General features: G+C 38.7%; 6 protein-coding genes across 8 annotated transcripts; 4 read left to right on the top strand and 2 right to left on the bottom strand.

Annotated features, from left to right (window-relative positions):
- The first annotated feature begins 39,431 nt into the window (after nucleotides 1-39,431).
- On the top strand, nucleotides 39,432-52,871 carry LOC129729981 (ecdysone 20-monooxygenase). The gene is made up of 8 exons (XM_055688914.1): nucleotides 39,432-39,682; nucleotides 50,241-50,760; nucleotides 50,825-51,015; nucleotides 51,262-51,463; nucleotides 51,526-51,688; nucleotides 51,744-51,980; nucleotides 52,036-52,260; nucleotides 52,313-52,871. The coding sequence occupies exons 1-8, from the start codon at nucleotides 39,589-39,591 to the stop codon at nucleotides 52,418-52,420; spliced, it is 1,740 nt and encodes a 579-aa protein (XP_055544889.1). The 5' UTR covers nucleotides 39,432-39,588; the 3' UTR covers nucleotides 52,421-52,871.
- A 21,553-nt stretch (nucleotides 52,872-74,424) lies between these two features.
- On the bottom strand, nucleotides 74,425-112,272 carry LOC129728301 (kinesin-like protein KIF3A). Its single transcript, XM_055686735.1, has 5 exons — nucleotides 112,116-112,272; nucleotides 111,844-112,056; nucleotides 75,796-76,925; nucleotides 75,309-75,726; nucleotides 74,425-75,252 (listed from the first exon to the last, which is right to left on the bottom strand). Exons 1-5 carry the CDS (start codon nucleotides 112,119-112,121, stop codon nucleotides 74,995-74,997), a joined length of 2,025 nt encoding a protein of 674 aa, XP_055542710.1. The 5' UTR covers nucleotides 112,122-112,272; the 3' UTR covers nucleotides 74,425-74,994.
- LOC129728302 (uncharacterized) lies at nucleotides 88,895-102,516 on the top strand. 2 transcript variants are annotated; one of them, XM_055686736.1, is made up of 6 exons: nucleotides 88,895-89,095; nucleotides 99,055-99,093; nucleotides 99,613-99,746; nucleotides 101,572-101,732; nucleotides 101,800-101,928; nucleotides 101,987-102,516. In XM_055686736.1, exons 2-6 carry the CDS (start codon nucleotides 99,084-99,086, stop codon nucleotides 102,093-102,095), a joined length of 543 nt encoding a protein of 180 aa, XP_055542711.1. In that variant the 5' UTR covers nucleotides 88,895-89,095; nucleotides 99,055-99,083; the 3' UTR covers nucleotides 102,096-102,516. The 2 variants fall into 2 exon arrangements, with proteins under 2 accessions (XP_055542711.1, XP_055542712.1); XM_055686737.1 differs by lacking the exon at nucleotides 99,055-99,093 and having other exon boundaries at nucleotides 88,896-89,095.
- A 1,368-nt stretch (nucleotides 112,273-113,640) lies between the features above and the next one.
- LOC129727691 (protein OPI10 homolog) lies at nucleotides 113,641-115,297 on the top strand. The gene is made up of 4 exons (XM_055685744.1): nucleotides 113,641-113,942; nucleotides 114,004-114,133; nucleotides 114,185-114,417; nucleotides 114,471-115,297. Exons 1-4 carry the CDS (start codon nucleotides 113,904-113,906, stop codon nucleotides 114,666-114,668), a joined length of 600 nt encoding a protein of 199 aa, XP_055541719.1. The 5' UTR covers nucleotides 113,641-113,903; the 3' UTR covers nucleotides 114,669-115,297.
- On the bottom strand, nucleotides 115,236-143,406 carry LOC129727688 (acidic amino acid decarboxylase GADL1). Of its 2 annotated transcripts, XM_055685740.1 has the most exons (7): nucleotides 142,964-143,406; nucleotides 142,713-142,758; nucleotides 117,653-117,989; nucleotides 117,240-117,427; nucleotides 116,954-117,176; nucleotides 115,776-116,522; nucleotides 115,236-115,719 (listed from the first exon to the last, which is right to left on the bottom strand). In XM_055685740.1, exons 3-7 carry the CDS (start codon nucleotides 117,767-117,769, stop codon nucleotides 115,537-115,539), a joined length of 1,458 nt encoding a protein of 485 aa, XP_055541715.1. In that variant the 5' UTR covers nucleotides 117,770-117,989; nucleotides 142,713-142,758; nucleotides 142,964-143,406; the 3' UTR covers nucleotides 115,236-115,536. The 2 variants fall into 2 exon arrangements, with proteins under 2 accessions (XP_055541715.1, XP_055541716.1); XM_055685741.1 differs by lacking the exon at nucleotides 117,653-117,989 and having other exon boundaries at nucleotides 142,964-143,405.
- LOC129727689 (uncharacterized) lies at nucleotides 140,955-142,784 on the top strand. Its single transcript, XM_055685742.1, has 2 exons — nucleotides 140,955-141,664; nucleotides 142,116-142,784. Exons 1-2 carry the CDS (start codon nucleotides 141,259-141,261, stop codon nucleotides 142,766-142,768), a joined length of 1,059 nt encoding a protein of 352 aa, XP_055541717.1. The 5' UTR covers nucleotides 140,955-141,258; the 3' UTR covers nucleotides 142,769-142,784.
- Nucleotides 143,407-144,179: the final 773 nt, after the last annotated feature.

Here is a 144,179-nt window from a genome sequence, read left to right as displayed (position 1 = left end):
GGCTGTTTTTCAGAAACCGGAAGCCGTTATCATGGATTTCAAAATGGCATTTGAAGTCTATTTCTGCCCTCTGAGCGTCAATCTGGTTCTGGAAATACCTAAATTGGATGGTATTCGGTCATGTTTGGCTGTTTTCCAGAAACCAGAAGTTTCCATCTTGAATTAAAAATAACGTCTGGAGTCGACTTTCGGCTCCAGTTCATCATCTCAATCACTATAGGTTGTTTTCCAGAAAAATTGGTTGAAATATCTGTTTGATTTGTATGGGAGACCCTCCTTGCCTTCCAGAGTAAGGAGGAGTGTCAAACCATCATAGAAACATTTCTTATCCCCTAAAACCTCCACATGCAAAATTTGATTCCACTTGCTTCATTAATTCCCGAATTATGCTGAAATATGAGTTTCATTTGCATAAGAGCCCTACCTTGCAGAAGAGGTAGGTATGTCGAACCAGCATGAAAATAATTCTTGCTCCCAAAAACCACCACATACGAAATTTGGTTCCATTCACTTGATTAGTTATAAAGATGTGCTTACTTACTTACTTTTACGGCGACAGACCGATTATCGATCCAATTCCGAATCCAGAATACGTCGCCATGTCACTCGGTTTTGGGCTGCCATCTTCTAATCTCCCCAAACGCCTATTTCGCGGGCATCCTCGTCGACAGCAAACATCCAATGAGGGCGAGGCTTACCTCGAAGTCGACGGCCTCTATCGGGATTTCTGCTAAATATAGTCTTCGCTGGTCGTTCTTCCGGCATTCTAGCTACATGCCCAGCCCACTTCAACCTGCCGTGTTTAATCCGCTTAACCATATCCGCCGATTTGTACACCTAGTACACTTCATGGTTCATGCGTCTATGCCAATACCATTTCTAGTTTGCCATTTTCTAGTTTGCCACCAAGGATTGAACACAAAACCCTACGCTAAAAAAAAACACCAAGAGCTCGCCAATCGACCTCTTTAAACGTCCATGCTTCATGGCCGTAGAGGGCCACGGGAAGAATTAGTGTTTTGTAGAGTACAAGTTTAGTACGGGTTTGCAGACTACAAGACCTCAGCTGGTTACGCAATCCGTAGAAGGCCCTGTTTGCTGCTGCTATCCGCCTTTTTATCTCACGGCTAACCTCGTTGTCACATGTCACTAGTGTACCCAGGTAAATAGATTCGTCGACTACTTCAAAAGTTTCCCCATCTAACACCACCTCAGCACCAACATCCGTCGGACCACCACGCTCTCTACCAGCCACCATGTTTTTCGTTTTGGTAGAGTTAATGATGAGCCCCACTCTCGCAGCTTCCCTCCTGAGAGGTCCAAAAGCCCGTCTCTCTGCTTCAAACCATCTAACGTCACGAAGGAGTCCGATATCTCACCGGTTATCCTGATGCATGATGTAGAGCCTTCAAGGGTGGCACGTATCAGCCTAACTAGTTTTGTTGGGAAACCATGTTCGACCATAAATCGCCATAACTCATTTTAGTGGAGCGTCCCCCTCGAAAATCACAGTGGTAATCGCCAACAAAGGTCTCCGACAACGGCCTCAGTCTATGGAACAGAATACGGGAGAGAATTTTGTAAACGGTGTTGAGGAGGGTTATGCCTCGATAATTCCTACAGTCCAGACGGTGGCCTTTCTTGTAGATTGGACATATGAGTCCCTCCAACCAGTCCGAGAGCAATTCTTCATCGGACCACACTCTTAGCATGATCCGGTGAAAGGCACGATACAGCTTGTAACTAGTGACTGTGTTATAAAGAGTTACGCAAAGAGAAAGGCAGTAAATATGGCAACCCTTTGCTAATATTTTATTTTAAACAATTCTGGCAACCACATTTATTTTCGCATGACTTTTCATACGCACTAGAAAGTGTAATAAAATTTCGAAACTTTGTAAGGATATATTACTGAATTTCAGTGCTTGTTCATACAATTATAATAATTTCCAATGCATCACTCATAACATGAGCATGGCGAACACATTTTTCGTTGGAACCATAATTGTACGTGATTCACAGAATTTAAACTGATCGCAACACACATTCTGTACGAAAAGTAACACGCATGAGTTTGTTTACTTTGCACACTTGGAGCCTCGATTTGACGGTTCACTTGGAGTTTTCGACCTCACTCTTTGCGTATCTGTTCATAACACCGTCTGTACTTGTAACCTGTGCGGTTACAATTTTAGCATCGAGTGGAAAATTTACTTAATTATGTAGAGCGTGTACGAGTAAAAATAACCCTAACTTTGGGTACTGCTGCGAGAGTGTATAAGTGAAAATTACCCGCATTTGGGCACTCCCGCAGCAGCGTGTACTTGTTATGACAGTTCTCACCACTTGCGCTGAATATCGTTCACGTAAATTCGTTTAAATTCGTTCGTTTTTTCGTTTGTGAACGATATTGTCGCGTGTTAGTAGGGCCGATAATTTTTATTTTATATTTGTGAATTAATGTTTAGGGTTAGATAGGCCGGAATTTCCTTCTAGCTGCGGAAAAGTGGTGTGCTGAGTGCTGACTAAGACGTCACGGCGGGTTTGTTGTGGTCGGCAACATAGGCAGCCATCGCGGGATGAGCAGTTTAGCCTCGACCACGGTAGGACATACACGTCACGAGTTGTTATTGTTTTCTCAGGGCGCGTTTACTGTTTTATATTTACAGTTTGTGTTCGATTTGTGTCCTGTGAAGCGAAGTTTGTTCCGCTTCTTTGTTATAAGACCAGCGAAGGTTGTTCCGCTGGCCCGTGAGTGCGAGTGCTACGAGTGGTGTTTGCTCGCCGGATAGGGTAAGCTGCGCTATTAGCTACCCCCGGCTAAGTGCAAAAGAGCTGAGAAGACACCACCCCGCTGATGACCGTTGAAGCAGGAGCTGTTGGATACCGCCAGACCGACAACGAGCGGCAACGTCGCCGCAGCCTCCCCTTCCCACCACAAGACAACAAGAGGAAAAGGACGGAATAAACGCGATAAGTTTTTGTTTATTTATTTTGTTTATTTTTCACTCTTAGTGTTCTAGCAAAGATCCGAAATCCGATAGAGGTACACGCCGCCCTGTAACATAGGGTCTGCCGGGCAAAACAAAGCAACCCGAAAAGTAGCCAACTGCCTTCTGCAGTTGGTGATATTAGTGTATAGGGTAACCCCTACTAATAAGCTGTTCGCTCCCGACTTTAAAAAGTTCGGCTGGAATGCGGTCCTTAACCTTCTGCCTTGCAGTTTTTCAGCTTTTTCACTGCTTTCTTAACCTCGTCCATGGATGGTGGGTCCACAGCTTTGCCATCATCCTCAATCACCATCCTGCTTCTTTCGACTACACTGTTTTCTTCATAATTCAACAGCACACTAAAGTGTTCCTTCCAATGCCTGGCCCCTTTCGTTCTATCGGTAATCAGGTTCCCCTCCCTATCGTTGCACATGACAGGGGCTGACACGTTCCGGTTCCTGATTCCATTTATCTTCTTGTAGAAGCTTCTCGCATCGTGCTTAGAGAAGCAACCTTCTGCTTCCGCTAGAATCCTCTCCCAATGCTGTCGTTTCTTCTGGCGATGGAGTCTTTTTTTCAGCAGCTCTAGCTTCCCGGTATCTTCCTTCGCTCTGACGAGTCACAGCCGTGATACGAGACAATGATCCGAGTCAACGTTTGGTCCTCTAAACGACCTCACGTCTGTAACGTCTGAAAAGTGTCGACCATCAATCAGAACATGGTCGATATGGGAGCAGGCTTCTCCATTTGGGTGTCTTCAGGTGCCAAATAGCCATACCTCTGGCTGCAGCGAAATTGACAAGCCTCAGGCCCGTTTGAGAAAGACGATTTATCTACAAGATAATTATTATAAAACAATTAAACCAGATAAGCAAACAAAACGAACTGGTTTTCATCACAGATATAAATTTCTTCAAAATTGATCCAATGCTTTGCAGCAATTCAAATAGAGAAAATATTCGTCAAAAATCAAGTAATTCATCGACAAAGCGTTATCGGTATCCATTTATTTGCAACTGTCAGCCAAAAGACATTAATTGCATCTGAGTTAAGCCGACATCCAGTGTAATCATTCACAAAGTCGATACAATCCCGACGAGGCCATTCCTGCCGTGAGCAGCAAGCAAAGCACAAGTCCAACTGTCAACTTCGATGTGATTTATAAGAGAGCCCCCACCTAGGGAAGTCGAGAATATTTCCAACTCGAAAATATCCTAGACCGGCTAAGAAACCAATGTCCAATAACAACCAGCAGAACTAAAATCGTTCCGATTACTCTGACGAGTATCTTGATAATGTCAAAAAAAAAATAAAGGTATTCTCCATTTCAAATGATTAAATTTCTAAATTCAGTCCTTCATATCTGATCATCGCGCGCGATTTTCAAACCTTTGTAGACTACTCTTTTTTATTTTATACTACATCAATAATTACAAAATCCATCATCACCCTCGTGACGAACATAATAGTTTTTCAGTGCTACCATATTACTTAAAAAAGCTATATAAGCAGAGTCCACAGAGATCATCCGTTACAGAACTTCGTCAATTACAGTTCAGCTAAATTTAAAAAAAATTGAATAACTGCTTAAAATTCAGCTTTGACGTGTGAAATGCATAGTCTCTTGAATTCTGGTAGCGTCGCCGTACGTCTGATGTGTCTAGGCATCGAATTGTATACATTTATTCCTTGAAAGAACAATGAATTTTGTGGAGCACTAGTTAAAAAATGTGGCCGTTGTCGTTCGTAGTAGAGTGGAGGCTTTCTCTACCAATCACGGGGCGGAAGAAGTTCCCCTGCCCAACTTGCGCATTTGCCCGATGACGATTTTGATATCGTGTCCTGGGCACTCATTATACGTTTTTTCCAGGAGCTCAGAGAACTCCTTCTTCTTTTCATCGGGTTCATCGTTGGTCGGTGCGTACACATTTATCAGGCTGTAGTTGAAAATCTTGCCCTTAATTCTCAACACGCATATACGGTCACTGATCGGCCTCCATCTAATGACACGCTTCATCTGTTTCCCTATGAGCACGAAACCGACTCCCCTCTCTGCTTTCACGCCGCCACTGTAGTAGATGTGGTACTTGAATGAAGTGCCCGCAATAGGATCTACTGCCCGGAATTCGCGTTCTCCCGTTTTCGGCCACCTCACCTCCTGTATCGCAGCAACCTCGAGATTCGCCATTTGCAGCTCTCTAGCCAGGATACCTGCACGTGCCGGTTCGAGTAGAGTCCTCACATTTCAAGTACCGAGTTTCCAATAAACGTTGTCCTTTTTCGTACGCCTAGGTCCATGCCGATCATTCCGTTCCGTATTTATATCTGGATTGATCTAAAGATGTGCAGAAATTTGTAATTCATTAGTATCCAGAACAGGGAGGGGTCTCGAACTATCTTAGTCACCTTTGCTGGACCCTAAAACCCCTATATACAAAATTTCTCGTTGATCGGTTCAGTAGTTTCCAAGTCTATATTTATCAGACAAACAGACAGACAGAGCTGCATTTTTATACGTTTAGAGTGGGCCCAATATACTTCCTTGAGGCACACCAGCTCTAACAGGCAATTTATCAGATTTACCATTTAAGTAGTTAACGTGTAGAGTGCGGTCAGTCCAGTAAGTTTGTATCATTTTATGATGTAAAGGAAACGGAAATCAGATATTTAGCTAAAATCAAACCTTTATGCCAAAAACTGTCGAATACCTTTTCTATGTCTAGAGAACAGTGATGGAAATGAGACGAATATGATGCAATCGTCGTTTAGTCTCGATCTGTACAGATCCTGAAGTGGTAATCCGTACAGATTCTGATGTCTAACTGGGACGAATAACTTCATATACCGAGTTGTGCACATTGAGAACCACGTGTTGAGGTGCACACTAATGACACTAATGAATAATTCTGTTACCTTTCACCGAAATATTTGCTTAATTTTACATTCACGAAATCTGTATAACTTTCTACCGAACAATCTGTGAAAATGCCAAATTGTGAATGTGCAACCATTTTTATTGTATGTGCAACCGTGCAAGACGCGAACATTTTTTTACTGGTGCTGCTGGCTTGTTTTGATTGTTGTTGTGAGTAAACATGAGATATTTATAATACAGAAAGATTTTAAACAGCACCGGCAGGCACATTTATATCCTGCTTTTTCTGCCACCGGTACTTTTAACAGGTGTGTTCGGTATTTTTGTTCATTTTCACAGTTTCTGTCGGTGAATTTTACTGCTCAGTTTGAAAAATTACCACTCGGTTGATGGTGTCACAAGCTGTTCGGTAATTTTCGGAAACACCGAACGTTCAGCTGTTGCGATTCCGGTAAAATTTTACCGAACTCGGTGTTTTATTTTAAGTGTATAAGAAGAAAAGCTAAGAGAGCGCACCAACACTAATTCCATGTTATTCGCATACTGAAAACGATCTCAACGCATCTTAGGCCTGAAACATGTTGACGCCAACGCGAACGATCGGGCGAGATTCTTGCCGTAGGTTAATGAACAGTCGTAAGTAAAGCTGTTCATGTACCTTCGACAAGAATCTCGCCCGATCGCTCACGTTGGCGTTCAGCATGTTTCAGGCTTGAGGCTTGCTTTATATGAATTCAAAATCGCTACAGGAGATTTTTTTCCATCGCTGCTAGAGAAACGGAGCCAGTAAAATAACCTTCAGATTTATTAGCTCGAAACAAATTAGCCACTCTAAGAACCATGCCGAAAACTAAACTGCTGATTTGTAAAAATTAAATTCTCATCAATATGAGTTACCATTCTATTAAAAATTATTCTTTCAAAAAATTTGCTCATAGAAGAGTGTAAACTGATTGGCCGACAATTTTAAGCTTCAGATGGAATTTTTTTTTCAGGTTTTAAAAGTGACTTTGGAATTTTGCCATTTTGATGCTAGAGCATCTCAACTTCTTTTGATAAGGATATAGTAAAACCCGTCATCCTATCTTGGGTCTCCCTGTTTCTGAAGACCTTGATAATACATCGTGCTTCATTCAAGTTTGTTTCCAGTACCTTCGCAGAGAGAAATTCTTGAGTAGTGATCTGGTCATACTTTTGTGATACTTCATTTTCAAAAGGACTCACTACGTTTGAACTGAAATTATGAACACTCTCGAACTGCTGAGTTTTTGAGCTTTCTGTTTATTCGAAAGAAATATGCGGTCACCATCTTTAAGGACTGGAATGGGCTATGAAGTTTTTTTAAAAACCTTCGAAAGTTTCCTGCAACATGGTTTTAGTTGTTCAACTTCTCTCATGGACTTTTTATTTCGCAGGAGAGTGAATCTATGTTTGATTTCCTTTTGTAGATCTTGAAAAACAACTTTCAAAGCGGAATCACGAGATCTTTGGTATTGACGTCTCCGTATGTTCTTCAAACGTATAAAACAGTTGAAATTTCATTCGAGTTTTAGGACCTGATAAGTTTCGGGCATAGAGTATTAAATTGTTTAAATCATTTCTGCTCTGTCAATGTCAGTACTATTTAGAAAAAAAGATGCTTGTTACGGGAATCACTTTACGGTGAAATATATCTCACTCTCACGTCCACGTCACTTTTTAAGACCTTTTCCCGATTCCACCTCTAGTAAGGTAATAAAAATTACCTCCGTGAAGTGAAGTGATTGACAGTGAAGTGAAATTGAGAATAGGACAAGTGAAATGAGAATGTTTCCCAGCTCAAAAATTCCTAAATCCCAGATTTATTCCGTTTTTAGATAACATCAGATCTTGACGTTTTCTGCTTTTCTAGCACATTTGGGATCAAAAAAATTTTTTTTCGGTTTCGACAATTTCATGAACTACTGTGCATTTTTTCATCGGCCAAAAAGTTGAAAATTTGATCGCTTTGAGGCACGGATCGAATTCTGTTACTGAAAATAAATTCAATATTTATCATGGTGCTTATTACGGGAGTCACTTCACGGAGAAATATATTTTACTCTCACGCTCCATTCACTTTTTTAGACCTATTCCCGATTCCACCTTAAGTGAGGTGACAAAAATCACCTTCGTGGAGTGAGATTGACAGTGAAGTGAAACTGAGAATAGGACAAGTGAAATGAAATTGTTTCCCAGCTTAAAAATCTCCAAGTCCCAGAAAGTCGTTTTTTCCCTTTTTATTAGATAACACCAGATCTTGACGTGTTCTGCATTTCTAAACATTCGGCATAAAAAAAAATTTTTTTTCAGTATCGAAAATTTCTTGAATTAGTTCGCATTTTTTTCATCGGACAAAAAATGAAAATTTGACCGCTTCAAAGCACGGATCAAATTCTGATTCGCTTCGTTACTGAAGAATAAATCCAATATTTACCATTAGATAACAAATCAATCAACTTTAAGACTTATGGCATCTTCGTGGAATCATTTCACCGTTCAAAATGGTCGTGAAATAATTCCACGCAAATCGTCGCTTTTTCCGTTTTCACCTCAGTGATATGACACTCATAATAACCCAGATTTCACGCAGATGTCACTTTGCGACGTTTTTCTCACTTAGGTGAGTCCCGTAATAGGGCTTTATTCACATCACTCTGATTTCACCATGAAGTGACTCCCGTAATAAGTATTAATATCATAATTTAAGTTCTCTTCGATCGGAGAAATGATATCTATCTCAATTGCTCTCGTGACAAATAAACACAGGAGAAGTGCAATTTAAAATAGTGTTACGGGATATGGGAAGAGTTATAGGAAGACGATCAGAATCAAAATGAGCTTGAGTTAATAAACTACAACATGAATGACTTTAATTTGTTAATACCAAATCAATTGAAAAACTTGAAGCTAAACTAAACTAAACGAGACTCGGTAAAGAAGAGCAGTAGAGTCTATAAAAATCGGCGTGTAGAGGGAAAGGTGATGATGATGATGGTCCCACCTCTTACCCCTACAAAGGTTTGAGAAAGACGATTTATCTACAAGATAATTATTATAAAACAATTAAACCAGATAAGCAAACAAAACGAACTGGTTTTCATCACAGATATAAATTTCTTCAAAATTGATCCAATGCTTTGCAGCAATTCAAATAGAGAAAATATTCGTCAAAAATCAAGTAATTCATCGACAAAGCGTTATCGGTATCCATTTATTTGCAACTGTCAGCCAAAAGACATTAATTGCATCTGAGTTAAGCCAACATCCAGTGTAATCATTCACAAAGTCGATACAATCCCGACGAGGCCATTCCTGCCGTGAGCAGCAAGCAAAGCACAAGTCCAACTGTCAACTTCGATGTGATTTATAAGAGAGCCCCCACCTAGGGAAGTCGAGAATATTTCCAACTCGAAAATATCCTAGACCGGCTAAGAAACCAATGTCCAATAACAACCAGCAGAACTAAAATCGTTCCGATTACTCTGATGAGTATCTTGATAATGTCAAAAAAAAAAAATAAAGGTATTCTCCATTTCAAATGATTAAATTTCTAAATTCAGTCCTTCATATCTGATCATCGCGCGCGATTTTCAAACCTTTGTAGACTACTCTTTTTTATTTTATACTACATCAATAATTACAAAATCCATCATCACCCTCGTGACGAACATAATAGTTTTTCAGTGCTACCATATTACTTAAAAAAGCTATATAAGCAGAGTCCACAGAGATCATCCGTTACAAGAACTTCGTCAATTACAGTTCAGCTAAATTTAAAAAAAATTGAATAACTGCTTAAAATTCAGCTTTGACGTGTGAAATGCATAGTCTCTTGAATTCTGGTAGCGTCGCCGTACGTCTGATGTGTCTAGGCATCGAATTGTATACATTTATTCCTTGAAAGAACAATGAATTTTGTGGAGCACTAGTTAAAAAATGTGGTGTTCTAATTTCTTGTGTTATATCTATGGATGTCACTTCCTCTAACAATTCGATAAAATCCGTTACTGTCCACGATGATAAAAAATACCTTCCTTTCCCGTTATAGTCGTTACAGATGCAGAGGTAAACTCGGTCTCTGGTAAAAATGGTTGTAACACTCCCTTCTTTCCTGCTCCAACGACCATAAGGACGTGGCCAGTGCCGTAACCAATCTTTACAAAGCGGAAGCTACTGAATTGTTATACATTGAAGATGGTAAATTAATCCCAAATAGCCATCTATATGTGGTTATTTGTGCAACTTCCCAGCTGAGATCCATCACGAAGGAGCAACTACGAATTGTGCGGTCGTTCAAGCTTAAGCTCAAGTTAAATTTTATGTAGCCGTAAGTTGTAAATCACATAATATTAATTAGATCACATATATTAAATTGGGCTCCAAATCCGCCAATTCCATCACCATAATGTGACTGTGTTAGCACCATCTAGGAAGACCTTCAGTTTTCAAGACCAGTTTGATTTGATATTCCAATATCGCTGAAAAATGTAACAAAATCAGCACGACAGAGAAATGGTAATATTTTGATTAGGAACCGGTTCTCAAAGGCCGAATTCTATCTACGTACATTATCGATCGATGCAAAGTAGTCTCGTCATTGATACAAGGATATATTTTATAGGCAGGCATGATACTTCCGGCCTCTGTCGATTTTTTATGCTTGCATAGAGATGAATTATCGCATAAAATATAGCTTTTTTTTTTAAATGTAAATAGTTACATCTATTACATAGATTACATAGACCAAAACTGTTCTACTAGATTGAATATCAGTGACAAACAAAAAAAATATTTTTTTTTCGACCGCAAACATTGAAACAAGCTGCTCTACACTACAGTCCAGATAGTCGTCACCTGATAAATGATGTAATAACAGTGACAGTTACAAACTGTGTGTTAGCGTCAAAACTAGATTTTACCTTATTTTCTTGTTATGTGATGCTTCATTTTCTTACTCTTGTTTACACTCATCTAATGTTCACTTCTGGCTACCTTACTTTGATGCGTAGCTCAAGTCTTTACAAACTGCGTTACTAAACCGAGAGGAGTTGTGACGCAAGCCAGAAAAATGGCGATAAGATGCGCACACTGTTTACCACTTATCTTGCAATCGTCATAGAAACACTGCCTAAGTTTTCCACGTCAAATCACCTTGCAAGTGATAGCGGCTTGAAGGTGGCATTCCGATGCAGGGCGTCTAGCCGTCCAGGTGGGATGGCTGGAATTTAATCAAGAAAGATTTAATTGTGGTACATCAGCGGTTACGACGGCACGATAGCACGTAATAGCCATCCTCTCTCGGCTAATAGATGCAACACGTAGTTGAAACGCATCACGCAAGTGGTTTGTTAGGATGAATATTCTGCACTACAGACGACACACGTTCGATTCGACCCACCAGGAGTTCCCACACGTTGCTCATATGGCCTGGCTTGGCCGGGGCTCCGATTGCATGTGGCCGGCAGTCACCGATGTGCAAAACGACATTCCAGTCTCACGCTGGTTCTATTGGATCAATAAAGAACCGAAGAGAATTTCTAATGGTCTCGAGAGATCTAAGAAAAACTTGATCGTTAATGAGGAGCGCTTCAAGAAAGAAATATTATTCAGCTATTTCGTTAACAGGATTAGAAATTAAAAGTTCTAACCAATTATTCAGTTTGTAATCATGAGTCATACATTTGTTGTGTATGTAACTCAATTATCTGCAATTGATTTGTTTTCAACAGAGCAAAGTCTTACGCCAAATTAACTGCAATCTTAATTCCAGGTCTGTCAGAGGACAAACCTTTCAGTATTTGATTTGAAGAATGATTAATTCTCAACAGCTGCAAATTTTTTTGTGAAATATATATGTTTCCCAAAGCACGTAGTCGTATTTATTTATCAACAATCTAATCTTGAAGAAATTTGTTCACGTGACGTGTACGTTTTTATTTGCCAGTTTTGATTTCGGGTTCCGTTCAAACAATGACAATGACATTTACTTTATTACTAACAGAAAAATTTTGTCATCTCATTTGTGCAAACGAAGGCATATTTGAAATATGTCTTGCTCACGTAGTGGTATAGTATGAACATACGTATATTATTTGTTCGATTTGCGACACTTCTGAAATTTAACTAATTTTTTAAGATTTTTTTTTCGATTATTTCACGAAACTTAGACTTAGTGCGTGAATTCTGAAATCAGTGTTGAAAAATCCGCGTAAAACTAGAGCGCAACTATGATAGATCCTTTTTCAAAACAGTATATCGAACGACCTGGTTTTTTTTTAAGAAATTTTTGACAACAAAAAAGAAAACTGGGTCCAATGCTAGAAAAATTCATCTACATTTACCAAAAATAATAACAGCGGGTGCTAAATATAGAAAAATAATTTGAAATTCTAAGATTTTGTTCGTATAAATGGCGAACACAAACTAGGGTTTCGAACGTCTTCGGCAGTGGTTTTCTTCGGCAGGTTTTTTGTAGCAGTATTATGCAAAAACTTGCCGAAGACATTCGATACCCTAAATATATTTTTCAAATTTTCGCAAAGAACTGAGAAAATGTTAAAATTAAGTTTTTGAATTTATTATGCAGTTTTAGAGCCCAGCCTTTTTCCCGTTCCGTTTGGAATCCTTTCTTCATGGGCAAAGTCAGGAAAGGTGAAACAAATATGATCATTACATGCATGAATGTAGCTTATCTCTTGCTAACACCCGTTTAATGGTGATCATAAACAGTTGCAAAGCAAAACATTGCTTTCGCGATTATTTTCAAAACAGTCTACTTAAAATGCACTGGCAGCGTCTGCTTAAAATATTCAGTTGAAGTTTGTTTACATTCGCTGGTAAACATTTTGATTGAAAAGAAAATAACTGTAGAGCTTCACTATCAGCAAAATGCACTTTACCTCACTGCAATTTCAACGACATTCGATTCCCGATGTAACCGCATCGGCCAGCCCTTTTCATTCACGTGGATTTGGTAAAAATGTTGGGGGAAACTCTTCGTACCGATAAGCTGCATTTTTACGTTGGCCGCCTTCACAAATTGGACACACGCCACAAACAGCGCCCTCAGCGTAATTTTTTGCGTGACCATCGACCAACATGTGACATATCTTGAGCAATCATTTTCCAGAACCTTCACACCAAATTGGAACAAACATGCAGAGTGAAATATGATCATTTATAACTCAACAAAAAACTTGCTTGATTAGGTTATTCGAAAACTCGATGGTTTTTGTGAGGTGCGTGTTTTATTGTTGACCTTTGTATTCCTGAAAATAGCGTGCTTCCATAGGAAATATCCGGCCTTTTTTGCGTAGAGTTCTTAGGTAGCTGAATTTACTGCACGGATAGCAGAAAAACGCAAACAACGACCCACTGACGTCACAGATTACATTGCGTGCTTCCTCTTGGTAACACATTGAAGTGCGTACTCTTTGGAAAAGCTTAGCGAAAATTTAGATTTGCTTTAGCGGCATAAAAGTCCTGCGCGACGGTGACGGAACAATAATGCAACTTTAGCAGAAAATCTTCAGTTTTGCTAGCGATTCAATTGCTTTAAGATTTCGTTGTACGCAGTTATTTAATTTATTAACTTCTTCCGATGGAGTAATTGCTAATTTTCCGAATGATATTCTTCGCTTTAATCGACGATTGCCACTAAGTGCGTTGCAGAAACAACGTATATACCTTGACCTCAAGTAGTGTCTTCAATTTATTCTACAACGCGCAATATTTATCACTTGAATATCACACCTCATATTTTAATTGAGATAATTGATGTAACGAATATCCCAGACAATTGGCACTAGTGCGGCCATCTCTGGAAACATTCTCCTAGCGCGATTACATTGATGGCAACGGCCATGAGTGTAACGTAGACTTTCTTCTCAGTGAAAGTGAAATGATAAGCTGCCACTTGACCTCCCTCCTAATTGAGTTCAAACGTGACAAACTTCCGCGATGCATCTGGTCAACGAAAGATCACTGCATGAGTGCACTCTAGCGCACTGTCGCAGTCGTTCTTGTGCATGCTTGCATACATACATAATATTGGTCACTAGATAGAAACAGCGCAACGAACGGCTCTTGACACTAATTTATCTAGATTGATGTCAGATATTCAGTCAAGCAATAGCGAATGCTTGTGCTGCTTTTGAGAACATGGGAACAATTTCTATGTCGCTTAGTTTCTAGAGTACTTTTACTTTTCCCATGCATGGCTTAGATTAATATGAAATTGGAAACTTATCATTACAAAACGAAACCACTGTCCTGAAACCTTTGACCGAGAAAAATTCAAAGCTTTGCCACACTACTGCTTCGAACTGTAACAAATACGAACGTCACTACAGACTGCAATTTCGGTGTGGGGTAATTCTCAATTGCAGCTCATTTAACTCGATACTGAGCGGACCAGCAATTCGTGTGACCATATTACGAAGAGCCCTGATTCGGTCGGCCGACTTGTTGAACTCGTTTAAGATAATATTTCTCTCTTGAAGTGCGAGCACACAGTGCAGGGAGGACACTCTCTTATACTAAACGAACTTAAATCTGGGTTTATGTCGGCTTCATTGATGTCAATCGTCTGTGGAAAAGTTCACTCGTCGCCTTAAATGTGGGTCATCAGAAAATCAAATGCCCGTCTACGCTGGTACGCACCAGTATTGGAACGCCGCGTTCGACCCCAGGCAGACGTCTTTGCCGAATAACGGCTGATTCTGCTTATGCTCGACCGACTAGCTTACAGCGAATCATTTGATCATTAATTTTCAGTGTTGTTGTCATATCATTGTATCAAGCGGGATAATTATTATACCGATCGTAGGATGAATTGATAGATGAGATTAGCTATATTTGGTACATGGATTACATGAAAACTGGGCATGGCCAAAACATGGCAAATTGTGAAACTTTAAATACCTACCTGTGCTGGCAAAATGTAGGGGTTGTGTTTATAACACGACCGTATAGTTATTATTACGTATAGAAATAATTACATTTTTCTCCTATGACTTACATTTTATTTTACAGGATGCTAATAATGAACACGGGCTGAGGGTGTGATTTAGATTTAACAAAAAATTTCCCTCGTCCAGACGAAAAAAAATTTTTTTTTCTAAGCCTAATCACATCCTCAGCCCGTGATAATTATTAGCATCCTCGAAAAAATCACATCCATTGCCTACTTTATAACTTCAAAATCACATCCATTGCCTACTTTATAAATCAGGAAGCTCCATTGCCGCAAGGTTACAGAGTCCGCTTTGGTAAGCGGGTGGTCGTGGGTTCGAAAAGCACATACATTGCCTACTTTATAACCTAAAATTTGTATTGTTCTACCGATTATTTTCATTACTACGAGTTTTTCATTCAAAAAAAGTTTTGAAACATATTCAACTAGGGTAACGGGGGTATTTTGGCCCACATGCATATTTTGGCCCACCCGGGTACATTTTAGGTATTTCATCTGATAAATTTAATGAATATTAGAAAACTATGCATGCAACATTGAATAACACACCTAGGAATCATACTACACTATAATTTTCGGCGAAAAACTGGCTCTAGGTAGTGTTATTTTGGAATTAGTTCATACATATTCAAAGTCATGGCTGAGTCAACCCAAAGTCAAGAGGAAGTGGTAATATACAAGTCAACGTCCGGAAGCTATTGTAACAAATATGTATGCTTATGAAACAATTCGTTGTTGTAGTAACATCAATAAAATGTCCTAGAAACAGTTTTTATACTCTAACATGTTGAAAAAAGTTAAAAAGTGGTTAAACGCATAGCCGAAATATGTTTGCCTCTTTCTGAAGCAAACATATTTTGGCCATGTCAAGTTTTGACATCTCTTTGATTACCGTTCGGCCGTTGCACGTGAACAAAGAAGCAGCTTGTGACAATTTACAGGTAATTTCTTCTTAATTTATCACATTTAACGATATAAAATTAGATGAGAATGCTTGTCAAACCGCTATAAGCCAAATCATTTCATTTTTAGATACCCAAAATTTACAAAAATTCACAGCAGAAGAATGTTCTCCTCAAACCCACTATTTTTGCTCTAAAAATACCGATGATGATCTTTAATATAATTAGTCCGAACTATTTCCATACACGTCTTTCGATATAAAGGTGGGCCAAAGTAAAAATTTGGTGGACCAAAATATGTTTTTAGTACTTCGTAGAAATTTTGATATTTCTAGGATATTTTTCAATATATTGCATTGTTGAACGGTGTATATTAAAATAGGCACTTAGCTTTTAACAATGGTACAATAGAGTAGGTATTTATGTTGAAAAATTGTGTTTGTTTTTATTGAACTGTGCGAACACTTCCGAAAGCTGGCCAAATTACCCCCGTTACCCTACTTCAATTGTTTGCTACTTGAAGACGCTAAAAAGCACCATTTTTTTATCACTGCCGAACATATGACATGACCTTGGAAAAGCTTCGATTGCTTAGTAACCTATTACGATGCTTCAAAGTGAAGGAATGCAAATAATTTTTGCTTTCCTCTTAGATCTGCCTGTCAGAACGGGAGTTCAGTGTCTACGACATTGTTTGGTATTCCGCACGCCGGAGATAGTTTTTACTGTAGCATAAACGTATCTTTGTCATCACTCACTCTGAATTGCACAAGATTGTCAATTGTCCGTCCCCTTGCTACCGTGGAAAGAAACTAAACAAAAAGGCGTGGCCATGCAGATAATAGAACTGCAAATAAAAGAATACAGTTAATTATACTTGCGGCTGCGCACAGTGGTCCAGAAAGGCAAAAAGTGAAACTTAATTCCATAGCTCCTTTCACCTTTATCCAAACTTAATGGTGTCTTCAAAACAATTATTTGTATGAAAGATTCACATAATCTCACTAAACTAAAATTAGAAAAAAACTAACTTTACTAATATCAAGAGATAGAAGGATGGTTTATTTGGCGAAATTGAAGAAGATTCCAAAATATGGAACTTTGCTAACCAAACGAAATTTCTATCTTCATTAGGTACAAAGTTATAGAGTATGTTATGTGGAAGTTACTCGAAATCTAGTATTTTGTACCTAACTTTTGTTAGTTGCATTTTACACGAAAACGTAGTTCGAAGAAATTATTGAGGCACATAAAACACACATTTTTGCCAACGACAACATATCTCCAGGAGACAAGTAGGATGATTCATTTTTACATGCTAGAATAAAATTTCGGCAAAATCGGTCCCGAAGATGCAGAGAAAAACTTACCACCAATTGAAAAAACATGGTTTCGTGAAAAACGCTGTCAACAGCGTAATATTCACTTAAACATAGTCAACGACATGCAATATACAGCTTCAAATCTACCTTAATCAACAGCCAAAATACCCGTACACTTCTCTGAACATCCGAAAAAAATGCATACTTACCTTACCAGTCAGCTCCAGACCGAAGTGTCCCTTGCTGTTCGAAAAAGTCGTCTCCAATCAATTCGGTCCATGGCTGCAGCTCGCCAGCCATGTCGTCTGCGGAGGCCCCGCAGATCGTCTTCCACTTGATCGAGCCACCTCGCTCGCTGCGCGCTCCGTCGCCTCGTTCCAGTCGGGTCGTTATCAACAAACTTTTTCACCGGGTTGTCGTCCGGCATCCATGCCCAGCCCCCCGTAGTCTCCCGATTTTCGCCATTTGAACGATGAGTGGTTCTCCCAGCAGCTGATGCAACTCGTGGTTCATCCGCCTCGGCCATAATCTTCCATCTGTACTTCACCACAGATGGTACGCAGCACCTTCCGTTCGAAAACCGTAAAAGCGCGTTGGTCCTCACGATCATGGTCCAGTGTTCGTGGCCATAGAGGACTATTGGCCTGATCAGTGTTTTGTAGATAGTCAACTTCGTGCGGCGGCGGATTTCCTGCCAGTCAGTCACCAGTGAGCCCAGGTACACGAACTCGTCTACCACCTTGATTTCATCACCGCTAATATGAATTCGTGCCGAGAGGTTTATACGGTCTTCCCTGTAACCTCTTCCTCTCATGTATTTAGTTTTCGATGCGTTTATGGTCAGTCCAATTCGTCTGGCTTCAGCCCTCAGTCTGATGTCCGAAAAAAAATAACAAAAACTCATTGTTTTTCGACTTTCCAGAGTAGAGTTCTCTCTTAAACTAATCTGCAACCAATCACATGCGCATCCGCGGCTTTGTTGAAGAAAATATTGGAAAGAAGCGCCTTTAAACTACTACTTTGTGGTACACCAGAATTGTTCGTGAACGCAAACGATACACCGAAACTCAGCTTAACTTCAGCAAAATCCCAATAACGAGTGAGTCATAAGTAGCCATTTAATTTAAACTGCTGAGCGTGGTTTCGTTCTCTTGGTTATGGGCGTTGCTCGTGCTCAGTGTGTTTTCGTTTGTTATGCGAAGTTGATGAACTGTGTAGCATTTTGCACATCATGTTTTGACCTAGAGCACTTTTTTATCTAAAAATTTTCATGTTAATGGAATATAATATCTAACTTCTCAAATTCAAGACACAGAAGCGTGGTGTTTTCAGGGAAAATTGCTCGGCTAGATTCATTCATGCACAATATGTTTTGCTCTAGATTACTGTTTGATTTAGATCGCTCAATTTTTAAAGTTGATTCTAGCTACTCATGTTTAATCTCAAGTTGTCTTCCTTAATGAACTCAAGTTAAAGTCTGAGCGATTTGGTGCCCTGAGATCAGTTGTTTAATTTAGTCACTCTTTTACAAGCACTTACACAGCACATACACATACACATTCTTAACGTATTGATCAAGATTCATGCAATATAAAAAAGATCATTGAATTAAAATAGGTTACAGAAACGTGAAGGAGTTTTACGACAGCTTTTTAGATTTTTTGGGTATTAGTTAGATAAAAGTTTGTCCTTAAACTGGACAAAAAGGAGTTAGATGCGACAACAATTCCATCCATCTTGCATGGTTCCAATTCTGCTGGACTTTCGACTGTGCGCTTCATGAATTCGTGGGAATGTGCTGTCGTCATAGAAAGCTGTCGCAAAAGGCATGATTTATGAGTAAAACATGTTGTACCAAAATCGCTGAGTTTTTTAAATCGCTGAGACTGAAATTTTTGATTTTGAGAAGAGTATTGAGATCGTACTTGCGTGTAAATCACTTTTTCAAATGTTTGAAATTCGTTAAAAATTGTGTTTTATGAGTGTGAAACGTTGTCTTAAATATATTCATCTAATTCTTTTTCCTTTCAACTCACACTATGCCTTTTATCGACTGTTAGTTTACTCAGGGGAGTTTCTTTCGGCTCCCTCGTCCTTTTATATAATTCATGGAGAAGAGATTTCAAACACATCATCGTAATTTGGAAAATGTACCAAAAACAATATCGATAACGAATTCTTTCATCTAATCTGGTTGATCGAGACCGCTATTAGCCCCACACGCAAGCGTGCGATATTGCTTGCTACTCTTTCTCACGACGTGCTAAAACATACGAACTCTTTACAACCCAAGCTTGATTTTGGGTCTCTTGGCATTCTAGTTTCTTATACATAATATTGCATTCAAATCTAATTCCGGAAAAAGAAATCTTAGGTTTTTCCAAGCTTTTGTAGGCCATCCCAGTGTGCATCACTTTGAAATGAATAACTTTTATTCCGTTTTCAAGTACTTTGTGATTCAAATGAAAACTATTTCAACTCTCTTGCTTTGATTTTGACTGTTGAAGGGTTTGAAAAGAAAGAAATGATTTCGAAGCAGAAATTTAAAGTGTTAGTGAGGTCACCTGACGATTCTCAATTGAAAATGACAATGAGTGCTGATGGAAACAAGGTACGGTGCTCCCACAGAGCAATATTATAAAAAAATGCAACAAAAGTCTGAGTACATCATTCGATTCGCTATGTCGTCCTGAATCTATGGTCAAAATTTCAAAATCGTCGTACGGTACATTTTTTAACATCTTGAAGTTCATTAAGGCAGACAATGTGTGCAGCATGAAAAGCGAAAAAAAGCGAACTGGAAATATGATACAGATTTTGGAAAAATATACCGCATCCCGACGGGACTTGAACCCACAATCTCCCTATCTCCTTCGAAAAATACAAAAAGTGTTATAAAACCGACGAAATATACATTGTTACATTGTTTGCACGTTTTTCAACCACCATTTCATGAAAAACCTAAATTAATCCACCTAGCGGTCAGACCCAGCCTTTCTCATTCAAACTTATTATATGTTAGAACAGATTTACACGACTCAAGAGAAAAAATACACCTTAAAAATTTCTGCTGGTTTCAGCACAACTATACCATTATTAAATACTATATCATTATTAAATTAAAATTAAAAACCTAACATTCACACACATATGAGCATACATTAAAACATACATGTGCAAATATAATGACATAAATATGTTTCAAATACATCACGCAAAAATCCAGATGACTACTTCTGGTTACCGGAGTACATCCTAAAATGGCTAAATTTTGCCTAATCCGGGTATTTTTATGGCGAAGATGCCGACTTCATCCATTATGAGTATTGCGGAAGCGGTACACCCAAAGGCCAGAAATTAACTTAGGACGCCATTTTAAATTTCTAGATACTTAGTAGCTTCCGATTTCTGGAAAACAACCTTAAAGGGACAAACATTACCAATGTTTTTCAGGAACATTATCCCGGGCTCGAAAGCCGGGAGTAAACTCCATATTTCACTTTGTAACCCGATTTTGCAGCTTTCGGTTTCTGGAAAACATCTACACACGTACACACCCACACACAAACATATACACCAATACATGCACACATGCAGAAAATGCTCGTTTCGTCGAACTGAGTCGAGTAGTATATGACATTCGACCATTTGGATCACTTTTCTACCTTTTAATTAGCCAGTGATCATTAGGAGAAAGTCAATATGTTTACTTTCATTATGTGATTTCACATTTTTATGAACAACGGACAAAGTTACAATCCGAATACAATGAAATTCAATAGCAACCGATAGGGCAACTAGACCTTCCATTTGACACTAATTTTGTGAAAATCGGTTCAGCCATCACTGAGAAAAATGAGTGAGTTTAAACAACCTCAGGATAACTTTTCTTTACATAACTTTTGAACCATATGTTCAATCATAACGAAATTTAAAAGTTAGGGGTTTTGGAGACAGCCCGATCATTTGAAACCAGTTTTATTGAAATCGGTTATGTGGTTTCTGAGATATTGATGTTTCGTGATTTTTACATTTTGATACATAACCTCTAAACCAAAAATCCGATTACAATAAAATTCAATAGCAACCTATGGCGCAACTAGACCTTTCATTTGCAATTAATTTTATGAAAATCGGTCCAGCCATCTCTGAGAAAAGTGAGTGAGAAAAAAAAGTTGCACATACACACACACATACACACATACACACACACACACACACATACATACATACATACAGAAAATGCTCAGTTCGTCGAAAGGAGTCGAGTGGTATATAACATTCGGCCATTGGGACCACTTTTATACCTTTGGTTTTTCCAGTGATTGCTATACCTTTCTAGGAGAAAGGCAAAAACTTTTTTTACACATACCAAGTATCATATTTTATGACATTTACAATTGGTGGAAATATTTATTTGAAAATCTCACAGTGCACAGTGGTCTTAATCTAGTACTTCACGCATATAAAAGGAAGATGGAGAATCAAATATAGTGACGATATATAACGGAGGACGCCAAAACCAGCCTCAAAACCCGAAGTGGCTGCGGGGTGCCAGTGATCTACAGCAAAAAGAATCTCCAAAATATGTAGCGAAACTGGCTCGACGTATTTATTGGATGCCATTGCCATTACTGCGTCTTAGCACCGCATTATGTCATTTGCTATCAGCAAATCAAATGATGCGTTGCTAATTTCAAATTACACGCTGAAGGAAAGGGAAGTGTCATAGTATGCGTCAGTTTCTCCGTCAATTGAGATAGTGTTCAGTTTCATTTGATTCTGAGTCGGTTTGTCGCGACTCGACTTGAAAACTGCTTTGAGAATCATGCTCTAGTAGCCCTACCTCTATTTTGAGTCTTTCTATAGACCATCTCACCAAATCTCTTTAACCTAACTTTTCTGACAGTTAGTGGTAACTTCGTTTACATTTTGGAATATCTTATGTTATCTTATTATATTTATATTTTTTCTTAGTATACCGGCACCTCTCGCTCAACATTTTAAGGGCATTTTAGTCACAATTGAAACGATCTGCTATAATTGAGAACCAGACTGCACCACCCGAAGGTAAACCCGAAGGTAAGTTACCAGTAGCTGTCAAACACAGATGCGTGACGTCACCGTGCGATGTTCTATGGCTGGGAGGGAGAAACGATTACTACAGGGTGACCAAAAGTCCGGTCACACAGGAAAATCTCAATATTTCAAAGAATAAGAAGAAAATCTGAATCTGGCTTTTATAGCTTTATTCAGTAACTCATAAAGATACTTCACAGACGATATCTCGGAATTACACCACCTTTCTCTGATCGAACCAGCTTCAGACGTCTCGGAGAGTCGTCGCAAGCGGCGCGCACGTGCTCCATCGGCATCTCGTCGCAGATTTTCGTGATAACTCGCTTAAATTGCTCCGAAATTGTTATTTTATAGTCGTTCAGTTTCGTCATCATGTATCCCCACACGAAATAATCCAGTGGATTCAGATCCGGAGACGACGGAGGCCATTCATTCTTCGAAATGAAATCGGTCAAGTTTTCCTCACATCACGCCTGAACAACCTTTGCGGTGTGGGATGGGGCGCCATCTTGCTGGAAGCAGTAGTAATCGTCTTCAAACAATAGTTCAGCTTGAGGCAGAACATTTTTATTCAAAACCGTGTCCAGGTAATACGCTGCGTTGATTTTGACCCCTTTATCGATAATAAGAGGCAGTTTTCCTCTCTTGCAAATGGCTCCCCAAACCATCACTGACGTCTTATTTTGGAACCGGGAAACGTTCAGCTTGTCCGCAGAAGCTTGCTGGAGGCTCACACTCCAAACTCGATCATTTTGGCGATTGACTGTTTGCTCCAAAACGAACAGCTTCTCGTCCGAAAAAATAATCTCGTCATCTGCACGCCAACCGAGCAACTCCCGCGACCGTTGGTACCTCTTGTCCTTTGTAGCTTTGGTAACCCCATGACTCACCTGTTTTTTGTACGGTGTAAGTTTTAAATCCTTGCGCAGAAGTAGACGGATTGATTCGCGGTTCCTGGCCAGCTTCCGTGCAGATTGGGCGGGATTCCGGCGAATCCGGTCTCGTATAATCTTTTTCAGCCTTGGAGTTCTCACAGACCTTGGTCGTCCAGATCGTGCCTTTTCCTCGGTGCCTCCGGTCTTTAGGTACCGATTTATGGTCCGGTACACGAATTTCCGGTTGATTCCGAGCGGTTTTAGGTGTTTGAATATGTGTCCGGGTTTGTACCCTTTCACATCCCAGCAAACCAGAAGTCGTATAAGGATGTTAATTCTTAGTCGCTTAAATGTGCATGTCAAGTTTGAAATTACATAGGATGCAACATTAAATTTGTTTATATCGTATAAAATTTAGATCCTATAAAACGCAATATTAGGCTATATACAAAGCCATTTAACGTGTGATATCAAATTGTAAAACGCGTCAATCCTCTAAATCGTATACAATGCAAAACAAAGTTTCAAATGAGGCCATTCAAGAGAGCATGCAAAGTTATACGAAATCGTAACCAATTTTTTTTTACAATGTACGTATATGGCCTCCAGATTTGTACACATAGGCGCATTTCATGCATCTTATATGGTCATTTTTTACAAGTAAGGGTTCACTTAACAGAGTTGAGCGCGAGTTATATGAACCAATTTGTTTGCTGGGATATTCAGCGATAACAGCTGCTCTTAACTCTGCCATGGCTCACAACTCAATGTAAACAAACTGCACAGAAACGAAGCTCTGTCACTTTGGGCAGCAAAGTTAACCCTTTCATTTGACATATAGATGGCACCAGAGAGATGCAACGTGTAGGCTACAGGCGACCCCAAAAAAGTGTGACCGGACTTTTTTGTCACCGTGTACACTCAAAACAGAGAACACGCACATACGTCGTTTTATAATAGCGTGTAACTATCTTCTTGCTGTAGCACATGCATGACTCAAACGAAGTTTTCAGAAACATCAGGAGTACTGAATGTGCAAATTTTACGGACTAATTTTCCGAGTCTGTGTTTTGTTTCAATTTGCCATTGTAAAAAATTTTTTCAGAGTTTCGATTTCGACCGTGATGAAGTGTGTTCGAAATTGTAACCAAAGCCTTAAATCCAAAGAAACGCAAGTTTAATAATCGCAGTACGCTAGCATGATTGTTACTTAAAACTTATGAAATTTATTATTTTACGTCAAAACAAACCAAAATATTTTGTAAAATGACAATGAATACAAAAACTGTTTGCGATGCATATATTTTCGAGCAATGTGATACCGTTCTGTTATAACAATACTAATTGCAAAAAAAATGCTTTTTTTCCTTGGTTCAAATTGACAGTCAATGACAGCTCATTCTGGTTCATTTTAACACTCACACAGCTTTGTATCCGTTTCTCCCTCCCAGGTCTATGGGCGAAAACTGCCAAAAGAAAAAGCATGCTACACTGAACCAAATTGCTCGTACATAAATGTATAATTATTACTTGACATAGGCCCCGTAACTATTGTGCGTCTTTTTAGAATTGATTATCATCCTGTGCTTGCGCAGTTCAAACAAATAAGAAAAAGTATTCTTTTCAGAAGAAAAATATACACTGAATAGTTAAAAAAAAGCATGATCGGCACATCGAAAGTGAAACAGTGTGTAACTGAATCGAAAAACAGTTTATGTTTGTACATTAAGGTCGCTTTTTACACGGTTTTTACGCGGCTTTTTTACGCGGATTCCGGAATATACGCGGTCTTTTCACGCGAATTCCAGAATTTACGCGGATTCCGGAATTTACGCGGTTTTTTAAGCGGATTCCGGAATTATATGATTTCCTTAATGGGGCGGCTATGGATGATTTTCTTTCACAAATGCTGTAAATGATCCACAAATATCACTAAAAATATAAATAAAAAATATTTCATTGATACTATTTTTTTATCAGTGTCCATCGCTAATCATATCATTTAACGTAAATTATCAGTGTAGGGTAACGGGGGTATTTTGGCCAGCTTTGGGAGGTGTTCGCCCAGTTCATTAAAAACAAACACAATTTTTCAACATTATTACCTACTCTATTATACCATTGTTGAAAGCTAAGTGTCTATTTTAATAAACACCGTTCAACAATGCAATATATTGAAAAATATCCTAGAAATATTAAAATTTCTACGAAGTACTAAAAACATATTTTGGTCCACCAAATTTTTACTTTGGCCCACCTTTATATCTACAGACGTGTATGGAAATAGTTCGGACTAATTATATTTAAGATCATCATCGGTATTTTTAGAGCAAAAATAGTGGGTTTGAGGAGAACATCCTTCTGCTGTGAATTTTTGTAAATTTTAGGCATTTAAAAATGAAATGATTTGGCTTATAGCGGTTTAACAGGCATCCTCATCCAATTTTATATCGTTAAATGTGATAAATTAAGAAGTAATTACCTGTAAATTGTCACAAGCTGCTTCTTTGTTCACGTGCAACGGCCGAACGGTAATCAAGGGAGATGTCAAAACTTGGCATGGCCGGAATATGTTTGCTTCAGAAAGAGGCAAACATATTTCGGCCATGCGTTTAACCACTTTTTCAACTTTTTCCAACAGGTTAGAGTATACAAACTGTTTCTATGACATTTTATTGATGTTACTACAACAACGAATTGTTTCAAAAGCATACATTTTTGTTACAATAGCTTCCGGACGTTGACTTGTATATTACCACTACCTCTTGACTTTGGGTTGACTCAGCCATGACTTTGAATATGTATGAACTAATTCCAAAATAACACTACCTAGTGCCAGTTTTTCGCCGAAAATTATAGTGTAGTATGATTCTTAGGTATGTTATTCAATGTTGCATGCATAGTTTTCTAATATTCATTGAATTTATCAGATAAAATGCGTAAAATGTTACCGGGTGGGCCAAAATATGCATGTGGGCCAAAATACCCCCGTTACCCTATCGAGTAGTTCATATGATTTTCGGAATTTCACCCGTCTGATACTTCTGAGTAATAAATCATCTAATGAAGACTCGATGATTGCGTACAGTGTAACGGACGTTTGACGTTATGGTCCCGGCAGATCAACTCTAAACATAACCTGTAAAAATCCAGCGAGGCTAGCGACATTACTTATCTAGGGACTAAATAATCTTATGTCTTACCTGTCTTATGAATATATAAAATACCGTATCATAGAGAAATCTGTGAATTAACATCAATCGTAAAAAATCAACCAAAATTGCAGCCAATCAGGCGCCAAAATAGGTTCGAGACGATCGAAATAGTGTCCCCCGATTGGAAACTTGAGAATTGATTGTTAAAGTTTGCTAAATCAGTTTTATTATCTGAAAATATATGAATATATTGATATAACTATATATTTATTTCACCTTACACATTTCGAGTATTTCGTCTCAATAGACATGAGGCTGCATAAGCTGCTTAAGGGCTTAAATCTACCAAATGCTCAAAAAAGCAAGGCTTTTTTCCTGATTTTTTTACAGGACATTTGAGATGTAAAGTATATAAATAATATATCATTGGATTGAGCAACTCTTGCAGAATAGAAAAAATATTTTTATTGCTATTTTTGTCACAAAATGGCGGCTGTGCAGCGATTGCCGTGAACCGCTTTTTTTAGAAATTGTTCCCCGGCGAGCAGTAGAAGTCGTGCTCAACTCCACCTACAACCAAAACAATTTTTTTTCATTATCTACATAAGTGTCGCTAGTGAAGTACACACGATTATATTTTTAGTATTTTTCTTCGCAAAATGGCAACGGTTTCAAAGAAAAAGTTCTGTTTCGACAAAAAAAACCGACTTTGATTGTTTATAACTTTAGTTGTTGTTAATCAATCGCCTAAATCGTGTGTACTTCACTAGATTATCTAATGAAGAAGCTACAGGTAAAATTTCAAGTCAATCGGATGTAAACTTTTTCAGTTCTACTGCTCGCCGATTTTGAAAACATGGTTTTGAGAAAAACGCGTTTAAAGTTTAAAAATGCTATAAATCTTAAGAATCGCAATAACAAAGCCCCTAATAATTTTTTTACCTTCAGTCAGCTATCTCTGCGCCGTAAAATTGTCCTTCCTGGGTATTATTTTCCACTTCTTCCTTTTTGTCATCTGATGTATGGCTGCGCCTAGCCTCTTTCGCGATGTCGAACATGCGATGCTTAGCGACTTTGACACAGTTGGCGCCCGATCCCACGCAAAACTCAAACTTGTCACTCATATTTAAGTACTTTTGAATATAACTCACAGTTAAAAAGTATAGAAAAACTCAAACACCGAATGTACACAACGAGAACGGCTGATCGACTAAACAAAGGGAAATTGTGAGTAAACACGTTCTGTAGAGACGCTATAACGGTCGAAATTTGCAAAAAAAATGCAGAGACCTCTATACTTCAAATTAGAAGCACGATAACGATCGTAGGTAACTTCTGCTAGTTTACAAAGCCTCGAAATAAAAAGAAAAACGAGCATCGCCAAATTAAACGAAAAATGTGATTTTGGAGTATAAAAGTTGTTCGGTAAAAATTGATCTAAACGAACTTTGAGTTTAGATCTGTACTTGGGCGATGTAGATTTTGATTCTTGGATAGTTTTAGCATGATTTAGGTCAATAAAAATAAATGGCGAAAAAAATTTTTTTTTTGGTAGATATGACCCCTTAATATAAGTTCACTACCCTAGCTGTGGTTGATATTCTTGAGTTCTGAAATCATCGTTGAGTGATCAATTCCACCCCGATTTACTTCATAAGACCTTATAGAATTCTCGAATTTATTTCATAAAATGAACGATAGGAGTTTCACTAATAGGGTTTGTTCCGGGAAAAATTACCGTGAAGCGAATTTTCGGGAAAACGTTATAAAAAAGATCATGATCAAGTGATGATTCCGTAGTACATATTTTCACCTCGTAATCGGAAATTGTAAGAACCATAAACACTCTGCCCTTGAAAATATTCTATAATGTAGGTTTATCTGGAATGAATCCATGTTTTCAACTGATTCAATAGGAAGCAAAGTATGCAGCTGATTCAACTGGCTTTATCCAGCTGCTGGTTTTTGCTGGTTTTGGTTATGCGTTTAGTATGTCGTTTTTTCAATAGACCGTTTGGTGATTGGAAGGAGATGTGAAATCTGTAGATTCAAAAAAAAATCATTCAAAGGAGCATTGCAGTGTGACCATAGAATTGTATCCCGGTGAACATTACGTATGCCCTCGTCATGTGCCCAGTAAAGCGTCGTACACAAATTACGCAACAAATGAAGGGAGAGAGGGGTTGTTTAGCGTTACGTAGTTTTAGGAGGGCAGTATATTAAACTATACTTATTGTTATCCAGAGATGAAGGGGGCTTGAAATTAGGTATTTTGAATTCGTACGAATAATATTACTCCGCATTCTACTACTTTTGAGTGAATCCATGTATTTTTGAATATATGTTATATGTAATGTAAAACATTTACATATTTTTATTTTAAAATCTACCGATTATTAGAAAAATCAATACTTTAGTATTTGAAAAAGAAATTTTTCATTTTTTATACATTTCTTGGAGAAATACCATAAACAACTGCAAAAATAAAAAGATAGGAAAATAATGCCACAAATCATCGATTGATGCCATATCAGGATAACTTAAAGATGAATTTGACTTCAATGCCTAAGATTAGATTTGGTTCCACAGTACTCTTTTGAATATTTGTTTCTTTGGGCGAATGTATTTTTTTAGACATATCAAACGTTATATTCATTACCAAAACTGTTAGCTAGTTTTGAGTCAGAGTACGATATTAAATTCTGCGTTTCTGTAGTTATGTCAATGAGCTATCAAATACCAATTATAAAAGCGCGACATGCATTTTCTTAGTGATCTTTAGACTATCTGACTCCTACATCCTTCTAAGGTCATTTGGAATGTATAGCCAACCTCGATTGGGCCACTGGTTGCACGCTAACAGGAGAAACTGGAACCTCTTATTCGGTACAAAGTCTTTCTGGTTGTGCGATGCCAATCCTGAAAGTTTTCGGAACTTTTAAAAGCATTATTACCACAGCCTTCCTGTGAAAATACATTTTCTATATAGAAAGCAATCATGTACTTTCAGAATAATTAAAAAAACTGTAACGCTATAGTTCATAATATGAAAATAAAACCATTTTCATTTTCACTGCGAAAATACACATAAGCTATGAGCCAGACGGAGATGTAGGTTATATGTGGTACAAAAATTTTTAAAAAGTGTAATACACACACAAAATTGGAACAAAATCGGAACACTTTGCAACGTTTTCTCAACAAATTGCTCACTAACACAGACTTCTAAGGTTAAGCAAAGTTAGTTTTTGGAGTGCAGTGTTTATTTTATTAATTTCTGAACGGAGTGTATCTTTATGCAAGATGAGAGGCTTCTTAACGTGTATGAAAATATTGTTGACCAATCGGTAAACAAAAGCTTGAAAAAACATGTCAAATGATTCACAACCTAAGAGGTAAAAATTAAAGCTTACATGAAACGAAATGTTAAAAAAAACTTTAAACCGCCAATTGCACGGCAGGAAGCCGAAAAAACCGATTGAAAGTGAAAAAGATCACAGTGCAGCAAAAAATCTCTCTACCCCCGAGTTAGATAGCCAAGCTTCATTTTCATTACGAAAAACGGCCCCGCGCGAAAGGGAAAACTGCTGGATGCTGCCATCGGCCACCGCTGACATGACGTGTGTTGTTACAAGAAATGAAAACGAAATCAGGTTTTCTATCGTGTGTCGGTCCGGCGTCATGGTAGCAGCCGCCGTTCGCTTTGCCGTTGACCGAAACCGGAATGGATGGATGAATGAAAATGATCATACACCCTCTCACCCCACCCCAGCTGGTCTCACCGCACAGGAACCATCTCTTTTCCTTCCCACATAACTTACGATACTCCGCAGCTGATTATTGCCGCTCCAGTCAGCATCTTTACGATCATATTCCTTCTATGCGATGCTGCATTTCACCTAATCTCGCATACTACTTGGTCTCTTGCAAAGTTATCCAGCCACGGATTAATGGTTGAAAACTTAAAAAGTTCGAGGAAAGTTCGTCACTGCGAAAAAGGTAGACAGCTCTCCAAACCAGCCGCGCACTGCGTGACACACATTCGGTCCATGAAGAGACGAAAAAATCGGTCAAATTCATGCTCGCAATGGAAATCATGTGGCTATATCAAGCAGCATCGTAGGCACATGGCATGGACGCGAACAAATGGCACCGAAAAACATCCGAGAGAGGTCTTGCCCAGCATCGGCGGAGGGTCACTAAACTATTTTTGCCATTCGGGTAAAATTTTGACAAGTTCCGAAACCCTGCTGTTGCTGATCAGGTTACTCTAAACGTGTGGCTAACAGGGCTAAAAACGTTTGAAGCCAAAAATATCGCCGTTTACCAAGCTCGAATGGAATGAAAGCGAGAGGGAAATCGTCTAACAGAAAGTCCTATGTTAATAGTAAGAATAGCTTTAACCCGTACAGAGTAACCGCTTGTGTAGGTATCGCGTTTGCTCTTCACTGAAATGCCTAGACAGGCCTAAAATTGAAACAATTATTCATTTACTTGTACTATTATTAGGCTGTTAGGATGAGGATTTATTAGTACTGATGGCGTCTCAAACTGCAAAACAATATCATCGAAGCAGTTTTGGCACACATAAAATTCAAGCAGGAAATAACCTGGCGACTTCAAAAACATCATTATCACCATTATTTTCATGGACGATGTCGCAAACCTGTTTCAGTTTCACTTTTGTTTCCTGGCATTTTAGTACTGCGTAAAATGTTTTCAGGGGAATCGATGAAAATAGTAACACCGAATTCTCGTATTCTTATGGTTCATCCGGAACCTGCACGAGCGGTTAAAATGTTCGTTATTTAACCTACATGTCTCAAGCAAGACTGGGCCAATATTAATGGTGCAGGGTTAGTATGTCATCTGTGGATGAAGGTGGAACTAATATCTGTTGTTTTGAAGTAGAATACTTCTCTCAGGAAGTTCGGCTACATAGGTATGTGAAATGAAAATCTAAAACCGAAAAAAGTGAAAAATATGTCCAATTTCAAATGCTAATAAATCGGTTAGTATTCGATGGATTTCCTTCGTTCTTACAGCAATAGATTGGAAAATCTTCTAAGATTCTTCCCAAAATAAGATAATTGTTATTTTATTATTCACAGTATTGTACTATTGAAAATAGTCAAGCCTTGTCAAAACGAAAAATTCGACCTCTGATTGGTCGTTATATGCTTGCTTCCCAAGCACGGTCGACAGGATCATATACCTTGCAATTGAAATCATGCTATTTGGCCTATATAAGAGCCTGTTTCAGCCGGAGCCGCTCATAATAGTTCTAGACAGCGACAACAGCAGTCGTCCTTCCTTAGCAGCAGCACTAGCTCTGTGGTTGGTCACCACGTCTCAGGAGCAGCGCGGTTTTTCTCAGCGTGTGTCGCCAGACAGCCATTATTCCCCCCGTGTTGGGGCAGCATGAAGATTGCCATCAGGAAATCCAATTTTGGAAATCAAAATGCCTTTTTGAAGGCAAATAAACAAGTCATTGAAAGTTAATAATTTTTGTCAACGCAAGCAAGTATTCTGTGTTGCATCCTAGCAATTTAAATTTGTCGCACCCGTCTAATTTACTGAATGTGAAATAGCTTCCACAGTGCATGTTGTCCGTGTATCTTAATTCCCCCAATGTTAGGGCAGCTCAAAGGTTGTAATTAGCAACCGATTTTGAACAGCAAAATGCTTTTTTGAAGGCAAATAAAAAAATAATTGAAGGTTAATAATTTTCTGGCATCAACACAAGCAGACATTCTGTGCAGGATGCAATCAAATTCTGTTGTAGTTGTATAATTTTCTCTTTATTTAGTAAACCCCCCACTGTAGGGGCAGCGCAAAGGCTGCGATCAGCATAACCGACATTGAATAATAAACTGCCCTGTTAGTACGCATTCACAAAACCAGTTAGTTCGACTATGCAGAGCTAATATGAAGTCGATTCAATCAATCAGCATAAACAGAATTTCGTCGTCTCCCAGCTGCCAAGTTGCAGCAAACGAAATCGCTTGATGTTACATGTTTGAATTTTAAAAATTTAAAAAAAATCTGGAAAATAAACAAAAATATTTCAGTTCTTATTTTTTAAATGCGGGTATTGAATAGAAGAACCTCTTAGCGAAGAAAAAATGAAATTGCAGCCGCAATTTTTTTTCTATAAACAGAATTGCTTAAGGAGGCGGTCTTACCCCGCTTACCCCTACAACGATACACCGTGCCCCAGTGCTGAGTCGAGAAAATTTCCAGCTCGAAAAGTTCCTCGACCTGATCGGGAATCGAACCCGATATCACAACCGTGTGGGAGAGCTAGCCGACCGACATCGCTAACCACAGAACCACGGGGACCACATTCTGTTCTATATACTATCTTATTTTGTTAGAAAGTTGATATATTAGTAACAAATTTTGATATGTGTTTGATAGTAGTAGAATCATTTCTGTTATAACTTCTGTTATTTTAACACCTAACGGGACCAAATTGAAAACACAGCCTGTAAGGTTTTTCCCGTAACAAACTAACAACTTCTGTTACATTTTTGTTTTTTATTTCTGATCGGGTTGGAGCAGCCACACAATGCACAAAATGGTTGATTGTGGGCAGCAGAATGAGACTATATTTCGAAGTCCCAAAAGAATGTTCCAGAGTGCAACTTCAGTAACGGTGGGAGGCAGTTTACAAACGATATAAGTTGCCACTCGTTTTCATCGGCAAAGGCGTCAAAGTTAGTCCTGTTTATGAAAAAAAGGGAAGTTTAGGAGAAAATTGTTGTCCGAAGTCTTCAAAAACTCTTCGAGAATAACCACTATGTTTTCTAGCAAGACGGTGCAGGCTGGTGTAGGGACAGTTTGACAGATTTTCTGGATGAAAATAAAAGACAAACAAGCTCCCAGATCTGTACCAAATAGAATTTTTTGTCTGGTCCTACATGATATCGAAGTTTGCTAATAACAAGATGTTACAACTTGAAACAGTTTAAGGCGGTTAGCCAGAAAATCTGGGAGAATACCTATCGAATCCATGCGTGCCGCCAGTGGCAGCTTCGAAAAGCATTTGAAGTTGGTGAAGCTAACTAAGGGAAGGGCTATTCCAAAACATCTACTGTATATGTTCACTATGAAAAGTGCTTTCAATTACTCTCAAATCCTTAACTTGGCTTACACGCTCGATTTCTGTCTCTAGCCTTTAGTATCGTCTGTTTTTCCTGCGAAAACGAAATAACCGAACATTTCTATAGAGTTCCAATGACACCAATCGGCAAAGATATCCAGTTGACGTTGAAGGAAGCAACAGTCTTCGATTGTATGAACACAAAAATAAAGTTTCAAATCATCTGCGTAAGATAACCGTGGACCTTGAACATCTAAGTTCACGTCGATGAGGTAAAGCAAAAGTATAGGTGGTCCTAGGTGACTTCTCTGCGGTATTCCGGACGTAGCATCAAAGTAAGTGGATTGGCAATTCCTAATTGCAACGGTTAGACGACGACCGGTGAGATACGACTGAAACCATTGCAAAAGGGTCCCGTTGATTTCGAGTTTGTCATGTTTAGCGATGGCTATACGGTAGTTTAATTTATTAATTAACTGTCCCATATTCGGTGCAAACCTTATGGACGCTGGGACAGTTATGCTTGGAGCGGCAGTACGGTCGTTTAATTTATCAAGTCAGTGTAGATGACATCTGTCTGAGTACGTTTCGGCATACTGTCGGTAATGTATGAAGTAAGACACAAGAGATTAGTGGTAATGGAGTGAATCCATGTTGGCCTGTGCTAATAGAAGGCTTGCAGTGAGCGAGTAATGGTTCCATAATAACAAGCTCGAACAATTTGGCGACAGCGTAAAGCGAGGTAATGCCACGGTAATGACCCACATCGTTTTTGTTACCTCTCTTGAGTACTGGGAACATGTAGGCTAACTTCGAACAGGATGGACAAACACCGAGAGCAATAGATAGCTGGAATACATGCAGCAGCGGAGACAACAAGTTTTCGATATGCATTTCAAGAAACACTGATGCGATACCATCAGGTACCGGGTTGAGAGATGATTTAAGTTTATAGCAAGCCTTGGAAACCATCGCTGTGCTCAAGAGAATTCTGTTGAAAGTTTGGCCGGACTTTGGAGTGTTACTAGCAGCGAGTTCGACAAGATGATCGCTCAGCGTCTCCAGGGCAAACTTCTCGGAACAAATCTGACAGATGCCCTGCGGGGTTGATGCCATTATACCATTATGTGCCATATAAGACGGTATGCCACCTTCATGTCGCTGCTGATTGACGAATTTCCAAAACTGCCTGGGACGAGTTTTGAGCTTCCTCTATAAATCTTGTTGGTATCGGAGAAAGCATCTTTTGGCTACACATTTGTAACTGTGGTTGTCTCTCGAATATTGACGTTGAAGGGGCAGTGTACGGTGCTTGGTAATAATTTTCAAAGCAGCTCTCTTTTCTCTCGTTTGCCACGGCTGTCGAAACGCAAGATGGTGGCTCCTTTTTGGGACGTATCCGTCAATGGCATAAGTCAGCATATTGGACAGAGTTTGAGCGACTGTTCGGCGTTGTCGGAGTCCAAGATAGCATCCTAATCGACCTGAGAGAAAAACTCGGTTATACTACGATGGTCGGCATTTTGAACGTGGCGGTGGCGGGCGCAGCGTCGAGATCATGTTCTAATTCGGTTTCTATTGTAACCAGTAAAGGTGGGTGATGAGGAACTAGTTTTAATAAAGGTGCAGGGGCTTGGCACAGAGAAGGGGCTGATTCCTGGGTGCTCATAAAGCACAGATCTAAAGTGCGGTTATTGTGGTTGGTAACATGATTAATTTGAGTGAGTGTAGCTGAGCTATAACTATCCACGGGAAATGTAGCGTTGGGATGCAAACTTGAATGATCCATGTCCGGGTATAGAAAACCGTCCCGTTATTTTTTCCACGAAATTCCGGGAAGATTGGAATCGCCGAACACCATGACTTCGTCTGTTGGTTTAGCAATTTCTAGGACTAAAAAAACTGATTGACCATAGTAGTAAACAAGTCACGCTCACGTACTCGATCCGGAGGTATGTACAAGACACAGAGAAACAACGTGCGACCGTCTAGTTTGATCCCTGTCCAGACCTGTTCGAGGCTCAACCAAACGAGATCGATTGACCAAACGAGATGATTTGGCGTTGAACTTCGAAAAAACAGCCACAAGAACGCCTCCACATGTTGATTTGCGGCTGTTATTAGTACTCCCAAATATTTTCTGCACTATTTGATTGCTCTGCTAATCTAATAGATAAATTTTTATGAAATTTTTTTAGTACTCTGATCTGTTAATATATTTTCTGATGGTTGTTAGTCTGTTTGTTAACTTTATTTGTTGCCATTTTCATTTTTATCAAAACTGATCGCGGACATATTAAATTGATAATTTTTAAATAAAAAAATCCAAACCCATGAGCTCAAATATCACACGAAAGGATATTACACGTTATGTTGGAAGTGATAATTGGTAGCATGCGTGATAATTGGTAGCACACCCCTCTCATCGTCACCGCCGTTAAAAACCAATGGCGCTATGCCGCTGTTGCCGAGGCAAAATGTTTTCTACCCCGCCGATGGTATAATGGACGCACAGGTAGACATACAGACGCACATACGAACATTCCCACGCCTACACGCACGTACACATACATACTGAGATTAATATGTATAAAAAATCCTTTTAATGATTGTGTCGATTTTAAATGCATTTTAGAATATTTATTTTTGAATTATCTTCGACTGGAAATCGAGTTTTGAAAACTTTTGTTTTAGTATTTTCTTGGTGATTTTGTTTTGAACTGACGTATTCTTATTCTTGCTTCCAGCTGTATCCGACTCTTGTACAATGTTCGAATGTTCGAAATTGGTTTGAACGAAAACGGAATTGCAATTTGCCGGTACCTACTTTCGTACGAATGCAATACGACCGTAAACAAGAATGAGTGGTGTTAAACTGTCTTTGAATTAGGTACCTTTTGTTGCATTCGAAATAGGAATTCGTCCCATGATATTCATCCGTTATGTTGTTCAAACCGGTCAATAAATCTTTGAGATAAGGCCGTTACAAATTTTATTTTCATTTTATGTCTTGAATATTGGAAGGGGAAGAAAAAAAAAGCTCAAACCGTTTTGTTCATTTTGTTGGTTTTCCGACAGCTTAATTGCTTAATTTAACAACAAACAAGTCCAGTGGCAACGAGAGTGTCGTTAATGGGCAAGCGAAATAAATAATAATAATAATAAAGTGTTATTTTTCAACATTTATTTGAGTGCAAGTTACAAACGTCATAACTTGCACGCAAACTTTGATCGAAGATTTTTTTTTCGTCTCGGTGTTATTTATTTTTTGCCACCCCCTTAGCTAACTTTCATAACCTTGGACATAAAAAGAATTCGAAATTTGTATCAGCCTAAAATAAATTGACCGGTTATTGTCATCATTTGAAATATTTATAATAAAATTTGATTTATTTAATGCTGACGATTGGCGATGCATTTTTACAAACCTAAGTTTAAATTTCCTTTTTTTTGGACATATACAGTATTTGTAATTTTGTTTGCGTGATAATAAATAAATTTTGCAGAAAGCGACAGTTACACACTCGGAAATCTTTTTTCTGTGGAATTTCTATATGAAAATCATGACAGCACTCATGTTACTAGATAACAGTTCTGTAGCGTTTCATACCCGGAAATCATTTTGTAAACGAGTTTGTAGGTCAGATAACATTGTCTGAATGAATAATAGACATTTTAATGATTCGAGCAAGTGCATAAGCTAGATATTGTTAGATATGCAAACCTAATATAATTGTTTAGATTTTTACTGAGACACACATTCAAGCGTGGCTGAGCGGTTTGCTCAAGGTGCACAGGGAACTCATACCTTATTGATATGGTGTGAAGCTTTCGTTGCTTTATTGACAAAATGTAAATTTATAAAATTATGTAGATTTATTTTATTATTAGTACGATTATAATAATGTGTATACAGCTGTGAATATAGCTAGAAGCTTATTCATACCAATAATTAACAGAAGTGTAATAAAGAATCCATTTAAGAATTTTTATATTTTTACACTTTTGATACTCGGAAGAAACTTTCGATAATCTATAAAAAAAATTGTATATTTAAAATTACGGACTGTTTCCTGGAGAATTGAAGAATTATTGGCTGAAAGTTTTTAGACATTGTAAGTGAATAATTTGAAAACTGAATGCTAAATAAATATTTTTGTAATTTGCTCTCGTAAAAAAATGCAAATAAAACTTATTCCTTTAGATAAGCAGATCACTAGGTGTGAAATGTTTTTCAGCTTGACTAGAACAAATGATTAGCGGATGAAAAAATGTCGTGACCAGCGTAAAAAGATGTTTTAGTTACTGAGAACTAAGAAGTCATTTAAATGACTACTCAAAATTCTGATACACTAAATTTGGGAAAGGTTACAATGAACATTTTGTCAACAGACAATTGTCAAGTTTCAATATGTACTAGATTAGTTACCTTTTTTCCTAAGACTTATTGAAAACAAAATTAGAAGCAAACCAAATCCGAACAGTGCTGGCAAGTTGTATGCTGTGCTGTAATAAATCAACATGAGCTATTCGATTTACACTCTTTGATTGAAAACCTGACCAGTCTTCCAGAATGGTTTCAGGAAGTTTGCGCTAGCTGCCACTAGATACCAAGTAATACATACTTGACATCATCCATAAATTTCACAGGCAGGCGTTAGTATTAAAGGGAAGGATTTGGTTCCACCAAGAAGATGGTGGGGCGATTTCTGTTATACAATCTTTGGGAATCCGTTTGTTGGAAAATAAAATACCTGGAACATACATAGAAATTATAATAATCCTTACCTATTTGTAATGTACCAGTTAATTCAAAAACATTTCAATTCAACAAAAAATGGATTTTTTTGTCAAAATAATACAAATTACGCGTCACTCAAAATACCCAAAATAATCTCTAATTTTGTGTGCAACTGTACTTGTAATATAAACAACAACCCGTTACTGGATAACGATTCGCGATTAGCTCCGGCCGAACAAAACTCGAAACCGCTAGATCATTGCTAGCTTGCTGATAAGTACTCTAAATAGCCACCGCTGATTCTTGTATGCCCACTCGTTTGCTGCCTCAGCACGATCACACCCGATGCCGGCGGTGACAGCATGATGATGATGCTGGACGAAAAAGTCGCGAAGGTGAAGCGACGAAGTTCAACCGGCTTAAATCACCTTCCCGTTCTACGACCATACATACAAGTAAGAACTGCGAACAAACATTGAGTAGCAAAGTGCAGAGCCGAGACATACGCATGTTGACAACAAGTATACACCCGAAATGGTAATAACAGTTCTACGCGCGGGTTTTTCTTATCTGTTGACACCCAAGCGATATTCTGGAGCACATTGAGTGCGATAAAGAACCGACATTCAATCGTTAGAAACCGCGTCTGGCCAGAGCACTTGAAAATTCGGATTGTTCAATGGTGATAATTGTGTGTGAAAGGGCATCATTTCCGTAATCGATTTCTGAGTGACCGGTGGGAAATATTATAGTCAAAACTAAACCATGGGTGAGTATATATATAGCGGCGAATCTGTTTCTGAGGCGGCATACGAAGACAGCTATCGTCGCAATCGTTATCAAGTCCCATATTCGTTAATCATGCAGTGGTAGTTGGTAAAAGCCGGTGGTCATCGAAGATTCCCATACGCGTGTGCTCACACAAGCCAAAACAAATCAATGAAAGAGGCTGCCCCGTAACTGGACCAACGACCGGGACATTGACCATGACAGTGAACAGCGCGGCGCGCGAAGAGAGTGTTTGCTTTTTATTACCGCGTCGAACGGCATGCGCTAGGGTTGCGCTGGTAGCCGGTGCTCTGTGTTGGATGTGTTACTTTGTTCCGCACGCTGCCGCGTTCAGCTGACTTCTTGAGTAATCTCGCGCACGCGAGAGAGAGCCTCACCGAAACGAAAGTGCAAGTACCGCCTTATAGTATAAGTAACAACAACAACAAAAAATAGTTTGTCTTCGGTAGAGCAATTTTCCCATAGCTGGTGAGTAGCAATTTGTATGCGAACTCCGTACCCGACGTACGCCTAGAAAGGAGAAAAAAGTGATTGAGATGTGTGAATCTGTTCGCTTGCACGATGCTGATTTTGAACACGTTCGGACAGGTTTGCGCAATGATCTATTGTTTGCATTCTATCGTTTGCTGTTAGGCACTATTAATGCCCTCAGTGTCAGGTATCTGCTGTGATGTGATGAAAGCGACCAGTTTACAGTGCAGTTCTTTTTGCATCATGTGATTAGGTGATATTGTATAAAAATAAATAAAGCGGTGTGATAATGAAATTTCGTGCTTCATGGCACAGCACAGTCCCATGGAATAATACTTTTTGTGACTCACTCAGTGCTGGCGATAAAGATAATGTTGGTGGCGGTAAGATGAGCTTAACTACCGAATCATGTGATTCAATTTTATTTTAACAAATCCCTGGAGAAACCAATGTTGTGTTTTGTACTAATCAAAATAGAAGTGTTTCCGATGGATTACGGAAATGTTTTCTGGGGCTTGTGAGATAAATCAGTGGAGTCCTAAAATCTCAGCGATAGGAAAAATATCAAAAAATTAACTGCAAGTTATAAAATATGCTAGAATACGAAAATTAGTACGGTTTTTTGAGAATTTATAAATTACAAAAAAGCATAACACCTGTAAGTTTAATATATCAAATAAGGTTGAGTTGAATATTGGAAGCTAAATTTTCTATGATATTTGGATTTTGGGTTCATTTAAGGTATCAGCTCTATTATTGTCAGGTTTGTTTAATTATCGCCCAGGGAGGTAATGAAGTCATAGATAACTAACTCTCTGCAATTTGAAGAACCATCATACAAGGCATGGACGCTCTAGGACATCATTTACTTCCTGACAATAATTGGACAAACCTGACGACGACAATAGAGCCGATATCCTAAATTATTCATGAGCAAGAATTTTGACAGCCTAAAACGACTTGTTCATTCTAAAGTGTCTAAAGGTTTTTTTTTTCACTTGGGTTCGATCCAGTATCGCACTGGTACCACCTCCAAACGTACCGCAGTTTCAACACACCAACGGATGGGTTTAGGTTTAAGTTTTTCATTCCAGTGGTGGGTTGGCTCTGACCCCGTGAAGTAACCAAAATCCCTATGAATTAATGTGACGTAGTTAATCGTGTGGAAGCTGTGTGGGAATGTACGTGTGTATGTGTTTGTGTAGATATGTGTTAAATTTCCGAAACCGATTTATGCTATGCTAAAACAAAGCATTGCCTGAAACGTCGAGATCCGGTGCTATCTGAAAAACAAATGTGGAAAAAATGGCCAGAAACTGATCGCGTACGAGTAAATCGGATTTAACATGAAAGATTTGAATGCAATCACAGAGATATTCATGACATTGATCTTATTTGATACCGGGTGTCTGTTGTATTTCACACTTCTCGAAACTCTGCAATTTATTTTTGACGGTTTTAGTCAACTTGGATTAAATCAGGTAAACTCAATCCGGAATGAGCAAAACTGTTTTTTAGACTTTTTATTCACCAATTGCACGGAAGATTTTAGTGTTGACAAAGCAGAATATCCCCTATGGAAAAATGAAAAATTTCATACTGCAATTGAGTACTCGCTAATGATTGATACCGAGAGATCACGACCCTCTGATCATCATCCTGAATATAAATATGACTTCACTAAAGCAAACTTTGAACTAATCAATCGTAAATTAACTGACATCGACTGGCAATCACTTCTAGAAAATGAAATAGATATGAACAAAGCGGTTGATAATTTTTTATCATCACTGTATAGTGTTTTAGACTCAACTGTACCAAAATCAAAAAAGAAAACGGTTAGCTCAAAAGATCCCATTTGGTTCACCAGAGAAATCAAAAATTTAAAGAATAGGAAACAAAAAGCTCATAAAACTCACAAAAAACTTAAAGACCAAAGAAATTTGGACAAATATTTGAACATTTGTGATGAACTGAATACTAAAATATCTATTGCGTATGAGAACCACAACACAAGGGTGGAAAATAACATTAAATCAGACCCAAAACAGTTTTTTAAATTTGCAAACGATAAAATGAAGTCTAATAACTTCCCATCTCGCATGCAATATGAAGACTTTGCCAGTACTGACTCAAAGCAAATCTGCAACAAGTTTGCGAGTTTTTTTCAAACCGTTTATAAAAATAGCGACGAAGTCAGGGACTTTGAATATTTCTCGCACTTGCATGAACAAATAAATAACGTATCTATTAAGCAAATAACTGTTCAAGAAATCCTCGCAACACTAAAAGAACTGGACGCTTCAAAAGGTCCAGGTCCAGATGGAATTCCACCCTCACTCATGAAAAATCTTGCTCCTGCCTTCGTAAAACCCTTGTTTTGGCTTTTCAACTTATCCCTTACGTCCGGACAGTTTCCATCAGTCTGGAAAAAATCTTTTTTATACCGATTTTCAAGTCAGGTAAGAGATCTGACATCAAAAATTATCGTGGCATTGCAATAATATCATGTATTCCTAAACTTTTTGAAGCTATCGTAAACCAAAAAATATTTAATCAGGTAAAGAATCGCATAACGTGTAACCAACATGGTTTTTACAAAGGGAGGTCTACGGCTACCAACTTACTCGAATTTGTTGATTTCTCTCTTGCGTCTATGGACAGAGGCAACTTCGTGGAAACTCTATACACGGATTTTAGTAAAGCTTTTGACAGAGTAGATATTTCCATGCTTATGTTCAAGTTAAAAAAACTGGGATTTGAGTCAGGCCTACTTAAATGGATTGAATCTTATTTGACGAACAGGACACAAACGGTTAGGTTTAAGGGACACCTTTCTGTACCAGTAAAAGTGACATCTGGAGTTCCACAAGGCTCCCATTTAGGCCCTTTGCTCTTCATTTTATTTGTTAATGACGTTACCCTTGTGTTGAATCGTCTCAAAGTATTGATATATGCCGATGACATGAAACTGTACATGGAAATAAAACACAAATCAGACATCCAACAATTCCAACAAGAGGTTGACATTTTCTACATTTGGTGTAAAAAAAGTCTTCTTGATCTCAACGTAAAAAAATGTAATATTATATCCTACACAAGGAAAAGAAATCCTGAACATGCCAGTTGCACTCTTGCACATCAAGTTGTAGAAAGGTGTTATCAAATTAGAGATTTAGGAGTAATTATGGATTCTAAGTTAACATTCATTGATCACTACAATACGATCATCAATAGAGCCAACAGTATGCTAAGTTTTATAAAAAGGTTCAGTTATCATTTCGTAGACCCGTACACTATAAAAACTCTCTTTGTTACATATGTTAGATCTATCTTAGAATACTGTAGTGTTGTTTGGTCGCCTTATCAAGACGTCCATTCCAATAGAATCGAATCCGTACAAAAACAGTTTTTGTTATATGCACTAAGAAAACTAGGTTGGAATTCATTTCCTCTCCCTTGTTATGAATCGCGTTGCATGCTTATTAATATAGAAACGCTTGAAAAAAGAAGAGAAATTGCTTCGGTAACTCTTGTCAACGATTTAGTTTCACAACGCATAAGTTCGGAAAATCTGCTTGGAAAACTCAACTTTTATGCTCCTACACGCTCATTAAGAACGCGAAAAATTTTCGTATTAAATTCTTATAGAACAGAATATGCCATGGCCGGGCCAGTTAATAGTATGATGAGTCTTTACAATAAATATTGTGAAGTTATTGATTTAACGATGTCACGAAATGCTCTTAGAAAAATATTGAACACTAGAATTACATAACTATATTTGTGATGTTAGCAATAGTTTTTAAGATGTAGTCTACTATGATTGACGAAATAAATAAATCTAAAACTTCTATTATTAGCAATATCACTATTGAAAATAGAGTGACATGCTTTTATATTTTAGCGGTATGTATATGTGTGTAGGTTTTTCATCCTTCATTTTTACGCTTACTGCTCCGAGTCTCGTTTCTTTCTGCCAAAAATATCGCCAATTCTAATTCCCTGAAGAGGTTGCAACTAGTCCCTCTGACAGGTTTATTGAGAGAGAGACTTATTCTTGACAAACCAAAGAATGAAACCAAGAATAAAAGGTCCACTGACATTGTATGGTCCCCGTGGCTCTGTGGTTAGCGATGTCGGTCGGCTAGCTCTCCCACACGATTGTGATATCGGGTTCGATTCCCGATCGAGTCGAGGATCTTTTCGAGCTGGAAATTTTCTCTACTCAGCACTGGGGCACGGTGTATCGTTGTACTTATCCTACACATACAAAATGTGCCAAAAACAATATCGATAACGAATTCTCTCAACTAATCTAGTTGATCGAGACCGCTATTAGCCCCAAGGCTAAGCGTGCGATATTGTTGTGACATTGTATGGCCTTATTCTTTTAAGATTCGAACTCCTGATCACTCGCTTGTCAAAGCGGACTCTGAAACCCTGCGGCTCCGAGGCTTCTCATCATAGGCCACTGCAAGCATATTATGTATATGTAATGCTTCAATAGGGTTGTTCTTTCATTTATATTAAGGTGGTTCATTTGGACGGAAGCGCCGCATTCATCATCATTTTTTTTCTGTATGGACTCATTCTTGAGAGTATCACTATTGAGAGTAAGTAATATTCATTTCCATACTTGCAAGTTTCGTTTGAGCTTATTTCTCTAATATAACGAAAGATCTCAAGCAAACTCTCCTTTCAAGTCAGGTTTATTGTTAGAAGGACTTTTGGACTTTTGTTTTTCAAGAGAAAAATCAACAGGGATAATCCAGAATTCAGCGTGAAGGAATCTTCAAGTCCTTTCACAAGCATTGATTTTGGTGCTTATTAGGAAACATCCATAAATGACGTAGCTTTTTTAAAGATTTTTTTTGGAGTTTATTTTCAGGCTTCCCACCAAGTACCTTTCCTTCAATCTGAATTCTACAGTACCTCTGTTGACTCTTCTTCTAACAAAAATAAGTCCCTGTTATAATAAAACTGGTGTGAGTAACGTATGAAAGTTCTCTCCAGGGAATTGTAACTAGGCGATATTGTTAGGAGGGACAGAGGCTCAGTATAGTAGAGTAGTTAGCTTGAAACGGAAAGGTAAAACTTACACACAAGCACGGATATGAATGATAAGCGTATTACTTACTTCAATAGTGATACTGCCAATAATATGAAGTGCGGAATACAGAAAACACTTGGGCAATATCACAATACATCTAATCTCTGATCGCAGTGATGAGCCCACACAGGAAAAAAGGCGTCATCCATAAATTTTGTAAGGACTTTTTTCGAAATTTTCGACCCCCCCCATCCCCCCAGGAATCTTACGTAAGATTTTCTTTTCAGGGAAAAAATATGTCCGAAGATGATACATTTGTTTTACATATAGCGTATTCGTAAAAGATAAATACAAAACAAGTTAATTAAGTTAATATCATGTCAAAGTAAATAAAATTTAAAATTAAGTAGAAATTAAGTAAAGTACATAATCATTCACTGCCTTTTCAAGGTTCAGCTGTTAAGATCACAGCGAGAAAAAATTAACCTAATTTTTTTTTAATATTGTTATTTTTTTAGTTTTTCGATTTTTTTCAATTTTACGTAAGATTCTCTTGAGTCCCCTTCCCCCCCTTCGTAAGCATTCGTAAGAAATTTGGATGAATTCGTAAGATTGGTTGAAACTTTGCATAGCATGGCAAAAGATGACATACAGAAGCCATTTGTTCTTTACGGGTAAACGCAAGTTGAATTTCTATAGAAAGCAATGCAAGACAATCATTTGTTTCCTTCGTTCTATGGAAATCAAACTGGGTATATGATAATAAATTATTATGTTCGACTCAATGAACTAAGGGGCCATCCACATACCATGTGGGCAGATTTTTAACGATTTTGACCCCCCCCCCTCTCCCCCTCCGTGGACAACTGCCCATATAAATTCTGAAAAAAATTTATGGACCGTGGACATTAGCCGAAAAGTGATTTCATCAATGTTTTCAATAGATTCACATTCTTCGAGTACAGCGTTTTCCATTATTTTTGAATTAACGTTTTACTTATCATAACAGAAAAAGTATCATAAAGTGATATAAACAATGAATATATCTGAAAAATATATAACATTTTCTATTTGCTATCTAATGTTTGCTCTCGATTACCTTGAAGAGATGACTGAACATCTAAGCACAGACAAACAGACGTGCCTCTTCGAAGAAAAATTCTGATAAATCTTTGTCCTTATTCGAAACGTTACACTCATACGGCTCCATGTGAGCCTATAGCCTACTAACTTATTTTCGTAAAACGTTTTTTGTCTTTGCTAATGAGTGCGCGCTTGCCTGAATCAACACCAATCACCAACACTGACGGTTTTTGTCTTTGATAAAGAATGTGCACGCTTGCTTATAGGGACACAAGCGGCATTATTGCCCACTGAGCAAAATTTCGAAATAATCGTTATTTTTCTGGTCGATGAAATCGTCATCGAGTGGCACGTCTGTTTGTCTGTGATCTAAGCATTTTTAGATAATCACAGTACACAAAAATTCATTTAAATTTGAAAACTTAAAGAATTACGTTATATGGAAGAATCGATCGATTTACGTTATAAAGAGGTTATGTTATAAAGCAGGTTACGTTATAACGAGGAACACCTGTGTAACGTCCTAAACAAAGTTGTGGACAGTAATTTTGTCCTTCCACAAAAAATATCTAACGTGAAACAAAAAGATTTTTTGGAAAAAAAAAAACAAAAATATAATTAGAAATTGAAATATCAAGAACTCATTTTTTTTAATCTAAAAAATGTTTTTCATTATCAGCACTCGGCGCAAGAAATAGTCCAGACATTAGATTTATGTCAGCACAAAACTCGGACGTCAAGTGTTTATTGACGCGTTGCTACTTTTTCTAGAACCGCGACTATTTTACCTACAACTTTGCCAAAGACACAATTCAATCAAACAAGCCGTTTTTCAAAAAGTCACATTTTTGGATATGCCCTTTTGAAACAGCAGTCATGTACCAACTTGAAGAACTAGTATCAGAGGACTTAAGCATGGGTTTATTCTCAGGTTCCTCACCACCACCGCACTTGGTTCCAATCCCCGTTTGCTATCTAATTAACATGTGTATGCTTCTATTGCAAGTAATTGCATCACTTATCAAGCTGAATCCTGATCCAACCCTTCCCTACTAACAAAAAATCTCTTTCCTGTGATCTTTGTGGAGATGCAGAGGGTAACAAGGTCTTCAACACCACTTGATCACGTTAACATGATTTTCCTCTTCCCACCTGATTGTAAAAACGTGGTCGGCGCCGTTATTGATCATTAAAAGTATTGAGTCACTAAAACTTGTGATCGGTAACTCTCAGCCTCAATAAGGGGTTATAAACCTTTTTGCTCGAGGAAAAAGAGCAAAGTTTGGAATTTTTTTAAAGCGTGTAGGACCTTTTCTATTGCATAAAAGTAGTAATTTTCTGCAAGTTCAGTTATTCAACAACAATAAAACACGTTTGTTTATAAGACCAATTATTTGGCGAGTAATGGCTGTTTCCCCGAAATGCTTTATTTTGGCAGAGGTTCGCGGTGTTTACGATAGCGACGCAGCAGATCAACTGAAATAAAAAAAAACTCATATTATTTCATTAGTTTAGAAGTGTGGCGGGTATCTGAACGATCGTTTTTATAAGTATTTTGTTTTCAGCGCAAACGGGAACGTTTTTCCTCAAAAAAAAACATGTTTTGAAAATTGGTTCAGTAGTTGTATCGCAATAGTAAACACGGCAAAACAATTTTTGAGAGCCACCATTCCGAAATAAACGCGTATAAAGTTTCAAGTTTAGCTTATGCGGCCGTGACGAAGCGCGCTCCAAATCACTCTAACTGTCTCCCTATCGCTCAGAACTTTATGAAAACTTGTGAAAATGTTCTCAAGAAGATGTACTTTAAGATAATGCAATTATTTTTTTTTAATTTTTTGAAAAGGTATATAATTCCTTAAGGAATATGTAAAATAACATGTTTCGATATGTTTGGGGGTACTTTCAATTTAATCATTTCCAAATTTAGCATTTTTTTGCAAATGGCAGTTCCATACGATGAAATAAATATCTTTATTCCAATGCTTCTAAAACTCAAATGATAATTTTTCCGCATCTTCTTTCCAGCTTCTTTCCTCAAGCCAAACAATAATCACGTTGTCAAGATGAATGGGGTTATTTTAAGTTGGTCCGACAAGGTTAAGTACTTGGGACTAATTTATGATAAAAAACTTATTTTCAAAGAGCACATTGAGAGTATACAAGCCAAGTGCATCAAATATACGAGATGTTTATATCCTCTCATTAACAGGAATTCTAAACTTTGTTTAAAGAACAAACTTTTGATTTACAAACCAATTTTTAGACCAGCAATGCTTTATGCTGTACCGATCTGGTCAAGTTGCTGTTCAACAAGGAAGAAAACGCTCCAAAGGATTCAGAATAAAATTCTGAAAATGATTTTGAAGCGTCCTCCTTGGTTTGGTACACTCGAATTACATAGACTTACTGGTGTTGAACCATTAGAAGCTATGTCAAATAAAATTATTAACAATTTTCGACAAAAATCGTTGCAATCCTCAATTGCTACGATAAGCTCTCTTTATAGCCAATAAGTTAGCAATTAAGTTAGTTGTAAGTTTACTTCCCCTTTTCTGACAAGTAGGTTTAAATCCCTACGAATGATAAGTCCTAATTGCGAAAGCAAACAAATCCTAACAATTAAAATTACAAATTTCTAACAGTGTTGAGAAGTCACCATTTGTGATTGGACACACATACTCATTATTTACTAATATTTATCATAAATACTTAAGCTACTAACAAATCCCCCCTTATAAAAAAAAATATCTTTATTCTTTCAATTAAAGGTATGAACTTTTATATTTATTTATTTATAAACATTCAAATAAACAAGCTTTGAGTTTCCAAGGTAGTAAAATTCTATCTTGAGCGAAACGTGGTAAGGTTAGAAAAAATTAATTAAATTTGCTGGCAACGCCCGTCTTTATCGTAGCTTGGGCCTTTTCTTCGACTTTTAAAAATTAGTGCTGCTACTAAACCGTTTCTTACCCTACCCAGGTTGCACCACGAGAAGGCGATCTCTTTTGCAATATGTTATGAGTCATTTTAATTTCATGTTTCAACTATGTTTTTTGTATATCAAATCTGTGATGAAACTGAGGTTGTTCAATATTTTGAATTTAACAAAAGTGATCAACATTTTTTCTTTCCAAACACTAAAAACGGAAATTTTGAACCAATATTTCAATTGATCATTGAATTGAATACGGAGATTTAAGGTTTATTAAAGACTTAGTCATTAAAGCCATTATAAAATATTTTTTCTAAATACTTTTGCTTTGCATAACTTATTTTATATGAAAAGCTATATCTAAATCGAATTGCTTTTCATGCCCAGTCCACAAAAAATCATCAAACAGCTAGCGAACAAAGTATTGTATATCATTATTAGTTCAAGTATTTTTAAGCGCTTAAACTTGTGAAAGAAGCAGATGCCAAAGATAACTAACTCTTGGTAATTGTAGCTTGTAACATATTAAAATGTAAAGCAGTTTGAACTAAAACACATTATAGTTAGAACTTTTTATCTATAGGGCCAGACAACCAGGAACTTTATAGTAATTATCGAAAAAGTTTCGTAATAGCGAAAACTTTTAATTATTTTAATTTTTTTGTTCTCGTGCTACATATACCTACATCATTTTATTTCCTCTTCTATCCTATTATACTGCCGGTAACCGCAAGTCAGTCCCATCTGTAATTTTGTCAATTTTAAGTTAGCATCGGATTTTGGCCTAGCTTTGAGTATATTTTCAGATGTACCGATAAAAAACAACGGTTTGTTCAACAGAAATGGAAATCAATACCAAGTCGAATTGTCTCATTATGCAAAGTAACCGCAAGTCAGTCCCAGAAGAAAAATAACCGAAAGTCTGTCCCGATTTATAAAAAAACATGCATAATACAACTGTAAAATGGATGGGGAGTGAAGGAGAGAAATTCGATATGACCGTTTAGATGAAAATAAGTTATCTAGTAACAATTATCAATTATTGGGATTATTTTTTAGTTTGAATTGGTGATGAATTTATGTGGAGTAATTTCCTGCTAATACGAATCCAGGTCAATTTTTTTTCTTGGTTTGCTTCTTCATGGCTCTATCCGGAAAATCTTGAGTATCGAAAAAACTTTCATCAGAATCCAGGGAATCGTTCCAAGAAATCTCCAAAGGTGATGCTCGAACCTCAAATGGATTTGGATCATCTTGAAATTTGTTGTCGGATGAACCAACTGCAGTCCCGGATTCAGTTTCTTTATCCGAGTCCCCACCGGATAAGCTTTCATCGGTTCCGTACATCATAAGATTTTCCAACGTCGACATTTTTTAAACGGTTCTCATGGACATACATTTCCTAACAGCGAAGGATAGACAGTTTTCCAAGGCAACGAATAACAACACGTCAACGCGCACTATAGTTCCAACATGGCAATGTGACTGACTTGCGGTTACTTTTCTCTTCGGTGTAGAATGTAACGGCAAGTCAGTCACACACAAGGTTTTTATCATAAAATCAATGGTTTTAGCGGTTTTCACAACGTAATTAGTGCAGGCTAGTATGCAAACTATATTTTAGCATGAATATTGTCAAAATAATACATCTGAAATAAGTGATAACTGAGCGTGAATAAAATATCTTTCGAAGCTGTTTTCTCGATTTAACATTTTTACAGATGGGACTGACCTGCGGTTACCGGCAGTATTTATTTATGACATCAAACACAAACAGCCAAGCGGCTCCATCATTTTTATCGCCCGCAGTTATGCAACAAGCCACGCAGTATATACACAATATTAACAACAAGCTTTCTTTGTATTACAGATATCTTTCTTCGACCAGACCAAACGATGTCGGTTACGATTGTACTGTTCTACATATTTGTCACAGTATTTATGCTGATGGCATACAGTCCAAAGCCCCGCAAAATGTTGGAAGCGATTAAAAGCTTTTTGCTTCAACTTGTGCACCTAAGCGACAGCGGCGCTGCTACGTCTCAAGGAACCTCTACTGTAGGACAGGTAGAGCAGATCGACAGAAAATATACGGTTTGGGATATACCAGGTCCCAAACGATGGCCACTGGTTGGCACCAAGTGGGTTTACTATACGGGTCGTTACAAACTAAGCAAAATGCAAGACGCTTTCGCAGACTTGCATAAACGCTATGGTAACATTGTGTTGGAGGTTGATGGAGTTCCAGTGGTCAATTTATTTGAACGTTCTGACATCGAAAAAGTATTACGATATCCCAGTAAATATCCCTACCGACCTCCAACGGAAATCGTCGAATATTACAGACGCAGCCGTCCGGATAGATTTGCTAGTACCGGAATAGTGAACACGTAACAAAATCCTTCCATGCTTCAATCATCGCACGGTAAAATAAAAGGCTGATTTCTCTTTTAGGCAAGGCGAGCAATGGCACGAAATGCGGGTAAAATTGACCTCAGGAATCACTTCGAGAAAGGTTCTGCAAGCTTTTATACCGTCCTTGAACCAGATTTGCGATGAGTTTGTTGAATTGATTCGTCGAAAACGCGACGAGAATCAATGTGTGACCGATTTTCAGGATGTGGCTAACACAGTCGGTCTCGAAAGTAAGAGGTGCTCTTGATCGAATGTATGGCGATCAAGTGTTTTTTTCAAAATTTTCAACGTTTTTGTTTTTTATTTTGTATTGGAAAATATGGCTGTCAATCATTTTGTTCCTGTTTTGCGTTCACTGTTAATTTTTTGTTATGATTTGATTTTGTGATTTGATTTTTCATTGTTCGGGATTTTTGCTATTTAGTTTCATGTGGAAAATATTGCTTGTAGGTTTAATGAACATTTCTCACTTTCAGTAATCTGCTGTCTGGTTTTGGGACGTCGTATGGGTTATATGAGTGGAGACAAGTTGAAGAATGAGAAGTTTACAAAACTAGCAGAAGCTGTAAAGTCTAGCTTCGTTTTCATCAGTAAAAGTTACTATGGACTCAAACTTTGGAAATACTTCCCAACAAAACTGTACAGAGACTATGTGCGCTGTGAAGAAATTATTTACGAGTAACAATCTTTGGTTTTTAGATTAACAAAAAAATCCTCTAATTTATGTTTGCTGTTTTTAGCACTATCGCTGAAATTGTATACGAAGCTCTAGCAGAAGAGCAGCGGAGCTGTACAGACGACGATATGCGAAGTATCTTTTTCAGCATTTTACAAACTGAAGGATTGGACACTAAAGATAAAATTGCTGGTATTATTGATTTGATTCACGCAGCCATCGAAACGGTGATAAAATCATTTTTTTTGCGCTCACAGTACCTTTATTTATTTCTGATTGTAGTTTTCAAATACGCTGTCGTTTTTATTAAACAATTTAAGTCAACACCCTGCTAAACAAATCAGAATCGCACAAGAGTTCCAGGAATGCCCGGAAATTATAACCAGTGGGGATTTGGCGGCAGCTGCTTACACCAAGGCGTGCATAAAAGAATCATACCGTGTTTCACCCACAACTCCATGTTTGGCACGCATTCTAGAAGAAGATTTTACGCTTGCCGGTTACAGCCTAAAAGCTGGGGTAAGTGATAAATGTACGATATTCTTAATAGTATTAAACAATGTTGTTCTTATAGACGGTTGTTCTTTGCCATACACGAGTATCGTGCCAACATGAGGAAAATTTCAATCAGGCCGATAAATACATGCCAGAACGCTGGCTGGAGCAGGTAGACGAAAATCAGAACGTTTACAAAATTGAAGAACCTGGAGCCTCACTAGTGCTTCCTTTTGGAACAGGGCGACGAATGTGTCCTGGACACAGGATAATCGACATTGAACTGACGTTAATGGTAGCCAAGGTAAGCAAAAGCAGCTTATTACCAAATACTTTGTAACTAATGCAGCCTACAGCTATTTCAGCAATTCGAAATCGAGTATCACAGTCGGCTCGATACACAGTTTCAGTTTCTACTAGCGCCCGGCACACCGATAGAGATTATTTTTAGAGATCGAAACTAAGATAAAGAATCCACGAGGAATTTTTTCCGAACCTCCCCTTATTTGCCTTACATCTGTTATCTATTGTGATTAAGTATTTAGTATTTAATTCTACACCATAGCGGTAGCCAGACTTGGATCATAGCTAAAGACAAATTTTGAGAATCATATTGATTATGTCTAATGAAACAGATTGTTGATCTGTGTACTAGTACTGATTTACATAAAACTATGCGACTATTTTGTATCAGTATAATTTATTGCATTTGTACAAACTTTAATAATATTAATAGAATAGATTATTCAAACATATCATAAACTTGTAGTTTATTGAGATTTAGAATGTATGGAAAAATCTTTCCATGCAGTAACCTGCAGTCGGATGTCCTGAGAAAATAGAGAAGCGTAGACCATTATTTATATATTGTTTATATCATACTATAATAAAATTTGAAGTCACTTAACTTGCAAATTGTCTTCTTCGATTCATTTATCTCTTGCTATTTTTGACTGCTCATAAGAAAGAAAGTTTTATAAGAGTTCACAAACATTAAGGAATAATCGATGATAAGTCATTGGGTGATTGAATGTTAGATTAGATTGCAGTAGTTTTCAGAGAGTGCTAAGGGGCCGTTCCTAAACCATGTGGTCATAAAGAGGGGGGCGGGGGGGTCAACGAAATGACGTGGTCTTTTTTTCTGACTTATAATTCATTGTTACCATTAAGTCAAGAATGACGTTTAATAAGGGGCCATCCACATACCACGTGGACAGATTTTTAACGATTTTGACCCCCCCTCCGTGGACAACTGCCCCATATAAATTCTAAAAAAAAATGTAAGGACCGTGGACATTACCCAACTCCCCCCCCCCCACCTGTCCACGTGGTTTGTCGATGGCCTCTAATAAATATGTAAAAATTTTAAGCGAATTTTTGTCACTTGACAAATGAAAAGACCATCATTCCGTCCTGAACGCTCGGCAATAACGGACGCTAGCAATGGGCGATCTTTGAAAAAAAATCGATTCTCCTGCATCGATTAATCAAAATCAATAAAATCGATTCATGAGAAAATCGAGTTGGGAAAATCGATTCAACAAAAAATCGATTTTTGTTCGGTATAAGCTTTTTACGACCTTTTTTGACTATATTTATGGAGATTTTGTTTTGTTTGCGTTTTCTGGTTTATCAATCATGTTCAACGAGTTTTCGTTCACAACATCTACTAACGATACGGCTTTTTTAGTTTATTGCCATCTCCTTTTACCGCGTGTACTCTTTTGGCGGATTTTTTTCTACTAAGAGTTTTCGTTGTCGCTCATCCCATAGACCGTTTCACGAGACGTTTGTGAACTTGATTCATGAACGAAATTTTGACAGAAAGTTTGGAACCGCTGACATAATGCACGTGAAAGCATCATCAACATCAGCAGGATCCGTGACACCTGTCAGTTCGTGAAATGGTCTATTGTTTCGGATGCACTAAGAGCAATCCAAACCTGTATAATTGGGTTGTTTAGCTATTCACGGATTTCCGATTTTTATATATCATCCAAAAGAGTGTAACTTTCTAAGTAAAACGTGATTTTTAAAAAATTTATATCATTTTCCTTCGGTTTTTAAGAAAAAAAAACAAATATTCGCTCTAAATCGCTACAATGGCAGTTGGTAGTTGGGCGATCTGTCATTGTAGCGGTTTCGAGCGAATTTCAAGCAGTTTCGAATCGTGATTTAGAAAGCGAAGGACAATGATATAATTTTTTTTTAAATCACGTTTTACTTAGAAAATTCAGATCTTTCAGATGATAGAAAAAAACTGATATAGCTGAACAACCCAATTCATAAAAAAATCGGAACATCCGCAGCACAAACTCAAATAAACAAAAATGGCGAGCGCGACACCATGCAGAACAGAATGCAGCACGGCATATACACGAACATTTAATTCAACTTTTGCAATATTTAAGTTAACGAGTACCCCGCTACTCATAGTTGAAAAATAAGTGCATATGCCTTTTCTACCGAAATCAAAAAATTGGTGCTTGATAGTAAACACCCACAACGATAGTAAACAACGTCCCTACGGAAGCCAATTTTCAAAAAGTGCACTTACAGAGGTAGCAAATATGAAATAATGTTGGCTATTATCCAAAATGGTAAATTCAATATCCAATGTAATGCAAAATTTCAGCTCAATCGGAATTCAGGAGTATTTGGTCTAAATTTCACTTTCTGAAGAAAAGCACAGTTTGTAATAGTTTTTTTTTGTGCCAAATGTCTTATGCCTTGTTCATACTATAGCAGATATCACGTGATATCGCGTATCTTGAAACATACATACATCTAGTTTTCACGGAAAATTGGAGTATGGGATTTGAAATCAAGATGAGCAATATTACATCATGTGAACGGGTTATTAGAAATGTATAAAACGTCGAGGTCGGGTGTTATCCAAAAAATCGAAATTTTGCTAACTGTTCGTGAGGGCGTAACATTGAACACTACTTCTAAATAAAACTGTCAAAGTCCATTGCCACCCCAATATACACCAATCAGTTAGTAATGATTGTATACAATATATGTCAAACTTTCGAGGCGGTCTTGTGGTCGGTAATTTATATTCAGTTCGAGGTGCAAACTTGTCTCGTCGTTCTTTTCATCCTCGCTAGGGATGAGTGAACGGCTCACGAGCCGTTTATATGAACCGGTTCTTAGAAAAAGCGAAAGAACGAACAGCTCACGAAAAAGAACCACGGTTTTTTGGGCGCAGCAAAACTGTTTGGTTCGCGTGAACCCGAAGTTTACCGAGACTACACAAACTGTCAACGCTCGTGAATCATTGTGAACCATGAGTCAGTTCAGAGCCGCTCTTGCAAAAGAGCCGTTTCACCAACCCCTAATCCTTGATATATTTCACAACGCATGCGTATTAGCCAAATTTCATACGGGTTTGTCTATTGATGTCGCGTTTACAAAGGCAAAAAAATGGTTACTGCGTTAAAAATACTGGAGGGACTTAATTTGGCTGCGGATTGTACTTTTTCAGCTCGACGACAAGGTTATCCAGCTTTCCTGACCTATAGAAAACGTCAAAATGGGCAGCGTGCCCTATCCGCCATTACCGTTCGTGGAAAGCTGGATATTCTGGAACCTTGTGGGGGTGGTGACATACTCATGAAAAAAGTTGTCATGGACGTAGACAATTGTTTGAACCAACATAAACATTTGAAATGCGTTTTCCTCGGTTTCATGTCTATTGAACTTTAGCCCATTCTTCAACTATGGTCATCCCGGTAAAAATTGACACATTTTTCAGATCAGTGTCCGAGTTCCGAGCACACACTTCTTCGGAGAGAAGAAAAAAATTTTGTATACTATCAATTAAGAAATTTTCTTCTCTTCGAAAAAAGGTGTTCTCGGAATTCGGCCGCAGATTACGTTAGCAACAATAAATGCAATCACTATTGTCTTCAATTCGTTTTGCACACATTTATTTTTCAGGCGAAAAAAACGATCTTGCCATCCAAAGGATCGATTCAGTAGAAAATCGCGCGCAGAGAAATCGATTCAAAAAATCGATAAATCAGCCCGAAAAGATCGATTTTGCAAAAATTGGATCGATTTTGCCCATTGCTAACGGACGCATCAAGTGTTTGTCTCGCTATAAAACCGATATTGTGTAGAAAAAATCGAAAAAGGCATTGCTTACCCGGTCGCGTTTCAAAGAGTGCGAAGTGCGGTGTGAAGATAAGCTGATAATCCGCAGTGAAGGTCATCCAGCTATTGTGCTTTAGTGGTGTCGCTGCGCAGCTGCCCGTTCCAGCACCGAAAGACTCGATGATTGTTCTATTGAAGAAAACAAAGAAGAAGAGGTACGTGTTTCTTTGCCACTGTACTGTTGCGCTAGTTTGAGCGCAATAGATGTGGATCCCTTAGCCCCCGATCCCCCGTATCCAAACCCACCCGACCCTGTCCCTCCTGTTCACCCCCTCTGTCCCCGCTTTAGTCAATCCTCGTCCCAGGCTTTACCCAGACGGATCAACGGGTCCACTGGTTCTCTACATGAGGCCCAAACCAGGAGGAAAATCACTGAACACGCTACAAATCGCGAAAGATCTGACGTCACGATACAAGGCCGTGACCGAAGTCGCAAAAGTCAGACCAAACAAGCTCCGTGTCGTGGTCAATGATCTGAATCAGGCCAACGATATAGCTTGCTCCGAGCTCTTTACACGCGAGTATCGCGTGTATGTACCCGCACGAGACGTGGAGATCAACGGTGTGATAACCGATTCGAGTCTGTCTGTCGAGTGTATCCTGAGCGCAACTGGTTGCTTCAAGAATTTCAATACTGAGGCGAAGATATTGGACTGTAAGCAATAACGGTCTATGTCGCTCGTCAACGGTAAAAAAGTATACACTCCGTCAGACTCGTTTCGCGTTACGTTTGCCGGATCTGCTCTCCCTAGCCACGTCTCGATTAACCGGGTTCGTCTGCCTGTGCGTTTGTATGTGCCCCGTGTTATGAATTGCACCAATTGCAAGCAGTTAGGTCATACAGCTGCCTACTGCTGCAATAAGGCACGGTGTGGCAAGTGTGGGGAGACTCATGCGGAAGATTCTTGCAGTGTAAACGCTGTAAAGTGTATTCGCTGCGGGGAAAATCTGCATGAGCTTTCCACATGCCCGGTGTACATACAACGCAGAGATAAAATTAAACGGTCTCTTAAGGAGCGCTCAAAGCGTTCTTACGCTGAAATTCTTAAGAAGACCGTGACCACTTCTACCATAACATCGAACCCCTTTGATCTGCTGTCTTCGTATGAAACGGACTCTGACGATCCACCAGCAGAAACGTCCTACGCCAATCCTGGAGAATCTAGAAAGAGGAAAAATATTTCCTCTCCTAAGCTTCCCAGGAAAGGCCCTAAGGTTTCTCAAGATGGAATTAATAATACGAACAAATTTAAAAGTGCTGCGAAAAAGCCGAAGCAAACTCCTCCTGGGCCTGCAAATTTAAAGTCTCAGAAGGGGTTCCCAGCACTTCCTGGAACATCTTGTGTAGGCTATAACCTACCAGGGAATTCTTCTACTAGATATCCCTGTACGCGCCTTTGGCGCGGAATTAATACACAAGATAACGGTGGACTAACTGACTTTATTTTTCGTACATCACTACTTAAATATACCCTACCGGTAACTCAGAGAGAGAGACTTTTCCCCTTCGATCCGGTCACCACATACCTAGCTGTTCTATACTGGCCTATGGCATGTCTTGGCCTGTCTCTTTCTCGTGCTTAACTTTTAGTACATACAATTAACTACTTGAGAGCGCTATAACATGTGCTCCAAAACACGTGCGCTAGCGTGAGCGCTAAGAACCCGCGCGTGAGCATGGGCGACGCTGAGCGACGCTACCGTTTGTCGAGTTCTTTTTTGTTTATTCAATGCCTCGGTGGCTTTAGTGACTATTCATCGCGGAAGACAAAGTGCCAACGCTTGCATAGCAGAACCGTTCGCGGTCTTTCTTCAAGATCTTTCCTGCTTTCTTTACAATTGGTCTTGTTTTTGGGGGACAACGGCGGACGGCCGTGTCCCGCTTTTACACTCTACCTGTTTTCATTTCATTCAACAGAAGGCTTTATTTTCTGACTAAGCTAGAATGTACCGTATGACAAAATTCTGCGTGACGGAACATAAGGTATTTTCTGCGCGGGTGTGACGTCACATCTGCCACCCCGCCTAGTTGGCCATTATCTAGAAGAGATGATGGTCACATGGTCCGTTCTGACGGCCGATAGGTGTGTTTTTCATAACAAATATTTTTCGCGTTTTTATGCTACTATATACATATTCGTTTTCATGATATTCCTTCTTCCCTTTGCACGTAAAAATCAATTAATTACAATAGTGATACATATCATTTCTACATAAATTAACGTTTTCAGACATGGATTTTCTTCATAACAAATTGACAAATGTTCGCTCGCCTGGTGCGCTGCGCCTTGTAGATATCCGCTGCTTGGTGTCGTATTCAAGCGACGGGTTACAGGGGGTTTGAAACGGGAGGGTGCGTCTGGCAGTAGAGGTTCTCATCGGTTGTTTGTGATGTCATCCTCGCGAACTCATCTTTAAGGCTTCATCGAGTTATTTACAATAGTTCCAAGGTTACCATTGCACTTTAATTAAGGCTGCAGTACATCTGGCTGTTTTACGACTGTTCAGAGTTTGTTGTTGAACCTCAATGTTGGGTTAGCCGTGTCCCTTTGACATAGATCGGCTGTATTTTTATTTGGCTTATAGTATTGTTACGCGCCGTGTGGCGAAATGATTAGCGATTGCCACCGGCTCTGTTGCATAATGCAGTCACTTGGTTCAGCATCTTTAACTGTCTGCGAGGGGTGTCCAATTACCCGCTAGCATGTGTGCACATTTTCAAAGCGTAGTGCGTAAAGACCATAGTTGATTAAACACGAGCAAAAATTTTATAGCGTCATTTTGCTTGTTTGGCTTTGACCTCGAATCCTTATTTGTAGAAGTCAATAACTCTCTATGAGTAATATATATTTGGAGCAAATTATTACTCCCTTCTTTGCATAGTTTGATGTATTCGTCTTCGCGCTGAAGTCTCGATTCAGGTTCGACCATGAGCCGCTTTGATTGAGTTCTGTTACACATCTGGCCTCTTCAGGGGTCAAAAACTGAATACTGCTCGTCTCCTCTTGGTAATATCGTTTGGCTTTACCTCCATCTCGACCATAGACACCCGCCGTTCAACTCCCCTCGCAACCGTCTGCTTTCCTTTTCGCGCTGTACTGGGCATCATGGTATGCCCCATCTCGACATCCGTTGTAATCACCTCGGTCGTCTTCGATGATCAGGAACTCGTCTCGTTGTCAATTCTTAGATGCTAGTTGCCCTACTTAGCAAGTGGTGCATTATTTTTTGCCATTATTTTATCAATTCTTTTTTGGTTTCGTTACTTTTTCCACTTGCTGTTTAAAACTACTGTTCACTCGCGTACGGGCTTCTTACATTCTATTTTCTACCCTACGCTTCTGCTTACAATCTAGGCCCGTATTATTCTTCTTTTCGGATGACATAATCTGGTTTCTCTTCCCCTACTAAGTTGATCATCTTTATTAGTATTCAATTTCACGAACATAACATTTCAAATGTGCATTGTTTACTTTTTTTTTTATCATACATTCTCTAACTTTGGTATTCGATGTTTTTTTTTGTTTGACATTACAAATCATTGCGTCACGTATCAATTCCATTTATCTGTATTAGGCTTTCTTATTCTTTATTCCGCGTTAAAATATCAGTTTAACTTGTCTTGTGGCTCATTATTAGCTTTTTCCTCATCAAATGTGCTTATGTTCTTCAAATAACTTTCTTCAATTTTATCAAGTAGCTTTGCTTTGGTTACATATTTTCTTCATTTTGCGTTCTTTCCAAATATTTTCCTCCTTCTTCTAATAACAGTTTTCAATAAAATAAATCTGTTTCCGCACAATGTATTATTTTTTCATCTCTCTGTTTTTGTTTCATCATGTTTTCACCGAACAAACCGCATTGGTTAATCTTTTCTTGTCCTTTGTCAAGTATTTCCTGTCTGATTCATAAATAAATCTTTTCATTGTACAAACCGCGTTGATTAAATATTTATCGTTTTCTTCTGTCTTGATTTACAATGTTCGTCTAATAACTGGCGTGTTCTCAACACCTCATATCATCTTCTATTTGCACTAAAAATGTCCCGTCACTTTCTCATCTGCTTTATTCTTTAATCTTTTGCATCTCTTTTGAATCTGTAATTATTTAGTTTCGATTCGTCTCTTGCTACTGTCATACTGTCATACTTACTTTACTTACACTTCACCTTAGTATGCAGTTGCCTGCATAGTACCTCTCCCCCTTCCGTCCGAAGGTGCGACCGCCCGCTTTAGAGATTCCTGAAAGATAAGAAGGTTAGGAAATAAACGAAAACTCGCACACTCAATCATCCTGGGCCGGTTATTCCCTTGTTTTTCTCTCACTCAATTTGCACTCCCGTCAATCATTTTGGGTAACCACCCCCGTTGTCTACATTCGCTCGTCCTTAACTAAAATTAGAATAGTCTGAATCTCTTAAAGTCAGCAGTCTCCTTGTCCGGTAGGTTTAGCCTTCTTGTCCAAAGTCTCTCCTAGTTCTATTGTTTTCCGTCATTTAAGTTTTCTCCCTTTCAAAAAAGAAAGAAAAAAAAAATCCAATACTTCATTAATCGGTTTTCTTTTCTCATTGGGCCATCAGCCATTAATCAAATCTCGTTTTCATGAGGTCTTTGTTCACTATATAATTTTCCCATGTTTACATTTGCATTTTACAAAAAACAAACAAATGCTGTTTCAATTTCTATTAACTCTTTAATTTTCCATCACCACATTCCAGGTCATTCTAGTCATTCAAATTCCCCAAGTTTTCTATTTATTTAACTGTTATCGGCTGGGTTACTCGTCCCTCACGCCTCCATTCGTATTTTAATTTTTTCAATTGTGTTATGCCATTTGACCGGTATCCTCAAAGGCTGTATATCTCTATCGGCGACTTTTCGTATTTTTTCACGTTATTTCCTTTTTTAAACCTTGTTACGCCTTTTGATTCCTGTCATTGAAAGGCTCTTGATATTTTCGGCGACTTTTTCTATTTCTTCACGCCTTAACTTCAGTATATTTTTTTCGTTTGGTTCTGCTTCTTCAATAAAATCATTCATCTTTCTCGGCGACTTTTCGTATTTTTTCACGCCTATATTTTACTTCCACCTTACTTTTTCATACAGTTTTAGGTGCTTGCTATTATAACTCATGCCCTCCAATATCGTATTTCATTAAATATATTCTGTCCGTTAACCTTGAAAGCATAGTTTAAGTTCATATATTCAGTCATAATAACGCTTAAGCCGGTTATTATGAACTTTTTCTAAACGATTTCCGTTTCTAATTACTGTGGTCATTTCGCTTGGAATGTCCACTACTTCATATGGTCCTCTCCATATGTTCTGAAGCTTTTGGCCTGCACCAGTCGCTACGGCCTTCACTAATACTTGTTCACCCCACATGGGTTTGTAATCATTAGATGATCTGTCGTAAATTTGTTTGCGGTTCTCTTTACTCCTTTTCAGGTTGGCTTGTGCGTTCGCGTGGAGGTCAAAAAATATTTTTTCCATCTCTTGTGTATATGTTTCATATGTCAAATTGTCCACTCCATTCCGCTTGTAAATGGAGGTGGGAATGCGTGCTGTACGTCCATACAACAATTCGAAAGGGGTGTACCCCGTTGATGAGTTTACTGAAGTATTATACTGAAACGTAAAAAATGGGAGTAAGTTATCCCACGTGTGCGGTTTTCCGCCAATAAATTGCCTTAGGTAAGTTTTTAACTCCCGATTAGATCTTTCCACCAAATTTGCTTGTGGGTGGTACGGACTCGTCGTTATTTTCTTAATTTTCAAAATTTTGCACACATCTTTCATGAGTGTGCTTACAAAATTCGCACCGTTATCTGTAACTAACTCCAACGGTACGCCAAATTTGCAAATATAATTCTCTACAAAAGTCCTCGCTACCGTCTGGCTTTCTTGGTTTTCCATAGGTGCGACAGTTAAATATCTAGTTAGGTCGTCTTGCATGACCAGACCATAACGATTTCCTAAGTCGGACTCGGGTAATACTACTATATCCATGTATAATTTTTCAAATGGCTCCGATGCGGTTGTGGTGATCTGCATCGGTATCTTGTTTGATCTTCCAATTTTGTTCTTTTGGCAGGAATCACACTGCCGAACGTAGTTCTCGATATCCCGTTTCATCGTAGCCCACGTAAAAAGTGTGCCAATTCTTTGGCGCATTCGTCGCGCTCCTACGTGCCCTCCTAAGGGTGCATCGTGAAATTCCTTTAAAATTGTTTCCACTTGATCTGGCGCAATTACTGTACGCTCGCTATTAGCATTATATAATACTATTTGTTTTTCTAGCTTACCCGCTAGGAACTGAATCATTTGCAGAATCTCCTGCTGCTTGATTTTTCTGAATGATATTAGGTGAATGACCCCGGCTGCCTTTACTGCCGCGGGGCTTTTATTAAAGCTATCTAAAAATTGTGAAAAAAATTTCCGGCAATCGATTAATGAACTTTCGCTGCCGTCTACTATGAAACCGCCCACCTTCTTGTCTTTAAATTTGAGTACACCATCCTCTACGTAGTCTTTCAATCCTTGTGACAGCTGATACAGTGTCTGAAGTTCTCTGTACGCCGTCCGACTGTTCAAAATGACAAGACGAGCTTCGATATTCCTCTCGTCCAATATTCTCTTCGAGACTTCCACCGTCTCACTTCATTTGATAATGCCTGTGAAAAGTCATCATATGAAATGTTGACGAGTTGTTGCTCATCCTCGTCCTCAGCGATGTCCGCAATGTCTATGGCACTCAAATCTTGTATTGTGCCGTTCAAATCATCCGAAGCGTTCTTCTGCTGCTCTAGCAGGCGTTTCTGCTGGCGCGTAATCATGGCTATCTGCCTGTGGGGTGAACTTTCTTGCCCCTGACACGTCCCATCTGATAAACGTGACAAAAAATCGGCGACTATATTTTCGCTACCCTGTTTATACCTGATGCTGCATTCCAAACCCTGCAACTTTAGTCTCAATCTTGTCAGCGTTGGTGATGTCTCTTTGAGCCTCCAAATCGCTATAAGTGGTCTGTGGTCTGTGTAAACGATAAACCTTTGACCAAAAATGTAATGTTTGAAGTATTCTATGGCCCATACAATCGCCAATAGTTCCTTTTCTATGATATGATATCTGGTCTCTGCACCTACAAGTGCACGACTCGCGAACGCGATCGGCCGGTGCATGGATTTTTCATTCGACAGGACGGCTCCAATAGCATAATTGCTAGCGTCTGTCGTAATAACGAAAGTGTCTTGATAATCTGGCCGGACTAAAACTGGCTCTGTAATCAGTGCGTTTCTAAGGAATTCGAACGCTTCCTGACATTCTTTTCCCCACACAAATTTAGCGTCTTTCTTCAACAAATCATTCAGCGGCTTGCGCTTTTCCGCGATGTTGGGGATAAACTTCCCGTAAAAATTTACTGTTCCCAGAAATGACCTTATACCTTTTACGTTTGTGGGTGGCTTAAGGCTTTGAATGGCCTTAATATTTGCATTGGTGGGTTTTATGCCTTCTTCATTAACGACATGACCCAAATACTCCAGTTCCTTTTTCAAAAACTGACACTTTGATGGTTCTATTTTTAAGTTATGTTTGCGCAAAGCTTGTAATACTTTTCGCAAGTTATCATTATGGTCGGTGATAGTGTCACCGAAAACTATAATGTCATCGAGGTAGACAAAAGCTTTCACGTCCCATATCTCAAAGAGAACAGTATTCATAAGTTTTTGGAATGTTGAGGGGCTGTTCTTTAGCCCCATCGGCATCCGTGTAAATTCGAAGTGGCCTTTGGGAGTGGAAAACGCCGTCTTAGCCGCATCTCGGCGGTCTATCGGGACTTGATAGAACCCCGATTTTAAATCAATTGAGGAGAAATATTTTGCTCCTCCAACATTATCCAATATCTCATTTATAAGAGGTATTGGGTATACAAACGGCTTGGTAACTTCGTTCAATGATCTAAAGTCTACCACAATTCTGTATCTTTTATTTCCGTCAGCATCCGGTTTCTTTGGTACACATAACACCGGTGCATTCCAGGGACTAGTGCTGGGTCTAATAATACCCTGCGCCCTCATTTCATCGATTTCCTTATTAATGTGCCGTTTCGTGGCCTCCGGAAATCTATATTGCCGCTTATTGATAGGCACCTCCGATGAAGTTTCTATCGTGTGTACGGCGGCGTCAGTAGTAGTTAACTTGTCGCCCTCGAAAAAGAATATATCCGCATAGCTTTCGACCATATTCTTCACTGTCCTGAATTCTCTATCAGGCAAGTGCGCCAAATTCAGCACTTGCCGTAGTTTTTCAATTCTTGCATTTCCTTTTGACTCTGGTGTCAGCTTGTGCTCCAACAGGTCATAGTCAAGCCTCGAGTCTAGGTCCAACTCGGGCATTATAGTATTCTTCGAGTCAAGAAAATTGTTCTTCGGCTCTTCATTTCGATATGTTTGGTGCTCTCTATTTATTTCGTTTTTGTCTACGTCAGCCTCATTGCGGGCTGTGTTGCTAGTATCTCGCAACTCGTTCTGCACCATAACTCTATTTCTGGCTGCCACATAAACATGTTGACTAAGGACTTCGTCTTTGGGCATACTCCACGGACTCAAGTCGTCCGGACTTCTGTTTCCGTGTTTCTTGAACACTATGTAATCAAAATTATTTCCTATTTGAAGCGTATGCTTCTTTAAGAATTCTGCGCCGATTAATCCGTCGCTCGGCAAATTTTCTAATATATGAAATTGCGTCGGGATCAAAAAGTCTCCGACTATTAAATCCAACATAATTGTACCTGAGGTACGCACAATGTCTTGGCCGATACCTCCAAAAGTGGTTACGTCCTGTGTATTTACCGGTACATTCAAAAGATTCGCAATGCGTGCATTAATTATATTCGCACATGCACCTGTATCTAAGATCAGGTTCAACGTAAATTTGACATTCTGCTTAGCCAGTAGGGTTAACATTAAGTGCCCTCTGACATCGTAATATACTCGCTTAGCCACACAAGCACTGTTGTCTCTTATGTGATTGCATGCGGTCCTCCAATCGGCTATTTCTATATTGCTGGGCTCATCGGTACATCTCCGCCAGTCAACATCTTCGCAAGTTTCTGCTAAATCCTCGTTAAAATATTCCTTTGCAACAGGATCCAAAATACCTTCTTTTCGCGAATTACTACTTCTTTCATTAATGTTGGCTACCATAAGCATTTTCTGAGGCATCCGGGTATACGAATTCCTGTACCTCCTATCAGTTGGTCCATTTTGACCGTAATAATTATATTTCCAACCAGTGGCGTAGCCCCTTTGACTCCGCCGACATGAACGTGCGGTGCGATAACTGTAATTGTATCGATTACCGTCGCTAGATCTACATATATTGTCATAATTGTTTTGCTTGTAAATTATTCTATCTCTATTTTTGTAATTATAACCTTCATTTCTTCCAAGGCGGCTGTTGCTATAATCAGCGTCTTTGTGATTTATTGTAAAAATATTTCTGCTACTATTAAATTGTCTAAGCGCATCGCGCTGTCTTTCGACCAATTCTAGGCCCTGTATTCTATGTTCTATTTCCAGAATGTGATTACGCTCATGGTAGTAATCCTCTAAGTCATCCAGCAGCTCTTCTAACTTCAATGTTCGTTTACCTTGAGCAGCTTCTTTCAATACAGTGTCACACAAACCCGCCATAAAGTGTAATCGAAGACTAACTATCATGCATGACTTCGTACAATTAGTTTCGTAGGAGTCGATTTGCTCCTTAATTTTCAATATCCTCTTTTTATAATCAGGAAAGGTCTCATTCGCTTCCTGTTTCAATGTTTCTACTTGATTTATAACTGCCTCGATGCGTATAATATCCCCAAATTCCTTTAATAAATTCTGCTTAACCTGTGGCCAAGCATTTGCGTTAATTCTATGTATTGCGGCAGCAGCTCTGCCTTTTAGTTTTAATAGAATGATATAAACCAGTGGAGCGTGTGATACTCCTTCTGGTATCTCCCGAGCAAAATGCTCGATATGATAAACGAACGCTTCTAGTCCGTCTAGTGATCCATCAAATTCTGGGATGCACTGCATGGCATCTGCTTTTGGAAACGTGTACTCCATTATTAATATAAAATTTTATATATATTTCTTAAAAAAAAAATAAAAGGTACTGCGGAATAAATACTGTAAGACTATAAAAGGCTTATGTAGCCTTCTTCCTCTTTTTCTTAGGTATCACTAACGATTCTGTTGACCAGATGTGATAACGTAGCGTGACCGACTCTAATTTCTTCGTCGCGCCATCAAAAAATCTGAACACCAAGTTTCGAACCATTTAGTGTCAACGGTTCAACGTTTATCTTCATTAATTAAATAAATAACTTTAGGTTTTCCTAGTAATTAAATGATTATTTTAAAAAAAAAAAATCATTTCTATTTAGTGTAATTAAATTAATCAAAGATTGTAAATGTTTACATTAGATGGCGTAAGGTGCCATTCCTTATTCATGAAATAATATTTTAACGTAAACTTCCAACATTATATATCTCTGCCGTCGGTTACTATTTACTCTTCCGGTGGATATGTCACCATCGCTGCGCGCGTTGCGCTTATAGATGTATCCATTTTTTTTTTTACCCTCTTAGCAATTCACCGCTACTGATAAGCCATGTATGGTAGCAAAACGTTCTTACCATTGGCCATTAAAATTGATGCTTACAAAATACGACCTTGGCCATGGCTGGCACAGCTGATCGTAATAACACTGCAAAATTCATAAACAGAGACAGCGTACCCGACAATTAGTACAACTGACTAACTTTTGAATGCAATGTGTGAGCGCGCAATTCGTAGTTACCGCTCTCACGCTCTTTATTGGACATTAATGAAATGCGACTTTGCCCCTTTATATTTGCTAACGATGACGTAGCCACCCGTGTGCTAAAACTCTCTCTTAGAATAATCAAGGTGAGTTCCATGTGCGCAACTCTGCGAGTACCTGTTTGCGTTCTTAAATTCGATTTGCTAGCGCCCGTTTGCTTCCCGCTCTGCCACTTTAATTATTTTGTGGGCAAATGAACGAAAATCGCTTGCGTGCACTTGTCGTGCCGAGAGTTTTATTGTTAGCCGTTTGAGAAATAAGATCACCCGCGCAGCAGCGGCGCGAATTGATTGTTTATACAAATTGGCCTCTCGACCCAAGTAGATGTGATAACCTGTAAATCGTTATTATTACGAACCACTGAAGAATTGTTACGATTGTAGTTCGCCTGATGTAGTCTCCAAGGTCATTTATGTCTCCTAATGTGTATCTCTCCGTCGTTCTCTTCTATCGTCAATAGCTCCTAAATGGTTTTATATTTGGTAATTTTTTGTTCTATCAGTTTAAAAAAAAGATTCAATAGATGTTAATTCACAAATTTTACTGCGTCGAACGATACAAAAAAAAAACTCTTCCGTTAAAATTTCAGCTGCAATCTTTAAACATAAATTTTTCTTACTATGTGCTTCTCACCCGAATATCCTTGGTATAGGGCCGGCCATTGTCGTGGACATCTCTACTGCAATTTCCACTACGTAACTTCGGCACCTTCTTAATACGATAATTCACTATATCGAATATCTGCCAACGTCGAAACTGACACTTACATGAGAGAAAAAAAAACGATCGCACTTTACAAGTCGTCTTCAGCACCTTTTCCCCGCATACGAATGTCACTCGCTTGGGTTTGCCACCAACTCAGTTCACTTCCATGCAAAAAGCGAGAAAAGAGAACACTTTTTGTCAACGTCTTTTCTCGATTTTCGTTTTTCTTTTTTTTTCTCTTTCACTAGCAGCACTACTTTCCAAGCTGCTGACCTCGATAAATCGTTAAGTACTTTTTCTTCAGTTCTCTTTTTTTTTTCCTTTTTTTTTTTTTTAAATAACACACTCTTTTTCCTCCGCGAGCACTACTTGGATTGAAACTCCGAAAAACTATTTCATTTTTCACTGAACCACAGATATTTAAACCACTACTTTTTCTTTTTGCTTCCTTAGCGTGATTACTACGACCGAGTTTACGACCGCGTCTGACTTCCGAGATACGTCCGAAGATTAAAGAAAAGATTCAATGGCGCAGAAAATCCCACCGCTGTCACCACGTGTGTAGGCTATAACCTACCAGGGAATTCTTCTACTAGATATCCCTGTACGCGCCTTTGGCGCGGAATTAATACACAAGATAACGGTGGACTAACTGACTTTATTTTTCGTACATCACTACTTAAATATACCCTACCGGTAACTCAGAGAGAGAGACTTTTCCCCTTCGATCCGGTCACCACATACCTAACTGTTCTATACTGGCCTATGGCATGTCTTGGCCTGTCTCTTTCTCGTGCTTAACTTTTAGTACATACAATTAACTACTTGAGAGCGCTATAACATGTGCTCCAAAACACGTGCGCTAGCGTGAGCGCTAAGAACCCGCGCGTGAGCATGGGCGACGCTGAGCGACGCTACCGTTTGTCGAGTTCTTTTTTGTTTATTCAATGCCTCGGTGGCTTTAGTGACTATTCATCGCGGAAGACAAAGTGCCAACGCTTGCATAGCAGAACCGTTCGCGGTCTTTCTTCAAGATCTTTCCTGCTTTCTTTACAATTGGTCTTGTTTTTGGGGGATAACGGCGGACGGCCGTGTCCCGCTTTTACACTCTACCTGTTTTCATTTCATTCAACAGAAGGCTTTATTTTCTGACTAAGCTAGAATGTACCGTATGACAAAATTCTGCGTGACGGAACATAAGGTATTTTCTGCGCGGGTGTGACGTCACAATCTAAAACCCCAGTTGTTCCTTTTGCACATCCAGTTGATAAATCAAATGCTGGACTGGTCAATTTTTCTGACATTGTGGACTGGATTTTTGAAACTTTCAATGTACCCGATCCAATTAAAATTTTTCTCACAGCATTTCTCCCAACAGTTAGAACATTTTTGAAGCAGTTGACTGCCCAATGGCCCCTCCTTGCAGCGATTGTATCCTCCGATGCCTAATTCAACTGCGTATATGAAGGATTCTATCTCTGTTTTACAGTGGAATTGTAGAAGTATTTTACCAAAAATTGATTCGTTTAAAGTTTTGATAAATAAAAACAAATGCGATGCATTTTCCCTTTGTGAAACTTGGCTTACTTCAAATATTGATCTCAACTTCCATGATTTTAATATTATTCGCCTTGATCGAGACACCCCATATGGGGGAGTACATTTAGGGATTAAAAAGTGCTGTTCTTTCTATCGTATTAACCTCCCCTCGATTCCAGGCATCGAAGTTGTCGCATGTCAAATGACAATACAAGGTAAAGAGCTTTGTATTGCCTCAATATATATTCCTCCCAGAGCACAGGTTGGGCAACAGCTGCTCTTTGATTTAATAGAACTTCTTCCCTCGCCACGTTTGATTTTGGGAGACTTCAACTCTCATGGTGTGGCTTAGGGTTCCCCTTACAATGATAACCGCTCCTCTTTAATCTACAACCTTTGCGATGACTTCGACATGACTATTTTAAACAACGGTGAAATGACACGTATCCCGAAACCTCCAGCGCGCTCAAGCGCTTTGGATCTATCCTTATGTTCGACGTCGCTACGGTTGGATTGCACATGGAAGGTAATCCTCGATCCTCACGGTAGCGACCATCTGCCTATTCTTATTTCAATTACTAACGGGTTAACTCGCATTCGACCAATTGACATTCCGTATGACCTCACACGGAATGTCGATTGGAAGTTATACGAGGAAATGATTTCAAAAGCGGTCGAGTCGATTCAACATCATCCACCACTTGAAGAATACAACCTCCTCGCGGGCTTGATTCTCGACGCCGCGTTGCAAGCCCAAACGAAGAAATATCCCGGCGTAACGATCAAAGAACGGCCTCCCACTCCGTGGTGGGACAAAGAGTGCTCCGATGTCTACACGCAAAGATCCGACGCGTTTTTGGCCTTCCAGAAGGGAGGTATACCTGGCGACTATATACGGTATTCGGAGCTTGATACCAAGCTTAAAAGCTTGGCTAAAGCAGAGAAACGCGGATATTGGCGTCGGTTCGTAAACGAGACGTCGAGGGAGACATCGATAAGCACTCTTTGGAACACAGCCCGAAGAATGCGGAACCGCGTAACGGTCAACGAAAGCGAGGAGTCTTCAAGTCGCTGGATATTTGATTTTGCCAGGAAAGTATGTCCGGACTCTGTTCCTGAGCAAAACATTGTTCGCGATGCGTCTCCGGGCCACGACGCGATAGAATCACCTTTTACGATGGCAGAATTTTCAGTTGCCCTCCTGTCCTGTAACAATAACGCGCCTGGGTTAGATAGAATCAAAATCAACTTGTTGAAGAATCTACCCGGCAATGCCAAGAGGCGCTTGTTGAACTTGTTCAATAAGTTCCTGGAGCAAAACATTGTACCGCAGGATTGGAGGCAAGTGAAGGTGATCGCCATCCAAAAACCAGGGAAGCCAGCTTCTGATCACAACTCTTATAGGCCGATTGCAATGCTATCCTGTATCCGGAAATTGATGGAAAAAATGATACTCCGTCGTTTAGACCATTGGGTCGAATCAAATGGTCTACTATCAGATAGTCAATTTTGCTTCCGCCGTGCCAAAAGGACGAATGATTTTCTTGCGTTGCTTTCAACAGATATTCAGCTGGCGTATGCTCGCAAAGAACAAATGGCGTCTGCGTTCTTGGACATTAAGGGGGCTTTTGATTCCGTTTCTATTGACGTTCTTTCGGGTAAACTTCACCGACAAGGATTTTCGCCAATTTTGAACAATTTTTTGCACAATTTGTTGTCCGAAAAGCACATGCATTTTACGCACGGCGATTTGGCAACTTTTCGAATTAGCTACATGGGTCTTCCCCAGGGCTCATGTTTAAGCCCCCTTCTTTACAATTTTTATGTAAATGACATCGACGAATGTCTGGCAAATTCATGCACGATAAGACAACTTGCAGACGACAGCGTGGTCTCTGTTACAGGAGCCAAAGCTGCCGATTTGCAAGGACCATTGCAAGATACCTTGGACAATTTGTCTGCTTGGGCTTTACAGCTAGGTATCGAATTCTCTCCGGAGAAGACTGAGATAGTAGTTTTTTCTAGGAAGCATGAACCTGCTCAGCTTCAAACACAATTAATGGGTAAAACGATTTCTCAGGTTTTGGTACACAAATACCTTGGTGTCTGGTTCGACTCTAAAGGCACCTGGGGTTGTCACGTGAGGTATCTGATGAAAAAATGTCAACAAAGAGTGAATTTTCTTCGTACAATAACCGGAAAATGGTGGGGAGCCCATCCAGGAGACCTTATAAGGCTTTACCAAACAACGATATTGTCTGTTATTGAGTACGGGTGTTTCTGCTTCCGCTCCGCAGCAAACACACATTTGATCAAACTGGAGCGAATACAATATCGTTGTTTGCGTATCGCCTTGGGTTGCACGCAATCGACCCATACGATGAGTTTGGAGGTCTTAGCTGGAGTTCTACCATTGAAAACCCGCTTCTGGAGCCTGTCTTCTCGTATTCTTATCAAATATGAGGTCTTGAACCGTTCCAATAAATATCGAAACATCAACTGCGACAATATGTTCTACACTGACGGATCACTTCTTGATGGGTCCACTGGCTTCGGTATCTTCAATAACAATTTAACCGTCTCCCATAAACTCGATAATCCTGCTTCTGTTTACGTCGCAGAATGAGCTGCAATTCAGTACACCCTAGGGATTATCGAAAAAATGCCCACGGACCATTATTTCATCTTTACGGACAGTCTCAGCTCCATTGAGGCTCTCCGATCGATGAAAGATATTAAGCACTCTCCGTATTTCCTGGGGAAAATACGGGAACATCTGAGTGCTTTATCCGAAAAATCTACTCAGACTACCTTAGCGTGGGTCCCTTCTCACTGCTCGATACCGGGTAATGAGAAAGCGGACTCTTTGGCTAAGGTGGGCGCAACAAACGGTGACATTTATGAAAGACCAATTGCTTTTAATGAGTTTTTCGCACTTGTACGTCAGAATACGATCATCAGTTGGCAAAATTCTTGGACTAGAGGGGAACTGGGAAGGTGGTTACATTCCATTATCCCCAAGGTATCGACGAGCCCGTGGTTCAAGGGGTTGGATGTAGGTCGAGATTTCATCTGCGTGATGTCGCGGCTTATGTCCAATCACTATAGATTTGATACGCATCTCCGTCGTATTGGGCTCGGGGAAAGTGGTATCTGTGTCTGTGGTGAAGGTTATCACGACATAGAGCACGTTGTTTGGTCATGCCCTGTACACCGTGACGCCAGGTCTAAATTAATAACTTCCCTCCGGGCCGAGGGTAGAGGACCAGCTGTTCCTGTTCGTGATGTCTTGGCGAGTCGTGACCTACCCTACATGTCCCTTATATACATTTTCCTGAAATCCATCCACGCCCCAGTCTAGTCCCATTCCTTTCCATCCACGTTCAACAAAACGGCAAGAACACGTCATAGACCTCGATTTTGGAATCAGCAACTGAACCCCACACGAATCCGCTAGGACCTGAGAACCCGAGGCCTTTCGCGATATCTTGGCTTGAACAACAGCGAACAACAACAACGAACCATAACCAGCAACTGAACCCCGCACAATACTTCCAGGCCCCGAGGATTACATGCCCCTGTCCCAGCTCATGACATCGTGGCTTAGCAGAACAAATCCATACATGCTGCATATCCATGGCCATTCGACGATCATCAGACGACCATTCAACTACAAAACTTTGATTGAAAAATATATGCTAGTTTCAAAATAGACTTAATTTCAGCTCGTAGTCGGCAGCGAGGATAAAAAATTTGCTTAAAGAATTTAAGTCATCAGATATAATTGGCGCCGTTAAACATTAAATTGTATTTGTGCCGTGTCAAATAAACGATAGGTGAAGAAAAAAAAATGAAAAGACCATGTGGTTAAAGTCGCAAGGAGGGGGGGTTGGCCAAAAGACCACGGGGGGTACGGGGGGTATAAAAAGTGATCAAAATATGACCAAGTGGTTTAGGAACGGCCCTTAATCGTCAATAATCTCTTCTGTTATAGCGAATTTCGTTATTCCACCAGCTCACCTCGATTTGACCTGGAAGCGCACTAACTGCTGTCAAAACCCTTCTTTATTCGCTCGATTTTGACCCAGTTTTGACCTGCCGTGCTGCCCGAAGCGCACTGCAAAAATTGTCAGCTTCAACCCACCACCGCACGTGCTAAGTTCGTAAACAATAATCTGGCATCTCTTTCTTACTTGCGTCTCAAATGGCGATGACGTTTTATTATTCCTCGGCAGTTTTGCCCGCACACAGTGGAATAAAGAAATCCGCTATTAGAAAGCTCTTGTACGGGAGGCGGAAAATCAATCGGCGAAAGACAGAATCACATGGCGAAAACACATTTCAAGACATGGCCTTTTCCGATTTGTTCAAATTGATCTTTTCGTACGAATGACAGATACGGCTGTAAAAAAAAAACACGGATGTCTTATTTTCCTATTGTTATTCGCAGAGTTCATAGTTTTATCCTTTTTTTCTGGTCCCTGTACCTTTCATAATTTAAGCTTTTATGTTTCCACGTTATTAAATGTTCTGCCCTATGTGTCTGACCACTTTTCTGTCTTATGTGATTCCCTGGCTCTGGATTCTGTGGCTAATAATAATGGTCATATGTTACTACGCTGTTGAACTCTTGTTATTTTGGTCATTTACGAGGAAACACAGCAGTCAAGCTTATAATACAGTTTGGAAGTAACGTTATATGTAGTAGTTCGAAAGGACCAACAGAAAGTACCGAGTGATAAAACCGTTGACCGGAAATAAGCATTTGGAAATACTAGCTGTAACAGGCGACCAAAATAATTTCACTGAGCATACACCAACGATTCTATAGAACCGTTCACACCATCCATCGAAACTGCACTTGAGCAAGGCAGTTGAGCAGACTAGATATTTGGAAAAGCTTGTCATTCCATGTGAAAGAAAAATCACGAATACAAAGTTTATAGTTCAGAAATAGCTAATTTGTAATCGATTAAATCAGTTCAGAATCAACAGAAAATGATGTGAATGATTTGAAGCATTCATCGAAAAAATATATAATAATGAAATATATTCGTACGCTTTAGATTAGATTGGCAGACTTACAAATCTCACGATGTTATTTCGAACATAGTCAAAATGTATGCTCTACGTTTTTCAACAGAATTCAATAATTGGGTTTCTCTAAATAAAGAGTGGCACGACCGGCTCAACGAACTAGCTTTTATTGATCAGCAAATATACATAGACAAATATCAATGTGAGTATAGATCGGATACGACTCTCAATTGAACTGGAATTTTTGTGTGACTACTATTTGTGTGTGATGTATTTGCATAATATAAAAGAAATCTCGTTACGACTGAAATAATATTTGCTGAAACGTAAGGAACACAAGTTACAAATCCACAAACCGAATGCCAAACAGAATTTCATATAAAACTGAACCCCCTTTCTATAGATAGAATCACATCAACAGTTACAGTTTTACAGCAGATAGTTTGTAGTGAATTATTGATAATATGATAAGATAAACAATGAACACAAGTACATTACAAAAAAATTCTAAAATTATAAACACTGGTGACAGTTTGTCCTATTGACTAGAACATAATTGCACGTGATTTAAGAACTGAACTGAAACATGATGGGTTACCATAATTTACAACAAGCGTGCGAATCAACACACGGGTGCGAATAAAGAAAGCCTCTCCTCTACCTAAATACTTTTGATCATTGTGCTGGGCGCTTTCGCGTTGCAGAAATATTCAGATCTAGCTTAATAATACTTTCGAGCCGTAGTCGGCCGAGCTATTCCCGATGTGCGTGGCCTGGCAGTTTTGGCCCGCACTGGTTCCGTTACAGAATCAGTGTTGTAACTCAAGTACACATGCGATAAATCAATCAGATCCGTTTCTTTGGTGTTGAGTTTTGGTTCGGCCACATTTTTACGCATATTGTTGCCCGTGTATGCTACACATTTCAGCTGCCATTCGCCAATGTCTTCGTTCCAGTGGGTAAATTTCTCTATCATGTTCTTCAAAAGGAGACCAACAATGTAAGAACTTGAGAAGTTAAAAGTTTGTGACTTACCTGATATTCTTTAGGAATGTAGGAGTTTATTACCAATTCACAGAGAGCCAACTCTCGTGATAAACTGCGAATATTTTCATAAATGCCTTCTTTCTCGCGCTGTTGTTCCTGCTGCTGATCAGCCAACTCGGATTTAATGCTCATCAGCATTGACATGACCCGTTGCAGTTTTTTAGTTTTTCCAACACATTCCTCTTGTAGGGAACTATACCGTTCCTCAATGTCAATTCGTTCGGCCTCGATTTTTTGTAGATTCTCCTCCAACTCGCGTTCGGTTTTTACGCGTCGTTCAAGCTCAACTAGAGATTTTTCTAAAAGCATTTCCTGTGCTTGTGCTTTTTCCAGCAGGTTTTCACCACCAACAAGAATTTTGTTCTCCAAAGAGGACAGTTTTGCGCGAAGTTGATCCTGTTCCGATCTAAAAGTTTTGAGACAAACACTTGATAAATATATTAGAAAATAATTTAACTAAAGATATGACACTCACTTCGCCCGACTGATTTCTTCCTCGTTCTCCATTGCCTTCTTTTCAAGTAATTCCTTTTCCGCGTCGGCCTTTTCTCGCTTTTCTTTAGCCTTTTCTCTGCGCTTCTTTTCTTTCTTTTCCATGCGTTCCTTTTCTTTCTCTTCATCAGTTTCAATTTCATCTTCTTCATCTTCCTCGTCTTCTTCTTCCTCATCCGTTTCAATGCCATTCATGAAGACGCCTTCTTCCAGTTGTCTCTTAAGTTCTTTAATTTCTTCTTGGAAATGGCGCAACAGAGCATCCTTCGGTTCATCATTAATATGAGCCATATTTTGGATATTCTTCGCGCGACAGGCATAGCGCAGCGTGGAAATAGTTTCAACGTAATTTGAATCAGCCGGACTTATGCTGGCACACATTACCGTCTTGGAATTGCCCCCCAGAGAGTCTTGTAATAGTCGAGTTAGTTTTGAGTTACGGTACGGAATGTGAGTACTTTTTCCATCAACTAATGCGCTAATCACATTTCCCAGAACCGACAACGATAGGTTAATTTTAGTAGCCTCCTTGAGTCGCAATCCACTGGACTGTGTTTTGCTTTGCCGCTCTGAGCCAGCCAGATCTACTAACTGCAACTTACCCATCCTTACCAGTTGCTTTCCAACTTCATCTGTTTCACTGGATTCGATTGTTATGGAAAATATAGCATGCGAACGTGAAGACTCGGAATTCATTTTTGTGGCTCCCACAACTCGATTCTTATTTCCCATTTTCATGATGTTATCTAAATCGTCCGCATTATGCACCACATAACCGCTTAAATCTTTGACAAACACTCCAATATCGGCTCGTTCTTTCACCTCTAGACTCTTGTTAATTTCCTTGCCCAGCAAGTCTCGTACTTCTTCGTTATAAATCTCCATATAACTAACACGTACCAAAAACTTTTGGTTCTCCTTACCGCGGGCGATATGCCCAAAGATGTGGGCAAATGTGTTCGGTATTATACCTTTGGTTTGGGGGGAGTCCGGGTTACCGGACATGGTGTACGTTTTACCGGTGCCAGTTTGGCCATACGCCAAGATAGTGCCATTGTATCCTTCGAGCACCTTGTCGACGATCGGACGGGCGGTGTCAATGTATAAATCGATCTGGAAAGAAGTTTTAAAGAACATCATCAAATGTGGAGAAATTTGTTGATAACTGATTATTAAAAATTAGGTTTTAAAATAAAAATATTTTTTAAGTATACATTTCATTTAAATTTTTTGATATAGAAACACTGGTTAACCCGATCTTGTTCGTGATTTTACATTAGATTGTGGCTTCTCTATCCCGTGAAAGGGGATTCATCTCTCGAAAATTGAGAAAAGGACTATCATCTCTGTTTCACCAATTTAGGAGCTGCTCCTACGCTACGATATTGCTCTTCGCTCATATAGGAATGCATTAAGAAATAGAGCTGATAATATTTTTTGATAATAATAGTTCAACTAGGGAGTCAATTGAGTTTTCTTGAAACAGATGATGATTCAAATGAAGCTTCAAAATCCAATTAGCTTACGTATCCTTTATCTATTTTATCATAGGGCAGGGAACATATTTTAAGCAGCTTTAGGAACCGCCTGTGCATTCAGACGAATTATTCGAAATGTGTTGGGTGAAATTCAAACAGTAGTACATAAATCGGTTTTTTCAGTCAGAGCTTGTTTTCAGATTGTAAAACTAAGTTAGCAAACTTTAACAATCATCAATTAAAGTTACCAATCGAGGGACAATATTCCAATCACCCCGAACCTATTTTAAGCAGTTTCCATCTGTTTTGCAGGTGTTTTTCTTTTTCGGCACCCGAAGTGGTTTCTGAATGGTTACAATATAGGTCGATTTGTTTCGAACGATGTTTGTTCACAAATTTCTTTGTGGTTAACGGTATTCCCTATATTCGTAAGACAGCTAGACAATCAAAGTTTTCATTTCCATCATTGAAATTGTTGATATTGATCAAAATGTAGGAGTTTGAGGCCTGTTTTCTTCGACTCATTAAAATAGGCACTACTGCTTAAGCCGTTCCTTACCCTATCTTGAGTTTAAAAACCTGAAATTTTCGAGTTGACCTTGCGGCTAAATTATAAACTATACGCGCTACATACCGACAGTTATTTCGAAATACAAATTTCACTTAACCACAACATTTATTATGATGGTTATGCATGATCTTGAATTACAACTTTCGTTCTATCACAGTTTTCGAAGCTATTGATTAGTTGCCAGTAACAGGAACAATTCGTTCATATGTTTATAATACGTGAGCTAAAACCGGCAATGACTCGGTCTAATCGTAAAATGACCATATAATACTAAAGTTGGGTCAACACACCAAGTTTAATCGTATACAGTTAATCGTATAATACAACTACAAATGGAAGCATTTCCCGCAGTCCAACACCTTTTCCCTATCCAAGTGTCCAGTCCTGGGCTTTTCAAAACAAACAAAGGCTGCGTCAAATGTGTATCGTCTATAGTACTATGTATCCATGTTTCTCATTCAATATTAACACGTAACTCGTGCTAGAACCCACATTGCATTGACTCACGCAAATTTCAAATAGGTCAGTAATGTAGTACATAGTGGGCGGCAGACAGACGGGAATTTTTTCGATGTCTTCATAACACATGTTGCGTTGCACTGTATTGTTCAGTATTTACTGCCTCTAAGGAATATCTACAAATGGCAACAAAATTAATTAAATTGAACTCCAGGGTCAGAGCAGTGAAACGAACATGCCGACCGATGGGGTTTCGTTTAAGACGTTATCTGTTCATAAAAATCCCGAGAAAAAGAAATAAACAGGATGGACGTTAATTGAATTAATTGCTAACTTTGGAACGGAGGCCTTATGCCACGTTCTCCGAGAGTTGTAAAAGCGGGTCATATTCGTTATTTTGTGTTGTTCTTTGAACTAGGAGGTTTATAAATTACGAAATGGTGGCAATAATTACGTCCGCGCAAGTTTAAATTCATTTGAAGCAAAAGCTTTATTGACATGGTTATTATTCCTCCCAATTAGTGCATTTTACTGATGCACTGATAGCGCTAGTAAACAAGTTACAATCCAGATTACAAAATGAATAAACAAAAAATGAGTGTTTATATATAGTTTGATACACTCAGAATACGTGAAATCGTAACAAGGTGATCGATTTTTCAAAAAATTCGATCGTTTTTGTGATAGTATTATATATCTTTATATAAATGAAATATTACTCAAATGTTTTTATTATCTTTACACCTCAAAATAAAGCAATAATAATTTATTACTTTGATTTTCATTTTCAAATAATCATAAAAATGTTATTAGTAGGGACAGTGGTAAATCGCGATTTCGCGGAAGCCGCGAATTCCGCGAAATCCAGCATCGGCCGCGAAATTACCAAAAATCCGCGAAATGCCGCGAAAACCAGCAAAACTGACAAATCTAAAGATTAATGGGCACCTCGATGGCAACGGAAGGCCTTTTCCTACGCAACCAATAAGAAGGAATAGTACTACTACTCTCTCACAACGAGATTTTGTCAGCCTGGGTTGAATTGTTTTCGAATGGTTTGGTTACTAAATCCTCTTAGGGCAAAGATTTTGGTGATAAGAGACCAGCATGATAGAATTTCAGAGTGTGTAGAAGTTGAAAGATGTACCTACTTAGTTCAAGTAGCAAACATTTTTGCATATTTAAAAATACGCAACAGTGAGATTGATATTATAATTTTGGTAATTATTCGAAACGCGGACGGTTTCTGAAGGTTTTCCGGTTGGTTGATAAATATCTATAGATTCCCGGAAACTCGGTAGATGCGGAATGCAGCGTGAATCAGAATAACATGAATAATACGTGCCTGCCGACACTAAAATATGATTGAAGACAATTTGGCAGTAGTCCGTTCTGCAAAGAAATCATGAATCGTACGGTTAAATTACCGTATATTAAATTGACTAAAACAGTTTTTTTATTGTTTTTACCCAAAAAAGCCCTGCATTTGGCGTTTTCTAAAGAAAAGGTTGCCGCGAAATTACCGCGAATTCTATATATTTTCTCCTTCACCACCCGCGAATTTTCAACTTTTTTGCCGCGAATTACCACTGTCTCTAGTTATTAGGATGTACAGGTTAATACCCTTAATGTTTCACTGCCTCAATTTACAGAAAAAGAAAATTAACAACGCAATTTAAACAAATTTCTTATTGCGCGTTTTCGTAGAATTCAATAAAATTTCGAAAACAGGCAAGGATTTCATTCAATTCGAAATGGAAACCTTGTTTATTTTCTTGTTTTGTGGTAGAATTAAATGGACGGTTTTGAAAAAGTGGAACTTAATTTCATATCGCCTTTCACATTCATCTCCGCTTGATAGTGTCTTCGGAACAATTGTTTGTATGAATTGTCAAAAATTATGAAAAGTTTATTATACTAAAAATAATAAAACTAACTTTTTTGTGTTTAAAGATAGACAAATAGTTTATTCAGGAAAATTGTAGAAGACTTAAAAATATGAAACTTTGTTGGAAAAATGAAAATCCTATCTTCATTGGGTACAAAGTTATGAAGTATATTATAAGGAATTTACTCAAAATTTAGGATGGCGATTCAATTTCCAAAAATAAATTCCCTGATGTTCCTTGATGTTTCAAACTTTTTTCTCTGATTATTCGATTTTTTTTTAAACTGATTTAGTTTACGATTATCATAGGTTTTCCCACCTAAATCACAAAAGGCTCAGACATAAACTGGTTCCTGCTGAAATTTCCATCAGTAATTGAAACAGTTTAGCTTCGCTTTTGGTAAGGCGGTATCCTTGAGCATTGCGATTTGTTACACAGGGGTGGGGGGGGGGACGTAACTTTAGCGTTACGTAACGAAAAATCACTGGAGAGACTCTCCATTTCCTCTCGCATTTTTATCAAGGAAATCCTGCAGCGTTACGTAATTTTTATGGGGGTAGATATTGGCGTTACGTTTCGTTACATATGGGGGGTGGGGGTCCAAAAATCGTTTTTTTTTGCGTTACATAATTTATGGATGTCGCCTAACTTGAATTTTGAACAAAAATATTTTTTGTTGAGAAACACGTGATTAAAATGAAAATAAAGATTACACTAATCGACAAAGCTGAAAAAAAAGTTGTCCTAAAGCTCAAATAGGTGCCCTAAAAATATTATAGTTTCTGGACCATTCCTGTCCATTTTGGTGCCCCTGGTAAATGCAGAAGTGCGTCAAAGGCCGCAGAATAATTGCTCGCTGGGTTCGTCGTATTCCGTTTCCGCAGGAAAACTTTAATAAAGTTTCTTAAGACTTAAGGTACTTCCGAAACGTTCAGGGGCACCAAAATTCACAGGAACGGTGAAAAAGCTATCGCCTTTTTTTCAGTTTGAGCTCTGAGGCAATTGTTTCGCTTTTGTCGATTGTTAAATAGTTGTTTGATGTTGGAAGGTTTGTCAATAGTTCGGAAGCAACTGTGAACGTGATGCTAATAAAGTGCAAGAAACCGGTTAGGAAAAAAAATCCCATTTAGCCACTGGTTTTTACGAAAAAAAACGTAGTGATTAGCAAAAAAATGCGCACACTACTTCTTAATAGGTACCTATTCGGATATTTAAAAAAAAATCATCATCAGTTCTCTGCAATCCATTCTCAGAAAGTTTTACTGTACAACAAAAGACTCCCGTGCTACAATTCTCTAACCCATTCCCCGCGGAAATTCACCAATCTAATCTTTGCATATTTTCAAATCATTTGGCGTTGATTGGCACACTCGTTTTCGCTTTAGAAAGAGAAAATTAAGCAACTTAATTATCATTGAGTGGTGTTGTAGGGTTGCTGGTGAGTGTCTACATCGTATGCTCACACGCCACTGAAATTTTCCCTGGTGACTTTACGAATTTCCTGACATTCCCTGATTTCCCTGATCGGAAATTTAAATCCCTTATATTCCCTATTGTATCTCCCAGATGGTCTCGATGTACGATGCTGGCCTAACAAGTCAGTCGTCGTAAGTTCGAGCCTCGGCTCGGAAAAACTGTTAGTGTCAGTAGGATCGTAGCGCTAGCCCCGCAATTGTCCTGTACACTAAACAGTCGGCTGCGAAGTCTGTGTATAAATAAACAGAAGTTCAAGTTCCGAATCGGAATGTAGCACCAAGACTTTGCTTTTACTTTGCTTTATATTCCCTGATTCTCCCGGTTTTTTCCTGGTAGTTGCCACCCTGTTTAGTCTTTCGTACTTGACTTTGGTTAGTTTTACACAAAAGTGTTGATCGGAGGAATTATTAGGCCACACAAAACACACATTTTTGCCAAAGACCATACATCTCCAGGACTTTTCCTTACAAAGTTATACCAAATTATAAGCTTAAATCGATAACTTTAAGAAGGTATACTACCCATTATCGCATAATTGTAACATTTGCAAAATTGGTTGTTCGAGCAAATGACACTTTTATATTTTGACTTTAAATGCATTGTTCCCAATATATTCTTGCAAATAGACAGTTCAACTAAACTTAGTATCTTGAAAAACGTAAGACTTTACACTATGTATACATTGAACATTACTTTTGAAGTCAAATTTGTTGAAATTTTTGCAATGATACTCTTATGCTGTCACTTTCAAGCTACTTTTGGAATATATCACAGTGGTAATGAAGTTTTTCTTGTATTCAGCGAACATGAGCTGAACATCAGAAACGGATCACCGATGGTTGGTTACCGGACCAGAATAACTTTTGAGTTCCAAAGCATGCAGATGTGGATTTGGTTGGAAGCTTTTTTGACAAAAAAGTTGAAAAAGTTAGGAAGTGTGACAATCATGCGGTTATTTACGCTATGTGACAAAACAACTTGGTATTTTTTACGACTTTTTTCAAACAAACATAAGCATATTTTTAAAGATGTAAAAAGTGCATACTATTTTATACATTTCCCAATAAAAAGCATGAAATGTCGAATGTTACAATTATGCGATTACAGGCAGTATAGGTTAAAACGGGATAAGTGGAATCATGATGTCAATACTTTTCCTTGGAATTAAGCTGAAGTACTATAAACTGTTGTAGGTTTCATTCGTCCCAATCCACCCACCGTTTATTCTATACGTTTAGACGTTATCGAAATACTACAAGGTATACAGCCCTAGGGGTTGTATGAAATGGTGACGTAGGACTAAATGTATATATTATATGCTGCGATAAACTGTTCATAGGCAACACTACCGTTTATATATATATTTTTTTTTTATTCTCGCTTATTTTCCGTCGGTCTATTTCCGCCACTATTGTGGCCAATTACCGACGCCTAGGGAGGCGACTCCACACCCAGGTCCCTAACTCACGACCCGTTTATTAACGGACCGGCACCAACGGCTTTACTTCCTCATGCGATGGAAGGCGTGATCCCAGAGATTTTTCGCCTCAGAAAATCTCCCGGTGTCGGCTAGGATTGAATCTAGACCAGTTGGGTTGCTTGTGAGTGGATCACGCCACCTCACAACCATCGACACCTATGTCGGCGGAGGGATGCACCGTTTATATTTGATGGTCGTTATTGTAAAACTAACGATGCATGAATACATGAAAATTTTACCCTAGTAGTAGTTGTGAAAATTCCCATAACTCTTATCTTCAAGCATCTATAGTTCTGAAAAGAACCGATTCCATAATCTTCAGTATGAAATTCGTGCTACAGAACGCTGATGATCGAACCACCACCGGTAGTATTGAATATTTTGTTGGCCGCGCATAAAATTTGCTCTCCGCTGTGCCCTCCAGTAGCTTTGCCAGCAAAATATCCTGCAGCGTACGATGGTAACTGTTGCTGCCGTATGCAAAATAAAGGTAACATGCTCCGCGGTGCCTGGAAGTTAACTCGTATGCAGCTCTCGTTTCTCAATGTCGCGTACCTCTAACAGCTATACTCCACTCGCTATTGTGTGACAAACTAGACTTAAGCTGAATTTTCTACACGCAGACTCGAGTATCGAGTTCAGAGTAGATTTTGCCATTAAGGCGTGGCCACGCAGCTTAGAGAAAGACAAACAAACCAAAACACTTTATTGAGTCAAAATGTGTAGGCAATGGAATTTATTCCGTCCATGTTATTGTTATCCGTGCTCGGGAAGCAAGCCAATAGCGAGGGAAATGTATGGGAAAACTTGACCTTGGAAATTTTCACCTTTTTTCACCATTCAGCAGTAAAGCAACAATGTTAAACATTATATCAAACAATTGTTACACATTTTATCTATCCATCGACATATAAATGACTAAGATGCATTGAGTCGTTCGCTTGCTATAATCGTTTGAAATCTGAAGCAACATTTGCCAGTTTCATTTTCAGTTTCACAAAATGTAATCTAGTATAGAAAACAATGACGTAGTCCTACGTCAAAAATAAACTAAAATATGCTATAACATTGAAGAAAATCACAGAGAACGTGTTTTCTGTATGGCAAATGCTTTTTTGGAACAACGTTTTCTTTAGAAGAAAAAAATATAAGTTTCCGTTAGACTTTAGTCCGTACAAATACGTATTTCGACTGTGACATACAGTCATCATCAGTGCTTATGTGGACTGGTAAAGAGCAAAGCGTAAATCCTGTTTTCATTTGTAGTAGGTAAAATGAAAATTTAGCCCTCTTAATTGGAGTTAGGTAGAGTATTAGGCGGTCGGTTGTTTACCGTACCATGTCTAGAGTTTTTAGGGAGAAGATTGAATAGCCATGAGGGGTGGTTACCTGCGTCTTTTCAGCTAGCTAGTGAATGTTATCCGAAGTTAGTGTGTGTTCCTCGTTAAAAATATGTTCCGCCACTTTTGATTTGAAAAGGTGTGGTGGGGCATTTTTTGAAACTTTACTTGCTTTTGTCACTTCTGCGAAATGTTCTTTTAAACGTATCTCTAAATATCGTTTAGTTTGTCCAATATAAACCATATCACAGTGACTGTATACAATTTTATAAATTCCAGCTTTGTTCAGGGTATCAATAGGGTTTTTGGTAGACCCCAATTTTGTTTTGAGTTGGGTATTTCTACTAGTGTAGACAATATCCATCCAAATTTTTTTAAATCATGATAAAGTGGGCGTGTCAAGTTAACGTCATATTCAACGGCTACCCTTTTTAGATCATCTGTTATTGGGGTGAGTGTTGTAAAAGATTTCCGAAATTGAACACGCTTCTTTTGATCTACAATGGCTTAAATGATATTTCATTATAGCCATTAACATTGGCAATTTCGAAAATATATTCCAGTTCTTTTTGCTTGGCTACTTTACTAAGAGGTAAAGTTTCCATGCGGTGGATCATATGATGGAAGGATGCCATTTTATGCTGGAAGGGATGGCTTGAAGTGTTAGGTATTACCCGTTGTGTATTCGTGGGTTTTCGATAAATTTCAAATTCCAAGTCCGTAGACTCTCTGACTACAACGACGTCCAAAAAAGGGAGTCTGTTGTGAAGTTTTTATTCAATTGTGATTTTACCATTTTCCTTTAAATATTCCTAGTTTTCTCAACGTAACAATTTGCCTTGGACAAAGACGAACACAACAAAACAAAGCCAGCTCGAATCAGACGCCGTTGTGGAGTTATGGGCGGTCGCACATATGTAACTTTATCTACTATATAAAATGGAATTCCGTAACGCTTGATCTTATTGATGTTATTGCCTCCGTCTCAGTGGTGTACAGTCACCACCATCATTTTAAATCGTTATAAATCAAAAAAATAAGCGGTGACATGTGGGTTTTTTTACATGAAAATGATTGTTAACGTTCAGGAAAGACATTTGGAGAAAAATCAAAAGTATCTGATTACTAAAACTTGAGATTTTATACACAAAACAACGTAAAACTTGCAAAATTATGACTTTTTATGCTGAATTTGCCTCTAAATCAAAATTTAAAGCGATGACATGTGATTTTTTTACATTAAAATGTTTGTTAACGTTCAGGAAAGACATTTGAAGAAAAGTAACAGGTGTCTGTTTACTAAAACTTGAGATTTTATTCACAAAACTACGTAAAACTTGCAAAATTATGACTTTTTATGCTGAATTTGCCTCTAAATCTAATTTCAAAGCGATGACATGTGTTTCTGTTTTTATTAAAATGTTTGTAAACGTTCAGGAAAGACATGCAAGGAAAAATAATTAGTATCTGATTACTAAAACTTGAGATATTATTCACAAAACTACGTGAAACATGCAAAATTATGACTTTTTATGCTGGATTTGCATCTAAATCAAAATTTAAAGCGATGACATGTGATTTTTTTTTAAATAAAATGTTTGTTTATGTTGAAATATAAAATGTATGTTTGAAGATGATTTTCTGTATACAGCACAACAATATTGCAGCCTTCTAATAGCGTTCTCGATCAACCAGATTAGTTGAGAAAATTCGTTATCGATATTGTTTTAGTAATTTTGCATGTTGTAGGATAAGAACAACGATACACCGTGCCCCAGAGCTAAGTCGAAAAAAATTGCAGTTCGAAAAGATTCTCGACATGATCGGGGATCGAACCCGATATCACAACCGTGTGGGAGCCAAACGACAGTGCTAACCACAGAGCCACGAGGACCACATACAGCATACAAAATACAGAAAATCACCTAAAAATTTTTTTTTTAAAATTTATACGTTTTATACGATTAATGCGAAATTGTGACTTTTTATGCGCAATTCGCCTCTGAATCTAAATTCAATGATTTGTGTTTTTTTTTCAATAAAATATTCGTTGTTCTTTCAACATCTACAATTTTTTTTGCCGAATAATCCATGTCTCGAGCATAAACATTTTACATTTCTGATGTTTTCGTAGTTTTGTGAATAGTTACATATTACAGCATTTGATTTACTTTTGTACTTTTAAATTTGATTTTTATTAGAGAGCTTTAAACCAGAAGGTCATTCAGCTCTTAATCTTACAGTTTGACTTTTTTTACGTTAATCCAAACTAGAACTCTTGGGACATTTAGCTGGAGGAAAGGTTACGATTCATTTGTTTGAATATCAATTAAGAGGCAGCTTAAGCATTAGAAATCTTTTATTTTCTTATTCTCTACGAAGTTTTGTGGCGACTTCCGGTTTCAGGAAAATAACCTATAGTGATATTTGGCCAACAAGTTCAATACTTCCGAAAGTGGAACTCCATATGTCATTTTATAGCGATGACACATGTTTTTTTTTATCAAAATGTTTGTTAACGTTCAGAAAAGACATTTGAAGGAAAATAACAAGTATCTGATTACTAAATTTGAGATATTATTCACAAAACTACGTGAAACATGCAAATTTATGACTTCTAAAGTGATATTTGGCCAACAATTTCAATACTTTCGAAAGTGGAACTCCATACGTCATTTTGAAATCTTAAATGGTGACTTCCAGTTCCTGTAAATCAGCCCAAAATCAGAAAAAAACAATCCAATATGGGTATTTCCGTTCTGCGCGTTCTCAGAATATTGAATTAGGGTATCGAACGTCTTCGTCAGTGGTTTTCTTCGGTAGTTTTTCTGCAGCAATCTTATGCAAAAAGGGGCCGAAGAAAACCACTGACGAAGACGTTCGACACCCTACTTAAAGTGATGATGGAAGTATAAGATGTGAATTATATTTTTGAAGTGAGTTGAGCTAATGCAGCAATGAAATATAAAAACAAAAATCTATCTTTGAAACCTTTGATCCCGAGCATCGCCGGGAACGTTCAACTGGTTTTTTATATAAGATTTGGGTGCATTGAGGAGCTGCGAATCGTAAAAGTAAGGCGGAAGCGATATATTTTAAACTCACTGAAACGCTTTCTCTATCTGACATTCTTAAAAAACTGAACGTGAGTATCTGAACTATGCAGAACATCTGCAGAGAGAGACCGCTAGGACAAGAGCTACCGAATTAATAGAAGTACAAAGAATCAAGTGGCTCAAACATTTAAAATGCATTGTGTTTACAAAATCTTCATTGGAATCGATAAATTGGTTCTTGCCATTTACTAGGTCCAGTTTTGTTCCAGCATTTCGTCCTGAGTTTCACCAATAACACCCGCTGTCTTCTTAAACCTGTAGGGTTTATCCATATCAGAAAAAAATAGTCCAGTATCGTCAAACCGTACCGTAGTTTTTTTTCTTGAAATGTCCATTGTTTGAAGTGCTGTTGAAACCACATATCAACGCAGTTCAGGTCTTCCAATTTGGGCAATAAAAAGTCACGCATCATTGATCGATATCATTCGCCGTTGACGGTAACGTTTCGTCTATGGTTGTCTTTAAAGAAAAACGGCTTATTGATCCCACCCCTTGAGTCGATGATTCAAAGTGTAGTTGGTGCGTAATTTGGTTATAACAGGTGTAATTGTAGTATAACTAGGTCGATTATGACAACCCAAAATGGCTGTGGATTTTTCCGAAAACTAAATTAAAATTAATATATATGTTTTTACAATAATGAGTCAACCAAATTTTAAAGTATTTTCGATTAACTGTTTAGATCGAAACGCAGTTCTCCCGTCTAACACACACGTTTTTCGCGTTACTTTATTTTTTATACAATAAGCCGCTGTTTGCTAAGAGAACTGGTTAGAGAAGATGATGGCATGACCAATTCACGTATTTTTTTCGAAAAGCAAACTAAATGTTATTAGTATCGAGTAAAATATTGCTTCATAGAAAACCTGAAGGTGTTCAAGACCTATAAGGTATATGAATGTTATCAAAATTCAAAACTTCAGTTTAAATTCGATCGTCGAATTTAGTTTTTATTACCCTTGTATTGAAAGTGAACCTTATATCCCCAAGTAGAATAAATATAATGCTAATAATTATAGCTTACAAAAAAGATTATCGATAAGATTCACGAGCTAGGTATGAACGCCTTCCAAATAAGACAAATAACATAGCCTAATTCATTCGGTACATTATTTTTTCAATACGAAATGAATCACCGTGAAGATTCATTTCCTAAAACCAAACTCAGCTGAGAAAATTCATCTACCCGTCGTTATAGCCGACGCACTACCTGTGTGCGACAGTTCATGAGGGGAAGATTCAAGCGCGACCTCCCTCCATGTTCGCTTCCAGTCGTGAAGTTCAGTATTTTGAGCGCGTTCTTCAACAACGGTTGCATTCCTATTCAATAGCACAGTTCAAGTTTGGATACGTCGCGTGTTCAGTTTTGGGTTCCAAAATACAAAACAAAGATAGCGTGCAAACAGCGTCCATCACGACCGTAGCTAGCGAGCGTTTGTTTGAATACTAATCTGAGCGAAACGACCATTTTCAGGTTAGCATAAAACATAAAATTGGAGTCGACGATTAGAGCAGGCTTTCGCTATTTCGGATTCGACAGGGTGTGTCCCCCGAACGTCGCGGTGTGCAACGATTTCATCTACAAAACACTTGTGATATAGTATTTTAATCGAGGTTGACATTCCATCAGTAGAACGATACCAATTTGATGGAATTTCAATCGAATTCATCGCGCATCTAGAAGTGTATAATCAGTGCCAAGGAATATATGTAAAGTGGATATTAGAATTGGAAATGATTCGCTAATTTTGCTTGTGTGGATGCCCCGTAGCAAGTTAACTTCCTGTGAAGCGGAACAGTTTCTATACCGATTTGATGGTGAAAGTGAATCGACCAAACTGTTCGAAATCGATAGATAGAATGTAGTTTCAAGCTGTAAAACTATACATTTGGTGATAAAAAAAAGTCGATTTGTTCTACCAGTTTGCGTAGCCTATTTTATGTAACACCTACATAAGTACATACCAAGTAGTATTCTTGCGTTTTATTGTTGTACGTTTTTCTCACAACGTACGAGTGGCTTTAAAACAGGTTTTCGCTTCGTTCGAGAAAGGGTATACTCATTATGCTGCCGCCGTTCGTGACGACTCCATACTGAACACTTGTACATAGAGCGGGCCAACATACATTTTTCTCCCTCGCAGAAGTGGATTTCTTATGTGCTATCTCCGCTTACTGCACGTGGTAATGAAAAATCCAAACAAACGGTTTGTAATAGTAGTTTCTATCTGCCGTTTCAACAGTTACAACATTTCTCAAGTCGTAGTTTTCGGAGGCCCTGGGAGTGCGCCACGCCTTTCTGGGTAAATATTGCATTTCCTACCCTTGTGCGGTGGATTGTACGACGCGGGTAGAAGGAAATTGTTGCCTGAGGATCATATTTGTCGCCAATTTAGTTTCACTTTCATCACGTCAATGCTCGTTGGTTTACAACTAGCTATGAGTGCGTCGATGGCTGAAACTCTGGTTTGTGGTTTAAGTCCAGAAGAGCGAACATGTATGAGGGCCCAAATGTGAAAAACGCGGTTGTATAGTATTAACAGCGAGATAACTGGTCAACCAACATGGGAATAAATTCATCTTTTTAAATTGAACGTACCTAGGAAGTGATGCAAATTGTGCAAGTATTTTCCAGAGAGTACATGTAATACCCGGCTCAGGCAACCGGTTGTTTATGTTATTATCGTATGCAAAAGTTAGAAGTGGTGGTTTTTATCCACGCTGCATTGAGAAGACATAGAAAATTGCAGTATAATAGCAATTAGTAATTGAATATGGCCAACATTTTTTAAGGATTTGAAGATTAGAAACTTTTAAATCATGACATGAGATACCCAAAAAACCAAAGTTTCGTGAATAACAAACATCTTAATCTGTTTGAATTTTAGTAAAATATACTATCCTCATCATCGTAAGTTAAAAATAGTCCTGAAAAGGACGTGAAAACAATTTATTCAATACGTGCCAAAAAAAATAATAATCCTCAAATTTATAGCTCGAATTCAAACGGTTGTCTGCCGTTCAGAGACTGATGTAACTGGATGCACTAGCTAATTATGTGGCATTTGTGGGTATCGCATTAGAAAACCGTTCCAAAACGTTGAACACCTGTTTTCGAAGTAATAAAATCGACAAATTTTGCTTCTTTTCATTGTTATGCTGCGGTTCACAGCCAATATAAGCCATATTGAGACCAGGTTGAAGTAGAAACTTGTCTCACAGCATCCAGGCTGTCGCTGTAAATGCGGTGAACTTTCTGCCGGTCCACTTTTATGTAACGTTTTCAAGCTTCGCTGTAGAGGTGTTACATCCACGTGTCAAGTATATTCATGAGAATTTTTTCCACCTCCTCTGTACAAGCGATTATTAGTAAAAATTTTTGAATTTTAGAAAATTTATTTTGCTGATAAATCATACCGGCCAACAGATTTAAAGACATCTCTATGCGCACGAGTCAGTTGAAACTGCTTAATCACACAATGCTTGCTCTTTCTTCCTTTGTTCATTTTCCCCCGTGGTTGCTTCCCAATGCCAATAAATTGAATCGGTCTAATGCAGCACACATCGTTATACATCGCATCCTCATGAAATCACCTATTACGCATGTAACAAACCAGAATGCAAATAAAAACAAATCTTCTCATGTATGGAAACTTGGTAAGCTGTTCGCATCGCTGATGAATGGGTGTGAATGAGTATATTATATACAATGTGTTTCTAGTTGAAGTTGTCGTTCCATACGGGGTGTTGGACTCGAGTAACACTCATGTTACCGTTCTTCATTTTCATGTTTCGTGGTGTTATTACCGAAAACGCCCGGAGAAGAATCAAAACAAAACGCTCGCAAATGAGGAAACGTGCCCACATTTGATCAAGGCGTAAATAAATTGGATCGAAATCAATACTGGTTTTAATAGTGCAGCATAGTCATGTCAACTATTAACAGTATTTAAATTATTTCCCTCTGCTCGTTACGTCACTTTGTGTGGTTTGCCGAGTGAGATGAGTAACGCCCTCTGTACACACCACAACATTTCGCTGCGATGTAATCAAAACAAACTAGTTTATTGTGCTGTGCTGCGGGGTGTATCTTCACGCAGTGAGAGTGTAGTTTTACAACGACATCGAGTCACGCGAGAAGGTATGGTTTCGAATATCATTGCGAACTTGATCTTACTCTTAAAGATTACAGAAAAATGAGACGATTTGACAAATTTGCTGAATAATTATGCTACCATCATTCCTAAAATAATCACAAGACGTTGATTTATAAAAAGAAAATTGATGGACGGAAAATGATTGATTCACATATTATAGAACGTAGTTAAGAAAGAACGTTGTTAAAAAGCAGTACTACAGTGTCAAAAATTGCCATTTGAGTCCGACGCCACACGGAATCATACGTGATCGTTTTTAAAGTGAAAATTTAATTTACCTGCACGACACTTATGCTCGAAGCACGCGTACATCCCGTTATTCTACAGGTTGAAAACAAAAAGCCGCTCGAGCAAAGCTATCATGCCGTAAGGGAAATCCAGTACCACGCCCCACCAAGCACGAGACAATGTTATTAACGTACCACGCCTCTGCTAGACGACAAAGTGAAATGGTGAATGGGTAATGAACTTTTAAATTGGTGCATCGTGGTAGCATACTGCAGGTAATGCATAAGATTATAGTGCCTGTTCGGCTGGGGACAAGTACGTTACTTGCTACATAAAGGCTCTTGGAAAAGCACGACTATGGTATTGTTTTTCTTCTGGATTTAATCATACCACGAGCAGATGATTGATCATACTAATCAAAGAATTCAGACACAATATGTATAATCAACGTTCGTTACCGTAGCATCATAATGTCTTAATTGTGGACGCGACTTTGTAGATTTCTTTTCGAATAGAGTGTAAAAGCTAACGCAAAAAAGCCATTGAGGAAAACTCTGAAATACCTTGGTTAGGTTAATCATTCATACTTTAACTAACCTTGAAAACTAAACTCCGCAATTTTTTTGTTTTCTGGAATGCCGCTGCAGGGAACACGAAAATGCTTCCCAACAATGATTTAAACAACTATTATTTATGATTTTCCGCTAGTACTCGGAGATTTACGTTGCAGCTGGAGTTGTTTTTGCATTATACATTCAATCTTTATTTTATCGAAAATAAAAAACAGAACATTAACTTAAACACACATTACAAAGCGTAAACAAAGGGTGGACGAAATTCAAACAATGCCAGCATACAGTTCAAACTCAACGGTAATTGGGATTGGAGTAATTTTTTTATATTTCGCAACTTTATCTAAAGGTAACCGAGTCCGCTTTGACAAGCGAATGGTCATGAGTTCGAATCTCAATAAAATCAGACCGTTCGCTCTCAGTGGGACTTTTACGCATGAGTTTGTTCTCAGGCTCCCTTTCACCTCCCTACTTGACTTTTCCGTCATGCTTAATCACAGAAAAAAGTCACACAAAGTTGAATGATATTTGGCAGGATTTCTAACGAGGCTCGGTAATGAAGAGCAGTAGAGTCTATATGAAGGCGTGTAGACATGAAGGGTAAAAGTATAACAATCCGTCACCGACCATGGTGACAAAAGTAACCTTGCTTTCCGTTAAAATTGTTAGAGATGCAGAGGTAAACTTGATCTCTGACAATAACGATTGTAACACTTTTCTTTTTTCCTTCCCTAATCGATCGTAAGGACGTAACCGGCGCCGTTATCGATCTATACAAAGCGGCAACTACTGAATCTTACGGTGGTTCTTTGTGCGACTTTACTAGCTCAGATTCATCACGAAGGAGCAACTACGAAATGTGCGGTCGTTCAAGCTGGAGCAAGCAATTAAACAAAACCAACCAAAACTTAGCGTATAGTATAGGTTATAGCGCCGAATGAACTGTCGAATTGAATGTTTGAACCCTTAGTTCAACAATTCTGGTCGCAGTGAGGCAGTCCATACAGAAAAAAAAGTTTACTTCATTCAGAATCCGGAAATATTGTCAGTTGTACAGTAGCACCCCTACTGGTTCGAATTTAAAATGTTTTGACAGCTATTTGTTTAGAAACTATTCGCCTTCTGAAACTGGAAGTTTCATTTAGACACGTTAAGTTTGAGACAAGTTGTGCTGAATGGAAGACATAACAGTGGAGCTCGTAGCCTGAAGGTAACAGAGTCCGCTTTGACAAGCTAATGGTCACAGGTTGTATTAAACCATTCGGTTTCAAAGAGAAGACTTTCACGCATGGGTTAATTCTAGAAGGTAAATTAATTCCAAAGCTTTTTGTGCTTCGCAAAGGGCCTTTGCCTTTAGTAAAAGGAGTCGCGGAGCCAGAAAGGATGGAAACCACTGTTCTAGTGTATGCAAAAGTGCGTCAAATGCCTTGGGGGCCGTTTAATAATTACGTAAGCAGATTTTTCCACAACTCGTATTACTCAGCAGCTACATGCACAATTGACACAAACTTTATTGCATATTGTAGACCGATCTGTTCTCTAACCGCATTAAATAGTTTCGTTGATCGAAACTGCAAGTACAATTGTTAAGCTACAATCAAAGTTTTAATGTCAGGTGGTGCCATGTGGCAACACCCGCCGGGAATGGGTCAAGTCTCTGAAAAAGTTATCTTTGCTAGGGGCACCTAGATTTACAGGATTTTGAGCTCTAGGGCAAAACATGTGCCTACCAGTGTAATTCTAAAAAATCACGTTCCGCTCTGAAAATCCCGAAAACACTGAGATTCGCCAAATTAACTGTGCTCAAACGATTCCGGGAACGGATGATCGTGATCTGGAAGGATCAGAGTAAGCGTCGTAGTGTAACATACGATTGGCAACAGAACTGGGGGTAGACGGCAATCAAGGTAAACCCAGGTGTCTCTTATCGGAATATCGCCGAAAAATACAATAGTATTGTTTGGAGGATTTACGAGGAAGTTACCGTTCTTTCCGTCAAAGGGACGCATAGGCAGAACCTAGTGGCTGAAACATGCGCTCGAAAGTTGTACGAGAAGGTTCTGACGAAGTACTAGGGATGCTTGCTTATGGACGACGAAATATACATGAAGATGGATTTTGGACAGCTTCTTGGAACGAAATTTTATTTCGTCACAGTACGGAGTAATGTCCCCGCCATGTTTAAATTTGCTTTTCTTGATAAATTCGCACGGAAACTAATGATCAGGCAAAGAATTTGCAGCTGTTGAAAAAAAAAACAAGGTTTTTAACACGAACAAGCAAGTGCCTCAAAGAGCGTGTTCTATCGTTTATCAAGGCACGCAGAGGCCCTGTAGTGTGTTGAACGGATATGGCAAGCTGCCACTAAAACCGGGAGGTAGACAACAAGATGGATTTCATCACAAAATATCTTAACCGATCCAATATTCCCAAATCCGGCCAATCGAAAGCGCTGGGAAATAATCAAGAGGAAAATAAGAAAGACTGGAAAGGCGATGCTGCTTAGATAGCGAAAATTTGACCAAAGTAGCCACTAAGGTGGACCACTTGTTTGCAGAAGATTATGGCGTGAAGTCCAAAGAAAGTTCGCATTTTCATGCGACGACTGACGGAATAAATTTCTTATATTTTTCCCTGAAAGTACAATGAAATACCTTCATTTTGACTCTCAACATGTTTCTTAAATCAGACCAACTCCAAAATGGAGCTAATTCATTGGTTCCAAATTCTAAATAGAGCAATCTTTAAGATCGTAGCGCTAGTCTGTACACTAATGCAGTTATTCTGTACACTAACTGTTGGCTGCTGCGAGTAATATATGCATCGCTAGTGTAGTGGCCCGTAACTACACAAATATCAGCTTAGAAGAAGCTAGATAAACTACAACGTCTGGCATGCTTATCAAAAACAATGGCTAGTGCGCCATCCAAAGCCTTAGAAGCTCTTTTATATCTTCTATCCTTGCATCAATATGTACAACTTGAAAAAGGTGCTTTTAGGCTCAAACGTGTTAAAACTTTTCAGGAAGGGGATCTGAAGGGACATTTACGAATCTTCAAAGATTTTCAACTCAACACCTTAGTAACCATGAATGAAAACTGGATGGACTCTAAGACTAACTTCAATGTTCCTGAATCCAATCGCAGCGAATGGGATGAAGGAGATTCGAAAGTTCGCCCAGGATCAGACATTTTTTTACCGATAGTTCTAACATGAGCGAATTACAGGCGCTGGGGTCAGCGGCCCACAGTTTTTCATGGTGAAATAAATGTTATTTTAATATGCACAAATATTCGCTTGACTGGGAAATATAGGAAACCTACTCATCACCTAAAAAAATAGTGGGATAAGGTGTCCTTACGCCTTACGCCGAGATATGGTCTGCTGGACTAATGAAGGGGGTACCTTTTTGGGGTGAAATGCAAAGACTGGTGGCGACTATCACTGAAACCCATAGTGATGGAACGAACTGACAGTGCGTAGAAAGTAGCGCGGAGTATACCACAATATATCTTACTAACGATAGCAGTGGTCAAAAGCTCCTAAAAGGAAAAAAGTGTTGGCTGCAAAGTCCATGTAGAAATTGGACAAATTTGGAATCTGAATTAATATGACGGAAAACCATACATTTGCTGAACTGGATGCGATGGAATGCAACTTTGAAGTGTAAACAAATGGAATCGGCTGCTCAAACCAATTGCAACAATGCTAAATATTGTAAATAGCTGATGATCTTCCGAGTTCGAAATCACTACGATTTGGAGAACTGTAACGAGTTACTTCACTTGTAATGGCTTTCATCAGCTTAGATATATCACAAAGTAGTCACATTTTTCAAAACTCGGGTACATAAACGACTCCTTCAATTCTGTAGAAAATTGGCAAATAAGCTCCGAATAGATTTGTAGAAACAATCGGCATTCACATTGTCATAACAAGAGAAATGACCAGGATAAGCAGTCCCAAAGCCTAAGAATTTCGTTTTCTTTAAACAAAAATACCGCAGCACCAATCAATACATTTTTACGAACTCATGCACTCCATGCTTAAGGTCCTTGAGGGCCTTTTTGGTCGAGAAAAATGAGGGAAGTTTGAATATATTTTCAAGTGCATAGCACCATTTTCATTGCATCAAAGTGGTATTTTTCTGAAATTACAGTTTATTAACAACAAGAAAATACGTTTGGTTTTGAGATATACCAATTATTACTGGAGTAATGGCCGTTTCCCCGAAACGCTATTTTTTGCAGAGGCTTGCGGTGATCCTGAACCTGATAGAGACTTAGCGGGTCAACCGAAATCAAAAAACTCATATTATTTCATTAGTTTAGAAGTGTGCCGTGTCCTTGAACGATCGCTTTTATGAGTATTTTGTTTTCAGTGCAAACGGACGCGTTTTTCCCAAAAAATACACGTTTTGAGCGTTAAAAATTACATTAAAAAATTTTTTGCGGCAAAATGTAACTGTATGTTTCAAAAAGCGATGTTTCAAGGACCGGCGAATTTGATAAAATTTAAAAAAATGAAGAAAATTGATTCATTTTTCGGAAAATACTATTCCGAGATAATCGCGTGTAAAGTTTGAAACTTCAGCTTATGCGGCCGTGGCGAGGCGGGCTGCAAACCGCTCTAACTTTCTTCCTATTGCTCAGATCTTTATGAAAATTTGTGAAAATGTTCTCAAGATGTTGTATTTGAAGATAATGCAATAATTTTTTTTTCGGTTTTTTTAAAACTAAAAAAGGTATATAACCCCTTAAATAGTTGATTCTCGAAATTAATACAATAAAGAACACTTTTTTTACCAAAAGCAAAACTATATGAAACGTTTACTTTGAATTAGTAACGCCCTAAAACTGTTAAAAAAAACAAATTCCTCGTGGAAGGCTCAAATTTCCCAAGCAAAACCTTGGTGTAATAATCCGTCAACGAAACTTGACTAATGAGACAATCAGAAATTTAATGATTTATGCGAGTATAGCTTTCTAAGAGAAAACAAATTTTGTACAATGGATTCCTGAAAATTTGTATGATGATTTTTTGTGTGAATTAGACGATATTTTCAAATCATATATTTATATACTTTCCGAATTGCACCTATTAACCAATTTTGCTTTTTCCTACATTACTAATTGGACATTTTTGTATTACTAGTTTATGTACCTGCATTATGCATATATTTTCACTCAAACTTTTGTAGTGAATCACTAATGATTAGTGATTAACTAAGCTTCGTGGAACAGGTTTTCATCTACATCAGTACATGAAATCACATGTTTAAGCAACGTTTTTAATTTTGAAACATATTTTCACAAAAACAGGAAAGCACTGTTTTACAAAAATTTGCAGGCAATAATGTCACCTAGCAGTAAAGTTCTAAAAAGTCATTGAAACGAATAATTCAGCCGAATTCACACCGCAATAATGTTACAAAATTAATGCCAATCATTGGTGAATCACAAAACAGTATTGAAAAGTTACTATGCACGATTCAACTCCCGGTTTCTCACATTAGTTACCACAGGAGAACCTTGATTCGTTTACAATCACGCTATCCAGATGGGAGGTGGAGAACCGATGACACGACCTTTTGCGAGGTGGCTGACGTAACTCGGACAGTAACACGGCCCGAGAATTGAATGAAACAGGTGTACTGTTCGATTCATTTTCAATCTCTGCTACAATCATCATACACGGTTAAGGGGATTTGCCGCGAACCTGTGGCGGTGTAATAAATCTTACATTAGATAATCGAGGCTAGGAGCCAACAAACGGTAACGCAGCGGCAATCGAATAGTGCGGCACTCAAAACCGGTTTCCACGATTAGTCCAGCTACTACTGTTGATGATATGACCAGCAAGTAGGTACAGTTCAACACCGCATTCCACAAAGATTCAACCTTCTGTTTGGTTAGAATTTGGCGTGTTTTTTGCCTGGTGTATCGTAAAACTGAAACTAGTAAAAATAGCAATACGATTACGATTCCCAAACTATCAACATCTACTAAACTACGACAAGCTCATTCATTTATGTGTTAACAACCTCATGACAAATTGTCAACAGCAGCATGAGTTGAAAACAGAAGTAAATCACAAGCGCGGGAAAGTTATCGCGTAAATGTGATAATAATTGACTGCAGTGGAATGAAAATTCCAAAACCACGAATCGTTCACTCTTGTTGTTGCCACAGTTCGAAAGTGCTCACCAACTGTCACTACATTGTACAGTGTCGATAGCTTTGTTTACCTACTTATGTACAGATATGCATAAGGTGGTTGCTCTGAAATAACAAACAAATTTCTCCTCTATAGGTTATTTCTGTTCACTGGTTGTAAGCAATGAATGCCAGTGTGACCAGTTCTGTATGAACAAAGAAAAGATGGCTTTAACTACAACCGTAGCGTGACCGTTTAAGCATTTTCCTGACCACCATCAAAGGCAAAATCCACTAAATGATATTCTATTATTTTTCTAGGTCATAGATACGCATTCACTTGAACAGCAATGAACATAGGTACATAGCCACATCAGTTTTCTCCTTCATAACAACATATATTTGCCTAAACCAGCAGGAAATACACTAGGGAATAGAAAATATTTGGTTTTCAATTTTCGACTTAAAGCTTGCAATTAGCACCGTCTAATCAAGCATCAAAAGTCAGCTCTCTTCCTATGTGTTATTGTTCCCGGCAGCACCGCAACTAGAATTCACAAAAATTACCTAATCTAATATACGTTGGCACACGACTAAGCCAGACGCGATGAGTCACTATACCTCCGGAAGACCACACACACCAAATTAGCCTTAACGCAATTGAATAAACAATACAGTGAACGAATGTCACCGAAATGTTAGCACGATCTAACGCAATTACCACCAATTTACAGTAATCACTGCAATTAGCCTAGCGGAAGCAAAATAAAAACCTTGTTATATTGTTTAAACAATGCATGTAAAAATTACGCGGTTATATTGTCCTGGAATAAAAAAATAATGTACCGTTTTTTCTTCTACAATTCCACGAAATATCAGAGATCTCCCGCTTAACAATGGCCAGTACGGAACAAGGTGGAACTGATCAAACGGATCGGGGCCTGCGGAAGGATTACTTCAACAGTAGTGGCGTAACGAAATTTATACCTCCAGTCTTCAAGTTATTGGAAATGGTAAGTAAGGTCAACGCATGTACCCAACAACCTTAATAACAGTTCTGGTAATCTATTTATCCTTCGCAAAAACCTTCAGATTTGGCGAAGACAAGCGAAATCAAGAGAACTAAATAACATTTTTTTTGTTATACTCCGTTGAAGTTTACTAACAGTGTTACAAACGAGTGAATTGCAAATTACACTCGTATTAAAGATGACCGCTAGATCTTCAAACCTATCGGTTACTCAACATGCATTAAATACATGCAGTTTAAGTCTATCACATGTCACGAATGAGTCAGCCTTCGAAACGAATAGCCTGAGACTATAATATAAAGGTTCTAGATTCATCCGTCTACTATACTACAGTAGAAGCATTGAATAATTAACTAGTCGATTGTTCTCCTCTACCGTCAGATTTTTTTCCTCGGCGACGCAAATCGTATTGCGCCATAAATTCATAACATATGAAACATACGAACAAAAAAGTTTAGATATATTTTCTTCATACATGCAGAAATGGAAGATTTCCCCTAATGCTTCTAAAACACAGTTAATTATTTTTCCTCATAAGCCAAGAGTTTCATTTCTCAAACCCATCCATAACCACGTTATTAGGATGAACGGTGTGGTCTTAAATTGGTCTGATCAAGTTAAATACTCAGGGCTTATTTATGATAAGAATCTTACTTTCAAGGAGCACATTGAAAATATCCAGTCAAAGTGCAATAAGTATATCAAATGTTTATATCCTCTTATCAACAGGAAGTCTAGACTTTGTCTCAATAATAAACTGTTAATTTACAAACAAATTTTTAGGCCAGCAATGTTATATGCAGTTCCCATCTGGACAAGTTGTACAACCAGGAAGAAGACACTTCAAAGGATTCAGAATAAACTTTTGAAAATGATTTTGAAGCGTCCTCCCTGGTTTAGCACGAACGAGCTACATAGGCTCACTAATGTAGAAACATTAGAAAATATTTCAAGCCAAATTATCAACAAATTCCGACAAAAATCGTTGCAATCCTCAATTGCAACGATTAGCTCACTTTATAGTCAGTAAGATAGTTTTAAGTTTATTTTAAGTTTTGTTTTATTCCTTTTTTTTCCTTGACAAGTAGGTTTAATAATTTTCCTACAATTACATTAACTTAACTGCGAAAGCTAATAACATTCAATAATATAAAAAAGCGTAAATATATATATATATATATATATATATATATATATATATATATATATATATATATATATATATATATATATATATATATATATATATATATATATATATATATATATATAATAGTGTTGAAATGTCACCATTTGTGGCAGAACACACAATACTAATTCTGAATAGATATTAGTACATAAATAAATCATTACAAACGTTTCCCCCCCCCCCCCCTATAAAAAAAAAGAAACATACGAGCTCGCTACAGTTATGTAACACACATTTACAGTTTTTTAAGATCTCATGTACATTTTGTTCAAAATAATATCCTGACCAATAAATTTCATTATTGAGAAAGAAAATTCAGGAACACTTCCTTGTTTTTCAATTGGTTACTAGGGTAATATTTCAGTATTAGGTAAAATAAAACCATTATCATAGCGTTTTATTATAATAATAAAAAACACTTCGCTTGATGTAATTAAAATCGTAATTGGTGTCACTATCGTTTAACGTGATGAATAATGAAGTTAGATTCAAGTAAACCTCGTCAGCTGCAGTCGTTCATTGGACCAAAGTGTACAATTATCGGCAGCCGGCAACATCAACAGTTTTTGTATCTCAGCGATGATTTAAACATTTTTTTTCCTTACTACGTCATTGCAGGCTGTGGCAATCATCTGCATCGGATTGATCGACGATCCGGCCAATAACTCTCGATTTCGTGTGTTTATGACAGCACGCACAACCGCTCTTGCCTACTCTACCTTCGTGCCGTTTTTGATACTCTCGGTGATTTACCTGTTCGGAAAAGTACTTCGAGAAAAGTTAGTTCTCGCTAAATGGAGTTAGGCCCTTTCAATTGACGTTATTTCTTATTCTTGTTCACACTAGTGTTCCATGGAAACTACAGTCTCTACTGAATTTGACTGCATTTATCATGTACCTCGCCACAGCTGCCTGCATTCTCAGTGACTGGTCAGAAACAAAGAATAGAAACTATTGGCCACCAAACACCCAACGGTGAGTTGCAGAATATACTCCACTGTTTATTAATAGAATTTAACACACTTTTTTGCAGAATGGATTTTCAATGTGGTGCCGGAGCTTTGGCGATCATCGGAGCCTTATTATACCTAATTGATCTGGTTGTAACCGTCCGGCTTGGTATTAAGGGTGACATCGAGTAAAACTGCGGAACGTTGTAAACTATTCGGTTGTAAATATTCTCAAAAGCATGATGCACAATAAGATCCTGTTTCAGATGTCTTTCGAAGCATTCCGTCCAAAATTTTTACGACTTTACAATACTTTTCAGCGCAAGAAAGTTTATATCTATGGACCAAAAAGTAGCGATAAGAGCAAACTACTATTATATCGTTTTCAAGATTTTTTTTATATATATAAATTATTGTTGTTGCAAGTACTAACTCTAAAAAGCACAGTAAGCAATATACATCGAATACATCGTAAGAATGCAGAATCTCCAAATGTGCATATTTTAAAAATCGAAGCCATATTATTGACTTAGTGTTAAAATGAATGTACAAAATGCACGGTTAAAGACGACCATGGAAACCCACAACGTAAATAAATGATCTTTTAAAACAATGTTTCTAATTGTTCATTTTTTCGTTCAATTCGGGTTCGCATTGATTGTTTCTTGTTCACGGCATCCTAGTATAGCGGTACGAACCCAAGTACACAAACGCAGGTTTGGAATGACCAATTGTATATGAGTTTCATATAAATTATATAATTTAAGTTTTTCCAGACACCACCGTACACAACTGTACGGATCGGGTAGGAAATGCCTGTTGCCAAAATTCGCATCACGAAGTCAATTTTATTTCTTTGCTTTGTAACACCGGTATTTTCGCTAGGTTATGCTCGGAAGCGATGTCAGTCAACGCCCATATAAGCTGTTGCGGAACAGAGTGTTCTAAAGACCATTTCTTTCAAAAATTAGTTTTTTACATAAACCGCATCTACTCGAGAAGCTGAAGTTAGGAGACTAGAAAAATTTCAAAAAATCGAACTTTAAAGCTGATAAATACCATGTTGAAATTTCGTCCGAAACAGAATGGCCATTCTGTTTCGGAACAGAGTGGTCTATGTACATAAATCGAGGTAATACCGTCATGTAATGTGTGACATGTAACATGTTACATGTGATATGTAACTTGTCATTTGTTCTGTAACATGTTACACGTGATTTGTAACATGTTACACGTAATGTAACACGAAAAATGTAACATGTCAAATATCATGTAATATGTAACATGTTGAGTTACATGTAATGTTACACGTCACATGTTACATGTGACATGCCATGTACATCATATAACATGTGACACTAGCCATTTTATGTTTTTGTACATAGACCACTCTGTTCCGAAACGATACGAGGATTCCAGTAAAATATATATATGAAGTCAGAGTGGTCTATGTACATTGGTGAGATAAAATCACCGATTTCGCAAAGAAACTGTTAATTTTATGTATCCCAAGATTAAACCACCTCATAACCTTAATATTAGAACATTTTGTTCGAAAGTATCTGTTAAACAGAATTTTATTCAGAGATTTTTTTGAAAATTGCTTCTCCTATTGCACATAGACCACTCTGTTCCGCAACGGCTTATATGTCCATGTGCATAAGCGCCAAGTTTGTGGGGTAAGGCACTTTTGCCCCCCCCCCTGACCCCTTTCCCTCCTGCCAAATAGGATTAATTCCAATTTTCTGGAGAGATCTTAAAAAACGTGTTTCTAGCCAGTTTTATAATATCAGTCCCTCTTATGTCAAAAGGAAGCAGTCCTCTCGTAGCCTGGTTCCTCCTGTCGATACAAAGCAAAGCCAAGCCTTGGTGCTACATTCCGATTCGGAACTCGACCTTCTGTCTATTATACACAGATTGCGGTTACAGAACGATTGCGAGGCTAGCGCTACGATTCCCCTCTGGCCAGTTTCATTATGAGAAGGACTAATGTTGTCAAGAGAAAGGAATCTTATATTTCTATCCTCCTGCAAATACCGCGCCATAATTCAGAACTAGGTTAATACCCATAGGCCGGAAAGGAACGCCACACACCATTTCGAAATCCAATAAAAGGACGATGTCTAGCCGTTAAAATCCGACCATCGACACTATTATGAATTCCAAGCTAGCGGTCTCCGACTCCTGGAAAATAACCTACATAACGATGTTTCGAAGTTGTACGATGTACCTGTCTATAAAATAGTTTTTAAATGTTTATTTGTTTATTTGATCGGCCACTAGCACATCCCAAGGCTATCGGGCCAGTTTTTAAATGTTCTGTGTGTACAACAGCCGTAAATTGTCAAATAGGGTTCGCGACAGAAGGCAGAATCACAAAAGACAGAAGCACGAAGCCTTTCGTAGGAGACCCGTCAAATACGTTTCAATAAGAGTACTGCTAGTACCTGGATGACGCTCGAAGACTGGAAATCGACCCAAGTACCTTTTTGAAATCCAAGATGGCGACTTCCGGTTTCCAGGGTGGAGACTCAATTACCAAAATTAATTTCCTGATATTTCCTGATTTTCCCCGATGTTCCAAATTTCTTTCCCCGACTATTCAAATTTATTTTAAACTGTTACGACTATCATAGGTTTTTTCACCTAAATCACAAAACTAAAAAGGATCAGACTTAAACTCGCTAAAACAGTTTAATTCGCTTTTGCTAACTTGGATCTTGAACAAAAATATATTTTTGTTGAGAAACACGTCCAGTTCCATAAAATTGAAAATAAAAATGACACTGGTCGACAAAAGTGAGAGAAAGTTGTCCCAAACTCAAATAAGTAGCCTTGAAATATTATTTATAACTTTTCAACCATTCCTATTCATTAAAGTGCTCCCGGTAAATGCAGAAGTGCGTCAAAAGGCCGCAGAGTAATTGCTCGTCGCTGTCGTAGTTCTTTCGTTTACTTACGAGAAAACTTTATTGAAGTCTCTGAAGTGGCACCAAAATTCACAGGAACAGTGTTATCAATTGACTATTTCGAGACACACCTGTTTTGACAAGCAAATCAATCAGATTTGGAATTCTGTTTGGATCAGTTGAATAATTATTCTAAAATCTTGATTGCAAAAATTAGAAAATTAAAAATTGACAATTTCACAATCAAACCTTTATACTGAACACTGTCGAATGCTTTTTCTATCTATATAAGAGCAGCTTCACTCGAATAACCTTCAGATTTAATAGCTCCCTTCATCATAAATTGATTGGTCGACAACTTGAAACCTCAACTGGATCCTTACCTGGCTTTAAAATTGGAGTATTTTTGGCATTTTTCCATATATTGGCTAAATATACATTTTAAAGCAATTTCTGAAAATTTCTCAAGAAGAACTTTAATTAAAATGTTTAAAATCACATCGTCACCAGGTGCTTTTATATTTTGGAAAATTTTAATGGTAGATTTAATCTTATTTAAGTTAGTTCCAATTGATTCTGCTGGTAAAAATTCCGGGGTAGAAATAAGATAACATTAACGTGTGAATTCGTCTTTAATTGGAATCACTATATTTCGAGTTATGGACACACTCAAACTATTGAGCAAGTCTTTGAGCCTTCTGTTAATTGGTTGCAAGAAAGTAATCACTTGTCTAACCGTTACGAACCCTGTACAAGGTATCATCAGTTCCCTGCAATTCATTCTCAAAAAGTTTTATTGTACAACAAAAAGTTTCCGTGCATTCCCCGCGGAAATTCAACTGAAATCTGAACTTTGATTACAGTTTAACAAATATACTGGAAATTTTTAACGATGGAACTATTTAAAACACTTAGAGAACAGAACGATCTTTAATTTACAATAGAGTTTGTGCAAATTGTGCATGTGGTTGCTGAGAAGGAAGAGTTTGAAGGTCATTTATCGAGGAAAAACCGGTCATTTATCGAGGAAACCCCAATCCGTAGGGCTAAATTTCTTTGAACTAATTTTTATTTTTAACAACGGCTTTTACCCGTTAACATTCAAGTTCATTAAGGCAGAAAATGTGTGCAGCAGGGGAAGCGAAAAATAGGGAGATTGTGGGTTCAAGTCCCGTCGGGAGGCGGTATATTTTTCCAAATATGTATCATATTTCCAGTTCGCTCATTTTTCGCTTCCCCTGCTGCGCACATTGTCTGCCTTAATGAACGAAAACCCTATCTTTCCACGGAGATAGGGTTAAATAAAGCCTATGCTAAGATGGATATGTTCTTCTTGAAAATTACTTTACAGGAAAATTCTTCTACCAGAAACAAATACTTAGTTTGCTGAAGCGATTACGAGTGCATAGTTCCAATCAATTAAAAAGTATCGATTATTTTTGGCATATTTTGTACTCATTTGGCATTGATTGGTACATTCGTCTTCGCGTCGAAAAAAGCAAATTAAGTAACCTAATTATACCACAATAGATTAAAAAATGGTCGCAGTGGTTAAGGCTTCTACAAGAAAAAAAACCTAATTATTTTTGAGTTTTGTTGTAGGGTTGCTGGTGAGCGACATCGAATGCACTGAAATAAATTCAATCCAGAACTAACTCCGCAAAAAAACTTTTTAAATTTCCTGATATTCTCTGATTTCCCTGACCGAAAAATTAAATCCCTAATATTCACTGATTCTCGAGGTTTTTCCCGGTAGTCGCCACCCTGATGAAGTTTGTTGTGAGAACGGAAAGCTTGAGAACAACAAAGCCATTGACAAAGCCGAACTGCCGGGCAAGCTCTTTCAGTATGGTAGAAAAATGCTGAGTAGCTCGCTGCCCGGGATCAGACGAGTGGATGAGGAAGTCATCGGGCTCATCTACAATATAGGCGACAAGATTTAGTGCCCCTACTACCACGGTATCTGGTTGATCAGTGCCGTCTACTAAATATTCTTACAGATCCTTCACAGACCTTTAACCAGGAGGGTCTTGGGACAGTACCAAGGTTTTATAGAAACCCGGGCCACCACGGACCAGATTTTTTTTCTATCTGATAGATCTTACAGAAATTTAGCGTATACAACGAGTCCACACATCACACCTTTATTGGCTTTACGGGAGCCTACGATTGGTCAAATCGACGATGGATCGGGTAATGTGCGTGGTTCGAGATTCGGGGACACTCTCGAGTCCCTTCGAATCTCGAAGAGGGTTACGGCAAGGTGATGGATTATCGTGCTTGCTTGATACGTAGGGCTGGTATCGAAACGAGTGGCACGATATTTAGGAGGTTAGGGTTCGGAGGCATGAACTCTTGAGAAGATGACGGAGACGTACATCAGACTGAAGGCTGAAGCCGGACGAATTGAATTGGCCATAAACCTGAGGAGCTGACTGGTAAGGTAAGGTAAGATATCGTACAATACAGTCGATGGCGAAATCGCCTCTTTCTAACAACCCTTACAGCACCAGAAATAGAGAAGCGCAGCGTGCACGATGACTCGACCAGAGCGTAGGAGAGTTGCGGACTGGCTAAACACATTAATAACCAAAAACCGAAAAAGTTGATTTTCTTGAGATTCAAGACTAATTTTACATCAAACAATCGAATCTTCCGGCGATCTAATAATTTATTCTAATTATAGAATTCAATAGATTTTACTATTATTTTATATCCAGTCCAACATTCAATCGTTTGGTTTTTGAAAAAAGAATAAATAAAAATGTATGATATAGAAATTAGGCATTGGAATAGCAGTAATTTGTGGTTTTTGTCTATTTTGACGATATTATAGAACGTAAGATTTGTAGCCTTCCATCTCCACCTTCAACGAGTCTTTCTACACGAAATTTAATAAAATTGATGACAACATATCATGATATAGAGTTTGAAGGAACAAAAAAAAAACATTACAAAAATGCGTTCCTGTCACCACGGCCATTCCTGCCACAACCATGGGTTTGGCTCAAAATTGAAGAAAATATTCATCCGGTATGATTTTGGTATACCCTATATTAGTTTTTTTTACTAAATGTGAATTTTTCGGCAAATGCAGCCAAATTCATTTCAAATTTTATTTTAATTCATTTCAACACTAATCACCCTGAGGTAATATGAGTCAATCTCGAGCTATAACATGTTCACGAAAACAGTTTTAAAATAACCAGTTTTCATCAAACAATGCTATTCATTTTAAAATATCTGTCAAGTTTCTTATTGAAAACAAAGAAAAATTGATGTTGAGTATCAATTTCAAATTTTCGATAACTTTCATCATTTGTTGATACAACTTCACATCCCTAAACTGCCGTGAAATGCATATCAGTCCCATCTGCGAAATCATCGAACGGAGAAAACTGCGATAAGTTTTGTGCCGTGTCAAATAAATGTTGTGTGAAAAAAAAACTGCGATTAAAGATCTTGAATGTTTTATTCAATAAAATACGACACGCTTGGAATATTAATGTTTTTTCTCCTCAGATTGTTGGATTTTGATGTTTTTGTTACTTTCGTTTCATAAAAAGTCAGTTTATACCAATTACAATGGAATAAATTATAGTGGGACTGATATGCGATTATTTTGTATTACAGCGTGTAAAATAATCGGCTTACAATCCCAGTCTTTATGGCCACTGAGAACGAATCAGTTTTAGTTATCAAACTTGTTAATTTTGCTGGATGAGAATCATTTTGAAAGTGTAAAAATATTGTTTAACTTCGTGCAAAATATCCTCGTCAGATCTGATCCGTGCTTGTTACGCATATGAAGAAAGCTCTGTTGAAGATTGTCTCAGTTTTGATCTGGCTCTTTTTGACTTTTTATTTATTTTTTCGTGTGGTTTTACTCAACACTAACAAGGAAGAATAGAATGTTGTGGAAAAAACCATTTGAACTTTGAATATAAGCGTTATTTTTTATAATATTCGTCGTGGGACTGGTATGCGATTACTTTTAAGATGGGACAAACTGACCTGATATTTTGACGTAGGACTACGTCTTTGTTTTCTATACTAGATTACACTTTGTGAAAATGAAAATGAAACTGGCAAATGTTGCGTCAGATTTCAAACGGTTATAGCAAGCGAACGACTTAATGCATCTTAGTCATTTATATGTCGGTGGATAGATAAAATGTGTAACAATTTGTTGATATTATGTTCAACATTGTTGCTTTACTGCTTAATGGTGGAAAAAGGTGAAAAGTTCCAAGGTCAAGCTTTCCCATACATTTCCCTTGTTCTTGGCTTGCTTCCCAAACACAGATAACAATAACATGGACGAAATAAATTCCACTGCCTACATATTTTGACTCAACAAAGTGTTTTGGTTTGTTTGTCTTTGTCTAAGCTGCGTGGCCACGCCTTATTGGTAAAAATCTACGCTGAACTCGGTACAAAAGACTGCGTGTGGAAAATTCAGCTTCAGTTTAGTTTGTTCCACAATAGCGAGTGCGGTGCAGCTATTAAAGCTTTGCGACATTGAAAAACGAGAGCTGCATACGAGTCAACTTCCAGGCACCGCGGAGCATGTTACCTGTATTCTGCACACGGCAGCAACAATAACCATCGTACGCTGCAGGATATTTTGCTGGCACAGCTGCTGGAGGGCACAGCGGAGAGCAAATTTTCTACGCGGCCAACAAAATAATCGATGCTACCGGTGGTGGTGTGATTATCAGCGTTCTATAGCATACATTTAGAGCTGAAGATTATCGAATCGGTTCTTTTTAGAACTATAAATGCTTGAAGATAAGAGTTACGAGAACTTTCACAACTACTCCTAGTGTGAAATGTCCATCTATTTCTCAATAATCATTTTTACAATAACGACCAGGGCGCACCATAGATAAAAGGTAGTGTTGCCTATGAATAGTTTATCACAACAAGATATAACCCTCATTTCAAGAATTTTCACTGCTAAATTGAGTGATTTTCCGGTTTAATTGTTTGTTTGTGTTCACTCGAACACCGTTATCAGTCAAATATTAGCAACGAAAATTAGTTAATCTAAGAACCAGAGTGATTTTCGCAGCGGGAAAGCAAAAACTTTCTTTTGATGCTTATGAAAATCACTCAGTAGTATTGAAGATGTATTGGTTTGTTTCTCTTTCTTTCTATAAGCTACGTGGCCACGCCTTAATGGTAAAAATCTAAGCTGAACTCGATACGAAAGACTGCGTGTGGAAAATTCAGCTTCAGTTTAGTTTGTTCCACAATAGCGAGTGCGGTGCAGCTGTTAAAGGTTCGCGACATTGAGAAACGAGAGCTGCATACGAGTCAACTTCCAGGCACCGCGGAGCATGTTACCTTTATTCTGCACACGGAAGCAACAGTTACCATCGTACGCTGCAGGATATTTTGCTGGCACAGCTGCTGGAGGGCACAGCGGAGAGCAAATTTTCTACGCGGCCAACAAAATAATCGATGCTACCGGTGGTGGCGTGATCATCAGCATTCTGTAGCTACATTTCGAGCTGAAGATTATGAAATCGGTTCTTTTCAGAACTATAAGAAGATGAAGATAAGAGTTATGAGAACTTTCACAACTACTACTAGTGTGAAATGTTCATCTATTTCTAAATAATCATTTTTACAATAACGACCAGGGCGCATCAGAGATAAACGGTACTGTTGCCTATGAATAGTTTATCACAACAAGATATAACCCTCATTTCAAGAATTTACACTGCTAAATTGAGTGATTTTCCGGTTTAATTGTTTGTTTATGTTCACTCGAACACCGTTATCAGTCAAATATTAGAAACGAAAATTAGTTAATCTAAGAACCAGAGTGATTTGCGCATCGGGGAAGCAAAAACTTTCTTTTGATGCTTATGAAAATCACTCAGTAGTATCGAAGGTGTTTTGGTTTGTTCCTCTTTCTCGAAGCTACGTAGCCACGCCATAATTGCAAAAATCTGCTCTGAACTCGATACAAAAGACTGCGTGTAGAAAATTCAGCTTCAGTTTAGTTTGTTACACATAAGCGAGAGCAGTGCAGCTGTTAAAGGTACGCGACATTGAGAAACGAGAGCTGCATACGAGTCAACTTCCAGGCACTGCGGAACATGTTACACCTTTATTTTGCATACGGCAGCGACAGTTACCATCGTTCGCTGCAGGATATTTTTCTGGCACAGCTACTGGAGGGCACAGCGGAGAGCAAGTTTTATGCGCGGCCAACAAAATATTCATGGTGCGATTATCAGCGTTCTGTAGAACGAATTTCTAACTGAATATTATGGAATCTGTTCTTTTCAGAACTATAGATGCTTGAAGATAAGAGTTATGAGAATTTTCGCAACTACTACTAGTGTAAAATTTTCATGTATTCATGCATCGTTAGTTTTAAAATAACGACTATCAAAAATAAACGGTAGTGTTACCTATGAACAGTTTAGCGCAGCATATAATAATATTTAGTTTAGCATATATTATATATTTAGTCCTACGTCACCATTTCATACAACCCCTAGGCCTGTATACCTTGTAGTATTTTGAAAATTTTTCAGAATAAACTATATTATTTCCCACATTTATTTTGTAAAGCATTGTCAAATTTAAGCTCTGGTGATCATAACTCAAAATCGACGAAAATTCAGATGAGACTGATATGCGTTTCACGGCAGTAAAGTGGTGATAAGATATAAAATAGATAGATAAAACTTTAGTTTAAATTTCCTCTAACTGCAATCTTTTTGGACAAGTTGTCCGGGACAACTAGTAACAGTATCAGTATCTAGTTATTGTCGAGCAGTGAAATCCAACAAAAAATTATAATAATGAATTCAGCTCGATACCAATGGCACCTCTACGGAGCACTCATTATTCAGAGGTGGTAAAAACTAAACATATACCAAACTAGTGCTTCCCACGAAGAGAACTTTCCCTTTTATATACAAACGTCCTTTAACGATATCTTGTATGGTCTTGCCATACAAATTGCAACGCAAATGAAGGGGTCAAAACAAAACTGGCACAGTACTCACCTGTGTGGATTCTTCACCGAAAACATTATCGAAGTAGTACACCTTTGGTGGTTCACTGGAATTCGCATTCGGTTTGTAAACAGTAATGCTTCGATTGCACTTGTCAGTTTTTATCACGTTCTGGCAGCCGAAATCGATTTCATTTTTGTCCATCGGCCGAACTCGCACCACTACTCGAACATTTTCGATTTCACCTTCCGTTTTCGATTCCTCCTGAAAATCCAAGCAAAAACTATAATGAATTGTATCTCAACAAAATTTTCTGTACATACCGGCATTTCAGACGGCAAAAATTCGAAAAATCGTATTTTTATTGACAAAAACTTCTCATTTATTACCAGACACTTTATTATGAGTTGTGCAAATAAGCCCCGAGTGAAAATTCGATCCGTTTTGAACTTTTTTTCTTGTTTGCTATGACAACCAAAAATACAAATTGAAAATATGAGAAAGTAAACAAAAAATGGTGCTGTGTGTTAGCCCTTTTAGAGCATGCTGATCTGACGCTTTCCACGAGCGGTAATGGCAGACAGTGCACGCAGCCCATTTTGACGTTTTCTGGAGGTCGGGTAATTTTCAATCGCAGTAACGCAGATTGCCCTGACGCCGAAATCCATCCGATGGCCGAGGAACATATACCAATGCCTTCTACCGTACAGCGAACTGAAAATACGAGAACAATTAACTAATCTACTCACCAAGAAGATTTTCCACGACGCTACGGTCGACTTTTAGGTTCTAAAGCACTTTCTCGAGTTTAGGACCCTTTTTTCATATAATATTTTTTCCCGACAGATCTACGGGCGTTAAACAAATTGACAGCAAACTATTTTTTTTCTTCATTTTGACAGCCGCAGTACGAAGCAGTCGATGACACATACCCAGGGTTGCCAATGTTCCAGTTCAAACTGGATTCCTCCAGTTTTTTTCAAGTGATCCAGTCAAACAGTTTATTCCCAAAATCTTCCAATTTTTTCAGATATTTGCCAGTTTTATCCAGTTCTTTATTCACTCAAGCTCCGATTGGTTTCCGGAAGTATTTTTAAAACGTAAGTTTTGTAGATTGATAAATTATTTTGATAATTTCTGACAGCTTTTTCAGTATTCTATCTTCTCGCACGAAACACGATCTAATTAAAGACTGCATGACATGGTTGAGATAAAACCGAACAAATTTATCACACCGTGAAAAAAATCTTCTATTTATTTTCTGTGGCGTAGCAGTTAAAAAATTGTTAGAAGAATTAGATACCAAGAGATAGCGAAGTCAGAAATAATTGAAATTTAAACTTCTCTGATGTAACGGAAGAAAATGCTGCGTCAATACTTTTGTTGAAGATAAAAGTAAATGAAAAAGCTCTATTTTCTTAATTTTGAGGTAGATTGATTGCGTAATTTTAAATTTTGCTGCTGTTAGAGGAAATTTTCCAGTCCATAATTTAAAAATATGTAAGCCCGAAACAAAACAGTTCTGATTAAAATGAGTAATTTTGTGCGAAGAGTTATTTCGTTAGTTGCTGTATTCGAAACTGACACTGGATTTAGTTTCCATAACAAAAAAGCTCTCTCAAAATCATTTTATTGCTTTTTTACAAATTTATTTAGAATCCAGTTTTTTCCAGTTTTTTCTTCAGCTATTTTCCAGTTAAAATTTTATTGGCAACTCTGCACATACCGAATATTTGGCAACTGAAGTAAAGATTGTTGAATGTCAGTAAAGCAAAAGGAGTTGCTGAATTTTTGAATTTTTTTTCAGTATACTGTTAGCTGGCTGAAATTTAAACATATGGTTTTTATAGTTTTTATTGTTGAATTTTAGTGAAGATTACTGAAATTGGCTTTCGGGAATTTGGTGTGATTATTTGCTCAGTGTGAGCGGTTGAGGTAACTTCGCGCACATTGCGCTGTCACTGGTTTGTGTACATTGTTTGTGAGCAAAGAAAACTTTCCAAACTGATATTTCGTACGGCAAAAGGGAAAAAAGCGTTGTTTCATCAATTCGGTTTACTGCAATATATTTTATAATTTTTAACGTTTTTATGAGCTAAATTTTGTACGATATGTTGAATGCATTAGGTGTAATTGTTTCAGGTAGGCTGGTAAGTAAAACAAACTAAATATCAAAATACTGGTCACTGCTTACGCTAGATTTAATTTTAGGTACAAACTGATTTTCAGCAAATATCAGAGTCGAAGTTTTTGATAAATATTCCTGAAGCCGATAACGTTAATCACGTGGTTGTGTTTTTAACCGGCACAACACCCTTTCCCGAAGGAATGGCTGGTGCTGGTAAGTTTTGGTTTAGTTTTGATAAGCATAATGTCTAACGCTGGGGGATAGTCTATTTTAGCTGGCCAGATCCAAATGCTCCCCCGACTTGGCAGCTTCTCGGGTATATTTCCAACAGTAAGCCTTCGGCCATATATAAAATATCCCAATTGAAAAAACTAGATGAAATTGCTCCGCAAAGTCCGGTAAATGTTTTTGGCACAAACCTGCCCATCTCGCATATTGCTCAGATCGGGGTTTCTATCGAACCGGAAGCATCTCTTATACAGCAAACTCCGGCAACGGTAAGTTTCTAATGGCATTTTTCAGTTCCAAAATTTTATGATTAAATTTTCAGGCGAGCTCTGACACATACTTCCAATTCGGGCAGAAAATGATTGAAAATTTCTTCAATTTTGTAAGCAGCTTTTCGTTGACTCAATCGCAGATGGTTCCAAATCCTAACGAAACCTTTGTGCCACTGTCAACTGTGCAAACGTGGTTTACCAATTTTCAACGTCGGTTGCAACAAAACCCAAACTTTTGGAAGAGCTAAATTGCGGATTACCGTTGCTAGTCACATTTCGGACCGTTGAAAGCCGGTGCACAGGATTGAAACCAATTCAAACAACATGCGATGTGACATACCTGCCTATATGTACGGAAGAGCAATACTGTTGTTCGTCTATTCGTGTTGGGCGAAAGCGATGGTTTTGTTGTTAGGTACGTTATTCATAATATGCTATAAAAATCTTCAAGCATTTCATTTGGGTTGATAAATAAGCAAAAAAAAAACGAAGTAAATTACATTTGAATATATATCTATCTGTTTTTTCTTATAAGGCGCCTTGCATTGCTATGCATTATAGATGTGGCTGCAGTAAAATAATTCGAGCATCGTTGGTTTCCAAAACAAATATTCACTAACATTTGATTCATCTCATGAGTCAATATTTTCTTTTCTGTTTTTTTCCTTAAATGCCAATGCTACGCAGCACAATTTTATTTCTAGCATCAGCGTATATACTATAAAACACGACCTATACGTGAGTGCGTTAACAAAATAGTAGAAGCCTAGGACAAATCATTGTGTGTAATATTGTGAATAATTAACTCGCAGATGTTGCATTGCTTCATATATTTATTTAAAAATAAACAATAAATATAACTAAACTTTTCAAAATTCGTTATTTATCGCTTTTTCGATTCGCGTGGTCCTGTAAACGTTTTCAATATTACGAAAGGAGCAAAAGCTACTTTTTAATTAGTGGTAATCGGTAGAAAAAACACTTGTATATAAAATAGTAAACTGATAGATAGATAAACTTATCAGTGAAATGTCAGCAAAGGAGTTAAGCAATCATTTTACACTAAAAAGTTATATTGATTGTTTGAAAACATGTGCTTACATAAAATATAACCTTTCAAATCATTTCACCAACACAAGCAATTTCATCAAGCACATACCGCATGGACTCGTAGGTTGGTCTGGGATGGCATGTGACTACCATGCGGAAAAAGTTACCAATGTTTTTATTGGGAATTGGAACGTAGCCAATTAGAACTGAGCCACGTTTAACCATTTTCTCCTTGATAAGTGCTGTAATCTAAAATAAGACAACTGCTAATTACTTAATTCTTTCTAGTGTACACGAAAGAATACCTTATAAATTTGAGCCCACCAAGCTGTGTCCTCTAAGCTTTCGTCCACTCGCAGTTTGGATGGTATATACCAAAAACTTATGTTTGTGTATTGGGACTTCTCCATCACCAGACGGAACCCTGATCTTGTCCTGACTTCTTCTTCAAAGTAGTTAGCACATTCAAATGCATTATCAACTAATTCGGCTAGACCGGCTGTACCACGTGCTTTAAACATGAGCCATACTTTGAAGGCATCCACCTTTCTACCGCATTGCACACTTTTATCGCCGGTATCGTATGATATATCGTAGAACTTGTCTTGCTGAAATAGATAGTCCGCATTAGCGGAATTACACTGATGCAATAAGCCTTTATGTTTCAATAAAAAGATCGAGCATTGCAGAGGAGCCCCAAGTGTTTTGTGTGGATTCCAAGCTATCGAGTCGGCTCGTTGTACCCCATCTAGCAAGTGGCTATGCTTTGTTGACAGGATAGCTGTTCCACCCAAACAGGAATCGACGTGCATCCAAAGTTTATACTTATTGCAGATGTTGGCAATCTCTTGGAATGGATCGAATGCTCCAAGTACGGTTGTTCCAGCGGTTGTATTTACAAAGAAAGGCTGACGTCCTGATTTCAACACAGATTCGATAGCTTCTTCTAACTTTTCAGGGATCATTCTACCACGAGAGTCGGTTTCCACTAAAACAAGGTTGTCCATACCGATGCCCAGCCAGTGGACAGTTTTTTTGAAGCTGTAGTGGGCCTAGAACGAAATATATTATTCACGTGTCAGCAATTGTTGCAATTTTGTATTAATTGTACGAAAAAACGTTAGCCCGAGTCCGGAATCTGAATGCGCGGATATTTGTAATGATGTAAAATAACTTTTCCAGGAGCACAATTTCATACCATAGTCTATGGCAAAAATATAAATTACCTCGAGAAGCCAATTCAGAGGGAAAAATTTGAAAAATAAAAAACTACACAAGAAGCACAGTATTTAATGGAAATCCGTTTGTTTTTGGCAAAGTTATCGAAGTTCAAACCCTTACATAAAACGTTTCATGAGGTGCTAGAGAAAATTGAGTTTGCACTAAATTTTTACTAAAGTGACAATTTCACCCAATAAAATCTACAGTGAATTGAAGAAATCACTCTCAAGATAAAACCATCAGTAAAAAGATACACACTTACATCCTCGGAGGTGAACGCCACCAACACTGGTTGATTGGAAAGTCCGGTACGCTTAACGTTCGGTAGTACTCTGTATCTGGCAGCAACCATACCATACATGTTGGAAATGGACCCTCCCGGTGATAGTAGTCCATCGCCATTGGTGAAGCCGAACAATCGTAGACACTTTTCTATCAGGGCATCCTCGATCAATGTAAACACGGGCCCGACCTCAAATGTGTATCTGGAATGGTAGCTCGCAGCAATTAGCAGGTCAATAAAAGAATTATCGCTTTCATGAACTCACTGGCTTGTGTTCACCGCTTCTGTAATCCAACTGCCAACTAGACCGTACGGATCAACGCCAGCGAATAGCTGATTGTGGAAATTACTATGACCCGTCTTCACGGAGTAGTACAACACTTGTCTGATTAGTTCCTCGATAGTGATATTGTCGCGTGGCTCCGTATTGTCAATCGTGAAATCAATTAAATCCTAATAGACATAAACATCGTAAGTTTATACGTTGCTGATTAATATGCAAATAACGAAATAGCGCGCGTCTTTACAGCACATCGGGAGACAGTTAACGTTCTTAATATATAACGATGTGGGTACGTAAGCACAGGAATCGAAAGTAATAAGCAGTTTTAATTTTTTCAAGCCAGGTTGATACATTTCAAATGAAATGAACATAACTTCGAGTGTCTAAAGCCATACCTTCAATTCTCCTGGATACTTAAACTTTACAACCGGTTGATCATTTGAGGTGTGAAAGAAATGCTGTTCTTCCAGCAGCTTCGAAACTTGGCGCAAAACACTCCATTCGTCTTCCATCGCTTACTACACAAAATTTGTCCTACTAAACTCTCAAACTGTAGCACTCGTGCACTTAGCTTCCCTTAAATCGATCGTTGAAGTCACCAAATAAGGACAGTTGTTAGTGCGAAATAGTTGGTATGTATTTGCACAGTCACGGTGATTAACGGAACTTACTAGAGAACCGAGCACAACCAGCTTTGGTGATATCGGCATACCGACTGAAAATGCACGCTGCCTGCCGCAAATGAAATAGAAATAGAAACAGAAGATGCAAGAATCATAATATCACAATACAGTTACGAAATCAGCTGATCCCGGAGCGGATGCTTCTGAAGAGTACGACTCTCGTAGGAGAGAAAATTGATACTACGAAAGCACGATCTAAACTAGTTAGATGACACCCACAGCGGGTGTACAATATCATTGTCAATATGTTTGCGCATGGAATCCACAATTATCACAGTATTGATGAACGGTTTTTGAGTTTTCGAGTCTTTTACGTCTAAAGAAAATCTTTTCAAAATTGGCTTGAAATATCAGTTTTTGTTTGTGGGCTATTTTAAAATGTCGTAGAACTGATATAATAATGAACTCTACCGTGATAGTAAGAAAGGAATCTTTTGCCTAGAAGTCAGTCATAATTGCCGGCGAAATTACAGTTAACGAGCAACTTTGAAAGTCACAAATCGATCCTGCCTAATTACTTCCCATTACGGTATGCCCATGTGTGGGTGCGACGTTGACTAATAAACACTTGTCTTTCTCAAATACCTGAAGTTATACGATGCCGTCGGGTCGTTCGGCAGGTACTATGGTCGGATGTCGATTACCTGAAATTGCCCTAAAACATCTGAATATGAGTTTTTTTTATTCAAAACAAGCAAAATTATAAAAGAATTTTATAAAGGGTATCGAACGTCTTCGTCAGTGGTTTTCTCCGGCAGTTTTTCTGCAGCAATCTTATGCAAAAGGGGGTCGAAGTAAACCACTGAAGAAGACGTTCGATACCCTATGTTATTAGGAAGATTAAGTACAATTATGTAGATTTTTATATTCCAATGTATACGTCAAGTCTGTTTTCTTATATGTGGAGTCATTCTTCTACGGGACGTTTGTGTCGCAGTTTGCCACCACACTCAGCAAACTGCCTTATGAGTGATCCCGGTTGGTTGGCAAAGGTACCTAAATGTGTCGCATTTGATTCTACCTGAGCTTAGTTGGGTTATCGCAATGGAAAAATACAAGTGAGTTGCCAATTGGAATTTTGGCGTACAATGATAAACTACGTGTATAGTTATTCGTATACTTGGTAGAAGAATTCAACTCAGATAACAATTGAAGACGAATTGCCGAACTGTAAGCACCTTGCCAATTCTAGAAATTGAACAGAGTTTACACTGAACGGTTATACACCGTTGATTGAGCTGTTAGTGAAACTATTAGCGACGGAAAAAATAAAATTCGAAACGCTAATCGTTAATTTCCTTAATTTGCAGTAAAAGATTTACTGAAACTTGATGATGTGTGCAAATCGCTCCAATGAAGGAGTGGATTTGAAAACATGTGCTTCATTCAAACGCCACTGAATTGTCTAGATTAGTCTTTTGACGGCACCAAAGTGAGTTGGGTATTCTATATTTTCAATTATTAACCTTCACTTGAAAGAGGACATATGTTGGTGTATTTAATATAGATGAAATTTGATCGATCGAATTATGAATATAATAGTTATGACTTTACCCTCCCAGTTGATCTCGAGGTACGATGCTGGCTTGATAAACCAGTCATCGTATGTTCGAATCCCGGTTCGGGAGAGACTTGTTAGTGTCAGTAGGAACGTAGCGGTAGCCCCGTAATTATCCTGTACACTCAACAGTTGGCTGCGAAGTCTGTGTATAATACACAGAAAATCGAGTTCCGAATCGGAATGTAGAACCAAGGCTTTACTTTTAGTTATGACTTCATTGACGTGAGATTCAACAATATAACAGTGTTCAAATCGATAATAAAAACCGTCTCGACTGTTTTAACAACCGTTTTAAAAATGAAAGTTTTTGCTAAAACATTAAAACCTTCACGTTGGTATATGAGCCATTGCACCTCAATACTTGGAACTGATCAATGAAATAGTTTTTGAATTATTGTGCAATCCGGAAGAGCTGTGTAAACGCGAGGTTGCAGAGTCTGCATTATCAAGCGAATGGTCGAGGGTTCGAAACTTAGTAGAACTAGGCCAATTGAGCTTGAGCTCGAGCTTGACGACCGCACATTTTGTAGTTGCTCCTCCTTGATGGATCTGAGCTAGTGAAGTTTCATAGGGAACCACGTATATGGCAATTTGGGATTAGTTTGCCTCTTCAATATACAACAATTCAGTAGCTTCCGCTTTGTATAGATCTATAACGGCGCCGGCCACGTCCTTAAGGGGTTATATACCTTTTTAGTTTTCAAAAAACTGAAATTTTTTTTATTGCATTATCTTCAAATACAACATCTTGTGAACATTTCCACAAATTTTCATAAAGATCTGAGCAATAGCAAGAAAGTTAGAGCGATTTGCAACGCGCCTCGCCACGGCCGCGTAAGCTAAACTTGAAACTTTACACGCGATTACCTCGGAATAGTGTTTTCCGGAAAATGACTTTGCCGTGATCCTGATTGCGGGAAAACCACTGAACCGATTTCCTTTATCTTTTTTTTTAATTTGCGTTATAAAATTCGCCTCCTTGAACGATCGCATTTTGAAACATACAGTTACAGTATTTTTTTGCGCCCAAAACGTGCATTTTTTGGGAAAAACGTTCCCGTTTGCACTGAAAACAAAATACTCATAAAAGCGATCGTTCAAGGACACGGCACACTTCTAAACTAATGAAATAATATGAGTTTTTTGATTTCGGTTGACCCGCTGAGTCTCTATCAGGATCACCGCAAGCCTCTGCAAAAAATAGCGTTTCGGGGAAACGGCCATTACTCCAGTAATAATTGGTATCAGTGCAGTAAAATTTCAAGCCACTCATTTGAAAATAATAAATATAAGCGAATCGGTAAATCCTAGCAACTTCTTCTTCAACATGATGTTTACGGATAGAAGCCTTGATTTGACAGGCCAAATTGATTCATTAATGACAGAGCAACATATCTTCATACATTCACTCATTTGAGTGACCACACATTCTTTCGAGACATCAATTAATCTCAGCAACAATTGAATTTTCTGTAGATTGAAAAAAGCAGAATTTCAATTGAGTAAGTCATTTGTGTTGAAATTGATTCCGTGAGTGGAAAAAGTTTGAGTGAATTTGCTCCAGAATCGATTTTTTCCGAAGTTGTTGCTAAGTTTGTGCATCGATACGGTGACCGGTGTTATTGCCGCATAGAAGATGAGCGCAAGTGCACTCATATCCAAGCGAAATATGGCATCAATAATAAGATTCGGCACTGCCGGACCCGGCACCCTGAGTTGGCCAGTCAACATGACTTATTGGGTGACCAGTCAACAACACCCGTTAAGAGACCTCGGAGTATTTCGAAAGTGGTGGTGCCCATCGCAAGGCAGTTGATGGTGGACTCATCCATTAAGCTTGTGGCGTATCATCATCTTCTACTATCTTGCTTCGAGAGGGATGGATTGCGCCAGGTTTTTGATCCTCTGGGAGCTGCACTCGGAATGAATCGACCAAATGCCAAGGCTTCTGAGATGAAGGAAACAAGGAAGTGTACCAGCAGGTCTCTGCCACCTTGTACAACTGAAAGGAACCCCTAGCTGATCACTAATTAAGTTTTTTTTTTTCTTCACATAACATTTATTTGACACGGCTCAAATACAATTTAATGTTTAACGGCGCCAATTATATCTGATGACTTAAAAACTAAAGCAAATTTTTTATCCTCGCTGCCGACTACGAGCTGAAATTAAGTCTAACTTAAAACTAGCATGGAATTTCCAATCTGTGTTTTGTTGTTCAATGGTCGTCTGATAATCGTCGAATGGCATGTATGGATTCGTACTGCTGAGCCACGATGTCGTGAGTTGGGACAGAGGCTCGTAGTCCTTGGGTCCTGGTTCTATTGTGCGGGGTCTGGTTGCTGGTTTTGTGCTTAAGGTTCAAACGTGTTCTTGTCGTTTTGTTGGGTGTAGACGGAGGGGAACGGGACTAGACTGGGGCATGGATGGATTTAAGGAAAACGTATATAAGGGTCATGTAGGGTAGGTCACGGCTCGCCAAGACATCACGAACAGGAGCAGCTGGCCGTCTACCTCCGGCCTGAAGGGAAGCTACAAGTTTAGACCTGGCGTCACGGTGAACAGGGCATGACCAAACAACGTGCTCTATGTCGTGATAACCTTCACCACAGGCACAGATACCGCTTTCTTCGAGCCCAATACGACGGAGATGCGCGTCAAATCTATAGTGGTTGGACATAAGCCGAGACATCACGCAAATGAAATCTCGACCTACATCCAACCCCCTGAACCACGGGTTCGTCGATACCTTGGGAATTATGGAATGTAACCACCTTCCCAGTTCCCCTTTAGTCCATGAATTTTGCCAACTGATGATCGTATTCTGACGTACAAATGCGAAAAATTCATTGCAAGCAATTGGTCTTTCATAAATATCGCCGTTTATTGCACCCACCTTAGCCAAAGAGTCCGCTTTCTCATTGCCCGGTATCGAGCAGTGAGAAGGGACCCACGCTAAGGTAATCTGAAACGATTTTTCGGATAAAGCACTCAAATGTTCCCGTATTTTCCCCAGGAAATACGGAGAGTGCTTAACAGCTTTCATCGATCGGAGAGCCTCGATAGAACTGAGACTGTCCGTAAAGATGAAATAATGGTCCGTGGGCATTTTTTCGATAATCTCTAGGGTGTACTGAATTGCAGCTAATTCTGCGACGTAAACAGAAGCAGGATTATCGAGCTTATAGGAGACGGCTAAATGATTATTGAAGATACCGAAGCCAGTGGACCCATCCAGAAGTGATCCGTCAGTGTAGAACATATTGTCGCAGTTGATGTTTCGATATTTATTGGAAAAAAATTTAGGGATCTGCTGCACGCGTAAATGATCCGGGATTCCACGAATTTCTTCTATCATGGATGTATCGAAGAACACAGTAGAATCAGAAGTATTTAATAAGTTGACACGATTTGGAATATTCGGAGAAGGGTTAATATTCTGAGACATGTGATTGAAATACAATGTCATAAAACGGGTTTGAGAATTGAGTTCGATTAACCTTTCAAAATTATCAATCACAGGACGGTTCAAGACCTCACATTTAATAAGAATACGAGAAGACAGGCTCCAAAAGCGGTTTTTCAATGGAAGAACTCCAGCTAAGACCTCCAGACTCATCGTATGGGTCGACTGCATGCATCCTAAAGCGATACGCAAACAACGATATTGTATTCGCTCCAGTTTGATCAGATGTGTGTTTGCTGCGGAGCGGAAGCAGAAACACCCGTATTCAATTACAGACAATATCGTTGTTTGGTAAAGCCTTATAAGGTCTCCTGGGTGGGCTCCCCACCATTGTCCGGTTATTGTACGAAGAAAATTCACTCTTTGTTGACATTTTTTCATCAGATACCTCACGTGACAACCCCAGGTGCCTTCAGAGTCGAACCAGACACCAAGATATTTGTGTACTAAAACCTGAGAAATCGTTTTACCCATTAACTGTGTTTGAAGCTGAGCAGGTTCATGCTTCCTAGAAAAAACTACTATCTCAGTCTTCTCCGGAGAGAATTCGATACCTAGCTGTAAAGCCCAAGCAGACAAATTGTCCAAGGTATCTTGCAATGGTCCTTGCAAATCGGCAGCTTTGGCTCCTGTAACAGAGATTACACTGTCGTCTGCAAGTTGTCTTATCGTGCATGAATTTGCCAGACATTCGTCGATGTCATTTACATAAAAGTTGTAAAGAAGGGGGCTTAAACATGAGCCCTGGGGAAGACCCATGTAGCTAATGCGAAAAGTTGCCCAATCGCCATGCGTAAAATGCATGTGCTTTTCGAACAACAAATTGTGCAAAAAATTGTTCAAAATTGGAGAAAATCCTTGTCGGTGAAGTTTACCCGAAAGAATGTCAATAGAAACGGAATCAAAAGCCCCCTTAATGTCCAAGAACGCAGACGCCATTTGTTCTTTGCGAGCATACGCCAACTGAATATCTGTTGAAAGCAACGCAAGACAATCATTCGTCCCTTTGGCACTGCGGAAGCCAAATTGAGTATCTGATAGTAGACCATTTGATTCGACCCAATGGTCTAAACGACGGAGTATCATTTTCTCCATCAATTTCCGGATACAGGATAGCATTGCAATCGGCCTATAAGAGTTGTGATCAGAAGCTGGTTTCCCTGGTTTTTGGATGGCGATCACCTTCACTTGCCTCCAATCCTGCGGTACAATGTTTTGCTCCAGGAACTTATTGAACAAGTTCAACAAGCGCCTCTTGGCATTGCCGGGTAGATTCTTCAACAAGTTGAATTTGATTCTATCTAACCCAGGCGCGTTATTGTTACAGGACAGGAGGGCAACTGAAAATTCTGCCATCGTAAAACGTGATTCTATCGCGTCGTGGCCCGGAGACGCATCGCGAACAATATTTTGCTCAGGAACAGAGTCCGGACATACTTTCCTGGCAAAATCAAATATCCACCTACTTGAAGACTCCTCGCTTTCGTTGACCGTTACGCGATTCCGCATTCTTCGCGCTGTGTTCCAAAGAGTGCTCATCGATGTCTCCCTCGACGTCTCGTTTACGAACCGACGCCAATATCCGCGTTTCTTTGCTTTAGCCAAGCTTTTAAGCTTGGTATTAAGCTCCGAATACCGTAAATAGTCGCCAGGTATACCTCCCTTCTGGTAGGCCAAAAACGCGTCGGATCTTTGCGTGTAGACATCGGAGCACTCTTGGTCCCACCACGGAGTGGGAGGCCGTTCTTTAATCGTTACGCCGGGATATTTCTTCGTTTGGGCTTGCAACGCGGCGTCGAGAATCAAGCCCGCGAGGAGGTTGTATTCTTCAAGTGGTGGATGATGTTGAATCGAATCGACCGCTTTTGAAATCATTTCCTCGTATAACTTCCAATCGACATTCCGTGTGAGGTCATACGGAATGTCAATTGGTCGCATGCGGGTTGACCCGTTTGTAATTGAAATAAGAATGGGCAGATGGTCGCTACCGTGAGGATCGAGGATTACCTTCCATGTGCAATCCAACCGTAGCGACGTCGAACATAAGGATAGATCCAAAGCGCTTGAGCGCGCTGGAGGTTTCGGGATACGTGTCATTTCACCGTTGTTTAAAATAGTCATGTCGAAGTCATCGCAAAGGTTATAAATTAAAGAGGAGCGGTTATCATTGTAAGGGGAACCCCAAGCCACGCCATGAGAGTTGAAGTCTCCCAAAATCAAACGTGGTGAGGGAAGAAGTTCTATTAAATCAAAGAGCAGCCGTTGCCCAACCTGTGCTCTGGGAGGAATATATATTGAGGCAATACAAAGCTCTTTACCTTGTATTGTCATTTGACATGCGACAACTTCGATGCCTGGAATCGAGGGGAGGTTAATACGATAGAAAGAATAGCACTTTTTAATCCCTAAAAGTACTCCTCCATATGGGGTGTCTCGATCAAGGCGAATAATATTAAAATCATGGAAGTTGAGATCAATATTTGAAGTAAGCCAAGTTTCACAAAGGGAAAATGCATCGCATTTGTTTTTATTTATCAAAACTTTAAACGAATCAATTTTTGGTAGAATACTTCTACAATTCCACTGTAAGACAGAGATAGAATCCTTCATATACGCAGTTGAATTAGGCATCGAAGGATACAATCGCTGCAAGGAGGGGCCATTGGGCAGTCAACTGCTTCAAAAATGATCTAACTGTTGGGAGGAGCGCTGTAAGAAAGTTTTTAATTGGATCAGGTATATTGAAATTTTCGAAAATCCAGTCCACAATATTAGAAAAATTCACCAATCCAGCATTTGTTTTGTCAACTGGATATGCAAAAGGAGCAACTGGGGTTTTAGATGTTCCAGGAAGTGCTGGGAACTCCTTCTGAGACTTTAAATTGCCAAGCCCAGGAGGGGTTTGCTTCGGTTTTTCCGTAGCACCTTTAGTTTTGGTTGTACTGTTCTTTCCACTTTGGGAAATCTTAGGACCTTTTCTGGGAAGCTTAGGGGAGGAAAGATTTTTCCTCCTTCTAGACTCCCCAAGATTGGCAAAAGAAGTTCCCTCTAGTGGTTCGTCAGAGTCGGTTCATCTGAAGACAACAGATCAAAGGGGTTCGCTGTTATGGTAGAAGTGGTCGTGGTCTTCTTGAGCATATCGGCGTAAGAACGCTTTGAACGCTCTTTGAGAGACCGTTTCAATTTATCCTTGCGCTGCATGTACACCGCGCATGTGGAGAGCTCATGCTGATTCTCCCCGCAGTGGATACATTTTTCAGCATTCGCACTACAGGAATCGTCGGCATGGTTCTCTCCACACTTACCGCACCGTGCCTTATTGCAACAGTAGGCGGCTGTGTGACCTAACTGCTTGCAATTGGTGCAGTGCATTAAACGGGGCACAAATAAGCGCACAGGAAGACGAACCCGGTGGATCAAGACGTGGCTCGGCAATGCAGACCCGGCGAACGTGACACGAAACGAGTCTGACGGAGTGTATACTTTTTTGTCGCCGACGAGCGACACAGATCGCAGTTGTTTAACCTCTAATACCTTAACCTCAGGAAGGCTGCTGTTTTTAAAACAGCCTACAGCATCCTTCAAGAGGCACTCGACGGACAAACTCGGATCGGTCACGACGCCGTCGATCTCCACGTCTCGGGCCGGTATGTATACGCGATACTCCCGAGTAAAGAGCTCGAAACAAGCTATATCGTTGGCCTGTTTCAGGTCATTGACCACAACACGGAGCTTGTTTGGTCTGACCTTGATTATTTCAGTCACGGCCTTGAAGCGTGACGTCAGGTCTTTCGAAATTTGTAATATGTTCAGGGATTTCGACTTAGGTCCTGCTTTTGGCCAGAAATATACAACGAAACGTGAACCTGCTGTTTCGTCAAGGTAGAGCCTGGCACGAGGGGGAACTGAAGAGTGAACAGCGGGGGAAGGAGCAGGAGGGACAGGGTCAGGAGGGTTCGGTGTCGGAGGATCGACTTCCATTGTGCTAAGGCTAGCGCCCTAACACCGACAAGAAACACGTACCTTTTCTTGATTTCGAGCGATGCTCAAGTTGTCTTCGACAATGTGGTCACGTAATCGTTGGGTGCAGCAGCCGGCAGCTGGCAGCTGTGCGGATTTACACTTTCTTCTTCGTTTGTAGCTCTGGTTGTCTTCAACACAGCTAAACACCAAAACGATCGGTTCAGCAGCGGCGGTTCAGCTACGCAGCAACAAAGCAAACAATAGCGGATGACCTTCAAAGCGGAATTATTTGGCACTGCACAGCACTCGTTAGACCGGGACCGGGCGAGCGATGCCTTTTGTTCGATTACTTTTTGCGAATATATCGAGACGACCGATAAACACAACCGATGCGCTTGGTTGTTCGACTCGGAATGCACTAATTAAGTTTATTTTAATTAATTTAATTAAGCTGCAGTAAATTTTTTTTTTGAGTAGCTGCACGTATTCATTTGCAAACGAGTAACTATGGTGCGTCGCGAAAAATAATAAACAATAATCACTGTCAAAAGTAGGCATGATGACAAAGTTTTCAGTACTAGTAAATTTGTTTGTGAATTTAAAACGCGTGGCAGGAACAGAAACACTGCAAAATTGGAATAAGAAAGCTTCGCGATATATGGTTTTTTGTTATTCAAGCGTTCGAGGTGAACTGGAGGTTATGCGGTTATGAAGTAGGGTATGTGATGGGTTTATCTCTAGTAGAACCTATTCAAGCTCATCGACTGGCAAAACTTACTTACAGCATGTTGCATACTGCAGAATATGAACGATGTAAGTTTTGTCAACTCCCCGTTTAAAATAGTTTCTGTTAGTGGTTTAACCGTTCCCTACCATATTTGCGTGATGAAAATATGACAATAATTGAACAGAAGGGGTTTCCTATCCACTGTTTGTGATTTCTGGATATTTCTTTTGTAGAGAATTTTAGAATAATACAGATTCTCAAATTTTATTGGAACATTCTATTACATATACATTAAGGGTAAATGGTGCTGGCGGTCTGATTAGTTTTGTGGGTAGGTGATTTATTTTAGGATTACCTATAACTAGAGAAAAATCAATAAATTAATTAAAATAAACTTAATTAGTGATCAGCCAGGGGTTCCTTTCAGTTGTACAAGGTGGCAGAGACCTGCTGGTACACTTTCTTGTTCCCTTCATCTCAGAAGCCTTTGGCATTTGGTCGATTCATTCCGAGTGCAGCTCCCAGAGGATCAAAAACCTGGCGCAATCCATCCCTCTCGAAGCAAGATAGTAGAAGATGATGATACGCCACAAGCTTAATGGATGGGTCCACCATCAATTGCCTTGCGATGGGCACCACCACTTTCGAAATACTCCGAGGTCTCTTAACGGGTGTTGTTGACTGGTCACCCAATAAGTCATGTTGACTGGCCAACTCAGGGTGCCGGGTCCGGCAGTGCCGAATCTTATTATTGATGCCATATTTCGCTTGGATATGAGTGCACTTGCGCTCATCTTCTATGCGGCAATAACACCGGTCACCGTATCGATGCACAAACTTAGCAGCAATTTCGGAAAAAATCGATTCTGGAGCAAATTCACTCAAACTTTTTCCACTCACGAGAATCAATTTCAACACAAATGACTTACTCAATTGAAATTCTGCTTTTTTCAATCTACAGAAAATTCAATTGTTGCTGAGATTAATCGATGTCTCGAAAGAATGTGTGGTCTCTCAAATGAGTGAATGTATGAAGATATGTTGCTCTGTCATTAATGAATCAATTTGGCCTGTCAAATCAAGGCTTCTATCCGTAAACATAATATTGAAAGAGATGTTGCTAGGATTTACCGATTCGCTTATATTTATTATTTTCAAATGAGTGGCTTGAAATTTTACTGCACTGGGTATATCTCAAAATCAAACGTATTTTTTTGTTGTTGATAAACTGTACTTTCAGAAAAATACCACTTTGATGCAATGAAAAGGGTGCTATGCACTTAAAAATAAATTCAAACTTCCCTCATTTTTCTCGACCAAAAAGGTATATAACCCCTTAAGGGGGGACCCTACTCTGGAAAGTTGAAAAATAATGAATTTTCGTGATATTTTTTTCGGATGTATAGAGAAAGGTGAGGTGTTCGGGCATTTCGGCTATGGATTAAGGTATATTTGAAGATGTATTTTGTGTACCGTGGGTGCAAATATAGTGAGTATTACGCTATCGGCAGTGTTTTTCTCGAAACCATGTTTTTTCAACTGGTGGTAAATTTTTCTCAGCATCTACTGAACCGATTTTGCTGATTTTTTTTTAACATGTAAAAATGGATTATCTAACTTGTTACGTAGCCGTTTTTTGATATCTGAGTTTTTCAATGTTTTATGATTTTTTAAATAGTGATTTTTCATGAAAATAAAACATTTTTTTTACTAAAATGGCCGCCATTTTGTCAATTTTTGGAATTTTCAAAAACGGCTACGTAACAAGATAGATAATATGTTTCTATATACTTAAAAAAAATTTCAGCCCGATCGGTCTACTAGAAGCTGAGAAAAACTTACCACCAGTTAGGTACTGATTTAAAGAGAGCATCCACGTTCCCAGCTGCCAACAGTGTAATACTCACTATATTTACATTCACGACATGGAAAATACATCTTCAAATATACCTTAATCAATAGCAAAAATAGCCAAACACTTCACTCTACTCTAGACAGCCAAAAAAAATATGAAAATTCATGATTTTTCGACCTTCTAGAGTAGGGTCCCCCTTAAGAAAGGATGTTGTAAGGAAGGAGTTGTAGCAGTCGTTGTTGTCGGAGATTGAGTTTACCTCTTTTAGTAGAATCAGGCCAATTGATGTCAAAAAGGACTAAAGTACAAGTTTATCCTCAGGGTTGTCAACCACTTACCTTTCCTTTACGCTGAATTACAGAATACTTTGGTGCGACTTCCTCTTAATAAAAAAATATTTCCCTCTTATGACTTAAACTTTTTACAAAAGTTCACATCAATGGACAACGTAATTCTAATTCCCTAACAAAAAAAAAAAAAAAATACTAAAACTGGTCATGAGGACGCACAACGAAACTACTCCTAGGAATTATAAGTGGCTATATTTGACAGCAGAAAGGAGGCAAAAATAGGTCCTTCTTTTGATAAAACGGGTAATAAGGACGCCCAACGAAGGGATATGTATTACACACAAGCACGGATAAATAATAAGCATGACGCTTTTGAATAGCGGTGTTGCTAATAATAGAAGTGCGGAATACAGCAGACACCCGGTCATATTTCACAATAGATCAACGGTTCGGGTCACAGTGAGGAAAGTTCAAAATAATTAGAATCGGCTAGGATTGAATCTAGACCAGTTGGGTTGGTTATGAGTGGATCACGCCACCCCACAATCATCGACACCTATGTCGGCGTTGGGATTCGAATCCAGGCGTCGAGCGTGGTTGGCGGAGACTTTACCAACCACGCTAGGCCCCCGCCTGTCCTACCAAAATTGATTTTTTGGGGATCTTTCGGTTGCTGCGTGCAAATAGTATAACGCGTGTGCTCTCGTTAGTAGGTATTGTAATACTAATTATATTTTACATTATATATACATGAGATGGTTTGAGTGTAAGTGTATCTGTCGATCGATTGTCGAAGATCGAGAGATCGAGAGATCGTGTGAGGTTGAGAATGAGTTACGTTGTGATGTCGAGAGTTACCTGGTCGGTGATTACAACGAGGCGAGATGGTAGGGTTACCAATCAAGATCGCCACAGTACTTCCCCCTTAACTTTTCCAATACCTTCGAGGGATCCGTACACGGCGGCCAGACCGGGTTTGGTACGCTGGGAGTTCGGTGGTATCCGTTTGTTTCGGTGGTTGTTCGTCGGCTTCGATAAAGGCTGCTTTCAGGCGATCGACGGAGATTGGTGATTGTTTGCCATTAATGTCGACGATAAAAACTTTCTTTTTCCGACGAAGTACTCGAAACGGCCCTTGGTATGGTTGCGTCAGTGGTGGTTTCACGGCGCCGATCTTCACGAAAACATGGCTGCAGGTGCTCATTTCTTTTTGCAGGAATACCGATGGCTTGGCGTGGTTGCTTGTTGGAGTTGGGCGGAGACTCGTCATTTGCTTTTTTAGTTGAGTGACGAACTCTGGTACTATAGCCTTGCTGGTAGTTTCGGAAAAGAATTCTCCGGGGAGTCGTAGGGTGGTTCCATAGGTTGCTTCTGCGACGGATGCATTAAGATCTTCCTTGAGGGCGGTTCTCATTCCGAGGAGTACGATAGGCAACGCTTCTGTCCACTTTGGGTTTTGGTGGCACATGATTGCGGCCTTAAGCTGTCGGTGGCACCGTTCTATTTGCCCATTTGCTTGGGGATGGTAAGGCGTTGTTTTCAAGTGGCTGACACCGAGCAGATTGGATAGTTCTTGGAAGAGTTCAGACTCGAACTGCCTTCCAAGGCCCGTAGTGACATTTTTTGGAACTCCAAATCGCGCAACCCATCCATTAAAGAAAGCTCGCGCGACTGTGACTGCGGTCATGTTGGGAATCGGGATTACTTCGGGCCAACGCGTAAACTTGTCGATCATCGTTAGACAATACGCGTTCCCGTCCGATGGTGGTAATGGTCCGATCAAATCCATATGGATGTGTGAGAACCTATCATCTGGTGTGGCGATATGGATAATTGGTGCTCTGTTGTGACGAATGACTTTCGATTTCTGACAGGAGATGCAACGATTGACAAAGTTTTTACAATCGCGTCGCACCGAAGGCCACACGTAACGGTCCGTTACGAGACGAGTGGTCGCACGAACACCAGGATGAGATGCGCTATGAAGCTTCAGGATGATCTGCCTCCGAAAATTCTTGGGCACGAACGGTCGGATCGCAGGAGTAGAGATGTCGCAATACATCGGGATTGTTGACAACGGAGACTGGAGTGCCTTAAGTGCCAACGTAGTATTGGTGGGTGGATCGTTGAGGAATGACTGGAGCTCGGTATCGTCTCGCTGCTGTTTGGCCATCAGCTCGAAATCGATGGCTTCGTTGTTGTTGGAGATGGCTTCGATGCGGCTCAGCATGTCGGCAACTCGGTTTTCTTCGCCAGGTATATGGCGAATATCCGTTGTGTACTCGCTAATGAAACTGAGATGCCGTTGCTGTGTTGGGCTGGCTCGTTCAGGTCGCTGCTGGAAAACTGTGGTGAGAGGCTTGTGGTCCGTGTATATGCAGAACTCGCGGGCAGTGAGTGAGTCCTTGAAATATTTCACGGCTTCGTATATTGCAAACAACTCTTGATCGTAGGTGCTGGCTTTTTGCTTGCTATCGCTCAGGTTACGAGAGAAGTACGCGAGAGGTTGACAGCCTTTTTCGGTTATTTGGTGCAACACCGCTCCAATTGCGGTGCCGGATGCGTCGACTGCCAGTGCTAACTTGGCATCACAACACGGATGCCCGAGAAGAGTTACGTTTGCCAGGTCCTGTTTGCTTTGCATGAAAGCGGCTATTGTAATGGCGTCCCACTTTAAAGGTGTTTTGTCATTTCGAACGTTACCTTGGATCATCGACTGAAGAATTTGTTGGTTCACTGCGGCGCGTGGAATGAAACGGCGGTAGAAATTGATTGTCCCCAGGAACCGCTTCAGCTGCTTCGCTATCACTGGCCGTGGAAAATTAATGATGGCTTCAACCTTGCTGGGTGTAGGTTTTATGCCATCTTGAGTGATAAGGTGACCAAGAAATGTAATTTCCGATTTGCCAATTTGGCACTTGCCGGCATTTACGGTGAGTCCGTTCTCTCTCAGCCGATCGAACACCAGGCGAAGATGCTTTTTGTGTTGTTCGATGTCATCGGACGCGATACAAAGATCATCAACGTATGGGAAAACGAAGTCAAAATCGCCTAAAATGTCGTGGAGCTGCCTCTGCAGCGTTTGCCCTGCATTCCGCAGTTCGAATGTCATGAACCTAAATTCAAACAAGCCAAATGGCGTGGTAATGGCAGTTTTTGGGATATCTTCTGGTGCCACAGGTATTTGGTGGTAGGCCCGCTGCAGATCGATGCACGAAAAAATCTTTCTGTTGTGGAGGATGTTGGAAAAATCCTGAATGTGCGGAATGGGATACCGATCGGGAACCGTAATTGCATTAAGACCTCTGTAATCCCCACAAGGACGCCATTTTCCGTTGGACTTCTTGACCATGTGTAGAGGGCTGGCCCAAGAACTTTTGGAAGGTTGGCAGATACCTTGCTCCATTAAAAACCTTAACTCCGCTCTCGCTTCATTCAGCTTATCGATCGGCAAACGTCGCGGACGAGAAAATACAGGCTGACCAGTGGTAATAATTTGATGGACGGTTTTCGCTTTCGTGGGACGGTGGTTCATGTTTAGAATGGTGATGTCTTGGTACTCCTTCAGGATGTCAGCAAACGGCAAGTTCACGTCGAAAGTGGTTATGGTGGGTTCGGAGACGGCATTGATGTTTCTGATTTCCAGGCGAGTTTGATTGTCAATCTATTTATTGCGCTTCAGGTCCACCAAAAGATCGTAATGCTTCAAGAAATCCGCACCGATGATGGGTGATTTGACATCGGCGACGGTGAAAACCCAAACAAAAGAACGACGAAGGCCTATATCGATAGAGAGGCGTTTCGTCCCGTACGTCTGGATTGGGCTTCCGTTGGCAGCGAAGAGTTGGTGGGATTTTGCAGGGCGGAGAAGCTCGTGCGAAGAGGGGGGTACAACTGAAATGTAGGCACCCGTGTCGATGAGAAACTGCTGAGATGTCTGTTGGTCGTGAACGTGGATTCTTCGGATATTCACGGTTGGGTTGGAGTCGGGGTATGGTAAATCATGTTGATTTATTTTTGGTTCGGGCAGAGACCCGGCATTTAGTTTTTTTCGGGACGAGAATAGACCGGCATCTTTCCGTCGTAAAAAATACATGGAACGTTAGGGTTCTCACCTCTCTGTTTTTCACACTTACGGGCCTGGACCCCATGGCGGTAGTGGAACCAGCAAATCCAACGGCGAGTTCCATTTGAACGCGATGGGGTCGCATCGCGTCGTCCAGGCGAACGGAATTTTTGACGACTTGCAGAACGTCCTCGTCGTCGGGAATTTTGCGAAAGAACTTCGTCGAAACGGCGGGTGAGAGCTTCAATACGTTGCTCCAAGCTTGAAATCGACGAATTTTCAGGGGACTGAATCGCCGCAATTTCATTGGTGCCTCCATTATTTTATCGGCAACTTCCGCTTTTTCTCGAGTGTGGCGGTTGGCATCGAAGCGATGATTGAGCGGACGGTACTGGGCAACGCGCGTAACCACAAATTCGAAAGCACTGTGTCCGTACAACCGTCACCACCCAAGCGTTTCATTTCAGACAATAGAACAGTTGGCTTCTGGTCACCAAGCGTCATCCCAGAGAGCAGACTGGTTAAACGTTGTGTTTCAGATGGCCGAAAATGTGCAACGACAGCGGCTTTTATTGTTTCGAACCGATCATTGTTCGAGGAATCGTTACATTTCGCGATGGCGGAATGAAAAAATTTCGCACGTGGTCCAAGAGCCACTATCACTGCGTAAAACTTTTGCTTGTCGTGTTTGACCTGGTTTACACTAAACGCGGCTTCCAGGCAAATGAACCAAGTATCGACATCGTCCGGATCAAAGTCAGGGTAATTAATCTTCGCGATTACCGTCGGTTCACCGGTCTCGATCTTCACGACAGGCTCTTCGCCGGGTTCTGTCATGGCGGCTGTTTCACAAAATCGTGTTTCACTTTTTTGGGATGGTTTTTACTTAGGCGAAAATTTCTTTAGCGCGGATTATCGCGGTTCACGAAACGTGGTGTAAAAAATACGGGATTCGATACGGAATACGAATACTGTTCCGTCGGGGTCACCAATTTGGGGATCTTTCGGTTGCTGCGTGCAAATAGTATAACGCGTGTGCTCTCGTTAGTAGGTATTTTAATACTAATTATATTTTACATTATATATACATGAGATGGTTTGAGTGTAAGTGTATCTGTCGATCGATTGTCGAAGATCGAGAGATCGAGAGATCGTGTGAGGTTGAGAATGAGTTACGTTGTGATGTCGAGAGTTACCTGGTCGGTGATTACAACGAGGCGAGGTGGTAGGGTTACCAATCAAGATCGCCACAATATCCTACATTCTTTTAATTTTAATTACAAAAAATACGTTTACTGTGTATCTTAAACACCCTGTTGAATATGAACATCATTTTGTGACGCTCTACATATTTTTAGGTTTCCTATATAATTACACTGCCGCTATTGGCATAACAGTCCTATGTTAAATTTGAGTATTTTCTTGATTTTTTTTTTGCGGGAATGAGTTCAGTTTAGTATGCTCTTCAAGAATGACCAATAAAAAAGTAAGGTTGTTCCACACAACCTCGATTTTTTGACGTGGAACTACGTCTTTGTTTTCTGTACTGGGATGCATTCTGTTAAAAAAGAAATGAAACTGGCAAATATTGTATCTGATGTCAAACGATAATAACAACATAACCACATGAAGGATACCAATAACCAATATGTTGTTGGATAGATAATATGTTAAACAATTTGGTAATACGCTAGTTATTACTATTATTTCATTGCTCAGTGCTGAAAATTGATAAAAAGTTTCAAGGTCAAATTCACGCGAACAATAAACCAATTACATGCGAGCATTCCTAGCACAGACGATATGAATAGACACCAACCATTCTCTGTGATATCTGTATTAGAGATGGTCGGGTATGGGAAATTTGTTACCCGTACCCGACCCGTACCCGACTCAACGAAAATTTTCAAACCCGTACCCGACCCGAACCCGAAGTCTGGTTTGTTTAAAATACCCGTACCCGACCCGAACCCGAAAAATATCTATTCCAACTACCCGTACCCGACCCGTACCCGATAGAAAAAACGCCGAAATTGCCGGTACCCGACCCGTACCCGACCCGTCCTGGATTTTTTTTTAATTTTATATTTCAAAATGCCTGGGTACCTCACAAATTTTATGCACTGATTGTCATATGTGGTCTATCGAGATGATGGCCGGAGTTAGGCTAGAACCGAGTGTGCGTGTGAACGAATGATAATGAACCCAGAGTTCCAGGCGACTATAAGGAATCGGTCTTAAAATTAAGTAAATACCATATTTTTGTCGTATTTATCGACATTTTTTTTACTTGACAAGCATTTGTATTGAGTCGCCCCACTGTGCAATGTTCCGCGGTTTTCCTGACAGTTATGAAAAAAGCCAAACAAAAATTTCATTTAAATCAAAACCGTTGCAGAAACAACTATTCAATCTAACATTAGAAAGCGATAGCATGATGTCATTCCCTTGGTGCATAGACTGCCGACAACTGTCAGAATAGGTATTGGGCGATCTCTTGTTGAGTGAGGATGTGCGATTTTTTCTCCGATCTTACCGATTATCGACATTAAGAAAACACCCAGGCTTGAAAAAATAAAAATTAAATTCTCATAATGCACGAAAATTGAATTACCCGTACCCGACCAATTGAGAATTTTTCAAACTCGTGCCCGACCCGAACCCGAAGCCTAGGTTTTTTAATTACCCGTACCCGACCCAAACCCGTAAAATATTGTTGGCGTTACCCGTACCCGACCATCTCTAATCTGTATCAATATCAAAAAAAAAAAAAATTACAGAATCTCCCCGTCCCAACAAGTCAATTCATGTTTGCTTCCATGAACTTAGACTAATTTGATGTCTTCAAGGTAAAGGTTTCTCAAAAAGTTTGAAACAACCCTTTTTGCCTTTCTCCTAGAAAAGTATAGTAATCACTGGAAAAACCAAAGGTATAAAAGTGCTCCAAAGAGTCGAATCTCGTATATCAATCGACTTAGTTCGACGAGCTGAGCATTTTCTGTATGTGTGTGTGCGTGTATGTGCGTGTGTATGAGTGTGTGTAACGCTCTCCCAATCTCACTCGATTTTCTCAGAAATGGCTAGACCGATCTTCATAAAATTAATTGCAAATGACAGGTCTAGTTGCCCCATAAGACCCTATTGAATTTCATTGCAATCGGATTTTTAGTTTAGAGGTTATGTTTAAAAATGGGAAAATCACGAAACATCATTATCTCAGAAACTACTCAACCGATTTTAACAAAATTGGTTTTAAATAAACGAGCTACTTAAAATACTTTTAACTTTTGAGTTTCATGAAGATTAAACGTGTGGTTCAGAAGTTATTTAAAGAAACGTGTTCTGGAGAGTGCTTAATCTCACTCATGTTTCTCAGAGATGGCTGAACCGATTTCCACAAAATCAGTGTCATTTGGAAGGTCTAATTACCCCATAAGACCCTATTGATTTTTTTTGCAATCGAACTATTACTTTGCCTGTTATGTTTAAAAATGTGAAATCCAGCTTTGAAAAGAAACATATTCCGAAGAGTACTTAAACTCACTCACTTTTCTCAGAGATGGCTGAACCGATTTCCACGAAATTAGTGTCAAATGAAAGGTCTAGCTGCTTCATAACACCCTATTGAATTTCAATGTAATCGGTCTGTTACTTTGTCTGTAATGTATCAAAATATGAAAATCACGAAACTTCATTATCTCAGAAAGTACACAACCGATTTGAACAATATTGGTATCAAATGAACGGGCTAGTTAAAGGTTAATTGATGAATTTTATAGTGATTAAAGACGTGCTTCAAAAAATGTGAAAAAAAACATGTTCCGGTGACTTTTCAAATTCACTCGTTTTCCCAAAAATGGCTGGACTAAATTCAACAATCTTAGTGTCAAATGAAAAGTTTGGCTTTCCTATAGGTTCCCATTTTATTTGACTATAATCGTATTTTTATTCCAACCATTATAGATTAAATCATAAAAACAACGAATGTCTATTATCTCAAAGATCACACGACTTATTTGAACATATCTGGTGTCATTTGAACGGGTTGTCTCACAAACTCACAAGTAAGAAATTTCATAGCAATTTGATATGTGGTTCAAAAGTTATGGAAAGAAAAGAAATTCAAAGGTTATTTAAAACTATACCTGCTTTGATCAATATATGTGGCCTCAATATAATTGAAATGTGGTATCGTACCATTTGAATGTTCCCGGTATCGCTCGTGATTGAATTTTTCGAAATTAAGAATCATTTCTTTTATTTCGCTATTTCTTGAGCATTTACGTTAGGTCAAATTTCATATTTTATACTTAAATTACAACATCAATATTTTAGAACCCAAAAAGTGAATACACATTTATTGGATTGAAGCGTTCATATAAATCTGTTTTTACAAATAATAAGTTCGAATGAGTAAGGCTGGGTCTGACCGCTAGGTGGATTAATTTAGGTTTTTAAACAATTTTCCAACCTGCAGTTAGAGCGTAATGAAAACTGATGTCTTGAAAGAAACCATTCTGGTAAAAGCAACAGTACTGTACAGCGTACATGGAGCAAAACGCCGCAGGTCACTTGTCTATCATTGCATTGTAGCGGTACACGACTTCTATTCGCATGCAATGAAGAAAAAACTGCAATGCTGCTGCCGATGGTGATTAAAAGTTTATCTCACGAATATTGGGTAGCGAACGGTTTCGGCAGCTTTTCTGTGGCAATATTATGCAGAAACCTACCGAAGAAAACCACTGCCGAAGCCGTTCGCTACCCTGGTTACCATAAAAGCCATAAATTACTCGACAAGAATTTAACATTTTGCAAACGGTTATACGTTATTTTTATTTATTCTATCTAATTATAATTTATCTAATTATAATTTATCTAAATATATTCACTAAATAATCGTGACCGCAGGCTCGAATTTGAGGGGGGGCAAAGGGGCAAATGCCTCGGGCCTCCCGTTTCCAGGGGCCCCCTTAGTACTGGGGCGACCTTTTTTTTTTGCTCTTCACCTTCCAGAACGTTACTTCTAAATGTTTTAAGAAAAGAGGGCCTCACAAACAAATTTGCCCCGGGCCCCCCACCGTCTAAATTCGGCCCTGCGTGACCGGCATACTATCGAAAGAGTAATTCGTAATACAATGAGTAGAACTTGTCGAGCAAAAAACAAAAATGAATCTTTTTAAACTTTAAATTCGTTGTAATTGTTGATTGTTTTGATTTTTTGCTGGAACTTGTTGATAATTTTGTTCAACATATCTTCTTATGTTTTCCTATAAGTGAACTTATGTAAAAGCTTCGAAATTATTTTCGGAGCTCTTACTCCCATATAATAAATTTTATTTAATCAAAGTAAAATAAGACAACCATTCATAAGATAACGTAGGTATTGTTGGATTTGGTTTTAAAGGAAATAGAATTAATTCTGATATAGACGCATTACGATAAATTCAAAGTGCTTTTCAACAACAACGATACGCTTGTGCCTTGTCAAATGAATGTTTTTTTTTTTGCACAAAAATTACTACAGGTACTATATCGACAAGTGTAAATGAAAATCTTTCGAGTGTTAAATATATTACTAAAGAAATTAAGGGGAGACTGAGAGTAAGAATACGTAAGTCACTGAACAAAAGAATTGATTCTGTGCGCGTAACTAAAAATTCCTCTAATTATAGTATTCAGGCTGTAAACTTTGTAGTATTTGTAGTATTCTCTTGTTGTACTACGTCCTAATTATTAGCATAACAATCCTAGGTTTTTATTAGCATGAAACCTTTCCTTGAAATAATTTTTAATAAAGTTTAAAGTATAATTGCACTTCATTTAATGTATCCATCAAATCGATTCAACGTTATATTGTATAATTGTGTTATAACATCAACCATAAAATACGAAATAATGATAAAAGTTACTCGAAAAAAATTACACTCGATTTTGTAGCTTTATAAAAAACATTTCAGCAATTAATACCTTTCTGGAAGGCTTGTCCAGAAGTCTTTCTGTATTCAAGAACAACTAAAAGAATCACAGCCAACAGCGCACTTTTCTGGTTCCGGTCTAAACCAAGGAATCCGCAATCCCGGATTACATTCCCACATCCGGTTCCAGAGTCCTTTCATAACTGAAACACTCCCGTCGAACCAAGATTAGGAATCAGTTTCTTACTGCTGCTTAAGTGTAGTATCCTTGAATTGCCAAGGTGTTGGCGGAAACTGTCCCAGAGCAGCTTCACGAAGCCAATTAAATCCTCGTCGGAAGGATCGTCTTCACCTTTATAAATCTTTCGCAACTCAAGAGCAGATATTTTCGGTCACGTAAGAAAAAAAAACACCGTTTAAACAGAGAATATAGAAACTACTACTCTCGAACGTAGGACTTGTATGTGAAAATTTTGTTGATCGATGGGCAAAATATTCGCATATATATTCGTCTCGCTGATATTTTTTAGTAGAAACACATGTTTTTTGTGTTTTTTAGAATGATAAAGTTGTCTAAGTTATGAGTTGATGACTTCGAAAAAAAAACGGAAAAAACCGTAGTACAGATGTACTTATGCAGAGTATCTGTTCATAACAAGCAATATCCTTTTCTTGGCAAATATTTTTGAATCACTACGAATGGTAAGTTCTAATTGCAAATTCTAACAATTAAAATTACAAAATCAATGTTGAAAAGTCACCGTTTGTGATTTGCCACACAAACTGACTAATCAGTAATAATAATTTATTTTAGGACTAGCTGGACCCGGCAAACGTTGAACGAATGAGAAAGAATAAAAGTTTTTCTTGACTCATTCCCTAAGTTTCAAGAAGAGCATCAAACAGGGTAAAGACTTTATCGATATGACGGTTGCTGAATTGAGTGTTGATTATATAATTGACAAGTTTTCAGCGAAGAAACCTCATAAAAAGAAATTTCGAAAACTTCTAACAAATGTGTGCTCTGAAATTGTCAAAGATAAATAAATATAACGCAACGTTATAACATTGCTGGGCCCCCACACCAAACTGGGCCGCGGGCCTGTATAATCTTAAATCCGGCTCTGTGTACACTAAACAGTTGGCCGCGAAGTCTGTGTATAGTAAACAGAAGATCGAGTTCCAAATCGATATGTATCACTGAGGTTTTGCTTTTTATACCTACAATACTTTCATTTGTAGTGTAGATTGCACATATTGCTGGAGTGCTAGTTGTACCTAAACAAAGAACCAACCCTGAGTGCAATCCTTCGAACGGTTATCTAAAAGCCGACACCAGTGTACCATTATTATCCGAGCGTAAATCAAATTAGAAGAAAGCTCATTCAGCTGGAAAGCTGAACCACAGATGCGACGATATCTAGTCCTTTCCAGGCATTTGCTGTGTTCGCTTTGGTTTAGTGTCGTTTGAAATGGCAGAGCAAGTGAACGTTGGATCCGTTCCGCAGCTGGACCAGGAGTTTCAAAGTTTGCTCGATTCCATCGACAAGCTAGCTTTAACGAAAGCTGAATTGTACAAAGTGCTTGCCCCATTGAGATGGCAAATGTTTAGAAACTGTTGGGTCAAAAGAATTAAGATATTCGTTTTGATTGCTACTGCATTGATTGCGATTTATTACATTCCTGTGCTGAACTGGAATGCTTCAGCACTTGGAAAACTAGCTATGGTTCAGGTCCTACCATACTTGGATTGGCGGCCACTTTATAGAGATCGGTGCTTGGTAAAGAGTTTACCCTGGAAGTGGAACAGTCAGGGTAATCGATTTTACCACCAAAATGAATTACTAGCTGAGGATTGCCATGTATGCGAGACAATAAGTAAGTATGTTGCAGTGCATATCAACGGATTATGTGCATATGTGAGAAACAAACAATGGTCTTTTTTTTCTATCACATTTTTGTTTTCAAGAAAAAAAAATCTAAAATTGTTGGTGTAAATACTGAAAACCTAAAATATTGAATTTTGGCCATTAGATTGACCACCATCATAGTCAGATCGGTTCAAACACTTCAGGATGGTTTTCGTTGTTTTACTTTTAACTAAAAAAAGTTTATTCTTACGCTGTACTGTATTAATTTGAAACGCATCCTCCGCGTAAAAAAGACTTTACTTTTGTTTTCCTTTTGCAAAATTTCGATAAAATTATTGTGATGAAACAAAAATAATAGCAAATTTTAATGCTCTGAAAGAATGTCTAGAAAATTCATATTTTTATTACCTTGTTGCACAAAATAAGTCTTTTTTATGTTTCTAAACATTTCTCCACAGATTCAATACCATCCATAAAACAACTGTCTTTCGAGTATTTGAATGATAACCATCTGCTACGAAATGTGCCAATAATTGTCTTAGACTCCCACCTCAAGTGGGCTGAAGGGTCGTGGACAAATGTTACACAATTTATAAAAGCTATTGAGCCACTGTTGCTCTCGAGACCATGTAATGTGCATACCAATCTGTTGTTTAAAGGTTACGACGTTAGAGAAAGTGACAGTGCACTTGTCACGATGGCCGACATACTTCTTCGTACGAAATCGAACGATTCCTGGTTTGTGCATTTTAGGAATTGTCGTTTGGCAACTATCAAGCGAACGAGGCTTTTGATTGAAAGACCATATTTTTATGCGCCTCATCTGGAGATGCCGTACAGTACGTGGTTTTTGTTGTCCAGTAATTACTCGACTAGGAGTTGGAAATCGCTCAAACTGGAGGGATTCGTCATCGTTATGCAGTTGAAGGAATCGTTGAAAGTTGTCCTGATACCACGCGGAGAGTGCTACGATATTTGTAATAAGTTTGAATTTGAATTGCACGAAGGACAATCGTTGGTATTTTTGACGGACTTATGGCTTTTTAAATACTTACCTTCCGGTACTAATACGACGGCTATTACTTTCGTGTCTGAAACATTCTGGAAATAAAGATTTCGGTTGAGATTCGAAATTTGCGTTTCTTTTTTTTGTTGTTAATCGTTTCATAGTTTTAGGCTGACCAGATTTTTCCGAGATAAAAACGGGACAAATGGGTTTAAAAAACGGGTCACATGATAAAATTGATTTTTGAAAATTTTTACCAACCAACATGCAAACAGTTATTCATTGCTTTGATAAACTTACCCAATCCTGAAGAGTGTGATTTTTTGCAATGAGCTCCTGAAATTTGTCACATGATGATCAAGATTTTGACTAACACATATCATGGTCTCAACTTTCAATCGCAACTTTTTCGTCAGTTCTCGATAGGTGATGTCCTACCAGTGGTGCGGTACTGTCAGGAAAGCACAAAACGTACTCAGTAATATTAAAAAAATTCTGGTTGCTTGGAAATTTATTTTCTTTTTAGGGAGATTTCAATGCAAAGCTCTTTTAAAGATTTTTTCAACGAGTATCCGAAAACGGTACAAAATGGCAAAAATACGGGACGGTTAAAACTATTCGAAAAACCGGTACTGTCCCGTTCAAAACGGTACGTCTGGTCAGCCTAGATAGTTCATAATTTATTGCAGGCGAATTAGTCACTGGCCTTTACAAACTGCGCGTTAGCTTTTCTGATAACTGCAACTGAACAATCTGCCCTTTATTATCAACATAAATTGAAGGTCATTGATTTGTGTCCATACACGCTGCTTTATTTTAACTCTCATTTGATTAGGATCTACTCAGTTTGGTATTCTTATGCAAAATGTCAAAAAGTGAGTTATCGGGTACTGGATAATTGAGTAACATTTACCCAAATTTTCATAATTACCATGTTTACTCAGTTTTGAGTTATTATCCATGATGTTTACTCACCACTGAGTATATGTCCATGATGTTTACTCACCCCTGAGTATAAGTTTTCAACAGCGATATTATCTGTTTCCGAAGAACAATTGGTGTCGCTTTTTATTCGTTTGGTAGCAGTAAGTGTTTGATCTTTCATCAAATCAATAATTTCCTAATCAATTACATTACAAACAACATGTAACAATATTCCATAACAATTTCAGCCCAACATCATTATTGCAGAGGATTTGAAAACATAAAAAACATCTCTTCAAAATGAACAACCGCATGTTGTGTGTCCTGCGATGCCGTTTTAGGTCGGGCTTTTATTCGTGATAATGAACGGAAACATTTGTATCGATGTACAGTGCCCAAAACATGCAATCGATACAATTTAAATCCTTCGCAGTGTTTGGTGACGGATGATGACGGATTTTCTGGTGTGCGTACTGTACAAAAACATGAGCCACAGTTCACGGGCAACTGTGAACCGGTTGGTTGCCGCATTATATAAAGACACGTGAATGATTTAAAACTTTTATAATCTTTCGATGAAATTTGAATTTAT

Source organism: Wyeomyia smithii, chromosome 3 (genome assembly GCF_029784165.1).
Source record: "Wyeomyia smithii strain HCP4-BCI-WySm-NY-G18 chromosome 3, ASM2978416v1, whole genome shotgun sequence".
Classification (NCBI taxonomy): domain Eukaryota; kingdom Metazoa; phylum Arthropoda; class Insecta; order Diptera; family Culicidae; genus Wyeomyia; species Wyeomyia smithii.
Note: the sequence above shows the minus strand (reverse complement) of the source record. Positions and strands in the feature narration are given on the sequence as shown.

Coding starts and splice junctions, on each gene's coding strand:
- LOC129729981 (XM_055688914.1), top strand. CDS start 39,589: ATGAAATTTCGTGCTTCATGGCACAGCACAGTCCCATGGAATAATACT. Junction 39,683..50,240: donor TAAAGATAATGTTGGTGGCG/GTAAGATGAGCT, acceptor TTTGTATTACAG/ATATCTTTCTTCGACCAGAC. Junction 50,761..50,824: donor AGTACCGGAATAGTGAACAC/GTAACAAAATCC, acceptor TTTCTCTTTTAG/GCAAGGCGAGCAATGGCACG.
- LOC129728302 (XM_055686736.1), top strand. Junction 101,733..101,799: donor GGAAAAGTACTTCGAGAAAA/GTTAGTTCTCGC, acceptor TGTTCACACTAG/TGTTCCATGGAAACTACAGT. Junction 101,929..101,986: donor TGGCCACCAAACACCCAACG/GTGAGTTGCAGA, acceptor ACTTTTTTGCAG/AATGGATTTTCAATGTGGTG.
- LOC129728301 (XM_055686735.1), bottom strand. Junction 75,727..75,795: donor GAAGAAATCAGTCGGGCGAA/GTGAGTGTCATA, acceptor CAAAACTTTTAG/ATCGGAACAGGATCAACTTC. Junction 75,253..75,308: donor ACATTCCTAAAGAATATCAG/GTAAGTCACAAA, acceptor CTCCTTTTGAAG/AACATGATAGAGAAATTTAC.
- LOC129727691 (XM_055685744.1), top strand. CDS start 113,904: ATGTTGAATGCATTAGGTGTAATTGTTTCAGGTAGGCTG. Junction 113,943..114,003: donor TAATTGTTTCAGGTAGGCTG/GTAAGTAAAACA, acceptor ATTTAATTTTAG/GTACAAACTGATTTTCAGCA. Junction 114,418..114,470: donor TACAGCAAACTCCGGCAACG/GTAAGTTTCTAA, acceptor TTAAATTTTCAG/GCGAGCTCTGACACATACTT.
- LOC129727688 (XM_055685740.1), bottom strand. CDS start 117,769: ATGGAAGACGAATGGAGTGTTTTGCGCCAAGTTTCGAAGCTGCTGGAA. Junction 117,177..117,239: donor GAAGCGGTGAACACAAGCCA/GTGAGTTCATGA, acceptor CTACCATTCCAG/ATACACATTTGAGGTCGGGC. Junction 116,523..116,953: donor TGGCGTTCACCTCCGAGGAT/GTAAGTGTGTAT, acceptor ATTTCGTTCTAG/GCCCACTACAGCTTCAAAAA.
- LOC129727689 (XM_055685742.1), top strand. CDS start 141,259: ATGGCAGAGCAAGTGAACGTTGGATCCGTTCCGCAGCTGGACCAGGAG. Junction 141,665..142,115: donor CCATGTATGCGAGACAATAA/GTAAGTATGTTG, acceptor ATTTCTCCACAG/ATTCAATACCATCCATAAAA.